The 132,900-nt window shown below is 45.7% G+C and overlaps 2 protein-coding genes and 1 pseudogene across 3 annotated transcripts in view; 2 read left to right on the top strand and 1 right to left on the bottom strand.

Annotated features, from left to right (window-relative positions):
* The first annotated feature begins 27,514 nt into the window (after positions 1–27,514).
* On the top strand, positions 27,515–75,494 carry CDH3 (cadherin 3). 2 transcript variants are annotated; one of them, XM_047836722.1, is made up of 16 exons: positions 27,515–28,467; positions 28,671–28,791; positions 56,724–56,809; positions 57,800–57,925; positions 58,112–58,267; positions 58,359–58,503; positions 59,861–60,036; positions 60,704–60,832; positions 62,158–62,343; positions 63,675–63,916; positions 64,306–64,451; positions 65,203–65,427; positions 69,346–69,552; positions 71,911–72,041; positions 72,435–72,581; positions 74,582–75,494. In XM_047836722.1, the coding sequence occupies exons 1-16, from the start codon at positions 27,958–27,960 to the stop codon at positions 74,789–74,791; spliced, it is 2,943 nt and encodes a 980-aa protein (XP_047692678.1). In that variant the 5' UTR covers positions 27,515–27,957; the 3' UTR covers positions 74,792–75,494. The 2 variants fall into 2 exon arrangements, with proteins under 2 accessions (XP_047692678.1, XP_047692679.1); XM_047836723.1 differs by lacking the exon at positions 27,515–28,467 and having other exon boundaries at positions 28,608–28,791.
* A 24,836-nt stretch (positions 75,495–100,330) lies between these two features.
* Positions 100,331–100,929, bottom strand: LOC125153353 (peroxiredoxin-1-like; annotated as a pseudogene).
* A 9,576-nt stretch (positions 100,930–110,505) lies between these two features.
* CDH1 (cadherin 1) overlaps positions 110,506–132,900 on the top strand; it is an 82,414-nt gene continuing 60,019 nt past the window's right edge. Inside the window, exons 1-2 of the mRNA XM_047836425.1 lie at positions 110,506–110,688; positions 111,573–111,687. Of these exons, the coding sequence (XP_047692381.1) occupies positions 110,641–110,688; positions 111,573–111,687 (163 nt within the window). The 5' untranslated portion in view covers positions 110,506–110,640. The remainder of the gene's footprint in view (positions 110,689–111,572; positions 111,688–132,900) is intronic.

The following is a 132,900-nucleotide window of genomic DNA, read 5'->3' as shown; positions in this document are numbered from 1 at the left end:
CTATCCACAAAATAACTATCTGGGATTTTGATTGGGATTACATTGAATCTATAGATCAAGTTGGGAAAAACTGACACCTTGATAATATTGAATCTTCCTATCCAGGAACATGGACTATCCATTTAGTTACTTCTTTGATTTCTTTTATCAGAATTTTATAGTTTTCCTTGTATAGATGTTGTACATATTTTGTTAGATTTATATGTGTTTTATTTTGGGGGTGCTAACATAAATAGTATTATGTTTTAAATTTCAAATTCCACATGTTCATTGCTGATACATAGAAAACAAATTGACTTTTTTTCTTTATATATTAACCTTATATCCTACAGCTTGCTATTAATCACGTAGTTCCAGGAGGTTTTTTTGTTGATTCTTTCTCATTTTTTGCATAGATGATCATGTCATCTGTGAACAAAAATAGTTTTATTTCTTTCTTCCCAATCTGTATTCTTTTTATTTCCTTTGCTCATCTTTTTTAAAATATTCATTTTTTAATAAAAAAAGACCATTTTTTAAATTTATTTTTGAGAGAGAGTGAGCAGGGGAGGTGCAGAGAGACAGAAGGAGAGAGACTGAATCCCAAGCAGGACCCGCACCATCAGCACGGAGCCTGATGCAGGCAGGGTTCAAACTCACAAATCACAAGATCCTGATCTGAGTCAAAATCAGGAGTTGGACGTTCAACCGACTAAGCCAACCAAGCACCCCAAATATTTATTTATCTCAAAGTAATGTTGGCCTCATAGAATGAGTTCAGAAGTATTCCCTCTGCTTCTATCTTCTGGAAAAGATTGTGGTGAGATGGTATAATTTCTTCCTTGAATGTTGTCATTCAATTCAATGTTGTCACTAGGGAACACATCTGGGTTTGATGCTTTCTGTTTTGAAAGGTTATTGATTATTGATTCCATTTTTTAAATTGATATAAAGCTATTCAGATTGTCTATATCTTCTTGTATGAGTTTTAGTAGATTGTGTCTTTCAGGGAATTGGTTAATTTCATTTAGTTATCATATTTGTGGACATAGGCTTGTTCCTTCATTATCCTTTTTATATCCACAGGATCTGTAGTAATGTCCCCTCATTCACTTCTGATATGAGCAATTTGTACCCTCTCTTTTTTCCTTAGTGTGGCTATAGGCTTATTGATTTTATTGATCTTTTCAAAGAACTAGGTTTTGGTTTTATTGATTTTCTCTTTGATTTCCTGTTTTCAATTTCATTGATTTCTGCTCTAATTTATATTATTTCTTCTCCTTATTTTGGATTTAATAATTTCTTTTATTTCTCTACCTTCTTAAGGTTCAAGCTTAGATGATTGATTTTAAATCTTTCTTTTCTAATATATGATTCAATACTGTAAGTTTCCCTTTAAGCACTACTTTTGCTGTATCTCACAAATTTTGATAAGTTGTGTTTTCATTTTTTGAGTTCAAAATATTTTTAAATTTACCTTGAGGTTTCTTCTTTGACTCTTCTAGAAGTATATTGTTTAATCTCTAAGTTTTGGGGGATTTTCCACCTATCTCTCTGTTTTTTTTTAATTCCATGTGGTCTGATAGCAGACATAGTATGGTTTCTATGTTTTTAAATTTGTTAAGGTGTATTTTATGGCCCAGAATGTGGCCCATGTTGGTGAATGTTCCATGTGAGCTTGAGAAGAATGTGTATTCTGCTGTTGTTGGATGAAGTAGTCTATAGATGTCCATTATATCAGTTGATTGATGGTGATGTTGAGTTCAACTGTGTACTGACTGATTTTCTGACTGCTGGGTCTATCCATTTATTTTTGTTGTTGTTGTTATATAAACCCATTTATTATAGGCTAGCAATATTTCAAATGGTGGAGTTTCTATTGGTCTTAAAACTCCTTCAGTCTCCTGATGGCTGACTTTACTGTGACAGCAGAAGTGCTGTTGTAGTGGTGTTGTAGGTCCAGGCACCACAGCTATAGTTTTCATGCAGGAACCACAATGTCAGATTTCCATAGCTCATCTTTTCATCTTGGTTTTGCCACAGAAGGAGCAAGTGTACTTGGCGTGCTGGCGTATTTCCATCTTCTTCACCATTTTCCTGAGGGAGGCATCATAATGGGTCCCATATTTACTGACAATTCCATCCTTCTTGGTGCATTTAGCCATGTTGCTGCAAACTAGATCTGAGCCCAGAGAGGACTATCCATTTCTGATAGAGGAGTCCTGAGATCTTCAACCATAATACTGGATTCATCTGTTTCTCCCTGAAATTCTATCAGTCATTGCCTCACAGATTTTGAATCTCTGTTGTTAGACATATATATGATAAGAATTGTTATATTTTCTTGGAGAATTGACCCCTTTATCATTATTTAGTGCCCCTCTTTAACCCTGAAGACTTTTTTTGCTCTGAAGTTCGTTGGGTCTAAAGTTTTTTTTTTTTAACATTTTTTAAAAGTGTTTATTTATTTCTGAGATAGAGACAGAGCATGGGTAGGGGAGGGGTAGAGAGAGAGGGAGACACAGAATCCGAAGTAGGCTCCAGGCTCTGAGCTGTCAGCACAGAGCCCGATGCGGGGCTCGAACTCATAAACCGTGAGATTGGGACCTGAGCTGAAGTCAGTCGCTCAACAAACTGAGCCACCCAGGCACCCCTGTTGTATCTAAAGTTAATATAGTTACTCTTGCTTTCTTTTAATTAGTGTTAGAATGGTATACCTTTCTCCATCCATTTACTTTTAATCTATATGTGTCTTTATATTTAAAGGGAGGGTTTTTCATAAATGACATATAGTTGGGTTTGATCCTCTCTGACAATGTATCTTTTAATTGGTGCATTTAGACCATTGATGTTCAAAGTGATTATCGATATAGTTGGAATAATATCTGCCATATTTGCAACTGTTTTCTATTTGCTCTCCTTGTTCTTTTTTTTTTAATGTTTATTTATTTTGAGAGAGAGAACAAGTGGGGGAGGGGCAGAGAGAGAGAGAGAGAGAGAGAGAGAGAGAGAGAATTCCAAGCAGGCTCCACACTGTCAACATGGAGCCCAACACCGAGCTCCAACTCATGAACCATGGAATCATGACCTAAGCCAAAATCAAGAGTCAGATGCTTAACTGACTGAGCCACCTAGGTGCTCCTTGTTCTTTGTTCTTATTTTTGTCTCCTGCTCTTTTTCTGCTTTTGTGGTTTTTATTGAGCATTTTATAATTCCGTTTTCTTTCCTTTCTTAGCATATTAGTTTACTTCTTGTTCTTTTCTTTTTTTTTACTTTTTTTTGTAATTGCCTTAAGTTTGCCATACACATTTATACCTAATCCAAGTCTACCTTCAAATAACACCAGACTGCTTTACAGGTTGTGTGAGTACCTTATAATAACAAAATAATCTTGATTCTCCCTCTTGTCCTTTGTATCACTGATGTCATTTATTTGACATATAGATAAGCATATATATACATAATCAAATACATTGTGGCTATTTATTATTTTGAACAAACTTATCTGTAGATCAATTAAGAGTAAGAAAAAGAGGGACTCCTTGGTGGCTCAGTCAGTTAAGCATCAACTCTTGATTTCAGCACAGGTCATAATCTCACAGTTCATGAGATTGAACCCCACATTGGGCTCTGCACTGACTGTGTGGAGGCTGCTTGGGATTCTCTCTCTCTCTCTCTCTCTCTCTCTCTCTCTCTCTGCCCCTCCCTTGCTCTCTCTCTCTCCCTCTCTCAATAAATAAGTAAACATTTAAAAAAGAATAAGAAAAAGAAAAGTTTGTATTCCTCCTTTGATGTCCTTGTTTTAAAAGTGTATATTGATTTTGAGAGAGAGAGAGAGAGAGAGAGAGAGAGAGAGAATCCCAAGCAGCCTCCACACAGTTAGTGCAGAGCCCAATGTGGGGCTCAATCTCATGAACCATGAAATCATGACCTAAGACGAAATCAAGAGTCTGACACTTAACTGACTGAGCCATCCAGGTGCCCCAATGCTCTTTCTTTCTTTATGTAGATTTGGGCTTCTGACCTATATGTTTCCTTATCTCTAAAGGAAAATTCCTTGCAAAACGGGTCTACTGGCAGCAAATTCTCAATTTTTGTTTGTCTGAGAAAAACTTTATTTCTCCTTTACTTTTTTTATTTTTGAGAGACAGCACGAGCAGGGGAGGGTCAGAGAGAGGGGGACAGAGGATCAGAAGTGGCCTCTGCACTGACAACAACCAGGAGATCATGACCTGAGCCCAAGTTGGACACTCCATTGACTGAGCCACCCAGGAGCCCCTATTTCTCCTTCATTTTGAATGATAATTTCACAGGGTACAGAATTGTAAGTTGGTGGAGTTTTTCTCTCTACACTGTAAATATTTCACTCCACTCTCTTCTTGTTTGAATGGTTTCTGAGGAGAAAGTGAATTTAGTTCCTAATTTTGATCCTCCATAAGTAAGGTATATTTTCCTCTGTCTTCTTTCAGGATTTATCTTCTTACTTTCTACTTTTTTATTCTTCTTTTTTTTAAGTTTTTTTTTAACATTTATTTATTTATTATTTTTTTTTTTTTAAATTTTTTTTTTTTCTCAACGTTTATTTATTTTTGGGACAGAGAGAGACAGAGCATGAACGGGGGAGGGGCAGAGAGAGAGGGAAACACAGAATCGGAAACAGGCTCCAGGCTCTGAGCCATCAGCCCAGAGCCCGACGCGGGGCTCGAACTCCCGGACCGCGAGATCGTGACCTGGCTGAAGTCGGACGCTTAACCGACTGCGCCACCCAGGCGCCCCAACATTTATTTATTTTTGAGACAGAGAGAGACAGAGTATGAATCGGGGAGGGTCAGAGAGAGGGAGACACAGAATCTGAAACAGGCTCCAGGCTCTGAGCTGTCAGCACAGAGCCCGACAAGGGGCTCGAACTCACAGACCATGAGATCATGACCTGAGCCAAAGTTGGCTGCCCAACCGATTGAGCCACCCAGGTGCCCCTCTACTTTTTTATTCTTTATCTTTGACTTTCTATAGTTTTAAGATGATATTCCTTGATATAGCTTTTCGGGGGCATTTATTCCATGTGGTGTTCTCTCAGCTTCCTAGTTCTGTGGTTTGGTGTCTGACATTAATTTTGGGGAAATTCTCAGGCATTATTGTTTCAAAGATTTCTTTTGTTCCTTCTTCTCTTCCTGGCATTCCCATTTACATGTCTGTAACACCTTTTGTAGTTGTCCAACAGTTCTTGGATATTATGGTTTTTTTCCCACTCTTTTTCCGTTTTCTTTTTAGTTTTGGAAGTTACTCCTGAAATATCTTCAAGCTCAGAGATTCTTTCCTCAGCTGTGTCCAGTCTACTAATAAGCCATTAAAGGTATTCTTCATTTCTTCATTTCTGTTACAGTTTTTTTTTTTTAATCTCTAACATTTCTTTGGGTTCTTTCTTAGAATTTCTAACTCTCCGTGTAGGTTACCCATCTCTTCTTGTATGTTGTCTACTTTATCCATTAGAGCTGTTAGCATTAAATTTTTTTTTAATGTTTATTTATTTTTGAGAGAGAGAGACAGAGCTTGAGTGGGGGAGGGGCAGAGAGAGAGGGAGACACAGAATCTGAAGCAGGTTCCAGGCTCTGAGTTGTCAGCACAGAGCGCGACACAGGGCTCGAACTCACAAACTCAGAGATCATGACCTGAGTTGAAGTCAGACGCCTAATCAACTGAGCCACCCACCCAGGCACCCCAGAGCTGTTAGCATTTTAATTACAGTTGTGGCAAATTCCTAATCTGATACTTCCAATGTCCCTGCCATTTCTGAGTCTGGTTCTGATGCTTGTTCTGTCTCTTTAAACTGTGTTTTTTGCCTTTTAGTATGTCTTGTGATTTTTTTTTTTATAGCCAGACATGATGCACTATGTAAAAGGAACTTCTGCAAATAGGCTAAGTAACACAGTGGTAAGGTGTTGCTGAGAGAAGAAGTGTTCTATAGTCCTATGATTAAGTCTCAGACTCTTTGTGCCTGTGCCTCTGGACTGTGAACTTCACATGTGCTTCTCAGTTGTTCCCCCCTGTAGTTGGGATATGATGGCTAGGGTGGACTGGAGTTGAATTTTTCCCTTCTCCCACATGGATTGCTGGAGTCAACTGGAGTTGTATATTTATTTTTTATCATAGTACTTTCTAAAAATAAAATAAAATTACCTTCAGTCCTCCCTAAATTTACAGAGTCTAGGAGACTCCTTTTCATTGCTCTTATTTTCCCCTCTTACTGTCTTCACCATAATCAGTCAGGGGCTTTAGCAGCATTGTGGTTGGAGCTGACCTATTTTGACAAAATTTCTCTTTCTTGAAATTTCTATGAATTGAGAGGAAAAGGTCTCAGCAAATCCCCCAGCACTGGTTTGTGAGAGGAGAGTGTATTAGTTAGGCTTTTTTTGGACAGCAGAGATGACCCTGTAGGATTGATGGTTTATTGCTGTCCCTTGGCTAGGACAGCCAGCAGGCAGCATGGAGAACTGAGATCCACCTCAGCATTGCCAGGGGACATCCTGAGCACAGCCGCTGCCCTGCTTTCTTATGTGGCATTTGTGCTTCTTGGGGGAGCCAGTGAAGCTGCTCCTTGTCTTTTCAGCCACATGCAGTTCTGAGAGGATCTCAGCCCACTACCTCTGCTGCTGTGTTGTGTCTCATCACTCACCGCTTGGGCCAGGGCTGACTGAACTTAGAGTGGACAACAGATCCAAGAGAGTTGGGACAGTAACTCTCAGGCTGGCCTGAGCCAGTCAGGCTCCCAGTCCGAAAAGGAAAGGAAAGGAAAGGGAAGGAAAGGGAAGGAAAGGGAAGGGAAAGGGGAAGGGGAAGGGGAAGGGGAAGAAGTAGGGGAAGAAGGGGAAGGGGAAGGGAAGGACGAGGGAGGGTGGGCCTCCCCAGCGGTGCCTGGGTGGCTCAGTCAGTTAAGCCAATGAATCTTGATTTTGGCTCAGGTCATGATCTCACAGTTCATGGGTTCAAGCCCCATGTGGGGCTCTGCTCTGGCAGCATCGAGCCTGGTTGGGATTCTCCCTCTCTCCCTCTCTCTCTCTCCCTTTCTCTCTGCCCCTCCCTTGTGCTCTCTGTCTCTCTGTCTCTCTCAAAATAATAAGCTTAAAAGAAAATGTTAACCCAAAGTGCAGCTTCATTGAAAGGAAGTTTCAGGCATTACCTCTTGGTGGGAAATTAGCTGGTGTGAAAGTAGGGAGCAGAAAGCAAAGAACCTAAGAGTGTCCCTAAGATGTGTTTGTATCAGGAGAGAGAAAAGGAGGAAAGAGAGCAGCTTGGGACGGGCTGATCTAACCTAGCAGCTGGATCATTCATTCAACAAGTATCTGTTAAACATCTAACAGTGCCAGGCCTGTTCCAGACTTTGGAAAAAATTACTCAAAAATCTCAGCCCTCCTTGTGCTGATTTGGCAAGGGTGGGAACGGCAGAGTAAGAGGATGCGAGAACGATGATCATAATAAAAGGTAAATTATATTACATTAGAAAGTGAGAAGTGCACAGGGCGCCTGCGTGGTTCAGTTCATTAAGCATCTGACTCTCGATCTCAGCTCAGGTCTCGACCTTAGGATTGTGAATTCACGCTCCTCTTTGGGCTCTGTGCTGGCTGTGAAGCCTACTTAAAAAATAAAATTAAAAACCCCACAAAACATACACCCACATTAGAACCTGTGTATAAATATTCATAGCAGCATTATTATTAATAGTCGACAAGTAGAAACAACCCTAATGTCTACCAAATGATGAATGGAAAAAGAAAATGGGGTATATCCATACATTGGAATGTTACTTGAAAATAAAAAGAAATAAAATACTGGTATATGCTACAAACATATACCATATCTTTGAAAACATTATTTAATGTGAAAGAAACCGGTCAGTAAAGACCACATATTGTACAATTCCATTTAGATGAAATATCCAGAAAAGGCGAGGCTGTTGAGACAGGAAGCAGATTGGTGGTGAGGAGTCTGGGAGGAAATGAGGACTACTAAGGGGCAGAGAGCTTCTTTTTAGGGGTGATGAAAATAGTCTAAGATTGATTATGGTGATGGCTGTTCAAGTCTGTGAATGTACAAAAAATCCTGCACTTTCAATTGGGGAACTGTATGGTAGGTTAGTTACATCACAAATAAGACTGTTATTTCTTAAAAGCTTGAAAGAAAAGCACACAGCACAATTTCCCTAAGGGGGCCGTTACTGCAGAACACCTCATGTGAGCGTGGGTCACATCCTGACATTGAGACCAAGCCGACCGCAAACGACTCCAGCCAATCACACTTGGCGATGCCTGGTCACGCTCTGGTCACACGGAGCTGTTGGTACTTAACACCGATCATGGGAGCTCGGGCTGACAGAGCTGATTACACATAGCACATATAGCAGCGGCTAAGGGCACAGACTCTGCGATGACACAAACCTAATTTTGAACCATGGCTCTCTGTCTGATGACCACTGGCAAGTTAACCTCTCTCAGCCTCAGTTTCCTCATGTGTAAATGAGAGATGATAATACCTGCTCCACAGGGAGGTTACGGGGATTAAAGGAAACACTACTGTAGAACAGTTAGCACAGTGCTTACAACTGGGTGAAGGACCAGTTAGTGGTAGCTAGCATCATTATTAATAATGTGTGTAAATGACTGAGCATACTGCCCGTCGTTTAGGAAGTGCACAAAACATAAAATGATCAAAGTTCTGCTTTTCACCAGAAAAATGTTTACGAGACAGAATAAACTTTACAGACAAGGACAGAGAATTTAAATTCTGTTGCTTAAAGACCAAAGTAGTGACTTTGGAAGGCTGCTACCTGCTCGGCACCTGGCTTTTATCTGGCTCCTCTGTGGCAAATACGCACACAGCCTAAAGCACTGGGCTCTGCCCTAGAGCCTCTTGGCCACCTCCACCACATCACTAACGAGCAAACCTGAGCTTCCGGAAGCTTCTAGGAGAACATTCCAACTAAGAAACTGGAGCTTTTGATGCAGATCCAGAACATGAAACAACATGGACCCTCAAAGCATGAGCTGAGACAGGGAGCTATAAAAGAAACTCAGAATAGGAAATAATTGCAATTGGTTACCCCAGGAATGCAGAGGCATTTCAACAACAGAAAATTTGTGTAATGTAATACATGCACCTCACTGTATGGTTAAAGGAGAAAAATGTGATCATCTCAATAACTGCAGGAAAAAGTAGGTAATAAAATTCAATATTCATTTATGATTAAACTTTAGTAAACCAGAGTTAAAGAGAAAGTCCTGTTCCTGACACATACGTATCAAACAACATACATAATGGTGAAACAATAAAACTATTCCCAGACTAGGAACAAGGCAAGGATGCTGGGTATTATTCTTACTATTTGATATTGTAATAGTAGCCAGCTGATTTTCAACAATGATCTCCAAACTACCCAACAGGGAAAGAATATTGTCTTTTCAGCAAATGGTAGTGGATATCCAAAGGAATGAAGCTGGACTCTTACCTTATACCATATATAAGAATGAACTAGAAATGGATTAAAGACCTACATGTAAGAGCTAAACTGTAAAACTGTTTAAAACTGTAAAACTTCTAGAAGAAAACATAAGTACAAATTTTCATAACCTGGGATTAGACAATGATTTCTTAGATATGACACTAAAAGCACGAGCAAGCAAAGAAAAAATAGATAAATCGAGACAAATACTTTTTTTTTTAATGCTTATGTATTTATTTTGAGAGAAAGAGAGCACATGTGGGGGAGGGGCACAGAGTGAGAATCCCAAGGAAGCCCCATGCTCAGCCCTGAGCCTGATGCAGGGCTCGACCCCACAATCCCGAGATCGTGACCTGAGCAAATATCAAGAATTGGATGCTCAACTGACTGAGCACCCAGGTGCCCCAAAACTTGTGTGGTTTTTTTCTTTTCAGGTTTTTTTTTTTTTTAAGGTTTATTTATTTTTGAGAAAGAGACAGAACACGAGCAGGGGAGGAGCAGAGAGAGAGAGGGAGACACAGAGTCTGAAACAGGCTCCAGACTCTGAGCTGTATGCACAAAGCCTGACTCAGGGCTCGAACTCACCAACGGTGAGATCATGACCTGAGCCGAAGTCAGACGCTCAACCAACTGAGCCACCCACGTATCCCAAAACTTGTGTTTTTTAAAGGACACTATTGAGAAAGTGAAAAGACAACCCACAGAATGGGAAAAAATATTTGGACATCATATATTTGATTAGGGTCTATTAACGAATATATGAAGAACTCTTACAATTCAACAATAAAAAGACAACCCATTTTAAAAATGGACAAAGGAGAGGTGCCTCAGTGGCTCAGTTGGTTAAGCGTTTGACTTGGTGCAGGTCACGATCTCATGGTTCATGGGTTCAAGCCTCACGTCGGGCTCTGTGCTGACAACTCATAGCCTGAAGCTTGCTTCGGATTCTGTGTCTCCCTCTCTCTCTCTGCCCCTCCACTGCTTGCACTATGTCTCTCTCTGTCTCTCAAAAATAAATAAATGACAGGGCGCCTGGGTGGCTTAGTCACTTAAGTGTCTGACTTCAGTTCAGGTCATGATTTCACTGCTCATGAGTTCCAGCTCCACATCAGGCTCTGGGCCAACAGCTCAGAGCCTGGAGCTCATTTCGGATTCTGTGTCTTCCTCTCTCTCTCTCTGCACCTCTCCCGTTAATACTCTGTCTCTCTCTCTCTCTCTCGAAAATAAATAAACATTAAAAAAAAATCATTAAAAAAATAAATGTTAAAAACTTTTTAAAAAATAAAAATGGACAAAGGATTGAAGGTGTCTGGCTGGCTCAGTCAGAAGAACATATGACTCTTGATCTTGGGGTCGTGAGGTTGAGCCAGCCAGGTGACCCGTAGCTGTAATTTTTTTTTAATGAAAAATAACAAATGTTGGCAAAGACATGGAGGGAAATCAGAAACTTCATGAATTGCTGGGAGAAATGTAAAATGGGACAGCCGCTATGGAAACCAGTTTCGCAGTTCCCCCAAAAGTTATACATAGAGTTACCACACAACCCAACAGTTCTACTCTGAGATATATATCCAAGAGAATTGCAAATGTGTTTTTGTGCAAAAGCTTGTGCATGAATGTTCATAGAAGCATTATTCAGAAGCAGAAACAACGTGGATGTCCATCAACTGGTGAATGGATCAACAAAATGTGGTTAGTCAGTAAATGGACTAGTATTCAGCTGTAGAAAGGAATGAAGTACTGATTCATGCTACAATGCAGATGAACCTTGAGAACATTATGCTAAGTTTAAGAAGCCGGATATGAGACCATATATTGCATGATTCCATTTATATGAAATGTCCAGAATAGTTAAATCTAAAGGTGCTTTCCAAAGGCTGAGGAGGAGGGGAATGGAAATTTCCTACCAATGAGTTAGGAATTTATTTTGGGGTTAATAAAAATGTTCCAGAATTAGATAACAGTGATGGTTGTACAGCCTAAAAACTCTTGAATTCACCAGTTTAAAATGGTGAGTTTTATGGTATGTGAATCATATCTCAATAAAAACAACTATGAAGTTAGAAAATCCAGTTCCAGAAATTCTAGTTCTTGGTACACTTTAGGGACACACACACTCCCCATACACCAGGGGTATATATAAGGATGTTTACTTTAGTAGATTCAAGGTGACCACAAATTCTTTGCTTTCCTTCCCATCAAAGGTGGGTCTATTTTCCCACTTCTTGAATCTGAGCTGGTCTTTTGACTTTCTTTCTCTTTCTCTTTCTTTCTTCCTTCCTTCCTTTCTTTCTTCTTTTAATGTTTATTTATTTTTGAGAGAGAGAAACAGAGTGCAAGCAGAGGAGGGGCAGAGAGAGAGAGAGAGAGAGAGAGAGAGAGAATCTGAAACAAGCTCCAGGCTTTGAGCTGTCAGCACAAAGCCTGATGAGGGGCCCGAACTTGGGAACAGTGAGATCATGACCTGAGCTGAAGGTGGGCGCTCAGCTGACTGAGCCACCCAGGCACCCCTGTGACTTTCCTAAACCAATATTGCTGAGACCTTGCAGCTTCTGCTGTCACTCTGTTAGAACATTGCCACCATTTTCTGAAGAAGTCCAGCTGGAAAGAGACAGCCAGAAATCCCAGCTGAGGCTCCAGACATGTCACTGAGGCCACCATAAGCCAATCAGTCAAGCTGCCAGTTAACCACAGCTTGTTTCAGTTAACTGCAGCCACTAAGTGAGTCCAGGTGAGATCAGAAGAATCTTGTCATCCCCCAGAATCATGAGAAATAGCAAACTATTATTGTTTTAAGCCACTACATTTTGGGGATGGTTTGTTACCCAGCAATAGCTAATTGATACAATACTGTGACAACTTGCCTGAAAGATCAAAACTTGGGAAGCAACCCAAGTGCCGGCTGGATGATGTAGTGGTTAAGAGCCTAATTTTGGCTCCAGACTTGGGCCCCAAATCATACCCTGACAACTTACCAGCTGTGTGATGATGAGAAATTTGATTTATGTCTATGCCCTCTTAGGTCCTTGTGAGAATTAAAGGGGTTAATATGCAGAGAGGACTTGGAAACGTTTCTGGGAGAGAGGAATGCTATTAAGTGTTGGCTATTGGTATTACATGGCCACCAATAATATGTGGTCCATGTATGTGCTGGAGGTGATAAAGGAGTAAATTCATATATATCAACTTGGACAATTCTTACAAATATGTGACTTATTGGGAAAAGTAAGTTGTCGGGCTATTACAATTATGTAAAACTATTTTTTAGATTCAGGGAGGAGCACATAAACTATTTCAGAGTGTTTGCATCTTTGGAGGTAAAGATGGGAATGAATTTCTAAGTAGAAATTAAGTATTTTTACCTTAATCATGATATTCTGGTTGCACATTTTGGACACAAAGGACACTGGTTGCATCATTTTGGAAGCAAACTAAAGCTAAAACTCTAACATTTGTTCATTTGGTTTGGTGGGAATGTTTTTTTTCTTCCTTGTCCTTTACTTCCACCCCTCTCCAACCCCCCAAATTCCTGTAACTAGTTTAATTACAATTGTTCTGAATTCTTTCTTCCTGCATGCAGCTTGGGGACCTGGCCTTCTCCAGTCAGTCCTAACACCTGTCTTGTCACAGGCAGGCTCAGCCAGTGTGCACGGCACCTGGTACTGCTCTCCAGGGCCCTCCAGCTTGGGCCCACCCATGCCCGCAGGTGGCTGTATTATTGCCGAAGTTTCAGATCTCACGCTTTGATCCTCAACGTGCTTGAAGAGTATCAACTCATTAGCTTCACTGTCTGAAAATAAGGGCTTTCCCCATCCTCCACTGCAAGGGGTCCTGACACCCTCCTACAATCAGCTGCAGGTAAACCTTAGGGAGGGGTGTTTGTACAAAAGATGTCTGGGAAAGGGGGAACACAACAGACACACGCCAGAGGCGATTTCCTTCCGTGGCAGATGCCAAATGAAGGACTTTATCAGGCTCTTTAAATTTTTAAAGACTTGTTGGTGATGTTTTGTCTTGCTGTCCCTGTTTTAATGAGGAGGGCACACAAATGGGTTCTGGTGTCCTTAACTACTGTGTGTGAGGGTGTGAGAGCAAAGACCGCTGCAGAGGGCTATAAAATACAGATTAGTAGGTGAGGGAGAGGCTTGGAATCAGGAGACCTGCTCCTGGATTCTGCTGTTTGGACACTTCTCTCTTCTCAGTCCAGGGTTTTATATCCACAGGGAGATCCTGATGTTGTTCTTTTTGGTTTTCCTTGATAAGTTCTCGATTAGACACTCTGGAAAATTGGAGTTTGGATACGACTGGTTGTTTTTGTTCTTTTAGGATTTTATTTTTAAGTAATCTCTGCACCCAACATCAGGCTTGAACTTACAACCCCAAGATCAAGAGTTGCACACTCAACCAAATGAGCCAGCCAGGTGTCCTGGATAAGACTGGTATTTAACTCACAAATAACACACGCTCTCTGTAGAAAATAGGAAAAAAAACCAAACAAACAAACATAGATAAGCCAAAAAGGAAGAAAGAGAGAGAGCACCTAGTATGTACTAGCACTGTGCTAGGTGCTAGGGGTATCATGGGGAGCAAACTGTAAATCCCATGAAGACACACACCTTGTCTGTTATGTTTCGAGGTTGGCACTGGCCTGCTTGCTGGGAAATTGTAGAGCTTGAGCTGGGTGCTGGTTACACTGGTATACACATTTGTAAAAATTATTCAAGCTTCACATTTAAGATTTGCACACTCAACTAAGTGTAAGTTATTTCTCAATAAAATAAAATGTTCTAAGAAGTATTTCTCAGAGTATACGCCTACTATTAGGTGGTTTTAAATCACATAGGCCACCCCCCGCCCCTCCAAAATTCCTTTTAATTCTCTTTCAGTCCTTGAAGGAGAAAGTTTCACTTTGATGTCCGTATGTCTTCAACATCTAACACTTAGTGATTTCCCTTTTTAAACAGAGCTGATCCTAGGCTCGGCCCCCAGCAGGCAATAATCTCCAGCTGGAACCGAGTGACATTGTTTTATTTTTATTGAACTGATTTGCTATTTATGGCAAGTGGTGTTGGTTTCCCATTTGATGGAGTAATGTTGCTTTTTTTTTAAGTAAATATTTCCAGCAAATTTAAATTAAAAGTGAGTTGATTTTAATACTAAGTTTACATATAGAGTACCCCTGGGATATGGATGGGGCAAAAACAAAAATGATTCCTTTTCTTTTTTTTTAACAATTTTTAATTTTTTTTTTTCTAATTTTAGAAAGAGAGCGAGCATGAGTCGGGGGAGAGGGGCAGAGGGAGAGAGAGAGAGAATCAATGCTGAGTGTGGAGCCCGATGTGGAGCTTGAATTCATGACCCTGGGATGGTAACCTGAGCCAAAATCAAGTCAGATGCTCAAGTGACTGAGACACCCAGGCACCCCCAAAGACTATTCTTCAATGACTGAAGTTTGGAGAACATGGTTCTAGTAAATTTGAGCTAGAAAAACAAACTGTCACTTGGCTGCACATACACACCTGCAGCTACATTCTCTGTTGAAGGAAACTTGAAAAGAATTCTCCATACATTTTTCCTCACCTCTAATTTACTCTTCTGTCTAATCCAGTATTGTTACTGGGTTGATTTCTTGCTAAAACTATGCTCCCAACAAACTCGAGCAGCCAAATTCAATGGACATATCTCTGACCACATCTTTCAAGCTCCCAGCAACTTTGACCCAACTGATCACTTCCTCTTTTCTGAAACCCTTTCATTTGTGGACTTCAATCTTATGGTTGGTTTTCCTTTTACCTCTCTTAGTCCCTCCTTCCCTGCCCAGTCTTCAAACGTCAGAGGGCAACAGGGCTAATCCAGTGCATTTAAGTGCTGACTGTTCGGAGATACCCATGTTGGTATATCCAACCCTGCCCATAGCCCGTGGTGAACTTGACATCTGCATCTGGCTAGCTCCAACTTCACAATCCAGATGTAACTTGATTCCTCCTGCACTTGATTTTGTCTCCATAAATAGCACCATCTCCTCTTTTCCTTCATCCTCAAAATCAATCTATCATCAAGTCTTGTCAATTCCACCCCAAAGCTCTATCAGGAATCTGACCACTCTACTTCATCCTGTCTTGTGGCCCCAGGCAAGCTCATCATTTCTTGTCTGGACCCAGCACCAGCCTTCTCTCTTGTCCTTCATTCATTCCTCCTGCCCCCAGTTCATTTTCACACAGCAGCCGGAAGGATTGTTACAAAATATAAATCAGGCAATATTCCTCCTCTGCTTAAAATTTTTCAGTGATTTTCTTTTATTCTGGAATAAAAGACTACTCTCTGTGGCTACAGAGCCCTGTATGATCTGGCGCACACCTGTTTCTCTGCTGTTACCTCATCTGTCTCTCTGATTCATTCTGCTTCGGCCACACTGACTTCTTTGTTCCTGATTTGTAGAAGTTGCTTACCTCAGGACCTTGGCACATGCCTGTTCCTTCTGCCTGGAATACTTTCTCCCAACTTTTCCATGACTGACTCCTTCTCAGCCTTCAAGTCTTAGCTTCAGTGTTGCTTCCTCAGAGCATCTGCCCTGACCATTCTGTCAATAAATTGGCTTCCCTAGAGATTTTCTTGTTACTTTATCTCCACCTTAGCACTTTCAGTAGTCTCTAATTATCTTGTTTGTTAACTTCTCTACTTTTTTTCTTATAAACTCCTTGAAAGGACCTTGTTTATTTGATTTCCTGCTGCATCCTCGATGCCCCAAATAGCACCTGACACATGGTAGGCCCTCAATAAGTATTTCTTGAATGTAATAAATGGAGAGGTAGGTGGGGACTAGACCAGGCAGAACCTTGACAGAGCATAGTGCAGAGGCCTTTAGGAATTTTAATCAGATAAAGTGATCTGTTTGTTTGTTTGTTTGTTTGTTTATTTATGTTTTATGTTTTATTTGTTCATTTAGGAAGTTTTATTTTAAAATGTTTCTTTGTTTTGAGAAAGAGAGAGAGTGCAAGCAGGGGAGGGCAGAGAGAGAGAGAGAGAGAGGGAGAGGGAGAGAGAGAGAGAGAGAGAGAGAGAGAGAGAATCCCAAGCGGGCTCCATGCGGTCAGCGCAGAGCCCGATGCGGAGCTCAAACTCACAAACCATGAGATCATGACCTGAGCCAAAATCAAAAGTCAGACATTCAACCTACTGAGCCCCCCAGGCACCCCTATTTAGGCAGTTTTAAGTGATCAGTCTGACATGAGTGGGGAAAACAGGCAGGAGGGGAATTAAGGAAGGCTACTGCAGTCGTCCAGGAGAGAGATGGTAGAATAAGATGCACAAAGCGTTTAGCATTTGATGATATGGACAAAGGGGGAGTTACTATTACCAATAAAGCAGGCAAGCAACGGCTGCCTGAACTAATGACTAAGGAAAGTGCTGAGTTCAGAGAGAGAGAGAGAGAGAGAGAGAGAGATTTGTGTATCCTCTGGAATTTTTGAGCCCCCAATCTCCTCCTCTGGTGAAAGGCTAGAATTTCTTCCCTTGTCAAGTTATTTGAACTGTATTCTGACAGTTTATTCTTCATTCATATGTGCATCTTCCCACTTGTGTTTCTCCTCATCACCACTGGCTGGGAGGGAGAATTTCATAGAGAGAGCTTCTAACACTTCTCATTAGCTGTGTGACCTGGTAGGGCACCCAGTCTCTCCGAACTCAGTTTCATCTGTAAAATGAAGACTCTGATATCTATCCTGTCCATCGTGGGGATCAGGGAATAACTGTACCAAAAATATTTTCAAAATTCAAGAAAAAGTATTACTATTATTATTTCATTCAACAAATATTTATTAAGCACCTGCTAAGTGCCAGGCACTGCTGTTGGTGCTGGGAATATAGTAATGGTGTGCGGAGAGGAGACAAAAGTCCAGCCTTTATGGGGTTGGTTATTATGAAGTCCATTTAGATTGTGGGCTTTTTGGATTTTGATCATCTTTTCCAAATTGTCTGATCACCATGGGCTCCTGTTAAAAAGTATATATTCTTCACCCAATCAGAGTCTCGGTCAGAATAGGGAAGGTAGAATGCAGGATTAACTAACTCCCTGAAGTTATTCAGAAAGGACTGAAAATAAGAGATTATGTGGATTAAAGTGCCTCCTTTTTTCTTTCCCAAACGCTGATCAGCCAGTCAGAAATCCTGCGTACATGTCTGTTTATACACTGAATTTTCCAAAACAGTTCTTATAAGAAGTGGCTTCAGATGCCTCCTAGGGAAAGCAAGTCCAAACGTCAGAACCAGCCATGTGACCTTGAAGGAGAAGGCAGTAAAGATAGCAGAAACTGCTGCCCTTGGCCGTGTTTTTGTCTGCCAGAGAGTTTGCTGTGCAGCTGGGGCGGACCACCTTCCTGATCTGGATCTAGGTGTCTTCATCACCAGAACAAGGTCAGGGTTTCCTGAATACCAGTTCGTGGAGGCCTGCTGGGTTAGCAGCATCTGAATCACCTGGGGATCTTTTAAATATCCAGATTCCTGGGCCCCATGGACCAACGAGTCTGATTCAGTAGGTATAGGATGGCATCCATCATCTCCTCTATTTTTAATTTGCTTCCTGAGCAAATTTTTGATATGCATCCAGATTTGGGATGTTACTAGGGTAGATCAAACTCTTTGTGCCTCAGTTTTGTGATGTAAATGTGATCTGTAGACTGTAATCATTCCTCAGATGGTAGAATTGAGAAAGTTATCTTACATAATACACTTAGAACACTGGCACATATTTGTAAGTTTTCTTTTTTTTATGTTTATTATTTTTGAGAGAGAGAGAGAGAGCACGCGAGCATGAGCGGAGGAGGGGCAGAGAAAGAGGGGGATAGAGGATCTGAAGTGGGCCCTGTGCTGACAGCAGAGAGCTCCATGCGGAGCTTGAACTCACAAACCTCAAGATCATGATCTGAGTCAAATGCCCAACTGACTGAGCTACCCAGGTGCCCCAGCACTGTGTAAGTTTTAACTCTTCTATCAGTCAAGTTCCAATAGGGAAGGCAAAAAACACTGTGAGTCTTTAAAGCAAAGGGAACTTAATACAGAAGTGATGGAGAGGCTGAGAAGTCAAATAGAGGACAGTGATGTGACCTACAGATTAGGCAGCAAGAAATCATCCACCACTGAGCGGGAAGAAGAGAGGGAAACGGTGGTGTTACTGGAGCCCTGAGTCTGGCAGAAGCTGGAACCACAGCAGGAGCTGGAGCTGTAGACAAGACACAGCCTTTGCCAAGACACTGCTGTAGGAGAAGAAATACCCTGGCCTTTCCATTGTCCTGTAGTCTCCCTCTAGTCTCCCTCTAGTACTTCCCACTGTCCGACCCCAGCAGGAAGTTATCTCTCAAGGGAGCCTGGGAAACCTAAATTGCAGGTCACCTGCCTCTTAGAGGAAGGATGAAGAATGGCTTTGAGGATAGATTATTATTATTATTTTATTGTTATTATTATTTTCTTTAAGGCCCTTTTTGGCCATACACTTCTCAAAGTCTCTAGACCTTGGCCAACCACAAGTCTTCAGGGCTTTGTGAGTGCTTATCGATTAATTGATTCTGTGTGCTCAGTGTACACACATACATAAATGCTTGGCCTCTGATCTCTGGAAACTGACAGCTCAGACCTTGGCAAAACTTCACCAGTGCTGAAGGCAGCACAGCCCCTCCCAAGATTCAAGGAAAGGGAAGGCATATGGATCAAGTTTCTTGCTGGGGATCAGCTGTCTCAGCACCTTAAAGGATTCAGAAGTGATAGATGGAAGGAGTTGGCCAGTGACATTGCCAGACAAAAAGGAAGGTCTCAGAAAAATCAAGAACAAATATAAAGAAGTAAGACTATGGAATCGTTTGTTCAGAGCACTGGGCAGTGGAGGGGAGGGACAGGAAATAAGACCTCACCCAGTTTTAAGGCTACTTCCTAGAAAAGACTACAAAATACCCGCTTGTCTTTGGGACACATCCCCATAAATGTGCTGTGTGGGAGTGGAGATCTGGGAATTTTTGCTACCAAAAATGGGCAGGAAAGCTCTTTCTAAATGTTTCTTGGAGGACCCAGAATTTAACCTTGAACCAGGGGCAAATATGTTTATTTTAAGAGGTTTTTAAGAGAAAGGATTGGATATTGCAGAATTCTTCCTAATATACCAAAGACCTGCTTCACAAATTCATTCTTCCAGCAAATACTGATGGATAGCAGCTTGGCAACTGGTTCAGGCAATGAATGGTGGAGTGAGGCAGAACTGGGTTGCACTGTGGCTCTGCCTCTGCCTTACCTGTATGGTCTTGGGCAAGGGACTTAACCCCAGTTTCCTTGTCTGTGAAAAGAGAATAATATGAACTACTATGTCAAGTTGTGAGGATTCGAATGAGTTTATGCATAAAAGTATTAGTACAGAGTCTGTGTCCAGTACGTGCTCAGGAAATAGTAGTAGTTCATTTTATTATGACTTGTTTTATTTGTATGACACTTTGCAAAACATTTATCTCTGTATTAGCTCATTGGATCTCTCATCAGAAAGATCTTGTTGATTTCATCCATTCAATAAATACTTGAGTATTTTATGCTAGGCTGTTCTAGGTACTGAATGTACAACAGTGAACAGCAGACAAAAATACTTTTCACGGGCATCTGGGTGGCTCAGTCGGTTAAACCTTCATTTATCTCTTGGTTTTGGTTCAAGTCATGATCTCATGGTTCATGAGTTCAGGCCTGACATCAGGCTCTGCACTGACAACCTGGAGCTTGCTCGGGATTCTCTCTCCCTCTCTCTCTCTCTCTGGCCTCTCCAGCTCTCTCTCTCCCCCCTCCCCCACCTCTCTCCCAAAATAAGTAAATAAACTTAAAAAATTACCTATCTTTCACAGAGGATACACTCAATGAGGGGAGAGTGACAATAAATACAATTTAATAAGCACTTACGTTTATAATGTTCTAAAGTGCTTTACAAATAGTAAATCATAACCTATGAGGAAGGCATTATTATGCTTATCCCATTTTCTAGATGAGACTGCTGGAGCACAAGAGAGTTGATCAAGGGTCTCACGCTCTACCAACTGAGCCAGCCCGGAACCCCTAGAGAATACTGGAACACACGGGAGTTAGAATCACCTACCTAATCCCATAGGTCAGAAAAGCTGGATTCAGGATTCAAAGCCAGACAGTGGCTCTTGCCACTTACTCTTTTTTCTTTTTCTTTTTCTTTTCTTAGAGAGAGAGAGAGAGGGAGGGAGGAAGAGAGAACACAGGCAAGTGAGTACACAGGGGAGAGGGGCAGAGGGAGAGAGAGAGAGAGAGAGAGAGAGAGAGAGAGAATCTTAAGCAGTTTCTACCCCCAGCACAGAGCCCAAGACACGGCTCGATTCCACAAACCATGAGATCATGTCTTGAGCCGAAATAAAGAGTCAGACACTTAACCAACTAAGCTACCCAGGCGCCCCTGGAGTCCTTGCTCTTAATCATTACTGTGTGTTGCCTCCGAAAAGAAAAAAAAAATAATGTATGTACTAATAAATTAGTGTGTGATAAACGCTCTGAAAAAATAAAGCAGGGTGAAGGGCGAAAGAGGGTGATGGGAGAATGCTCTCTATGCATGATGGTCAGGGAAGCCATCTCAAAGGAGCAACATCTGAGCAGAGGCCTGGAGAAGTGAGGGAGAGAGGCAGGTGGACGTCTTTGGGAAGGGCGATCCAGCAGAGGGAAGCACAAGTCAAAGGCTGCAGGCAGGCCTGCGCCTGGTGTGTTCTGAGAACCGCAGGGAGGCAAGTGCTGGAAAAGAAGAGTGAGTACAAGATGAGTCAGGGAGTGAAAGACACCTCAGGCTGGAAGGATGCAATTGCCTCTCACTGAGATGGACAGATTGTGAGAGGAGCAGGTTTGTAGGGGAAGTCAGGAGTTCAGTTTGGGATAATTCTCACCATCACCCATCAAATAGGAACGACTAACTCCAGAGGGCTTTGAGGGATTAAATAACTCACCCCGGGTCACCCAGGCAGTCGTCTTTAGAGGCAAGGTTCAGACTCGTGTCTGTCAACCTTAATTTCAATGCCACAGGCCTTTCCCGGGTTGGGTGGTGTGGGGGAATCTGGAGAAGTTATATTCTGATCCCTGACCCAAGGAGCTCCCAATGAGGGAAAAAAGGGGTGCTAGAGAGTGAGGTAGAAAGACAGAGGAAAGTAACAATGCCAGAGACTGCACATCACAGTAAGTAGCATGAGTTTATTATTTATTTATTTTGAGAGAGAGCGGGAGAGCAAGCACATGGGAGCATGCTTGGGGGAGGGGCAGAGGTACAGAGAAAGAGAGATAGAGAGAGAGAGGGAGAGAGAGAGAGGGAGAGAGAGAGAGAGAATGAATCTTAAGCAGTCTCCATGCCCAGTGTGAGCTGACACAGGGCTGGATCTCAAGACCTGACTATGAGATCATGACTGCCAAAATCAAGTCGCATGCTTAATAGATTGAGCCACCCAGGTACCCCTAGCAGGAGTTTAAATGCAGACAAGAAACTCAGGAAAAGTGTAATTCTTGTTTTTTTAATCAGAGAAAAGTTTACTTTTCTTATGTTCTTTTCTTCTCTCTCTCTCTTATTTTGTGTACTTCTTTTCGAAAAAGCAAAAAATGAAAGACTCCTGGCTCTGTGTACGTGGAGGGTGCCCCGGACAGTGTAGACATTCTGACTGCTGAAGGCCATGCTCTGTCAGAGATGGGAAGGCCCCAGAGGCCCAGAATTCTACCCAGGCAGGTCTTTTTCTACAGACTGCCCCTAGAACTGATGCTTTCCCAACATGACAAATGTATATCTCCAGACAAGACCTCTCCCTCAGACCTGGTGTCTCCAACCACAGCCTCCTCAACATGCTACTACCAGGCATCTCTAAACATGCCCCAATTTGAAGTCCTGATCTTCCCCCAATTCCAAACTTGTTCCATCTGCAGTGGGATTCCAAGAAGCCCACCCTGAGATGGATTCATGTGCCTGGATGACATACTAAGGAAGGGATCCCAAGAGGAGTAGGTAAAGGAGTGGGAGAAACAGGACAAAAAAGGCCCCTAGTGGGGCATCTGGCTTGCTCAGTCAGAAGAGCATGTGACTGTTGGTCTCAGGGTCATGTGTTGGAGCCCCATGTTGGGTGTAAGATTATGAAAAAAATAAATTTAAAAAAGAAGGAGAAGGAGGGGAAGGAGAAGAAGAAGAAGAAGAAGAAGAAGAAGAAGAAGAAGAAGAAGAAGAAGGAGACGGATAAAGAGAAGAAGAAGAAGAAGAAGAAGAAGAAGAAGAAGAAGAAGGAGGAGACGGATAAAGAGAAGAAGAAGAAGAAGAAGAAGAAGAAGAAGAAGAAGAAGAAGAAGGAGACGGATAAAGAGAAGAAGAAGAAGAAGAAGAAGAAGAAGAAGAAGAAGAAGAGGAGGAGGATCAGGAGGAGGAGAAAGAGGAGAAGAAGAAAAAGAAGAAGGAGGACGGGGAGGCAAGAAGCTGAACAGGGGTGTGATTTCAGACCAAGTCCCCAGAGAGTAGCTTCAGCCTGATCCCACAGAAGAATGCTAGATGTAAGTTACTCTGAATTTGTCAGGCTGGGGGAAAGGGACCTGGGCTTCCATATTCCTGCACCAGTTGGTTATTGGCTAAGAGTTGGGGAAGTGAGCTCCTAGGCACTTCCTTACAAGAGCAAAGGAACCCCAGTAGCAGACGGGCAGGTCTCTGAAGAGGGTCACATGTGCAGGCTGCTAGAAGCATCAGCGCACACAAGCCAAGAAAGGGGAGCTCAGAAACCATCAAAGGGATCCCAGGGAGGATCTGAGTGGTACCCTCACCATGTCTACTACACATACCTTCCCAAACTCAAAAAATGGTGTTGCCATCCTGCTGGTTGCTCAGGCCTCAAACCCTGGAGTCATCCTTGACCTACTCTTTCTATCACACCCATATCCAATCCTTTAGCCAATCTTGTTGTTGGCAATATCTTTATTGAAAAAAAATTTTTTTAAGTAATCTCTATGCCCAAAATGGGGCTGGATTTCATGATCGGGAGCTCAAGAGTCCCATGCTCTACTGATTGAGCCAGCCAGGTGTCCTGGCTGTATCTTTAAAATATACTCAGAGCCTAATCACTCTTTTAAAGTAACTTCTTAAAAATCGTGGTAGAATTCATGTAACATACAGTTCAGTGGCATTAAGTACATTCACATTGTTGTGCAACCCTCACCACCATCCATTCACAGAACTCTTTTCATCATGCAAAACTAAAACTCTGTACCTGTTGAACATCTTGTTTATTTATTCATGTGTGGATGGACACTTGGATTACTCCTGCCTCTTGCCTATTGCAAATAATGCTGCTATGAACATGGATATTCAAGGGGCGCCTGGGTGGCTCAGTTGGTTAAGCGGGCTGACTTTGGGTCAGGTCATGATCTCGAGGTCCATGAGTTCAAGCCCCGCATTGGGCTCTGTGCTGAAGGCTCAGAGCCTGGAGCCTGTTTCAGATTCTGTGTCTCCCTCTCTCTGACCCTCCCCCATTCATGCTCTGTCTCTCTCGGTCTCAAAAATAAATAAACACTAAAAAAAAAAGAACATGGATATTCAAAAAAATTTTTTTAACGTTTATTCATTTTTGAGAGACAGAGAGAGACAGAGTATGAGCAGGGAAAGGGTAGAGAGAGGGAGACACAGAATCCGAAACAGGCTCCAGGCTCTGAGCCGTCAGCACAGAGACTGACGCGGGGCTCGAACTCACGAACTGCGAGATCATGACCTGACCCGCAGTCAGACACTCAACCTACTGAGCCACCCAGGCGCCCCGAACAGGGATATTCAAATATCTAATTGAGTTCCTGCTCTCAATTCTTTTGAGTATGTATCTAGAAGTGGAATTGCTAGACCATATGACAATTCTATTTTTAATTTTTTTAGTAACTGTCATGCTGTTTTCCACTGTTGTCCATACTGGCTACACCATTTTACATTCCCACCAACAATGCAGAAACGTTCCAATTTTTCCATATCCTCACCAACACTTGTTATTTTCTGTTTTGTTTTTTAATCCGATCATTTCTTATCCCTTCTATAACGTCCACCCTAAACCAAGCCTTTTCAGTTTTTGCCTGGATGATTGCAGTAGGATCCCAGCTGACCTGCCTGCTTCTACCCTCATCCTCTGCGGTCTCAATACTACTCCTCTGCTCAAGGTCTCCAGTGCCTTCCTTCCTTCCCACTCAGTAAAACCCAAGTTCTGACAGTGGCCTATGATTTATTCCCCACCCTTCCAACTCTGACTCATTTCCTACTTGCTCACTCTACTCCAGCCACTGTCTCTCTCTCTCTCTCTCTCTCTCTCTCTCTTTTTTTTTTTTTCTGTCCCAAGTAAACTACTGCCTCAGGGCCTTTGCCCAGATTTCTCTGCCTGGCATACTCTTTCTTCAGAATCCTTGTGTAACTTGCTTCTTCACTTCCTTCAGGTATTGTTCAAATGTCCATTTCTCATTGAGGCCTCTGGACTTTGCCCCTTGCTCACCCACCCCTCATCCATTTTCTTTCTGTCTTCCCCCATCCTGCCATGTGACTGGGGAGAATGACCCCTAGACACTCCACTACTTGGGCTTTCTTGCCCTCAGGCTTCTGGGTGGGTTTAGTCCATGGGAAGCGCTGCCAGGAGATGAATGGCAAACGGAGAGAGATGTTGGAGTTTTCCCACATCCTCCCTGCTCTGGGCAGTGCCTGTGTCTGCTTGGACACCAGCTGCATCTGGGAGGGGTGGTCCTTCATTCTCCAGCTCTCCCCAACCCCCAACTTTCAATGACACCATTTCTTCCCTTTGCCCTTCAGGGTTCAAAGTTCTAAGGCCTTTCTGCTGTTGTGGGTCCCTGGTGCCTCAACATCCCTCTTTATTCTCTGAACCCTGCCCATTCCTCTAGTCCCTTCACTAAGACTTGAACCACCTGACCTGGAGTCTGTCTTCTGCTGGACCCTGACTGAAACACCTTCCAGATCACTTTATGTACAATTTCCAACCCTACCTTATGTCTCATGAATTGGCACTTCCCACCTGGTTCTTGTTCATCTACACAGCATGTATTATCTAACATACATTTACTTATTTGGTTATTTTCCTTGATTCTCCCCACCCCCACACTTGAGGATGGAAGGTCCAAGGGTGCAGAGTTATCTGTTTTGTTCTCTATTGTATCTCCGGTGCTTGGCACATAGCATGCTACCAGCAAATATTTGTTGAATGAATGAATGAATAAATAAATGACCAATAAGGGGGAGCCACAAAGAAGACAGGAGTGTGGTCCAAGTTGCAGGCAGAAGAGCTGACTCTCCATTTCTCCTCTCCCCGCCCACTCCCGGAATGCTGAGTGCCCTGGAAGGAGGCGGAAATGAGCGCGCTCAACAGCCCTCTAGCCGGGTGTTTACTTAATTAGGGCCTGTATCTCGAGGCTCGTCTGTGTTTAACGGTCCACCTAATGGCTTCATCTGGTTCCGGGCCGGCTCAGCGGAACCTTCGAGGCGAAGATAGGTGGAGCCACGGGGTACCCTCTGGGGTCTTCGCTGCCACCATGCTCCCCAGCACGGACATCTAACCTTCTCTCCTGCACGGAAAGCGACCCCTGCGGAGGGCGGGAAGCGACCCCTGCGGGGGAGCGGGGCAAGCAAGGCAGGCTTGGAGCTCAGCAAGCTGCCTCAGGCTATTCCTGCGCATTGTCCACGCCCAACCCACAGCTGCTGGGACCACAGGCCAGATAAAGGAGCTCTCCCTTAACACCAGACGCCAATTGCTTGCTTCTACCATCAGCCGTGAAATTGAAGGGTTGCAGTGTTTCTCATTTCTTATTTTGGGGAATGTGAGGGTGCTAAGGAGGAGAGAAACCAACCACTCACGAGGCAGAGGACAAATGAGCCAGATCCTAAAGCAATAATACCAGGCAGCATTTGGGCACTTGTTCTGTGCCAGGTACTGAGATTTGGTTTTAAACGTATTAATTTAATCCTCATTTATATGTATTAACTCACTTAATCCTAGTACTTTACAGGGCAGATGTCTTAATAGTCCCATTTGATGCTTACAGTCCCATTTGAGCCTCAAAGAGGTATTTCACTTGCCCGAGGCTGTAGCACTAACCGTGGTGGAACACAGGTTTGAACACAGGTGGTAGGGCCCCAGAGCTGATGCTCAGCTTGAGAGAGGACTACCATGGTCTCATGGCAAGTGTCATCCTCTTAGCCACAGGACTGGTAGTTGGAAAGCCAGGGAGGCCACCAGGTTAGCCCTTGAGGGCCAAACAATCTCTAATTAGAGACTCTAGTCCCCTCCTCAAACCCCTGAATCTGAGCTGGGGAGGAGGAAGGAGAGTGTCAAGGAGGTGTCAGCTTGGGTTTTCAGGGCATCTAGAGAAGGTGGAGAGACCTCAGGGAACCGGAAGATGGGGAAACTCGGCTTGATTGGGAGAAGGCTGGCAGAGTGGAGGGACTGAGTCTCAGGACAGTTTCTGTGCCTGGGGCCCAGTTGTGTTTCCTGAAGAGGGAAGCACTTCAGGTCTAAAGTAGGTCTAAATCCCAGCCCCGCTGGACGGTTCAGCATTTCTCAAGGAGGTTGATGGGAGAAGGGTGGTGGGAGAGTGGTTGCCAAAGGAGGCTCACTGGAAGGCTGCTTGCATATAACAGTTTTCACTTATATTATATCAGTATTTCAGATCAATAAAAACAGCCGCATTTTGAAAAGTCTTTATTTTTTATTTTGAGGTGGGGTGGGAAGGGACAAGACAGAGGGAGGGAGGGAGAGAATCCCAAACAGGCTCAATCCCGCGAACCCTGAGACCAAGACCTGAGCCAAATGAAGTCTGACGCCCAACCAACTGAACCACTCAGGAACAGGTAAATGTCTTTATGTTTTTTTTAAGTTTTTATTTAAATATTACTTAAAGTTGGGAGGCCTGGGTGGCTGAGTCCCTTAAGCATCTGACTTCCGCTCAGGTCGTGATCTCACAGCTGGTGGGTTCCAGCCCCGCCTGGGGCTCTGTGCTGACAGCTTGGAGCCTGCTTTGGATTCTTTGTCTCCCTCTCTCTCTGCCCCTCCCCCACTTGCGTTGTGTCTCTCTCAAAAACACTAAAAAACTTAAAAGTTACCTAAAGTTGAGAAAGTGTTATTTATATTTAATGGGGGAAGGGGATTGCTGGAGATGGTGGGGCTAATAACCACCCCTCTACCTTGCCCAGTTGGGCCCCACGACAGCCTCCGAACTCTGTCCCAAACTGGGACCTTCTCTCCAGCCTCCATTTGTTCGGCTGTGCAGTGGACATAATGAGTCTTCCGCAAGTTGCAGCCCACTGCCAGTTTTAAACCTTACTCTGTGTCCTCGAAGCGGGCTGGCTGGCGTGGGAGGTGGAGAAAGAGGCAGTGGGCAGCCCGGGCTGCAGCCGGGTGTGGGGCCGACACACCCGGCCTCCATCAAAGCTTTGGATAACAGAATGCCTCGGGGGAGTATGAATGGGGCGCCTCTGTTTCCAGTCGGGTTCAGATGCATCGCCACTGTTTTTTCCACTGCAGCCGCAAGGCACAAAACATTTTTCTTCGCGTGCTGCGGAGGCTGAGGAACGGGGTGGGTTTTTGTTGGTTCGTTTTTTGTTTTTTCCCCTCGAACCCGGAATCTGTGAGACAAGGCCTCCGCGCCTGCCGGGAGGAGCTCCAGAAAAGCCGAGGGATCGCTGGAAGGCATCAAAAAGGACCGGAGGGCGTTCGCCGGTGCCTCGACCAAGCCAGCCGCGGCCCCACCTGCGAGGGGGCGGGACCCTGCGGCGCCGGACCAATCAGCACCCACCTGCGCTCACCTGGCCCCCTCCCGCTCGCTCCCGCGGGCTGCTGCTTGCAAAGGGGAGCGGAAAGCTTAGCCGAGCGCTAGCCCGCCGTCGCGGCAGCTTCGTTCTTCTCTCTCCAGCCATGGGACTCCCTAATGGGTTTCTCGCGTCCCTCCTCCTCCGCCTCCTCCTCCTCCTTCAGGTACTCCACTGTCTTGCCCTAGCCCGGGCCGGGCAGTTCTGGCTGCGTGGGGTCCGCAGGCGGTGGTGGCGTCGGGGAGAGTGCGGGGCTGGGCTCTTTGGAGTCAAGGTGGCCCCGAAAGGCCAGTAAAGAATCTGGGGATGGGTATGCAGAAACCGGGCATGCCTGTGACCCGGCCTCCCTTTTTCCCCCTCTTCCCTCAGGCGCAGGTCTGCTGGCTGCCTCGCGTGGCCTCCGAGCCGTGCCGGGCGGGCTTCGGGGAAGCTGAAGTGACTTTGGGGTCGGGAGGCGCGGAGCTGGAGCCCGGCCAGGCGCCGAGGAGAGGTAGGACCCTCTGGGAGGTAGCCCCGTGGAACCACAGCGCGGGGGGTCGCACGTGGTCCGCCGCGGTGTGATCCGCGCGAGGGGTGTCCAGGCCAGGGCGGGGGACTTCTGGCGCCGCCGGCTCCGCCTCAGGTATGGAGAAGGCGCAGAAAGGCTCTCGGGGGCTAACGCGCGGGTGGATGGCGGACCGAGGAGGATGGAGAGCATAGCGCCCTCTGACGTCCAGCCCCTCTTTGCCCCTCTGCGGCGGCTTACCTTGACCTGCTTCGGGGTGCGAGGCGCCTGCGCTCCTCACCCAGCCTGGACGTGGGAAGCTCTCCCCCACTGGCCCCAGCAAAGGAATGCGCGGTCCACATTCCTCCCCCAACCCCCGCGCAGGTGTGGGGATGAGCCGTGCCCCGGGCAGCCCCCTTCGCCCCTCTCGGGCCCCCTTTGTGTACCGTGCTTTGTGTCTCCCGACAGACAGACCGGGTCTGTTTCTCTTCTTCGCGCTCCCCTCCTCCGCCCCCCTTCTTCCCCGCCTTCTGGAATGCACTCTTAACCCTGCCCTTCCCGGAGGGCCTGAGCCCCCGCAGCCTTCCTGGAAACTGGGCTTGGCACACCTGGGCTGGGGCCGTCACGCACTTGGGGACACCCCCGCCCCACCCCACCCCCGTGTTGAGACTGGAATGTTAGGGTACTTGGGGGAATTGGGGGGGGGGGGTCCCAAGCTGGAAGGTCTTGAGCTGAGGGGGCAGTGGTTGGGTGATCAAAGCATGTTTTTGATCACCCAGTTTACTTGTGTCTCCCTCTCCCCACCCCCACCCCCCCACAAGTTCAAAAACTGGAGAGTGGGGAGTCACTTTGGTGTTAGGAAACCCCTGCAGCTGCCGGCTGATGGGGGCCCCTTTCCCTCCATCCAGGACAGTGGGGGTTTCTCCACGGATCAAACCCAAGTTCTTAAAAAGAGCTATTACCCAGGATCCTTGGGTGGGGTTCCAGAGGATCCCTAACCTGTGAGATTGTTTAAGAATTTGTGTATGCATTTTCCAAGGGAGAGGACCTACAGTTTACCTGGCTTTCAAAACAACTAAAAACTGTTGCCACCTAGCATTAATCTAATGCCCTCGTCAGCATACCCCTCACCCCACATACAAATTTCCACAGTTTGAATGTTGGGGTGTCAGTGCTTAGGGGACAGATGGCTCTCCTTTGTTTCTCCAAAAGGGGACTGGGGTCTGGAGTTTGTGGGGGCCTCCCCCCCCCCCCAATAACCCTGCAGATTGACAAAACAATTAACACCCAGGCTAGGCCAGGCTCCTTAAACTCTTGGCTGTAGAGAGTCAAGCAGAGGCATTAAGAGGCCATGCCTCATAAACTTTAAATTCTTGCACATGGGTTTATTACTGACTGGCTAACAAACTGCAACTCAGCCAACCTGTAAAAATGTTACCTTGGGCAGGGCCCCAAATCCAATTCCGGCTCCCTGAGGAAGCTTTATTGCTAACCAGACCTCTGCCAGATCTGTACTCCCCCTCATTGTCAAGTTCTCTGGCTACAATCTCGTGGCTTTTGAGTGTTGACTGTGCCTTATCTTTCTTACTGAAGCAAGAAATATCAGATTAACTGTCACTTCACTAAGCTTGAGGTTGTCGAGGGGAAGCGGTGATCAGGTTTTCGATTTCATGGTCCGGTTGGCTGGTGAATGCTTCCCAGTGACGTCAGGCATTTTAAACCTTTTGAGAAAATTCTGCTTTCTTGGATGTCTGGTTTATGGTTGTGAAAATGGTGGGTTCATGCCAGGAGCACACCTGGGTTATAAAAAAAAAGGGGGGGGGGTTAATGTGCTTGGCTAACCTTGAGCCTCCCTGCAACATGACTGGTTCTTAGAGTGGTTTTCCTGTGAAATAGACTGTTGCCTTCTTTTTTAAGTAAAAGCAAGTTTCCCAGTCCAATTGGTCTCAACTAATTGAGACACCTCAACAGAAAATACTGGCATTTCTCTTCTTAGTCCTCAGTTGCTGACATCTTTCTACCTCCGCACCTCCACCCCAGGCTCTCTGTCCTCTCTGCACAGGATGGATCCAGCCATGTTGAAAGGGTTATCCTGAGGGTACATACAAACTCTCAAGTTTGGCCAAGCAGACAAGTTTCCTTATTGCTAAGGAACAATTGCCTCTGTTGTTCGCCCCTGGGTTATGAATATCACAGGTGTCTATGAAGTCGAGCTCAGAGAAATTATCTGATATAATTAATACCTTGTTTGCATGTGCACTTTCCTCTTCAAAGCACTTCCACAACTCTGAGCTTGCTTTGTCCTCCTGACATTCTCTCAAAGCTGGTAAGGTAACTATTAAACAGCTTGAGCTCTTAATCTCAGAGTTGGTACTTCAGAAAACCTGTAGCCCAGCCCTGCTGGAGGTTTTAAAGGTGGAGAAACAGGAACAGCTTAATGGATTCAGTTTGCTAGGCTGAACAGCTCATGAGCGTCCGTGAGGGTCACAAACATCACTTGTACCTTTAGGTTTATTCCCAGGACCTGATACTTCACAGGATGCCCAGTAGGTGTTCGCATGAATCATGACAATCTGCTGAAGGTCTATTTTACAAATGAAACCTGAGTGGTTGTGGCTTCACGAAAGTCATTACTACAGTGACTTGAATGGAAGTTTCTGACTCCTGAGTTCAGTGGCACTTTTTACTACCAGAAAGTGGGAAGTGGATGAAATGAAGTAGAATGTTGGGGCGCCAGATCCTAAAGACACCAGTTACCACCCCCTGTCCTAAGAGCAATTAATCATTTGTTCATTCTTATCGTAAGGTTTTCCAGAAACATTCCTGTAGGGAAACTGGCTTTGATACAGTCTCTAAGTGTCCTAGTGATGGGGCTTGGGTGCCTAGACTCAGAGCAAGAGGTTAATCTGGAGGAAGAGTTGGAATGTTCTCCCCACCCCCACCCCGCAGTCTGGGGGGCTGCCTTCAAGTGTGGTCTGGAAGCTAAGACAAAGAAGAGGTGGGAGGAAGGAATTTGCATGGTATTAGTACAGTGATTAAAAGTGATTGACCTAACTGTGGTCTATACATCATTAATGGCAAACAGTTGAGAGAGGCAGCTTAATTACAGTAAAAGAAACCCAGTACTTCATTACTGCCCCTCAGCAGGTTCAACTCACCCTTAGTCAGTGTTTGAGTAAGATTAAAGCTAACCCTCATTAGCTTCGGTAGGAAACTTCAAAGTTCAGTAATGAATCTGACTGAGCATGAATTCACTTCAAGATGGTTTGGCTATTTGAACTTGTGTAAAAATTGCCTTTTGTTTTGGGGCCTCCAGCCTGGGCCATGTCCTCTGTTTTTACATTTTGTTCTTTCAGTAAACGTATATTTAGCATCTGCATGTATCAGGCAGGATTCTAGAACTGCGGCTAAAAGCAGTTAACAAAACTAAGCTCCTGCCCTTGGGGAGCTTATAGTCCAATATTTCTTATGCTTACGATTGTCTTGCAAAGCAGGTGGTGGTAACTCCCTTTTGTTGTAAAAGAGGGTAAGCAACTTGGTGTGAGGTCACGGGGGCAGTCAGCAGTAAGGCCAGGATTTTAAATCCAGTGGGATTTCACAGGGCCAAATAAATCTGCCTCAGGAATGAATTATTTGGGAAATTGGGCTTTGAGCCTGGCTGGCTGCCTTCCTGGCTCAGCAGCAGACTGGGGTAGGTTGCTAAAGCCTGTTGCACATCACTGTTAGCTTGTGCTTGGGGAGCAGGTCCCAAACCTCTAATCTCCCTTCCCATTTCCTCACATGGCACTCTGTTCCTAGGTTACCCAGTGCAGGGTGCCCTCACCTCCCTGCTGTGTGATGAGGAAGGCATTGCTTACATTAAGCAGTAGGTTTCTAAGGCTGGAAACTATAGTTCTGCAAAGCATTTGGAGGATGATGGAGGAGCAGGAGGGAGAGAAGGACCTCCCCTGTCCAAATCAGTTGAGGCTTTGGTTCTGAGGCTGAACTGTCTCCATTCAGAGAATCACTGTTATTGAAGAATAACATAAATGGAGGAAAGTGCCCAAATGCTAAGTGTACAGCTCAATGAGTGTCACAGATTTAAAACACCCACATACCAAGATCAAGAAATAGCATTGTCAGCACCTCAGATGCCCCTTCCTGTTCTCTACCCTTCCCAGCAAGAAAACCACTATCTTGACTTCTAATACCACAGGTTAACTTGCCTGTATTTGAATTTTATGTAAAAGAACTGTACAGAATATCCTCTTGGGTATCGCACATTTTGTGAGATGCTTCCATAGTTCTGGAGGTAGTTGTAGGTGATTCTCACTGTCCTGTAGTATTCCATTATGTGACAATTGACACGTTTACTGTCGATGGGTATTTGAGGAGTTTATGGGTTTTGGCCATTATGACTGGTGCTGCTGTGAACATTATCGTTCCAGTCTCCGTGGACAGTCTCAGTGTACATTATCTGTTAGGTACATACCTGCGAGCATAATTGCTGGGTTAACTGAGGATTATGTGAGCATCTCAGTACTGTGGCTGTTGTACTGAGAAGTCAGCTTTTATTTTTGAGAGGGAGGGAGGGAGAGAGAGAGACAGACAGAGCATGAGTGGGGGAAGGGCAAAGAAAGAGGGAGACAGAATCTGAAGCAGGCTCCAGGCCTCGCACCGTCAGCACGGAGCCCGATGCGGGGCTCAAACCCACAAACTGTGAGATCATGACCTGAGCCGAAACCAGGAGTTGGATGCTTAACCAACTGAGCCACCTAGGTGCCCCACCCTTGCTGGATTTTTGATTCTCCCTTAGCACTATGCTAAGAGACAACAAATCTTATTATGTCTTTGGTCACATCCTTTGTGTTGAGGGAGAAATCCTTCCCTTTATTTGTCCTTAAGCCAATGCCTGTTATTGTCCCCCCAAATATAAAGGGAATCTGGAAATGGCCCTGGGTTTTTTAGGTGAGGGCTTCCTGGATGATGTTTATCCTGGACAGTGTATAAGTGGGCAACAGGTTCCTCACATGGATGAGGTGGTTAAATCTAGCTCCTGCCTCATTAGGGAGGCAGTGAAGTGTCTGAGACCCAAGGCCCAGCTGAGTGGTCATTCAGCCAACGAATGTTAGTAGATGTTCAGAGATGACAAAGACCCATAGCTCATTAACATCATGAGCTCCGCAATTAGAGGAGGAAGCAGATCAGCCACCAGGCAGTTTTAACTATGAATCTGACCTACAACAAGTATTTATTGAGCACCTACTAAGTGCCAGATACTGCTGCTCCAAGTGCTAGGGTTCTATTAATGAGGAAAACATGCACAAAACCCAGGCTTTGGGGGCCGTTTACCTGCTAGTGGAGAAAGATAGACAAAATAAGTTATATATATGTTTTTATATAAGTTATATATATGTTTATATATATATCACATGTTGTATATACATATGATCCAACAGGAAGTGAGGGAGAAAAAATATGGAGTCAGATAAGAAAGGCTGCTGACATGTTCTTGGGGGGACCTGAAAGAAGTGATGTCCACACTGAAGGCTGAGGAAGAATTCTGCAGGGGAGTTGGGGTATGAGAGGTAGCAGGGAGTGTTCCTGGCAAGGGAACAGCATGGGGGCCAGGAACTTAACTACAGTGAGTCTGGCTGGACCATGGAGTGTAAGGTGGGGAGAGGTAAATAAAAGAAGTAGGCAGGGCCCAGTCCAGTTTAGACTGCCACCCCATCAGGGAGGCAGCAAGGCACATGTGGCTGAAGTCCCAATTATGCCTTCATGGAAGCCAGAGTCGCTGAAGTCTCCTTTGGAACCAGGATGCTGGGCCCCACCTCCAGCATCTCTTCCTGACTCCCCTTCCCGGATTTTCTCAGACCTCGGGATGTTATAAGTCTCAGTCAAATTTCCCCCCTCATTTCATTTAGTTACCTGTCATTGCCAGGCAGCAGGGCTACCCGCAAGGAAGGGCTCAAAACAAAACAACCAAAAAAAAATCACAACCTAAATACCATTTACTGAGAGCTTACTGAGTTCCAGAGACTACGCTATGTACTTTATGTAATAAGCCCTTTAAATCTTCCTAAAAGCCCCACTGGGGGAGGGGTGAAATTGGCCCCATTTAGATGGACAGGAAACCTAGGCTTGTAACTTTGTAACCTATCCGAGGTCCCCCAGCTAGTGAATTGTGGAGGTAGAACTTGAACCCAGCTACCTCTCCCTGAGTGTGAGAGAGGGGAAGAGGTTGTGAGTCCTCTGACCCCAGACATGCTGAAGGAAGATGAGAAATAGTTAACTTCTGACCCAAGGGATTTGAATTCCTTTTCCCTCCACAGGCCTCCTGTTAATCACCAGGAGCTGGAGTTGGGGGGCGGGGGTATTTCTTTCCAGGACCCCTGGCCTCTTCTAGGATGTGGGAGGACAGGGCAGGTTCAGATACCAGGCCTGATAGCAAGCACTGTCTCTGACAGTTCTCAGAGAGAATCTGCCTTCTGGCTGGTTATCTTCTGCCTCTCCTCACCCCACCCCTACCCTCCCCTCCACCGCCACCCCCCACCTCCCCGCCACCCCCACCTCCCCGCCACCCCCACCTCCCCGCCACCCCCACCTCCCCGCCACCCCCACCTCCCCGCCACCCCCACCTCCCCGCCACCCCCACCTCCCCGCCACCCCCACCTCCCCGCCACCCCCACCTCCCCGCCACCCCCACCTCCCCGCCACCCCCACCATGCTCTGAGTGGAGGAGCTTGATATACTCTGCCTCCCTCCCCCTCCCCCTCCCCCAGCCAAATCTGGGCACCCTTGCAATTCTGGGTCACTAGAGCATCAGTGGTCTGCAAATTCCTCAAGCTGACAGAATCCCCTCTAGGCTATGGTAGTGGGTCTGGGGTGCTGGCATCCTGCTATGCTCTCAGTAAACCAAAATGCCTTATCCTGGAAATAAAGCCAAACAGACACCTTCCTTTCTCCCCTTACCCATCTTTGAACTCGGAATTCTGACTCTGTTGTCTGACATCCGAGGAGAGTGCTCAGAGCCAGGGCCCCACAGCCAGGAGGTGGGCAAGTTGGTGGCTGCTTTCCCTTCATGAGAGCCTCTCTAGGCTAAACAGAACTCCAGGGAGGAGAGATCTGTTCTCCACTGGGACCCCCAGGCATCTCAAGAGCTGGATGAGATCAGGCCAAGGAGGCACAATCTCAGGACCCTAACTTTTGCTTAAGAGCACATAAGATTAGTTCAGTGTTCCATCTCTCTTACCAAGAAAACTTAAACCTATGTGGAGGCTAGAAGTAGGTTGATCTTGCCTAGAGTTCTGACCTCAGGGTCTCATGTTAGTTTTTTTTTTTTTTTTTTTTTTTTTTTTAACATTTATTTATTTTTGGGACAGAGAGACAGAGCATGAATGGGGGAGGGGCAGAGAGAGAGGGAGACACAGAATCGGAAACAGGCTCCAGGCTCTGAGCCATCAGCCCAGAGCCCGACGCGGGGCTCGAACTCACGGACCGCGAGATCGTGACCTGGCTGAAGTCGGACGCTTAACCGACTGCGCCACCCAGGCGCCCCTGATGTTAGTTTTAGAAAGTCCTTGTTCCCCTGGAATTCATTGTGTCCAAGACTGCCTATGTATTTTTCTGAGATGATACCCCCCCCCCCCGCAAATTTGGCAAACCTAGCATATTCTACACTGTCCCCACAAACCCCCTCGCCGCCAGCCCACGTCCATTCAGTTCTTCAGAGTCTTGTCAAACCCAGTGGTGGGGACAGACCTGGTGGTGTGCATCTGGGCACAGGCAGGGGAAGATGGGGGTTCTCAACTTGGTTTCTTATCCCAAACTATGTGGTCTGAGGCAAGTTACTTTGGTCCCAGCTCCTCGGCCTTGAGGCTTTAACTGTCCTGTGTGTGAGAAGTGCCTTCATGTCCCTGGAGCTATGAGGAGGTGGACTGCTGACTGGTCACTAAGAGGGCAGGATTGGAGTGCTATGCTACTGTGCTGGGCATCTTGCTTAAGGCTGGCTGCCTTTTCATAACGAGTCTCATCTTGTTGTAGCTTCAGGCAGAGAGAAAAGATAGCTGCTTGTGGGCTCTTCGTCTACAAGCCAGAACAAGGTGCCAGGCCCACACCCTGCCCTCTCTTTGTGGAGTCGGCCTCAGCCAGACCTTCCCACCGGGGCTGCCTGACTTGCTATTTTCTTGTCTTTTATGGTCTTTTTCCGCTTCCAGAATTCTCCTGCATTCCCCAGCTGGGACTCAACCACACTCCAACTGGTTTACCAGTGTCTTTGGCCCCTGAGTCAGTAGTTTGCAAGCTTGGCTGAATATCAGAATTGCCTAGGGAGCTTTTTATTATTATCACATCCCCCTCCATATGTACCCTTTTATATTGTTTATTAGGGTTGGGCTGGTTGGTTGGATTTTTACATTAATACATGAATATATGTTCACTGTAAAGACCGTGTTTTTTAGTAAAATATGTAGCACTTAGTATGTGACAGGTACAGCTCTTACCATCTTATATGTGTTATATAATTATATTTGTGTGTGTGTGTGTATATATATATATATAATGTTTAATCACCATAACATGCTTGGGAGTAGGTACTATTATTATCCCCATTTTACAGATGAGGAAACTGAGGCCAGAGAGGTTGAGTAACTTGCCCAAGATCACACAAGTGGTCAATAGCAGAGCTTGGATTAAAATCTAACCAGCCCAGGGGCGCCTGGGTGGCTCAGTCAGTTAAGCGGCCGACTTTGGCTCAGGTCATGATCTCACGGTCCGTGAGTTCGAGCCCCGCGTCGGGCTCTGTGCTGCCAGCTCAGAGCCTGGAGCCTGTTTCAGATTCTGTGTCTCCCTCTCTCTGACCCTCCCCTGTTCATGCTCTGTCTCTCCCTGTCTCAAAAATAAATAAAGTGTTAAAAAATTAAAAAAAAAATTAAAAAATAAATAAAATCTAACCAGCCCAAGCTTTAACCACTGAATGCCACTGCCTCTCAATAGAAGCAAACCAGAAATAAACTCATGAAAGTTCTTCCCTTTCTCAGTTCTCCTGCCTAAGGATGAGCACATCCAATGGTTTAATGTGAATCCTTGTAGACCTTTCTCTTTAGGGGAAGCTTCTGTGTGCATTCAGGAATTTTTAAAACAAGAATTGGGAGGGGGGCTCCTGGGTGGCTCAGTCGGTTGAGTGTCTCTCTCACCACACTGCCAGCGCGGAGCCCAACATGGGGCTCGAACTCACAACTGAGATCATGACCTGAGCCGAAACCAAGAGTCGGAGGTTTAACTGACTGAGTAACCCAGGTGCCCCTGCAACTTGCCTTTTTAATTGAATCACAGGCATCTCTGCAGACTGTTAAATACACATCTATCTTGTTTTTAACAGCTCCATTGTCCTCTATGTGGTGGATATACATGATTTATTTCGCTAACCCCACTTTTATCTTTTGCAGATGTGGAAGTGGGGAGGAGTTAACATAAAAGTTGTAAAGTGTTTGGATTTTCAGAAATCTGACTGTCAGGAATCACCTTATTAGGAAAGACTGCTGGAGAAGGATGATCGCATGAATTGTTCATCTTAACCCCATTCAGATAAATTAAGCTTTTGAATAATACCTTTAAGATAGGCTTTGCAATAAGCTTAGTAAGGTTACTATGCTGTTTAAAAATCATTAGTTTTCACACCAACTATTGTTTGATGACTTAATTATCTGAATGTTTCAAATCATCAAAAATTTTAAAAATGTAAACTGCTTAATTCAGAAGTAAACTGTCAAAGCTCTTAGCACTTGCATTATTTTCCTTGGGTGTTGAGAGCTTGAAAATGTGGCATTCAGGGGTGCCTGGGTGGCTCAGTCAGTTGGGCATCTGACTTCCACTCAGGTCATTATCTCACGGTTTGTGAGTTCAAGCCCCACATCGGGCTCCCTGCTGGCAGCACAGAACCTGTTTCGGATCCTCTTCCCACCTCTCTGCCTCTCCCCTGCTCTTGCTTTTTCTCAAAAATAAGTAAACATCAATTAAAAAAAAAAAAGAATGAATTCCTAGAAGCAAAATTGCTAGGTCAAAGGACTTTGATAGTTCACTCAACAATTACTGAACACTTACCTTGTATCAGGCACTGAGCTAAGTGTTGAGATACAGTGATAAGCAAATCCTAACATAGTCTTTGCCTTTGGGCATATATTGAGAGTATTAAGGGAGATAGGCATTTAGATAATAACAAGTAAACATATAATTACAGTTGTAATGAGTTATACGGCAGGAAGTTACATAGAGCTTTCCTGAGAAAGTAAACTGCTTTGGGATGTGAAAGATGGTGGGAGTTAACTAGGTAAACTGGAGTGAGAGTGTAGGGAGACACTGTTCTAGACAGGGGGCTGCATGTGCAAAGGTCCTGTGGGAAGGGGGTTATGCTGTATTTAAGGAGAGTACTACTGTGACTAGACAGTGGAAACTGAGAGTGAGCGCATTAAAGAACAACAGTGGCACACCATGCATGAGTTTCAAACAAGGAAGTAATCTTATTTCATTTTCTCAAATGTATCATTTGTTGCATTTTTAAAAGATCCTTTTTTTAAAATGGAAATATTTGCACTCTCAGGGTAAATATGATGTGGTATGTACTAAAGTACCATGAGTAGAGATGAAGAGGCATAAGGAGTCTTGGTGATTGACTTGGAATCTGAAGGAGAGTCTGAAGGAGAAATGGTCATAGAAGATGATGACTCTAGCTAACCATATGCCAGGCACTGTGCTAAGTATTAACTCATTTAACTGACATAGATACTATTAGCATCATTTCATTTTATAGATGAGGAAACAAATTTGCCCAGAGTTGGTGGTGGAGCCAAAATTTGAGCCCAGGTACTCTAGACCCAGACTGAGCTGCTTCTGAGACCCAGATTTTGGGTTTGAGTACCTAAGTGCATGATATGTCATTTCTCTAGGAGACAGTGGAAAAGAACCATATTTAGTCTGAGATCATGGATTTGGTTTTTGACACACTGATTTCAAGTCACCTTTAAAACCTCCAGGGGGTGATACTGAATAAACAGATAAATGTGTTGTTCAGAGGAAGGATCTGGATGTTTGAAATCTTGATAACAGCTTTCGAAGTGCCCTCAAAAAGCCATTCCAATTGGCCTATTTCAGAGAAATGAGACAATTAGGAGCTTTTTTTTTTTAAACTTTTTTTTTTTTAACATTTATATATTTTTGAGACAGAGAGAGACAGAGCATGAATGGGGGAGGGTCAGAGAGAGAGGGAGACACAGAATCTGAAACAGGCTCCAGGCTCTGAGCGGTCAGCACAGAGCCTGACGCGGGGCTGGAACTCACGGACCGCAAGATCATGACCTGAGCCGAAGTCGGCCGCTTAACCGACTGAGCCACCCAGGCGCCCCGACAATTAGGAGCTTTAAAAAAAATTTTTTTTAATGAACATTAAAAAATTTTTAAAATAAAAAATAAAATGTTTGGATCTATATTCATACTGAGGTTGGTTTATAAGGTTTTTTTAAATACTATTTGTATAGACTTGGTAATAAACGTATCCTGTCTATAAAGTGAAAAAAAACATTTTTTTTTAGTGTTTATTTACTTTTGAGAGAGCTAGAGACAGAGGCATGAGCAGGGTGTAGGGGTAGAGAGAAAGGGAGACACAGAATCTGAAGCCGGCTCCAGGCTCTGAGCTATCAGCACAGAGCCTGATGCAGGGCTTGGACTCATCGACTGCGAGATCATGAACTGAGCCAAGTCAGATGCTTAACTGACTGAGCTCCCTAGGCACCCCCAGGAACTTTTAAAAACCAATAAACTGCCTTCCCAAGATTACCTCCAGATGATTCAGAAGAAGTGATGGATGGGCTAGAAGTAGGGGATCTGGATTTTCAAAAATTCTCCAGGTGAACCATTCAGCTATGATTGGGAACCAATGCTTTTAGCTACCAGACCCTTAATTGCTATCCCAGATGTCCCAAAGTGATAGCTAGGATCCCCGTTCTGGTATTGTTGTTGAGGGTGGGAATCATTAAGCCAGACAGCACACTTTATGCTTAATTCTGACTCAGCCCTATCCCAAACTCCAGGGTGCTGTGGAGTACAGCCCATCTTGGGTTTCTCTCTGCAGATTATAAGGGAGGACCCCCGGCTCCCAAGGGTAAGGAGGAACCTGAATAATGGAGCTCTTTGCAGAATTTTCAACAGAGAGACAAAGAGTTGCTAGACAGAACTGTTTGCTAGACAGAGAGTTGCTAGAAAGAACTGTTTTCTCCTCAACAATATGGGGTTACCATACAACTTTTCTAGTCAGGAGAGGGGGGAATCACAACGTCTCATTCTGATAAGAAATCAAAAACATGTTTAACTATGGAAAACTGGAAGATAAGCAAAATGGAAGCCCACCATCCATAAAGGACCTTTGTTGTTTCAAATGAACATTTTCTTTTTCTTTTTTTTAAATTTTTTTTTTAAACGTTTATTTGTTTTTGAGACAGAGACAGAGCATGAATGGGGGAGAGTCAGAGACAGAGGGAGACAGAATCTGAAACAGGCTCCAGGCTCTGAGCCATCAGCACAGAGCCCAACGTGGGGCTGGAACTCACGGACCGTGAGATCGTGACCTGAGCCGAAGTCAGACGCTCAACCGACTGAGCCACCCAGGCACCCCATCAAATGAACATTTTCAATAGATCTTCCAGGTCCGTTTCCCTAACCAAGTGTTCACTGATGCCTGATCTGAGGGAAAAGGCCTGAGTTCCACTCCACTCCTTCACTGCCCTACACTTCACCCTCCAGTCCCACTTCCCTAGCAATCCAGCTTCATCTTCTACTTCGGTGGGTAGGAGAAGGCTCCATGCTGAGGGCCTCTAGAGCTCCATTGGCCCCATCTGCTGGAAAACCCAGGTCCAAGATGAGCGGTGTGTTGAGGGGGCCATCTGCCAGGTATGGCAACACTCTGCCAGGGTCACGCTGTCGTCCAGGAGCTGGCTGTCTATGCAAAGCCCCTGCTGCCCCTGTAGCCGCTTTCCACCGAGTGCTTCCACTCGAGCACAGTACTTGATTCCTTGGCGTGCCCTAAAATGGTGATCTGGTAGTGATGAATCATCAGGAACACCTCTATAACAGCAAGTTGGCTAGCTCTGCTCTCAGCTTTTGGAAGGAGAGTCTAGGTCCTGAGGATGGCCTTGGGGACCCCTGGAGCCCCTTGGCTTCCCAGCATGCCTTATGGACTCTCCCCACCCACTCCCAGCTTCCTTTGCAGCTGCTCCCTTGACCCCATGTAAGTGCCTTAAGTTAGGTCTTGCTCACCCTCTGCCATCTTGGTTTATTTTGCTTCTGGGATTGTTGGTTCTGGGGATAGCTGGGCCACCTTACTGGTGCCAAGACTCAGCCCCATTCTCTTTCTGTGTCTTTTCTTCCCCCATCTCTCTGCTCTCTTTTACAGGTATAAAAATACTAATATTTTGGGGCGCCTGGGTGGCTCAGTCGGTTAAGCGTCCGACTTCGGCTCAGGTCATGATCTCGCGGTCCGTGCGGTCCATGAGTTCGAGCCCCGCGTCAGCCTCTGTGCTGACAGCTCAGAGCCTGGAGCCTGTTTGAGATTCTGTGTCTCCCTCTCTCTCTGACCCTCCCCCATTCATACTCTGTCTCTCTCTGTCTCAAAAAATAAATAAACGTTAAAAAAAATTAAAAAAAAATACTAATATTTTGTAATTGTCAAACTATGAATGACTGCATTGTGGGGCACCTGGCTGGCTCATTTGGAAGAGCATAGGACTCTTGATCTCAGAGTTGTGAGTTTGAGCCCTATGTTGGGTGTAGAGATTACTAAAAATAAATAAACATAGGGGCGCCTGGGTGGCTCAGTCGGTTGAGCAGCCGACTTCACTCAGGTCATGATCGCGTGGTCCATGAATTCGAGCCCCGTGTCAGGCTCTGTGCTGACAGCTCAGAGCCTGGAGCCTGTTTCAGATTCTGTGTCTCCCTCTCTCTGACCCTCCCCTGTTCATGCTCTGTCTCTCCCTGTCTCAAAAATAAATAAAACATTAAAAAATAATAATAATAAAATAAACATAAATAGATAGCTGTTTTGTGACCTGTTTTTTTTTTTTTTTTCTGAGCAGAGCAGTTTTTCTTTAATAAATGCTCTTTTTTAAAAAAAAGTTTTTATTGGGGCACGTGGGTGGCTCAGTCGGTTGAGCGGCTGACTTCGGCTCAGGTCATGATCTCACGGTCCGTGAGTTCGACCCCTGCGTCGGGCTCTGTGCTGACAGCTCAGAGCCTGGAGCCTGTTTCAGATTCTGTGTCTCCCTCTCTCTGACCCTCCCCCGTTCATGCTCTGTCTCCCTGTCTCAGAAATAAATAAACGTTAAAAAAAAAATCTTTTTTTAAATAAAAAAATTTAAAAAAAGTTTTTATTTATTAATTTAAGTAATCTCTACACCCAATGTGGGGGGCTCGAACTCAAGAGCCCAAGATCAAGAGTTGCACTCACTTCTTACTAAGCCAGCCAGGCACCCTATAGGTTTTCTTTCTTTTTTTCTTTCCTTCTTTCCCTCTTTCTTTCTTTCTTTTTAAGTTAAAAAAAGTTTTTTGTTTATTTATTTTTGAGAGAGAGAAAGACAGAGTGTGAGCAGGGGAGGGGCAGAGAGAGAGGGAGACACAGAATCCAAGGCAGGCTCCATGCTCTGAGCTGTCCGCACAGAGCCCGACGCGGGGCTTGAACCCACGCACTGTGAGATCATGACCTGAGCCGAAGTCGGACACTTAACTGACTGAGCCACCCAGGCGCCCCCTTTCTTTTTAACTTTTTAAAAAATGTTTATTTACTTTTGAGAGACCGTGAGAGAGTGCAAATCAGGGAGGGGCAGAGAGAGAGGCAGACGGAGGATCCGAAGCAGGCCCTGCGCTGACAGCAGTGAGCCCTCTGCAGGGCTTGAACTCACAAATTGTGAGATCACAACCTGAGCCGAAGTCCAATGTTTAACTGACTGCCACCCAGCAGCTACCCCCCAGCCCCCCGCCCATAGGTTTTCTTTTATGACATTGAATGCTGTAGGTGTGACCTTTGAGTGGCAGTGGCACACATACTTATTCTGTTGAATGTTAAGTGGTTGAGACTGACTTATTTTTTTACAATTTTTTTTTTTAATGTTTATTTCTGAGAGAGAGGGAGGGAGAGAGCATGAGCAGGGGAGGGACAGAGAGAGGGAGACTCAGAATTCGAAGCAGGCTCCAGGCTCTGAGCTGTCAGCACAGAGCCTGATGCTGGGCTTGAACTCACAGGGCGTGAGATCATGACTTGAGCTGAGGTCGGACGCCCAACCGACTGAGCCACCCAGGTGCCCCTAATTTTTTTTTTTTTTTTTTTTTTTTACAATTTGAGCAACAGTTATGGACATAATTGCAGGTATGGTTTTGTCCTGTCTGGGATGCTTTCTGGCACAATTCCTGGGCCAAAGGGCTTGTTTAAGGCTTCTTAATTGGCAAAAAGGTTGTGCCAATTTACACTCCCCTCCTCCCTAATAGTATATAGCAGCACCTGTTTCCAAAGTATTCCACAACACTTGTTCTTTTGTATTTCTTAGTGAACTTTTTTCTATATGTAGTTTTACTCAGGAAAATGCCAGAATCTTTTTTTCAAGCAATTTTGCATACTTACCCCAGAAAGCAGTGATAGCTATGAGCACATTTTTGCTTTATGAGCTAGGTCTATCCCTAAGCCAAGCCAGAATGGAGACTTGATTATCTTTCTTCCATCCCCCACAAGCTTCCTTTGGGCTGCAATACTTTAAAACTGATATTACCCTTCCATTCTAGTCAAAATGCCCAAAGATCAGCAGGAAACTGGCCAAGATTGATCACTTGAAGGACATTTTATTTCCCGAGAGATGGGTGGTTTTATTTTTTCAGAACACCCTGTAAGGTTGAACTTTGGGACAATATGGTACCTATGTGTCATGGCTGAGAAGACAATTACCTGCCCTTCAAGGGTGTTCCCTTGGCAGTTTGGAGGTGTCTAGGCAATTCGACCTAAAAGCTGGCCTGGGATGAATTCTCAGCCCAGTCCATCAGTTCCTAGAAGTCTACTTTAAAAGCTTTCTTTTGAAAGAGCACCTGAGTGGCTCAGCCGGTTAAGCATCTGACTTCAGCTCAGGTCATGATCTCACAGTTCATGGGTTCAAGCCCCGGTTCAGGCTCTGCGCTGACAGCTCAAGGCCTGGAGCCTGCTTCAGATTCTGTGTCTCCCTCTTTCTCTGCCCCTCCCTTGCTCGTACTGTGTCTCTCTCGCTCTGTCTCTCAAAAATAAACATTAGAAAAATTACGTAAAATAAATATTAAGAAAAAAGCTTTCTTTTTTTCAACAGCTCTTTTACCCCAAGGGACTCAACTGTTCTTCTTGACCAGCTTGTATAGTGGTGCCAGTTCAGGGTCTGAGGCTGGGCTTGGTAGGATGGTCTTTAGACAGGAGCTTTGAGCACAGGCCAGAGACTCCTGGTTCCCTTGGATGTCTTTCTATCTAGTGCAGATACACAGAGCTCTGATTTTTTAACTATTTGTCGGGAAGCAGTCTCAAGTTTCTAATCCCTTCCCCAACAATATTCTAGGAATTGTGTACTTAAGCTCAGGGCTGAAAGCTATCAATTTATATTGGTAGAAATACTGAACTCTCCATCAGGTTCATTGACTTTGTGATTCAGAATCTCTTGAGTCTAAAGCGGTCACATGACTTTAAGGTCCCAGGTGGGTGTGGGAGAGCTGTGTTTAGGTGTCTTTTCCAGTATTAGGATCTGAACTGTTGCCCCATGTGCTCATCAGTGCTCACCAGCTTTCCCCAGAAAGAGTCTGACACAAGTCCATTCATGCTCCCATGACTTGGCCAAGATGTGTGGCCTTGGGGAGCTAGGCTGCAGTCAGGAATGGGAATCAGCTTACTTCACTAGCTGTTACAAGGTGGGGTAGAAGGGGATGAGTGATGATGAGACCTGGTTTCAGATCAATTACCTTTTGAAACCAGTAATACAAGCCAGTGGTGCCAGGAACATCTGGGAGGAAGTTGTAACGATCTCCCCCAGGGCTTACCATTTACCAGCCTTTCTGTGACTCATGGCTTGCAGAAAAAAACTGTTCATGTTCCTACAGGTGCCTCTGCAAGTTTCCCTGGGCAGTTGAACTTGTCTGTTGAGGTCCCTGATAAACCACGGAGCACCCCTGCAACACAGTCCTTTCCAAATGCAGACCAAGCCAGCTCCCTCTTAGGCTCTTTCGTCCTGTGTATCTCCTCCTTGCTTTGGTGCTTCATCCCTCAGGTAAAGCATTTGGCTGTAGCTGATGGTTTCTCTGTGGTGTAGGGAGAGACTCAGAGTTGGAATCAGAAACCTCGATTAGTTGTGAGTAAGCTAGAGGTGCCTTTTATTGAGGGCTTGCTGTGGGTCAGACATAGTGCTCAGTGCTTTACAAACATTGTCTTACGTAATCCTCCCCAAAATCTTATGAGTTAGGTAGTCGCATCTCCATTTTTAGATGAGGAAACCACTTCCATATGCTCACACAATATGAATTTTTTTTATTTTTATTTTTTTTTTAGTGTTTTTATTTATTTTTGAGACAGAGAGAGACAGAGCATGAGCAGGGGAGGGGCAGAGAGAGAGGGAGACACAGAATCCAAAGCAGGCTCCAGGCTCCGAGCTGTCGGCACAGAGCCCGACACGGGGCTTGAACCCACGGACCGTGAGATCATGCCCTGAGCTAAAGTTGGACGCTTAACCGACTGAGCCACCCAGGCACCCCACGCAATATGAATTTGAGCCCAAGTCTTTTGGACTTGAAATCCCACATCATTTACTTGCCTTTAGGATTTGAAATCTGGTCCTACTGCTTCCTAGCTGTGGGGCCTCAGATCCTTCTGAAGCGGCTTCCTAAGGCACTTCAATTTCAGGCAGCCTCTTGTTTCCTGACTTGTGAGAATGGGGGCAGTAATAGCCACCTTGCAGGTTATTTTCTGAGGATTTGGATAGGAAAACACTTAGCCGGGTGTCTCCGGCAGAGTGGGTTGAAGCTTGTTCCTGCCTGCCTGAATCATGCCCCTTGATGTGCTCTGTATCTAACTGAATGCAGGTTAGAGCTGATGGGGCCAGGCCCTCTGACGCAACTGGAATATGCAGCCTGAGTGGGAGGCACGTACACTTGGAGTGCATCGCTGTTGACTTCTTGATTGTTGCACTGTCCTCTCTAACAATAGGACAGCCCAACTATAAATATTTGGAACCATATGATAATGGAAATGTGCCAGCACACAGGACACTGAAGTGTATTGTACATTTTGGAGGGCAGGGCAGATTTGGTAGAAAACAAGGAGAGGGTTTCTGGGTTCCTGGCAACTTTTAGAGTGGGAGGATTAAGGCTTCTTATGGGGGAGTCAGTCCATTAGCTGTTGGCTGGACAACCTGATAGGAGAGGATTGGAAAGGCTGATAGTCTCTGGTTAAGGGAAACAGCTGACAGACATACCTGGCCAGCGCTCTGCTAGCTGAAGACCTAACCTTAGGAAGAAGCCTGTTTTAAGAATGGGAAAAGTGCAGGGCACCTGGGTGGCTCAGTAGGTTAATCTACTTTGGTTCAGGTCATGATCTCACGATTCATGAGTTCAAGCCCCACATCAGGCTCACTGCTGTCAGCAGAGACTGCTTTGGATTCTCCGCCCCCCTCTTTCTCTGCCCCTACCCCTCTTGTGCAAGCGTGTGTGCTCTCTCTCCAAAAAAAAAAAAATATATATATACATATATATATTTTTTTAAATATGTATAAATAAAGTAAAATAAAATAAATAAAAATATATATTAAAAAAAATATATATATATATATACTTTTTTTTAATGAATGGGAGGGGCACCAGGGTGGCTCAGTCAGTTAAGTGTCTGACTTCAACCCAGGTCATGATCTCATGGTCCATGAGTTCAAGCCCTGCATCGGGCTCTGTGATGACAGCAGAGCCTGGAGCCTGCTTTGGATTTTCTCTCTCTGTCTCTCTCTCTGCCCCTCCCCTGTTTGCACTCGTTCTATTTCTCTCTGTCTCTCAAAAATAAACATTAAAAAAATATGAATGGGAAAAGTGACTTGATTTTTTTTTTTTTTTTATCAGTGTTTGAATAACTACTGCATTCATGCAGGTCAGAATTCAGAATAGTGTACAGAAAAACTCATATCTGTTCCTTACCTGCTGTTTTTTCCACCTATAAACCCAGTTTGGGGGTTACCTTCAAAGGTATTTTCAAACAAAATTAAAAATACAAATGTTAGCAAATTAGCAAAGACTACATTGATCTGTATCTCTTTTTTAAATTAATTGTATGTCTTAGAAAGCTTTCCATATAATACGTAGGAGATTGCTCCTCATTTATAGCTTTTTTTTGTTGCTGCATGGTGTTCTCTTATATAGATGTCGTTATAACATAAAGTTAATCTCTTATTGATGGGCATTTGGATTGTCTGGAGTTTTGCTATTACAGTCAATGCATTGTTAATTAGTTTGGTAAGTAGCTGAAAAAGTTGATTTTGGACAGGAGGCAGTATCCTGTACTTATTGAAGGTACTTGAGGGGTGCCTGGGTAGCTCAGTCAGTTAAGTGTCTAACTCTTGATTTCAGCTCAGGTCAGGATCTCATGGTTTGTTTGATGGAGCCCTGAGTCGGGCTCTGCGCTGATAGCACAGAGCCTGCTTGGGATTTTCTGTCTCCCTCTCTCTCTTTCTCTGCCCCTTCCCCGCTCATGCTCACTTTCTTGCTCTCTCAAATAAACAAACATTTGAAAAAATTTTTTATTTTATTTATTTATTTTTTAATTTTTTTTTTTCAACGTTTATTTATTTTTGGGACAGAGAGAGACAGAGCATGAACGGGGGAGGGGCAGAGAGAGAGGGAGACACAGAATCGGAAACAGGCTCCAGGCTCCGAGCCATCAGCCCAGAGCCTGACGCGGGGCTCGAACTCCCGGACCGCGAGATCGTGACCTGGCTGAAGTCGGACGCTTAACCGACTGCGCCACCCAGGCGCCCCTGAAAAAAATTTTTAAGTAAAGATATTTGAGGATAGATAGTTGTTCCCCAATGCATCCCTAGTTTCTAGAAGAAAATGGAGCACAGAGGAAGCGCTCAACTAGCTCTTGAATGAACAAGAGGAACCTGGCTTTAGAATCTGACTACCCTGGGTTCTAACTCCACTTCCGCTCACTAGTTGTGTAACCTTGGGCTATCATCTCAGTTCTGAACCTCAGTTTCCTCATGTGCCATAAGAATCCATGTAAGCTTTTGGGGCTTACAAATTTGTAGTTTAGACTTTTATAAAGATTTTTTTAAAATGTTTTTTTATTTTATTTTTGAGACAGAGACAGAGCATGAGGAGCGGAGGGGCAGAGAGAGAGTGTGACCCAGAATCTGAAGTAGGCTCCAGGCTCTGAGCTGTCAGCACAGAGCCCGACGTGGGGCTCGAACTCACAGACTGTGAGATCCTGACCTGAGCCGAAGTCAGATGCCCAACCGACTGAGCCACCCAGGCGCCCCTAGACATTTATCTTAAATGTTTATTTAAGAGAGTGCAAACTTGGGAGGGGTAGAGAGAGAGAGAGAGAGAGAGAGAGAGAGAGAGGGAGGGAGGGAGACAGAGGATCCAAAGCGGGCTCCATGCTGACAGCAGAGAGCCCGATGTGGGGCTTGAACTCAAGAACCTTGATGACCTGAGCCCTATCTTATTTGGTGTTGAAGATGGCTCTGTGAAGTCTAATTTCCATCTTCCAAATGAGAAAACATAAATTCCTAATAAGTTGCTTCAGCTTCTGCATGAACATAATGATGTTTCCAACTGACAGTTTTGTGGGATCTTTGTATGCATCTTTAAAGCACCTGCAGGAGTGCTGAATCACCTAAGGAGGTTTAGGTATTCCTTTTAAGCTTTTCTTACTCTTATTACATCAAGGAGCAAATATGTTTGGTCCTACTGCTATTTTTTTTTTTTTTTTAAGTTTATTTATTTTGAGAGAGGGGGAGAGAATCCTAAGCAGACTGTGCTGCCAGCACAGAGCCCAACATGGGACTTGATCCTAGTACCGTAAGATCATGACCTGAACCAATATCAAGAGTCAGATGCTTAACCAGCTGAGCCACTTAGGTGCCCCCATACTATTCTTGAGTAACTCTAATAGCATGCATTTCTCCTTTCAAACCAAGGGAAACCAGGCCTCAGGTTCAAAGCTTCAGCTAACGATTGATTGTGAGACCCGGAGAATTCAAGTGCCTTACCCAGGAGCACCAAGCAAGTTCATGTCAATGCCTACAGGGGTCTCTGTGTCCATTAACTGCATCAACAGCAGACCCTGACCCGATGCATCCTATTCTGTCAGCCCTTTACTGGTGTTCTCATTCAGTCCTCACATCAACACTGTAAGAGAAGTGCTGTTACTTCTTCCAAGTCTAGTGCTTTATTCCAAATCTCACACTGCCTCATTGGGCATCCAGAAATCAGAGTCTGCTATTTCAGTAGTTGGAGGAGAAGAGGTAATGGGAAGTAGGGAAAAGATATTAATTAAGTCTTGGGTGTATCAGAAAGATTAACCTTAGTGGGTAAGAAAATGACAGGCTGTGACAGATGTGGATACCACTTCTAGCTCCTCTATTTCCTAGCTATGTAACTTCAGTGAATTCATTTAACCTCTCGGTTTTCCATTCTAGAAAATAGACATTAAATCTATTTCATAGAGTGCTTGGTGAAGATTAAATAAGTATTTAAGGGGTGCCTGTATTAAGTAAGTATTAAGTAAGTATTAAGGGGTGCCTGTATTAATAAGTATTAAGGGGTGGCTCAGTCAGTTAAGCGTCTGACTCTTGATTTTGGCTCAGGTGGTGATCCCAGAGTTGTGGGATCAAGCCCCATGTCAAGCTCCATGCTCAGCATTTTTTTTTTTCTCCTAAAAAAAAAAGGTATTTAAAAAAAAAAATTTATTTTTAACATTTATGTATTTTTGAGATAGAGAGAGACAGAGTATGAACAGGGGAAGGGCAGAGAGAGAGGGAGACACAGAATCTGAAATGGGCTCCAGGCTCTGAGCTGTCAGCACAGACCCCAACGCGGGCTCGAACTCACAGACCGTAAGATCATGACGTGAGCCGAAGTCGGACGCTTAACCGACTGAGCCACCCAGGCGCCCCCCCAAAAAATGTATTTAAATGTCAGCTGTTGGGGCACCTGCCTGGCTTGGTTTGTAGAACATGTAATTCTTGATCTCACGGTTGTGAGTTTGAGCCCCTTGTTGGTTGTAGAGATTACTTAAAAATAAAATCTTAAAATAAAAAGATTTAAATGTCCACTGTTGGGAGAATTCAGGAGCACAGGGATTCTTGACTGCTGAGAATGGTGTATGCTGTGTTCGTTTGCTAGCGTAACAAAGTAACCCAGGTTGAGGGTCTTAACAAAAAGTAAGGTGTCAGCCAGGTCGGTTTTGTTTCAGGCCTCTCTCCTTAGCTTGTAGTTGGCTGTCTTCTCTGTGTCTTTACATGGTCTTCTCTCTGTATCTGTGGTCATATTCCTTCCTCCTATAAGGACAATAGTCATACTAGCTTAGGGCCCACCCTAATGGCATCGTTTTAAGTTAGTCACCTCTTTAAAGGCCCTGTCTCCAAATACAGTCACATTTGGAGGTAGTTGGGGTTAGGACTTAAACATATGAGTTGAAGTTGGGGGGAGGAGATGATTCATGTTAAAAGAAAAATGGATCTACAGAAAAATGTAAACAGTAGTTGCTGGTAACCACAGTCATTGGAAAGGTTTATTTCCTTCCAGTCTTTTTTAAAGATTTTTTTATTTATTTATTTAAAAAAAAATTTTTTTTTTTCAACGTTTATTTATTTTTTTTGGAACAGAGAGAGAGCATTGACGGGGGAGGGGCAGAGAGAGAGGGAGACACAGAATCAGAAACAGGCTCCAGGTTCTGAGCCATCAGCCCAGAGCCTGACGCGGGGCTCGAACTCACGGACCGCGAGATCGTGACCTGGCTGAAGTCAGACGCTTAACCGACTGCGCCACCCAGGCGCCCCAAGATTTTTTATTTTTAAGAGGGCCTCAAACACAGCCTCCAGATCAAGAGTCACATGCTTGGGGCACCTGGGTGGCTCAGTTGGCTACATGTTGGGCTTTGGCCCAGGTCATGGTCCCGTGGTTCTTGAGTTCCAGCCCCGCATCGGGCTCTGTGTCTCCCATTCTCTCTGCCCTTCCCCCACTCACGCTCTGTTTCTTTCTCAAAAATAAAAAAGGAAAAAAAAAAAAGTAGCGTGCTCTACCGAATGAGCCAGCCAGGTGCCCCTCCTTCCAGTATTTTATTTATTTATTTATTATTTTTAAAAATATTAATGTTTATCTTTGAGAGTGAGTGAGTGGGGGAGGGGCAGAGGGAGAGGGAGACAGGATCTGAAGTAGACTCTGTGCTGGCAGCACACAGCCTGATGTCTGGCTTGAACTCAGGAACTGTGAGATGGTGACCTGAGCCAAAGTTGGAGGCTTAACTGACTTGAGCCACCCAGGTGTCCCCTTCCAAACTTTTTATATGTGCATAGTTGCATATATTATATAGGTCTTTCTACATTCTGCTTACTCTCTGCTTACTTGGTTTCACTTCATAGCATAAGAACTTCCCTAGGTAACTTAAAAACTCGGCTATAAATACCATTTTGCATAGTTGCATAAATAATCCATGGAGTGTAAACACTGGAGTGTAAATCCATGGATTATTTAACTGTTGCTCTACATTAAGGTGATTTAACCTTTGCCACATCTCATTCCTGGGCCTTTTAGCCCTAGAGCAAATTCCTCAGATGTTGAGACTACTGAGCTGTGTTCAGGAGGCAAAGGTCAGGGTCACCCTGAAAGGTGGCCTGAGAGTCTCGCGGTTTCCAGGGCCTCCTGGAACTGACTCAGGCCTAGATCCCACTTTCTTCCTCTACTGGCCAAGCATATCACACACAGGCCACCACCCCTCAGTGGGGACCTTGTCAGTAGGGCAATCTGATTTTTAAACATCTTCTCTCTCTGTCACAGGCACATTCCAGCCTTCCCCTACTGGATCCTGCCTCTCTCTGTGGGGCTCTTGGGTTCTAGGGAGCTTGCCCTGGGCTCTGGGGAGCTGAAGGCACCTCTGTATGCCTTTAAGCCTCCCTTCTTTTCCGTTCCATTCACTGACCCCCCTCTCTCCAAAAGATGACCAATGTCTTAACTTCTTTCACCTAGGTTGGTTGTGCCTGTTCTTGAACCTCCTGTCCATGTGATCATACCTGTGTCCTCTCTTACACCTAGCCTCTGTTACTCAGCTGTGTGTTTGTAAGGTTCATCCACGTTGTTGTCTGTCCTTGTGGTTGATCTCATTGTGTGAATATACTACAGTGTTCCTGTCCATTCTCCCTTGATGGACCTTTGGGTTATTTCCAGTTTTTCACTATTAGAAACAGTGCTGCTGTGAACATTATAACACATGCCTTCCAGTGAATGTGTTTTTGTTGGGTCTCTACTGCAAAGGGGAATTGCTGGGTCTTGGGGAATGTGTATATTTAGCTTTGGTAAATACCACCCAACAGTTCTCCAAAATGACTATTCCGTTTTATACTCCCACATCAGACTTCTGCTGTTTTTTCTTACTGAGGTAAAATATCCATGACCTAAAATTGGCTGTTTTAACCATGTTAAAGTAAACAATTCAGTGGCGTTAAAGCACATTCACACTGTTGTGCATCTGGCATCATAATCCATCTCCAGAACTTTTTCATTACTTCCAGCAGAAACTCTGCACTCATTGAATGGCAACTCCCCATTTGTCCCTCTCTCCAGCCCCTGGTAACCTCTATTCTATTTTCTATGTCTGTTAACTATTCTAGGTACCTCATATACACAGAATTCTACAGTATTTGTCCTTTTGTGACTGGCTTATTTCACCTGGCTTAATGTTGGCAAGGTTCACCCATAGTGTAGCATGTATCAGAATTATATTACTTTTGAAAGCCGAATAGCATTCCACTGCATGTATATAACACATTTTGTTTATCTCTTCATATCTTGATGGAGTCTTGGGTGGTGTGCACCTTTCAGCTATTGTGAAAAATGATGCTATGAAAATCAGTGTACAAGTTTCTTCGTGCATTCCTGCTTTCACTTCTTTGGGGTAAACCCCTGGAAGTAGAACTGTGGATCATACGGTAATTCTGTTTACCTTGTGAGGAACCACCAAACTTTTTCACACCATTTTGCATTCCCAATACAGGAGGGTTCCATTTTCTTCCCACCTTGGCAGGACTTTGTTTTTCTTTAAAAAAAAAAAAAAAAAAAAAGTTTTCCCAGGGCATCCAGCTTCAGCTTATGTCATGATCTCACCGTTGGTGGGTTCGAGCCCCATGTCAGGCTCTGTCGCACAGAGCCTGCTTTGGACCTCTGTACCCCTCTTTTCCTCTCCCCTCGTTTGCACTCTCTCTCTCTCTCTCTCAAAAATAAAACATTAAAAAAATTGTTTTTAATAAAATAAAATAGTTTTCCTAGCAGGTGTGAAGTGGTACCACAATTGATTCTGATTTGCATTTCCCTAATGACTAATGATACTGAGCATCTTTTCATATGCTTATTGGTTATTTGTATATCTTTAGGTCAATGTCTTTTCAGGTCCTTTGCTTTTTTCTTTTTCTGTCTTTTATTTATTTACTTAGTTATTTTTTAATTTACCTCCAATTTAGTTAGCATGTAGTGCTGTAATGATTTCAGGAGTAGATTCCAGTGATTCATTCCCTATGTATAACACCCAGTCAGTGCTCACCCCAACTAGTGTTTCCCCTAATGCTCCTTACCCATTTAGCCCATCCCCCTACCCACAATCCCTCCAGCAACTCTGTTCTCTGTACTTAAGAGTCTCTTATGTTTTGTCCCCCTTTTTTCTTCTTTTAAAAATTTTTTTTTAAGTTTATTCATTTTTGAGACAGAGACACACAGCATGAGCAGGGGAGGAGCAGAGAGAGAGAGAGGGAGACACAGAATCTGAAGTAGGCTCCAGGCTCTGAGCTGTCAGCACAGAGCCAGATGCGGGGCTCAAACTCAGGAACTGTGAGATCATGACCTGAGCCAACATCGGATGCTTAACCGACAGAGCCACCCAGGCGCCCCCGTTTTTTTTTGTTTTTGTTTTTTTTTTGTTTTTCTTTAATTAGAATGTTTGTTGATGTTGAGTTTTAGGAGTTTTTATATTCTGGATACTTATAATTTAGAATTCTACTTTTTTATATTATACTCATATACTGTTTGAATTCTTTGGCATGTTCACATTACTTTTGTAGTTTACTCATCTATTACCCTTTCTTATTTTATGGAAGGAGTTTTTAAAAGATTTTATTTAAGTAATCTCTACCCCAAATGTGGGGCTTGAACCCATGACCCCAACATCAAGAGTCACATGCTCTACTGACTGAGCCAGCCAGGCACCCCAGATTTTAAGATTTTATTTTTAAGTAATCTCTACAGCCAATGTGGGGCTCGAACTCACAACACTGAGATGAAGTGTCTCATGTTCTACAGACTAAGCCAACTAGGCACCCCAACGAAGAGAGATAGAGAGCGAGCAGAGGAGGGCCAGAGAGAAGGGGACAGAGGATCTGAAGGCAGGCTCTGAGCTGTCAGCATAGAGCCCGACGCAGGGCTCAAACTCAGGAACCATGAGATCATGACCTGAGCCAAAGTCAGAGGCTTAACTGACTGAGCCGCCCAGGCAACCCAAGGAAGGATTTTTTTAAAAACAGTTATCGTAGGTGTACTTGGGTGGCTCAGTGGGTTAAACGATTGACTGTTGGTTTTGGCTCAGGTCTTGATCTCAGTTTGTGAGTTCGAGCCCCACATTGAGCTCCATGCTTACAACACAGAGCCTGCTTAGGATTCATATTCTCTCTCTCCCTCCCTCTCTCCCTCCCTTCCTCCTTCCCTCCCTCCCCCCCCCCATGCTCTCTCTCTCTCTCAAATAATTTAAAAAATGAGGGAGGGAATGGTGAAGGCGGGGGTGGGGGGACAACAATCTTCATAATCTGAGACTAAAGGACAATTTTTCGAAAAAGGACATTTGGAAGCCTCACGCTGACATCTCTGTGGCACAGCACTGTCCCTGTGGTCCTCGTTGTGCTGCAGCCTAGGAAAACGATGCAGACTGGTGTCTCGGCCAGAGCAGGTGCTGATGGGCCCATGTGTTCCCTCAGCAGGTACCCTCTTCTGCTTTGGCTTCAAGGAACGGTGGTTAAGAACATTGGTTGTAAGTACTCTCTAGCCGATGGTTTGGAGTCAGGCTGATAGGGCTTCTGAACCTCAGTTTTCTTACCTTTGAAAAGGAGATAATACCTACCTTAGCTAAGGTAGTTTAGGATGAAATGGGCCCAGTCTCTGGCTTAGTGAGTGGTAGTTATCACCTCAGAGTGCTTATTTAAAAGGTGGCTAAGCAGGGGGGTTCAGAGGGAACATGACAAACTGAAACAGCTGGAGATTGTCCAGAATGATCTGTGTGAGGAGCAGTGTAGCAGGATGCATATTGGATATAGGTGGACTCATGGTCTTCTGAAATGCTGAAAATCTCCTGCCTTCAACCATGACCTCAGGTCAACCCTTTGTCTCATGAGGCCATCTGGGGCTGATGTTGTTGAATGTATATGGTCTTGATTCTTTGGTCTCATGAACAAAGAAAGCAGCTTGGCTCACAAACCACCATGTAGTCCTCCCTCTTGAGGCCAAAGTTGGAAGCCCCATCTGAAACTTGTATTTGATTATAATGGAGACCAAAGCCAGGTCTCCTGCAGTGGCTTGAAACCATCTTTGATCCAGTCAGGAGGCTGTCGTCAGGTGTTGCTTCCACTAGGGTAGCTTCCAGAAGCCTTCTTCTTCCTAATACTCTGTTTCTGTCTTACCCACAGTGATTTTCGTGGACTGCCCTGGGCAAGAGTCAGCCCTGCTTAGCACTGATGGTGACTTTGCTGTGCCGAATGGTAGAACAGTCCAGGTAAGACACCATGTGCACCTGCCAGGAGGAAGGAAGATGTTCTCTGTGCATGCCCAGCTTGCTGCTGGCCAGGAGTTCGAGGTTGCTGGGTTATGAACCATGTTACCCCTTCAGAAGAGGCAGTGTTAGCCCTCAGTTTGCCCACACCTATGGGCGTGGCTACTGATCTAAGCAGGGTAATGCCTGCACCCTTCCACTAGGGGCGCCAGAGAGTCAGGCCAGTGGGGCAAAGAACTGCCTTGTGAACAATGGCCCAGTACCTTTTGCCCCTTTCCCATCACCCTTTTCTTCTTTCCCATATCATCTTGCTAAACCCCAAGGGAAGGTGATTCAAGACCCCATGAACATCCCATGAGCCTCTGGGAAGACAGACCTGAGGCACTCAGCCTCATTTCTTTCTTTTAATTTTTTGAATAGCTAATATATCCATGTGGCTCAACAATTTTAAAATATTAAAAAGTTACACAGTGAATAACCTCCTTTTGTTTCTCTGCATTTACCTAATGCCCTTTCCAAGAGAATACACAGATAACCACTGTTACCAGTTATTTTTCCTTTTGAAGTTTATTTATATATTCTATATGTATATTAAACATATGTTATGTATTTTATATATTTACAGATCTAAAAATACTTTTTTCTCCTCTCTTTTATGCAAAAAGATATATTATTTACATGTATGCACTTTCTGCATCTAAAAATAGGTTTTGTTTATATATAAGCCACTATGAATATGCGGCTTTATTTTGCTACACTTTTACACAAAAGCTGGTACATACTAATTATGTAAGTTATTAAATAAAATACTAAACTATATATTCTAGTGTATGTAATTGGTTCTCTGTAAATAAACACTTAGGATTCTTTTCAATTTGTCTTGTGCAATAAACCTATTTAGGTCTCCCTCCTCACCCTTAACTTCTGTAAGTGAGAGGATGTCGAGTATCTTCCAGCTGTTTGCGTGGGTTAAGGGGTCTTCTCTCCTTGCAGGAGAGGAAACCATTGAAGATCTCCCCATCCAACCGTATCTTACTAAGACGCAAGAGAGAATGGGTGGTTCCACCGATATCCGTCTCTGAGAATGGCAAGGGTCCCTTCCCCCAGAAGCTCAATCAGGTATGACTGTGCTTTCTCCCAGGGAGTCACTGGTGGGTACAGGGACCTTCATCCAAAGGCCTTACTATAAGGTTTCTTGCTTCTGTACTGGGAACAATTTCTGATAAGGCTTTACCCCTCCTCACTTTTGTTGGCAGCCGTGAGAGATTTGTCACTTTGTCAGCTGCTATTTTCTTGTGCTTCCAGCTCAAATCTAATAAGGACAGAGGCACCAAGATTTTCTACAGCATCACAGGCCCTGGAGCAGACAGCCCCCCTGAGGGTGTCTTCACCATAGAGAAGGAAACAGGCTGGTTGTTGTTGAATAAGCCGCTGGACCGGGAGAAGATTGCGAAGTATGAGGTAGGTAATCTGGAGCATCCAACAAAAGCAGGGCCCCGTTGCCAGGTGGGGAGGGTGGGGTCAGGCTGACCCTGGACCTGTGCACCCACAGCTCTTTGGCCACGCTGTATCAGAGAACGGTGCCTCAGTGGAAGAGCCCATGAACATCTCCATCATTGTAACTGACCAGAACGACCACAAGCCCAAGTTCACCCAGGATGTTTTCAGAGGGAGCGTCTTGGAAGGGGTACTACCCGGTAAGAGGACTGGGAGGGGACAGCTAGAGAGGTCTGCTAGGCCCAGACATAGCCTTGGGTCAACTTCTAGAACCATCTAGAGGTCAGCCAAGACTGTTAAAGGCTGGAAAAACCCTCTATACTTGATTTCCTTGGCTGTATATCAGATCACCTGGGATAATCTTAAAAAATCAGATTCCTGGGGTGTTTGGGTGGCTCAGTAGGGTGGGCATCCCACTCTAAATTTCAGCTTAGGTCATGATGCCAGGGTTGTGGGATTGAGCCCTGCATCCAGCTGAGCATGGAGCCTGCTTAAGATTCTTTCTTTCTCCCTCTCTCTCTCCTTCTCCCTCTCTTTCTTTCATCCAACACTCTCCCCCACTTGCACACACATTCTCTAAAAAAATAAATTAAAAATTTAAAAATAAAGCCAAAATCTTTAAAAATTCAGATTCCCCCTACTCTATCCCAAGATCCCTGAATAAGGATGATCTTAAATACACAGCTTTGCAATCTGTATATTTAAAAGTTTCCCAGAAGCTTCAGGTTTGGGAACCACTAGCTTTAGAGCTACAAAGATCTAGATTTGAATCTTGATTTGCCTCTTTACATGTGACCTTTTTTTCTGTGACCCTGGGCAAGTTCATGATCTCTGAGCCTCAATCTTCACATCTGAGAATGGGAATTATATTACTCATAATTGTGAAGATTGGATATAACACATAATGACCTCAAAAACCGATGCTGGTGGGGAGGGGTTCTCCTCTTCCTTCCTCTTCTGAGTTGTGGAAGATTTGAGAAGTATGAATTGGTTAGGCTGCCAATACAGAAATCCCCCAAACAAGAACAGGACCTTAAATGAGATGGAACCTTATTTTCTCCTTATATTCAGGAAATCTAGAGGTGGACAATCAAGACTACAATGGTGCTTTGCAGTGTTGGAGACCTAGGCTCCTTCTCTCTCATTGCTTTGCTATTGGGGCTTTATTTCCAAGATTACTTTGTGGTTGCTCCTGGAGTTCCAACCATTACACCTGGAAGGAGGGAAGCGATGGGAAGAATAAGCCCCATACTCAGAAAAACACTTCTCCCAAAGTCGTATATCCCATTTGTCAGAATTTAGTCTCAAGGCCACAGCTAGCTACAAGAGGGATGGGAAATAATCTTTGTTCCAGGCAGACCTTGTGCTCAGCTTAAAATGATTATGAGCATTTTGTTTCTAAGAAAGAAGCAGAGAAAGGAAAAAGGACACCACCTAGCAATTGGCCGCAAAGTAGAGGATGGGTCCAAGGTGGAGCCTCTCATAGTTCCAGAAGTAGGCAATGCTGTAATCGGAGCTGGGAGAGAAGGGTGCTCACTCATTCCTTCTCCCCTTCAGGCACTTCTGTGATGCAGGTGACAGCCACAGATGAGGACGATGCCATCAACACCTACAATGGGGTGGTTGCTTACTCTATCCATAGCCAAGAGCCAAAGGACCCACATGACCTCATGTTCACTGTCCACCGGAGCACGGGTACCATCAGCGTCATCTCCAGTGGCCTGGACCGGGAGGTGAGTGGCCCTTAGGGAGAGTGCCGCCTACTCAGGCTTTCTCAGGCTGGGGCCTGACATTCAAGAGCAGAAGCCAAGCCTCCAAAGCCCAAGGTGGAGCAGTGAGAATCCAAGTCAGCTGGGAATGGCTGCTGCTGTGTTCCCATGTTGATGTCCCACAGCTCTCTTGGGCCAATGGCATGCTGCCAAATGATCTCGTTAAGGCTGAGGAGGCAGCTGTAAAATGCAAGCGTTTGATATTTTCTGTAGGTTTTCTCATTTCCTCTCGGAATGGCTCACTTAGCATGCACGTTGCCCAGATTTGTCCCTTGTGTGCTACAAAGTAGAATTAGCTCCATGGATATTGGAGTTGCCTACTGTTTCCTAATTAATACCTTTACCCGAATCCCCACTCAAAGCTCCCATTCTGTATCAGCCCGGGGTCAGGGGGCAATCCCCAGGCTCCACCCCACAGTTGGCCCAGGAGAACGATTTAGTTCTGTGTTTCCCCTCCCCCTCCACCCTTTGCCTCTGTTCTTTTCTGCCGTAGGTGAGTAGTGGGGCAGGGATTCAAGAGAGCACTGTGAGAAGGGGAAACATTCCCCTTCCCTCCACGTATATCCAGAGCTGTGCCTCTGTGAGCCCAGGCTGAGGGACCTCTTGGCCTGAACTTGCCTTTCCTCCCCAGAGAGTCCCTGAGTACACACTGACCATCCAGGCTACAGACATGGATGGGGATGGTTCTACCACCACAGCAGTGGCCATAGTGGAAATCCTCGATGCCAATGACAATGCTCCTGTGTTTGATCCTCAGAAGGTAAATTTGATTTCAGTCCTTCTTTCCTCATCAGATGATGAAGGACTGAGTTTTCTTTCTTTTCTGAGTTTGTTTATTTTGGGAGAAAGTGAGCACACGCACAAGCAGGGGAGGGTCAGAGAGAGAATCCCTAGCAGGTTCTGCACTGTCAGTGCAGAGCCCCATGCAGGGCTCAAACTCATGAACTGTGAGATCATGACTTGAGCCGAAATCAAGAGTCGGCCACTTAACTGACTGAGCCACCCAGATGCCCCTGAGGTTTTTCTTTCTCATGAAACTCTGGAAACAGCCCACATGGCTTCCAGTCCTGTGCCACCGCTTACTAGATGTGAGACCGGAGGCAAACTACCTAACCTCTTTGTGCCCCATTTCCTAATCTGTGAAATGGAGTTAATAGTAATACCTGCTGCATTGTTCTGAGTTTTAAATGAAATAATCTATGTACAGTTCATAACACAATCCCTGGTACATAAGTTACAGTTCATAACACAATCCCTGGTACATAAGCTTAATATGAAAATCCTTGTTGAGGGGCCCCTGGCTGGCTCAGTCAGGGGGAGCTTGTGACTCTTGATCGTGGTGTCGTGACTGTTAGCCCCACATTAGAGGTAGAGGTTACTTTACAGAGAAAGAGAGAGGGAGAGACGGAGAGAATGGAAGAAGGAAGGAGGAAAGAAAGGAACAAAATCCGTGTTGTTATGAAAACTTATAATTTGCCTCACACCTATACCTGTCCACCTTCACCCAGTGAATACTTCGTACACCTGCAGCGATGGAGGATTCAGTGCCAATCAAGATGACACCCACCCACCCCCCCTTCCATCCTTAGATAATTCTGGCTACTGAACATTATTTAGGCTTGATTAGAAATGTGTTCTGAGCAGCCAAGTTCCCAACTTTTGCCACTTACTCCAGAGCTTCCAAAAAAGTTCCTGTTCAGTGCCGTAAAGCAGTCAGGCAGCTAGTCCCTCTTGCCACCTTCTCCATACCTTTCTGATCTCAGCTAGATAGGTGGCTAGGCATGGCAGGGTTTAGGGCACCCAGACCAGTGTGATTACTGGAGTAGTAGGCCCTGGATGTACGAATAGTAGGCTCACCATCCCTGTGGTCTGTCCCAGAAGCTGGAAGGACATGTCTCAGGACATTCCGCATCTGTGTGTGCCCTGAAACCCTGGTGTGTGGTATTGGGTGATCCCAGAAAGAGTGAGCGGCATGGAATGGAGCTCCCATGGAGTCACATGGAGGATCCATAGCTGGTGAAGCGTGGAACGGTCTCAGGGTGTTCAGTCTCTGCTCTGACTGTGCTGTGCTTCCCACACCAACAGTACGAGGCCCAAGTGCCTGAGAACATGGTGGGGCACGAGGTGCAGAGGCTGACAGTGACTGATCTGGATGCCCCCAACTCACCCGCATGGCACGCCACCTACCGCATCTTGGAAGGTGACGATGGGGACCATTTTACCATCACCACCCACCCCGAGAGCAACCAGGGCATTCTGACAACCAGGAAGGTGAGTCATTTTGGGCTTTAGACAAGCCCACACCTGGGACAGTCAGGTCTGCGGCCTCCGGGAAAAGGAGGTACCATCTGCCTTGGGACACCTACTTTGAACCATTCAACTGGGGAGTGCAGCAAGCTGGTGGCTTCTGACCCTTTCCCATCCCTCTTGTGTCAGTGTATTGCTTTGTTCAAACTAAATCTTAACCAGGGACTCCTTTCAAAAAAACAGGTGGGAGTCACTGATTTGATTAAGGCAGATGAGTAGAGCTCCTCCTCCCAGATCCTGGTGTCCAGTGGCTGTCCCCAGTCAGCCTTCTTAAACAGAGAGGCTCTGTTTTATTGGAATGCTTGCAAATTTTGCATTTAATCCATAACACATATCTAGGTTTTTGCATAGGAAAATGTTTTATGTTACTTAGTAGTTAGAGATACGGTTGTCTCTCAAAAAGTCTTTGAATAAAATTGATGCTTTTAGAATGGCCTAGTTTGAGAAGCAGAGTTTTATATATAATACTTTAAAAACTATCCCCTTCTTTCAACAAAAACTTTGTAATGCCCTTTTTACATTGTCAAATGAATTTCATTTATAATTAAACTTAACTTACATAATTTCTAGAAAAAGAGATTGCCCTAACTGTGAAATAAAGAAGAATTTTACAGGAAAATTTTCTGTACGCAAGCTTCTGAGAACATACTAGAAAACACAATGAAGGTGGTCAGTTACTTGCCTCTCTTTGGAGACTCATCCAACTGTAGCGGATGCTGTGTGTCACTCTGTTGGCTCATACACACCACAAGTCATACTGGTATCTTTACAGGACAGCAAATAAACAGCTTTTGGGAAGGGCCTGAACAAATCAAATTACAGGCTCCCCTCAGAAGCTTGCATTCCTAGAAAAGTCATATATATTAAAACTGCACCAGAAACACATAAAACGTGTTCTAGACTGGAATTATCAACAGATTTTCCACACCCACAAGTACATGAATGTTCAGGGGGATATTGGCAAGTCACCCAGCCTGTGGAACAGTTCTTGGTTTCCCTGCCCCAGCCTATAAATGCCAGTGGCATCCCCAGTCATTAGGATCACCAAAAAGGCCTCCACGAGTTTCTCCACCACCCTGTTGGGAACCAACTGTAGGGCTTTCTGGTTTAGGGGTGGTCTGAGAGCCCCACTGGCTGTCCACTCAAAGTGCAGGAGGCTATATGGAAAGGGCAACGTTGCTGTTCCTGGAAACCTTGAGCCCCTCACTGTGGGCCCTTTCCTTCTGACCTCAAAGCATTGCATGGGGTCTCCTCACAAATTGGTGGCTCAGGTTCTCCTTCCTTTTCTCTCTCAGGGCTTGGACTTCGAGGCCAAAAACCAACACACCCTGTACGTTGAAGTGACCAATGAGGCTCCCTTTGTGGTGAAGCTCCCAACCTCCACAGCCACCATAGTAGTTCGTGTGGAGGATGTGAATGAGGCACCTGTGTTTGTCCCACCCTCCAAAGTCATCGAGGTCCAGGAGGGCATCTCTGTTGGGGAGTCTGTCTGCACCTACACTGCGCAGGACCCTGACGAGGGAAATCAGAAGATCAGGTACACAGGAGCTGGGCTCAGATGCATCCAAAAGCATTAGTAGTATTGGACGGGTTATTTATTATGGCCAGCGTTTGCTCCCATTACCAGAAAGATTGCTAAATATTTTGAACATCATCCCCGCACGGGACCTTCCCTTCCTACCCTCCCCAACACTGAAGACTCTGAACAGAGGTCTAGGGGGCAGGTATTCCCACTCTCATGTGTCCCTGCTGGGCCCTCTTTCTGCCGCTCTCGCTTCCATTTGGGGTGAGATGCATTCTTCATGTGATCTTGCTTAGGAGCCCCAAGACCCATAACAGCATCTGCCAGTTGAATGAGTAGGCTTTGGAGGACAACCAGAATTCTAAGTATTCTGGAAATGACTCTTTTCAACTTTTCCATTCCAGCTACCACATCCTCAGAGACCCAGCAGGGTGGCTAGCAATGGACCCAGACAGTGGACAGGTCACTGCCACGGGGGTTTTAGACCGTGAGGATGAACAGTTTGTGAAGAACAATGTCTATGAAGTCATGGTCTTGGCCACAGATGATGGTGAGAGCTTCCTCCCAATCCCTCCACTTGGGTACCTTTGGAGCCCATGACACAGCACATCCCCTCCACAGAGTATGGTGTCAGGGAAAGATGTCAGCAAACCCATCTGGAGGGTCATAGGGGACTTTAGAGGAGTCTTTCAAAGACCAGGATTGGCTATGGTTTCCCTAAGACCCAAGTGTTAGGAGAATGAATTCTTTTAGCCTAAGTGTGGTTCACTGAGCCCAGAATTGGCCTTGTGATTGATTGAAAGGGGCTGCCTGGAAAGTGCCATGATTGATTAGTGATGTCATACCATGACAGGATTGGGAGTTAGGATGTGACTTGCATTGCTGCTTGACACAGTGAAGCAAGGTCTGGAGGCAGATGAAAGGTTCCCGCAGGACTGTGAAGGGAAGCATCCCTAAAGCTCATTAGCAAACACTGCATCAGCCCTGAAATGGCCAGTAGGTTTCCTTTTGTGATAGATTGGTAGTGGCCATATGGATGAAGTGGCTGTAAGGGTGCTAGGATCACTTAGTAATGTCTGCTATGCGAAAGATGGCATGACCGCCGCCATGGATTTACCATCACTGGTTTGATCTATGATGAGACCAGGGCAGGGCATGGAAGGTCTTGAAAAGTTACAGCTGGGTAGTTAAAAGGAACCTCCCTGGGGCTGATTGAATAGGTCATAGGAGAGCTTAACACTCATTCATCACCCCAACCAACGGCAGATACTAAAAGGGATCCTATGTGTAATTATGAACAGGGAGCCCTCCCACCACTGGCACTGGGACCCTCCTGCTAACACTTATGGACATCAACGACCATGGCCCGGTCCCCGAACCCCGACAGATCACTATCTGCAACCAAAGCCCTGTGCCCCAAGTGCTGAACATCACGGACAAGGACCTGTCCCCCCACACCTCCCCTTTCCAGGCCCAGCTCACACATGACTCGGATATCTACTGGACAGCAGAGGTCAATGAGAAAGGTAATTGAGTGGTGGTGGGTAGTAGGTGGGTGTCTGCCCCATACCGGGACCCTGTACACATTCCAGCATCTTGTGGGTCACTGAGTTAAGAACGTCAACCAATGGGTGCCTGGGTGGCTCAGTTGGTTAAGCATCTGACTTTTTTTTAAGTTTATTTGTTTATTTTGAGAGAGAGAGAGAGAGAGAGAGCCAGAGTGCGAGGATGCACCAGAGGGGGAGGAGCAAAAAGAGAGAGAGAAGGAGAATCCACCCAGGTACCCCTAAGCATCCAACTCTTGATCTCAGAATCATGAGTTCAAGCCCCACATAGGGCTCCATGCTGGGCATAAGCCTACTTTTAAAAAAAGGAAAAAAAAGACAAAAAATGTTGGAGAGACACCATTCCACACTTTCGCTACTTATTAACTTTGTGTTAGCCTGTGGAAATCCACAGCAGCCCTTTAAGACTGTTCTTGTCCAACCACCTTCCCGTACAGGTGGAAAAACTGAGGCCGGGAGAGAGAGGGTGTGGCTTTCTCAGTATCACATAATAAAAGAGCTAGGATTCCTGCAGTGATAATAGCTAACATGTCGTGAGCATACTTAGTATGTGCTAGTATATCACTGGTATATACTATATATGGTATATACTATACCACTTCAGATGCTTCATAGATTAGGTGACTTAATCCTCACAACAACCCTGGGTGAAGAAGGTACTATCAACACACATAAATGTGTATGCACCCATTTTACACGACGAAACCAAGGCTTACAGAAGGTTAAATAGCTTGCCAAAGGCTTTATGGCTAGAAAATGAGGGCCACCAGAATTTGGATCCAGACAGTCTGATTTATCATTAGACCTCTGCTTCCTACCATTTATTGAATGCATATTGAACAATATGCAAAATGCTTTTTCTTTCCTTCTGTAATATTTCTACCACCTTCTGTGGTCAGTATTTTTATACCTATTTAAAGATGAGAATGAGGCTCAGAGAAGTTAAATAGTATGCCCAAGGGCACAGAGTGGTAAGTATGGAGCAGAAATTGAAGCCACAGTCCCTTTCCCCAACACCCCGCTCCAATCCATCTCCCTGTGCTTTCTCTTTCCATCCACCCAGAGGTTCTCAGTCTGTCATGGTATTTTAGTTGTCACAAGACTGAAAAGGGGTCTAACTTGGTATCAAGTGGGTGAGGACCTGGGGTGTGTGAGAAAGGTGGATCCAGCCTCAAGTGCCAGGAAGGCCCCTGGAGAGACACTGTTCACTTTGGTTTAAAATGTGTCCCCTTTCCTCTTGGGGCTAAGGTCCCCTAGGAAGGAAATGGGGAACCAGTATATATAGGTTCTGCCCCTATAAATAGGATATTTATCTATATATCCTACTTGGATATGTCCAGTGTCTATTACTGCTGCTGAGCCTAGCCCTGAAAGGACTCAGGAGACCTGTTTCAGATACCCACATGATCTCAATTTTATGATTCCTGTGATTTGGGTATGTATGACCAGCACCTTTCCTTTGAGGAGTGCAAGTTGGTCTCCTGTTACCCTGTTGTGGCCTGGAAGCCATTTTTTCCCCCATCCCTGACCTTATCATTTATAGAGCATGGACTCTGGAACCAGAATGCCTTAGTTCAAGACCCAGTTTCTCCATTTACTAGCTTTATGATTATGGACAAACTACTGAAACTCACTGTTCCTCAGTTAATCCCTATCTGTAGAATGGTGCCGATAAGTGTACCTACTTTGATACGGTTATTGTGAAGATTAAGTGATGACACAAGAGACATGTTTTTTGGTACATCAGTGCTCAGTAGGTGTGTGAACAGCCACCTTCATTCATCACCACTATTTCCCAGCAGCAATCACAGATCTGGTTCAGTCAGGTGTGAGCATTATGACCAAAGCCCACTGGTACCAACACCTGGTGATAATATTGATACCTGGTTCTTGGTTTTAAGTTAGTTTCTCTTTCCTTTTTTTTTTTTTTTTAATGTATTTTTGTTTATTTTTGAAAGAGAGAGTAAGCACAAGCAGGGGAGGGGCTGAGAGAGAGAGAGAGAGAGGAAGACACAGAATCCGAGACAAGCTCCAGGCTCTGAGCTGTCAGCATAGTGCCTGACACAGGGCTCAAACCCAGGAACTGTGAGATCATGACATGAGCCAAAGTCGGACACCACCCAGTGGCCCCTTAAGTTTTTGTTTTTTGTTTTAACATTTATTCATTTTTTAAAAACAGAATGCGAATGGGGAAGGGGCAGAGAGAGAGGGAGACACAGAATCTGAATCAGGTTCTAGGCGCCAAGCTGTCAGCACAGAGCCGGATGCGGGGCTTGAACTCATGGACTGCAAGATCATGACCTGAGCTGAAGTCGGCTGCTTAACCAACTGAGCCACCCAGGCATCTCAGCTTAGCTTAGTTTTTCTAACTGATCATGTCCTTGTTGTCAGGGGAGTTAATCCATCCCCTACCCCAGTGTGATCTCACATTAGTTACTTGACCTCTCTGAGCTTCAATTTCTGCATTTGTAAAATCAGAATAATAGTACCTGCCTCTTGGGGCACCTGGGTGGCTCAGTCAGTTGAATGTCAGACTTCAGCTCAGGTCGTGATCTCACAGTCCACGAGTTTGAGCCTCGAATGGGGTTCTCTGCTGTCAGTGGAGCCTGTTTTGGATCCTCTGTTCCTCTTGCTCTGCCCCTCCCCCACTTTCTCTCTCAAAGGTAAATAAACATTAAAAAAAATAGTACCTGCCTCTTAAAGTGGTAGTGGAGAAGAGTAAGGCATGGCTCCCAGTTAGTGCCTGCTTAGTCACTGGCACCACCATTGTCATCAGCCCCTGAGAAATCGCCATCCAGCATGTGGATAGGATGGTGGTAGGGATGTTTCAGGGAAACACACCATGTTGGCCTCTATGTAGGAGACTAAATTCTCAGCCTGCAGAGCTCCCTCTCTGCTTGCCATCGCTGAATTGGAACAGGGCAAATTCTCCCTTCTAGCCTTCTTGCTAGGAGGAGGCCAGAGAGTCTGCATAAACTTTTTTTTTTAATTTTTTTTTAATGCTTTATTCATTTTTGAGACAGAGACAGAGCATGAGTTGGGAAGGGGCAGAGAGAGGGAGACACAGAATCACAAGCAGGCTCAGGCTCTGAGCTGTCAGCAAAGAGCCCGACGTGGGGGTCGAACTCATGAACTGTGAGATCATGACCTGAGCTGAAGTTAAACGCTTAACCGACTGAGCCACCCAGGCACCCCATGCAGAAACTTTGAACTAAAAATGGCTTGAGGTGCACCCGAGTGGCTGAGTCAGTTGAGTCTCTGACTTCAGCTCAGGTCATGATCTAATGGTTCATGAGTTAATTATCTCTCAGAAAGAATTTATTCCAATGTATTCTTTTTTGAGGCAGAGAACAGTCTAGCAGCTAATGGTGCTGAGAAATTTTTGGCCTTGCATGACATGACTTTTTAAAAAACATCGTTATTTTAAAAATAGTGTAATTATTGATTTTAAGGGGGAAAAATGATGAATTTCTTTTCCCTTATTTTTAAAAATTTTAGGTTTATTTCTTTTGAGAGAGGGGAGGGGGCAGACGGAGTGTGAGAAGGGGAGGGGCAGAGAGAGAAGGAGAATCCCAAGCAGGCTCCATGCTGTCAGCACAGAGCCTGACACAAGGGCCTACACCCACAGGCTGCGAGATCATGACTTTTGCTAAAATCAAGAGTCAGATGCTTAACTGACTGAGTCACCCAGGTGCCCCAATAAGTAAATTTTCCTATTCCAGTAATTCTTTCCATGATGGTGCATATTTGGCTTTGGCCAAATATCAACTTTTAACACTTGACATAAGTGTGCTTTTGGGATATTTCTGCCCTGTTGCCCATGATCTGCCCAGTTCCACTTGGGGGTCTCCCAGGGTGAATGTTATCTGTCCACTCCAGGAAACACAGTGGCCCTGTCCTTGAAGAAGTTTCTGAAGCAAGACACATACAATGTGCACCTTTCTCTATCTGACCATGGCAACAAGGAACAGCTGACAGTGATCAGCGCCACGGTGTGTGACTGCCATGGCCATGTGGAGACCTGCCCCAAACCCTGGAAGGGGGGCTTCCTCCTCCCGGTCCTGGGGGCTGTCCTGGCTCTGCTGCGTGAGTACCCGTGCCCTCTCCCCTCTCTGGATGGGGTAGTTAGAAGACCCAGTTCTACCCTGGACTGCTGGGGACTGCTACCCAACATTGCATATCTGTTCCTGATACTCTTAATTCTAGGAGTGTCATTCAGTCAATAGATGTTGATGGAACTTCTGGAATGTGCCAGGCTTTGGGGATACAGTCGTGAACAGACAGACCCAGCCCAACTGTCATGTCATCTAGAGGCTAGAGCAGTGGTTCTAAAAGTGTGATCTTCAGACCAATGACATTAGAATTACCCAGGAACTTGTTAAAAAGGCCAGTTCTCAGGCCCACTCCTGACCCATTGATTCAGAGACTTAGGGGTAAGACCCAGTAACCTGTGTTTTAACAAGCCCAGCATGGGTTCTGATGTATGCTAGAGTTTGAGAGTCACGAGTATAGTGGGCGGAAGTGTTTAGTGACAAGCTAGGTTCTTTAAAGGTAGAACCTATCACCTTTGTTTTTTCTAGCCTCTGAATTCCTTACACAGAAACACAATCCGGTACGAATTCAACAAGGGCGAACTTTAACGAATCCACATACAGTGCTCTAAGCACTGTTTTAGCGCTGGGGGTGCAGCATTTTATAACACAGACCACTCTGTGTCCTCATGGAGCTTACTTTGCATGCAGAGAGCAGACAGTGAATCATCTGGCAGAGAAATAGGTATTGGTATGGAGAAAAAGAAGTGGAGTGAGGAGGTCTGCCATCTTAAGTAGGATGGGTAAGAAAGGCTTTGTTGAGAAGGGATATTCGAATTAAGACCTGAAAAAGGTGAGGCAGCAAATCATGCAGCTATCTCAGGAACAGCAAGTGCAAAGGCCCTAAGGCAGCACTGTGCTTGGTGTGTGGAAACAATAAATTGCTGGAGTGGAAAAAGCAAAGGGGAAAAAAGTAGGAGATGAAGTCAGAGAGGTGATGGTTGTGGCAGAGCATCCTGTTGGGCCTTGTAGGCTATTGTGAGGATGTGATGAAATGAGAAGTCATCAGAAGGTTTAGAGCAAAGCAGTGATGTGATTTGACTTGAATTTTATAGGATTCCCAGTAAACAGACTGTACAGGGGTAAGGGTGGAGACAGACTATTAAGGAGCTATTGCCATATTCTAGGAGTGAGATGGTGAGAGGTGGTTGTATTTCAAGGCAGAATCTATTCAGATTCATATGTGGTATGAAGAAAAGAACCATCAATGATTCTAATACCCAAACAAGTAGAAACTGGAGTTTCCATTAGCCAGTTTGGAAAGGATCATGGGAAGAGAATTGCCAGACGGTCCAAATGGAGATATCAGTAGGCAGACATGTAACTTTGGTGCAGGTGAGAAGTCCAGTTCACCTCCTTCCTGCCTTTCCCCAGACTCCGTGAGGAGGAAAAGGGGAGGCAAAGATTGCAATCTGGCCCACATAAGGTGTGCATGCTGATAACCCACAGACTCCCCAAGAAGGCTAGGTCTGTTTTGACTGGCCAGAGATAGACTGGAATTGTGTAAACAGGCCAAAAAAAGTGCTAAAGTGAAATGGTGGGTGTATCCTGTCACATTGGACAGCCACAGAGAGGACCCTGGGGTCGCTTCTTCATATGGGATTAGCTGGGGGTAGTCCTGGCATTAGGGAGAACAGCTAGGCTTTAGTTGGCCAATACTCCCATGTCCACATGGCCTGCCAGCCTTTCAGACCATATTACTAAAAGCTAAGTTCCTCTCTTGAAATACCAAAATAGTATTTGCACCTAAGTTCAAATTACTGTACCATATCAGAGTTTCACTGTCTTGCTTTTTAACTTAAAATCTGTGGCTAATGTAGGGGTCACTGGGGACTGAAAAAGAGTCTTGTTGAAAAGTAACATCTGCTAGGAGATTCCCATCCCCATAGAGGAGTGTTTCCTTGAGGACCAGTATCACCGATAAGGGAAGACTGACAATAAATGGTACATAATTGTTGGTGGGGGAATGAAGTCAGTTTGCTGCTAGGAGGAGGGGATAGTAGACTGAGGCCTGAAGGGTGAGAGCCATGTGTACAAAATGTTCCAGATGAGAAAAGCCCACATGAATCTCCTGAAGTGGTAAACTGCTAGGTGTTATTTGAGGAACTCCAAGGAGGCAAATGTGACTAGACCCGCGTGGGGGTGTAGATGTGTGGAGAAAGACAGGGGCCAATCCGGTACACTTTGATAAGGAATTGGGGGTTTTCCTAGGTGCAGGGGAGCCACTGAAGTGTTTTCAACCCTGGCTGCGGAGTGAAGGGGTCTAAAATTAGATGGGGCACTAAGGGTTTGGGGCTATTGGCCAGCTCCGTGGTTGTGGGGGGTGAATATTCACACTCCTTAACTCTTGCAGTTCTCCTGCTGGTCCTCCTCTTGTTGGTGAGGAAGAAGAGGAAGGTCAAGGAGCCCCTTCTGCTCCCAGAAGATGACACCCGTGACAATGTCTTCTACTATGGCGAAGAGGGAGGTGGTGAGGAGGACCAGGTGAGGCACTGGGAAGGTCTAAGTGTTGGGAAATGGATGCCTCCAGCGCCACTGGCGGGGATAGTTGGGTTAACCAACTAACCATATTAGCTACGTTGACCAGACTCTGGCCTAAAACATCCATCTTCATGTAAGATTGATACCTCTTCTCTTCTGAGAGGGTGTCTGGTCTACTGCTGTAGTCCCTTTGGCCCCAGCTAAGGTGACCTTGAGCCTGTGCTTAATTTTGGAGGAGGAGCTGTGGGAACAAGGGCTTTCAGAAATATCTGACAAAGACTATCTTTTAAGACCTACCCATGAACCATAACATCCAAGTGGCAGGGAAATGGCATGACATACAAATGGTGGAGGAGTTCACTTCTCAACCCCATGCTGTCCTTGACTTTCATGAAGGACTATGACATCACCCAACTCCACCGTGGTCTGGAGGCCCGGCCTGAGGTCGTTCTCCGCAATGATGTGGCGCCGTCCTTCATCCCCACACCCATGTACCGTCCACGTCCAGCCAACCCAGATGAGATTGGGAACTTCATCATCGAGGTGAGGCATAGGGGGCCAGCCAAGGGAAGCCCTTGATTCAAGCACCAGCAGCATGGGGGGAAAAAAGCATGGGCTTGGAGTCTTGGCTCTGGGTTCAAATCTTGGCTCCCCTGCCAACCAGCTGTGTGACGTCCTGACATTTGGCTAACATCTGGGCTTCTGTTTTCTCCTCCATAAAACCCTAAGTTGCAGAGTGGTTAACAGTAGGTTAAGAATAATTTATTCATTTATGCAACACACATAACAGTTGCTTGAAAACTGTGCAGCCAGACTACCTGTTTAAATTTTTAAAGATCCCAGCTGATCCCGATGTGGAACAGAATGGGGGACCCGCTATTATAAGTCACTTTAAGGGTCAGATGAGTAAGCACCTAGAACAGTAGTTTCCAAACACTGAAATCTCCTGGGGAACTTAAAAAACTACTGACGTTTCTGACTCCCCATGGAGATTGTGATTTAATTGATCTGGATATGGCCTGGGCTTCAGAATTTTTAAAAGATTCCCAAGTAATTTGAGTCTAGGAACCACTGGCCTGGCATGTAGCTTTTATTTTATTTTATTTAAAAATTTGTTTAATGTTTATTCATTTTTGAGAGAGAGACAGAGGGTGAGGTGGGGAGGGGCAAAAAGAGAGGAAGACACAGAATCTGAAGCAGGCTCCAGGCTCTGCATTGTCAGCACAGAGCCCAACAGGGGGTTCAAACTCACAAACCATGAGATCATGACCTGAGCTGAAGTTGGACGCCTAACCAACTGAGCCACCCAGGTACCACTGGCATTTATTAGGTTATGATAGTTATTGTTGATAATAGCTGAGTGTCTCCAGTGTTCTTAATTCTGATCATACATTTGATTTATCTGTGGGATTTTGAAAAATAACAATTCCTGGAAACCAGGGATTTCTTTTTAAGACTCCAATTTTTTTAAAGCTCCCCCAGCTTAAAATCAAATATACAGGCAGGGTTGTGATAACCACTGAACTAGGTACACAGGAAATAAATGATAGGAGCCTCTCACAGCCTGGGACCCCATTAGCAGTAAATGGAGGTTTTTCTTTCTTTTTTTTTCCTTAAGCTCTGCACCCAATGTGGGGCTTGAACTCACGACCCCTAGATCAAGAGTTGCTTGCTCTACTGACTGAGCCAGTTGGGTGCCCTGTAAAATAGAGGTGCTCAGTAAGAGGGAGGGAAGATAGATTGATGGGTTTGGGGAAGCAATGATGGGCAGAGGGCCCAGTGGCTTGTCAAAATACCTCACCCTGGCTTGAACGTTTCTGCTTCCCCTTCTTGCCTTCTAGAAGTAGCCTGGTGGTTAGACTCTATTGTTTAGCATGAGCATATTTGAGAAAGCTGTGCAAAAACAAAAGCATCTGGGGAAAGTTGCCCAGAGCAGATGGTTTGAAAAGATGTCTTGGAACTAAACACCTGGAACTTTTCCCTCCAGTTAAATGAAGACCATTTCCAGAATGTCTCTGTGTCAGATAGTTTGCAAATACCATGTCATTCAATCCCCACATCGACTGCAGGGAAGGAATCCTATTGTTGTCCTGATTTTACAAATGAGGAAAATGATGTTCCCCTATATGCCAGGTACTATTCTAATACATGCTTTACATATATTTACATGTATTAGTGTATTCCTCTAAAACTATTTGAAGTCTCCCGTTTTGGAGACCAGACAAAAACAGCACCTAGAGATGAAAAGGGGTTTGCCCAAGGTCACAAAACTAGTATGTAAGTCTGAGTTCTGACTCAAGCTGTCTGGTTTCAGAGTTCCTCCCTGCTCTTGACCTGCCACAGTGAGCACCTGCTGTATGCTGGGCTCAGTGCTAAGTATCCATGTGCATTATTTCATTTCACCCTTCAAACCTGCATGGAGGAAAGAGAGGTCTTCACAGATGAGGAAACGCAGGCTCGGCAGGGTGAGCTACCTTGCCCAAGCTCCCACAGCTGCTGAGTGTCTGACCGCCGCTCCTAACCACCTGCTCTTGTCGCCACAGAACCTGAAGGCGGCAAACACGGACCCCACAGCCCCGCCCTATGACTCCCTGCTGGTGTTTGACTACGAGGGCAGCGGCTCTGATGCCCCGTCCCTGAGCTCCCTCACTTCCTCAGCCTCTGACCAGGACCAAGACTATGACTATCTGAACGAGTGGGGCAGTCGCTTCAAGAAGCTGGCAGACATGTATGGTGGTGGCCAGGACGACTAGGCGGCCTTCCAACAGGACCCGGGCTAAAGGTGGGCCGCAGTGGCATTTCCAAGGAGCCTGAGTCCTCTTCTCAGCCAAGAACTTGGGAGATTGTCAAGAAGTGGCCTTCGCAACTTGGAGGAGAGAGGTGTCAAGTCTGACATTAAGGGGTGGTTTCTGAGCCTTTCAGAAGAGGGCCATGGGCAGTTTGATTTCACTTCTGAAAACCTCTCAGACTAGGCCAGGGTTGCTTCTGAGACCAAATTTCCAGGAGTCTATAACCTGCCATAAAATGCCTGGCTCTATGTCCTGAGACTGGACAGACTCTGACCACCCCCTGCACTCCCCCGCCCCCCGCCCCCATGATGATGTTTTCTCTGGAATGGACCCAGCTTCTTAGAATGAGGCCTCTTATCACAACCTGGATTTTTTTTTTTTAATTTTTTTTTAAATACTGTCTTCAAAAAGTTAGAGGCAGGTCTTCAGCCGTCCTCTGGATTCCTCCAGAAGTCCAGGCCTCAGCTGCTCAACTTACATGCCCTCATGCATTTGTGTCTCTTCTTCAGGCGATAAGGCCTCCTGTTGGAATGAATTACTGCGTTTTTATACTGAGCGCGATTAGGTTGTCCTTTATTTTTTATTTTCCCTATTGAGTGCTGTAGAAAAAGGGTGATGACAATCGTGTAAATGTACTACAACTTTTTTATTAAAGGAATTTTTCCCAGAGGTGCCTGGGGAGTGAACTTTTTTTTATTGCCATTTTATTGCCCTATGAGTCCTATACCATACCATTCACCCACTTCGGTGTCCAATTCAGAGGTTTTTAGAATTTTCAGAGTTTTATAAGGGGAGTGAGCACATCTAACCCTGCTGGCTTCACCCAGCTTTGTCCTGATGATGGAGGAAGCTCAGGATTTGTATACATGCCCGAGGAGGCCTGATAAGGGTGAGTCTACCCTCTCTCTACAAATTCTTTTTTTTTTTTTTTTTTAAACCACCCCACGTGGTGCTCAAACTCACAACTCTGAGATCAAGACTCATGCTCTTCCGACTAAACCAGCGAGGCACCCATCTTTCTGCAAATTCTGAGCTTCTCTTCTGTGGGACAGAAACATTAACTCCCTTACCTCCAGGCTGAGCCCCCACCAGGACTACAGGCAACGTCTTTTCTGGAACAGTGGCTGCTGTCATGTGGGCAAGCATTTCCTCTTCTGTGTGGTGGGCTCTATAAGGAAAGGCTGGGGTGGTGGGAGCGGGGGGTTTAGGGAGGATCTGATACTGCCACTTCCTAGCAACGTAATTTAACCTCTACTTGCCTCACATTTTTCATGTATAAAATGGGGAATTTTTATGGAGACTGGATGGCTTCATATCTGCCACACTGTAGGTGCAATTTGTGTTCACTGGTAATAGCTACCATTTATTTGATACATTTTAGGGCCAAATACCACTTAACTTCCACTGTTTCCTTTAAACAAATCCTCACAATCACCCTCTGAGGGGATTTTCCTCCTTTAAAGAATGGCCTCATTGTATTTTTTTTTAATGACACCTGATCATCATCAAAATCAAGCCAGACAGAAAATTAGAGAACTCACCCAGGATGTACGTGAAATTGGAGCGATCCCAACAATACACGGATGCAGGAATAAGGATGAAGAGACAGCAGGGAAAGAACTATTCCGTGCGTTCCTTTGTTAAAGCGAAGTTTAACATTTTTTTTGCGATGAACCAAGAGAGAAGAATCTCAAGTGAAGCCATAGGGATTGCTGAAGTTGAATTAAAAATTTTCTTTCCACAAGAGGGACTAATGCTTTAAAGCACTGGTACTCAGAGTGCAGTTCCTGGACTGCCAGCATCTGCATTTCTTGCCGAATCAGAAACTCTAGGTGGGACCCTGCAATCTGCTTTAACAGGCCTTCCAGGCAATTCTGATGTCCAGTCAGGTTTGCCACCAACGCTCTGGAGGATGTGACTGAGGGTGTCCTAAGTCTCAGATCATGGATGGGAAGTCAAAGGGGAACGAAGTTAAGTGGGAAACCTTCTCATCCATCCTTGGTCCACAGCTCCTTAGCCTGCAGGTCAAGGCTACCTCCTGGCTCTCCCTCAAGCTGCAGCCTCTGGCTCCTGTGGCCTCAGGTTCCCCTGTCTCAGGGCCCTGCTGCTTTTGCTGATAAGGTGAGAGGATTCGGTGTCTCAGCCAGCAAACACCTGCTGCCCCTTATCTTAAACTCCTCTCTGAAAAGCCTGAAACCCTATCTTCAGCTGAGACTAATAATAAAACCAAACAGCCACTGTGCAGACTGGCCTTCCTCCCCTGGGATTTTTGGAGGGTGTTGAGGAGAAGTGGCCTTTTCTAGCCAAGACTGGTCTTTGTGGATGGATCTAGATTCCCCTGGCACTGGAACTAGTCACCAGCCTCTGAGTGAGTTGGAGAAAACGAACCTGGGCTCTGGGATGGGGATGGAAATATAACATCCCTTTCTCACTCTGGGCCTGCTTCTCATCTGCAAAATGGGATTTTAGGACTCTGGCCTTTAGGGCCTATAATAAGGAATCCAAATAAAGTTTAGCACCCATAAATAACCAGTGTGTTTGGCCATACCAGTGGGGACCACCTGAATGTTAATCCTTCATATTTTGTGGTGCAACAGTTTGGTACGTGTCCTTCCAACCTTTTCCCCCTGTGCATTCATTACACACACATTTTGCATTATACCTTTTCACAACAGGGCCTCGGAGGCTGCCTTTCTGCCTATGACATACCCAGTTTGGATGTCAGCATTTATTCAATGTCCCTACCATCCATGGACATGAATGATTCTACTTTTTTGCCCTTAACAATGTTGAAATAAACTCCTTGGAGCACCCAACTCTGCAGATGCTTCAAAGCCAGTCCTCCAGTGACTAGGAATGAGTCTCACTAGGGTGAGAGGGGCCTGTGGTTCTGTTTGGGATCAAACTGCTTATTTTCCAAGTGGAGGGTTCAGTCAAGGATGACAGCTTGGTGCTGAAAGGACCCCTTGGGCTCATTGTTTTAAGTGATTCCCCCCTCACCCTCATCCAGACTTAAAAGCCAAGGTCCCAGATCCCTAATCCAAAAAAGCATGAAGTTGTTGGAGGGGCACCTGGCTGCCTTGGTTGGTGGAGCATGCAACTCTTGATCTCAGGGTTATAAGTTCAAGTCCTCTTTTGGGTATAGGGATTGCTTAAAAATCTTACAAAAATGAAATTGTTGGAAATAAGAGTTCAGATGGCCAAGAGACATGCCTGTTTGACCTCATCTTCCCAGTGTTTCTCCTTAAACCCCCAAATGAAGAGCACTTTGAAAATTGCCCCCAATCCACCCCTGTCATTTTTCAGATAGGAAAAGATACAGGTTCCAAAAGCAAGCACTCCCCCAAGATCATCCAGCAGGGCCTAGATGGGCAGAGCCCAGGCCTCACTTCACACGGTGCGTTTTCCCTTGCTGCTGACCTGAGCCGAGGGGCTGCAGATAGGACCCATCTCCCCAGGTGGGCTTGTCCAGGCCCTTGAAGGGGCCTGAGGAAAATGACTATCATCCTTGGAAGGTGGGCAAGTAGCTGAGGCCTCAAATTCATGGCCTCCATTGGAAGGCATGGACCTTCCTTAACCACAGGCCCACACAAAGGCACTCCAAGAAAGGTCCAGGCAAGGAAATGCCAAAGGATGGCCAGTCGGGAAGGGTCCCTGAGGTCAGCTTGGTGGCCTGCCTTTGAACGGGTGGGGGCAATCACTGGAAAGCCCCTTTTTCAGCCCACAGCCTGTATGTCCAGTTTCAAACTCGCATGGGAACTCCACAGGGCCAACTCTTGGGCTAAAGGTAGAGCTACTTCCCACCTTCCGCCAAGGAGCCACGGTTCAGGGCACAGATTCAAGTTCTGGCACTTCCAGTGTATGTGCCTTAGACAAACTACTTAGCCTACCTGTGCCTCACTTTTCTCATCTGTAAAATGGTCATAGTAAATAAATTAGTATCTGTAAAATGTTTACAAGGGTGCCTGGCATACAAAGCTGCGTTCAGTGTGATCTCTACTGTGGTGGTTGTTGAGACTGACAGGGCCAGTCACTGCTCCTTTATCTCCACACCCACAGCCTGAGTGGAAACTGCACTTCCCACCTGGAGAGAGACATTCCCCGTCTGCACAAAGTAGTGAGGGCAGCCGTGATTTCTCCGCAAGCCCTTCCCCACATGCCCAGCAGAGGGCACTATTCATCAGAACCGCAGACCGTCCCGAGCGCCTTCCACTGTGGCGACTGAGGGCAAAGTCTACAGGAAGGGAATCTGAGGGCGGAACAGTCTCCCTGGCTGGCACGCACCTTGCAACGGGAGTCTGCTGTGCGCCAGGAAATGCCTTGGACATTTTGGTGACGATAGTGGAGGCAGCGGCAGTCAGTATTGGGCAGTGACTGGCCCTGCCTTTCACGTGGGTGGAGTCAGTTACCTGCATTCTTCCACCAACAGTCCTAACAGGTTTTATGCTTCCCTTTTTAAGAGGAAATTGAGAGTAAAGAGAGTAAAGGCCATATACAGACAATGAATGACTGAGGCAGTTTTGGGGTCCAGGTTTCCTTGATTCCCAGGTATGAGCTCTTTTTACTATTAAGAATAAAAACTCCAAGGCACCTGCCTGGCTCAGTTGGTGAAGCTTGCAACTTTTTTTTTAAATTGCTTTTAATGTTTTTATTTATTTTTGAGAGACAGAACGAGAAGGGGTAGGGCAGAGGGAGAGGGAGACACAGAATCTGAAACAGTCTTCAGTCTCTGAGCTGTCAGCACAGAGCCCAACGTGGGCCCTGACTCATGAACTGGGAAATCATGACCTGAGCTGACGCTCAACTGACTGAGCCACCCAGGCCCCCTGGAGCTCGGAACTTTTGATCTTGGGGTTGTGAGTTCAGGCCCTGCTTTGGATGTAGAGATTACTTAAAATCTTTATTTCTTTCGAGAGAGAGAGCTCACATGCAAGCTGGGAAGGAGCAGAGCCAGAAGGAGAGAGAATCCCAAGTAGGCTCCATGCTGTCCACACAGAGACCAATGCAGGGCTCAACTTCAAGAACAGTGAGATCATGACCTGAACAGAAATGAAGAGTCAGATGCCTAACCGACTGAGCCATCCAGGTGCCCCTAAAATCTTAATTAAAAAAAAAAAAAAAAAAAAAAAAAAATTCCAGCTATGATGGGGGTGTGGGTGCTGACAGGTAGTGAGAGAAGGTCTTCATATAAGGCATAGGGTCCCCCATGCAAGGCAGAGTTGACCCTACCTGACCCTGAGATTCTGAGGCCCTGACACTGAAAAGCCACAGCATTTCCAACCACTTCTGGGGTCCCCTTGATTATGTGGGGCATCGCCCTACATCTTTTTCATTGGTTCACTTAACTATTTATTGAACGTGTATTCTGTACCAGGCACTGTTCTTAGGTGCTGGAGATACAGAAATGCAGAAAATATTCACAGTCCCAGCCCTTAATATACTGGGGACTTTGGGTGAAATTGTGGATAAGGCTCACATACCATATGAGTTGACTCAAACTGTTAAATAAAAGATATTCTATCTTCGTGCTGGAACAAGCATGGCTTCACAGCTATCTGGAAGGCCAGGTTTTAGTCTGGCTCTTCACACATCCAGAGTACTGGGCCAGAATGTGGCTTCACAGGCAGAGTTAGCCCCCAGCCCAGGAGCAAAGGTCAATCCACTTTTCTACCCACCTCATGCTCCATCCACACCATGACATTCCTGTGTGTATACCGCAGCCCATGCATCCAAGCTTTGTCTACTGATCCCCCACAGACAGCCTTCCATCCCCTGAGCCTGGGAATATGTACCTGGGCTATGCTGGCTGCCCTCTGGACAGACCTGGTGAAGGCCTAGGGCCATTTGGTCAGGGAAAGGTCCCAATGGCAAGGGAGGGGACCCGGGTGCTAGCAGTCACAACTCCTTGGCCTCATGGAAGGAGCTGGAGGGCCAGAGCAGGGCCTTCTAGAGCACAGTGCAGAGGCCCTTTCTGCCCAGTCTAAGGGCAATCCTGCCAACATTCAATGGGAGACATACCATAAATAAGATAAATCAGTAAAATACATGGTACAATGAAAGGTGAAGCTATAGAAGAGAAAGCTGGGATCGGGTGCAGGAGGGATGGGGCTGGGGGCGGGGCTCAGTTCTAATAGTCTGGGAAGTCCTCGCTGAGAAGGGAGCATTTGAGCAGAGTGGAGGGTACTGGGGAGCAAGTATGCAGGTATGTTTGGATAAAAGGAACAAATGCAGTGGCCCTGAGGCAGGAGTGTGCTGGGTGGGATTCAGCAGGGAGGCCAGTGTGCCTGGAGCGGAGCAGGAGTCAAAGGGCAGTGGGAGGTGAGGTCAGATGCGTGGCCCAGGGTTCCCAGTTCTGGACTGCTGCCTCTACTCCAGGGCTAGAGGCTAAGTCTAAGAAGCCCTGGAAAAAGGCCTGACTCAGCAACCTGGGTTCTCTCCCAGAGCTGGTGAAACCTGATTCCTCCTCTGCTCCATCCACAGCCGCTGAGGAGGCAGCAGCCAGGACCTGTCCAGGCCTGCGGGCAGCTGCAGAGCTGGCAGGCAGGAGCTGCGAGATTCTTCTCTCAGTGGGTGGGGGAGCCTGTCAGAAAGGGTCCTCAAAGTCCAGTGGGGCAGAGTCCTGGTGAAGAGTGAAGCCCCTAGAGGACACAGAATGGGTGTGAGTCACCTGAGGGAGTGACCTCTCTAAGCCTCAGGTTCCTAAGAGAGCCCTCTCTCTCAGGGCTGAAAAGAGGCTGCTGGGAGGTAACACTTGGAAAGCACTCAGCGCTCTGCCTCGTGTTCAGTTAGCGTTCAGTAAGTGGTGACTGCTGTTATTGTTGTTGCTGCTTGTTATTTGGCCTTCAAGTTAGGCCCAACCCTCAGCTGCCTCAGCATTCCTGTGCCCACTGCCCAGCAAGCTGCAGGGGTGTGGCAGGCCTGGGGAGGAATCTGAGAGGGGATGGGTGGGCCAGGAATGCTTGGGCTGGGTTCCATCCGTTCTGTGCCCCCTGCCTTCCAGTAAACCAGGGCCGGCCGGCTGATAGGACAGGGCAGGCTTCTGTGTGTCACCCTGGAACCTGACGAGCAAGACATTGTGGGGAGACAGTGCTAAGTGATTACAGGAATTATTATCGTTAAAGCTCGTGTGAATTAGATACTTACCATGTACCAGGCAATATGCTAAAGTTTCACTCCAAATCAAAAACCGAGTTATGTCTACAGGATCTGACCCCTTTGCCTCTGGGACATCCCCTCCTACTGCTCTTTTTCTTCATTCATACTGTTGTTATGACTACATCAGCCTCCTGTTTGTCCTGAAGAATTCTAGGCTGGCTCCCACCTCAGGGCCTTTGCATTTGCTGTGCCCTCTGCCTGGTTTGCCGTTCCCCTCGATATCTCAGGACTCCCTCACCTCCTTCAGACATCATCCAAATGTCAGTCTGTCAGAGATTCAACCCCTGGATTACCCAGTTTAGAACTGGCAACGCTGCCCCCTCACCACACCTTATTTTTCCATAGTGTTTATTGTTCCCCACCATACTATATTTTATATTTTATCTATTGTCCTATTTAGTTTTTCTCCTCCCCATACCCTTTGAAGTTTAGCTCTGTGAGGGCAGGGATTTTTGTCCCTTTTCTTCACTGCTACATCCTCAACCCACAAAATAGGGATAGGAACATAGCAGGTATTCAGTAAATATTTGTTGAATAAAGGTGCTTTAAATTCTCAAGGCAGGTTTTAGAAGTTCCTTTTCGGAAATGAGGAAACTGAGGCCCAGGGAGGCAGGGCAAGTCACCTGGGGTCGTGTACAGACAAGCAGCAGAGCTGAGAGAATCCAGGAACAGCATGTGTGACATCTCATTTAACCTTGACAGCAGTCCCAGGAATGATTATGATCATCCCATTTTACAGGGGAGCAAACCGAGGCCGGAGAGTGGCACAGGTGGGAGATGAAGCTGGTTCTGTCCTGACCACGCCACTGTTTTGTGTAATAAGGGCTTCTTGCCTGTGGCGGGATTTGAGATGACTTTGACCAATACACCAGGAAGGTATGGAAGTATTAAATGATCCTAACTCACATAGAAAGTTACTCTATTTTCAATTTTCCTGCAATCCTGCTTGCATCAAGGAAAGAGTCCTCCTTTTTTGTCCTTAGCAAGTCTAATGACTTAAGACTTATGGTTCTCTCTCTGGTTAAGAGGGCCTAGGGGTACCTGGGTGGCTCAGTCGGTTGAGTGTCTGACTTCAGCTCAGTCATGATCTCATGGTTCTTGGGTTCGAGCCCCAGGTTGGTCTCTGTGCTCACAACTCAGAGCCTGAAGCCTACTTCTGATCCTGTGTCTTCCTCTCTCTCTGCTCCCCTCACCTCTCTCTCTCTCTCAAAAATAAATAAACATTAAAAAAATTTTTTTAGAAGGCCTAGAATTTAACGGCATTGTTCTGTCATTATTATATTTATATTTACTTTCTAGTTATGGCAAATGATGCTGGTTTTCCATTTACACTACTGTAAATGTTCTGCGTTCAAAATATATTTCCTTGGGGCACCTGCGTGGCTCGCTCGGTTAGGCGACCGACTTCAGCTCAGGTCACAAACTCACAGTTCATGAGTTCAAGCCCTGCATCGGACTCAGTGCTAATGGTGCAGAGCCTGCTTGGGGTTCTCACTCTCCCTCTCTCTGCCCCTTCTGCATTCTCTTTCTCTCTCAAAATAAATGAATGAGGTTTCATGAAATAAAATATATTTTCTTGGGGCACCTGGCTGGCTCAGTTAGAAGGGCACACGGTGACTCTTGATCTTGGTGTTATGGGTTCAAGCCCCATGTTGGGTGTAGAGATTACTTAAATAAAACTTTAAAACAAAATATATTTCATAAATAAATAAATAAATAAATAATAAATAATAGTTCCTTAGATTTTAAATAGTCCATTTAAGGGGCGCCTGTTTGGCTCAGTTGGTTGAGCATCCGATTTCGGCTCAGGTCATGATCTCAAGGTTCGTGAGTTTGAGCCCCGCGTTGGGCTCTGTGTTGACAGCTTGGAGCCTGGAGCCTGTTTCAGATTCTGTGTCTCCCTCTCTCTCTGCCCCTCCCCCACTCATGCTGTGTCTCTCTCTGTCTCAGAAATAAATAAACATTAAAAAATTAAAAAAAAAATAGTCCATTTAAGGTCACCTGCATGGTTCAGTTGGTTAAGCATCTGACTCTTAATTTCAGCTCAGGTCATGATCTCATTTGAGACCCGTGTTGGGCTTTGCACTGACAGTGCAAAGTCTGCTTGGGATTCTCTCTCTCCCTCTCTCTCTGCCCTTTTCCTGCTCACTTGCACATGCGCATGAGCACACTCTCTCTCTCTCCCCCAAAATAAATATTTTTTAAACAAATAAACAAATAGTGAATCCACTTAAAGAAACAATATTAAGTAAACACTAGTGAAGATAGAACTCAGGGAAGCCATAAGCAGTGAAGGTGGTATTTCAAAGAATGAAGCTATAAAATTAAAATCCATGCTCTACGTTTTAGATGTTCTTTCAAAGAGTATTCACTTTATTTGGAGGGGGTGGCAATTTACATCCAGAAAGTAAAAGAAAAATTATGTGCTAATCTGGGTACTAAAAGTTGCCTACAGGGGCGCCTGGGTGGCTCAGTCCAACTTTGGCTTAGGTCATGATCTCACCATCTGTGTGTTTGAGCCTCGCGTCAGGCTCTGGGCTGACAGCTCGGAGCCTGGAGCCTGCTTCAGATTCTGTGTTTCCCTCTCTCTGATCCCCCTCCCCCCTTTTCATGCTCTCTCTCTCTGTCTCAAAAATAAGTAAGTTGCCTACAGTTCAGAGGAGAATGGGAGGGAACTTTACGGACTGGAGAAATCCAGGAAAGCTTCCTGAAGGAGGAAGCCCTTTGAGTTGGCTTTAAAATATACATAGGAGTTAGGGGCGCCTGGGTGGCTCATTCAGCTAAGGATCTGACTTAGGCCCAGGTCATGATCTCACGGTTCATGGGTTAGAGCCCCACATCGGGCTCTGTGCTAACAGCTTGGAGCTTGGATCCTGCTTTGGATTCTGTGTCTCCCTCTCTCTCTCTCTGCCCCTCCCCCACTCGTTCTCCCTCTCTCTCTCTCTCTCAAAAGTAAATAAACATTAAAAAAATTTTTTTTAAGTATATGTAGGAGTCAGATAAGGGCTGAAAAAAAAAGAAGAGTCCCCTGTTTTCACTTGCCATCAAGTAAGGTAAGAAAACAGGGGCCCAGAGAGTAGTTATAGCTCAAGTCTTGAGGGAACCCAATGAAGTAGAAAATAAACCAAGCCAAGCCAGGGGAGGTAGGACCAGGGGTGGCAGGGAAAGGAGGGACAACAAGGACCAGGGTGGCAGTGGGGGTGGGGAGGAGAGGACAAGAGAAGTTTTGGGCTTGAGGCAGTAAGGAGTCCCAGTGGGCTTTGGAAAAAGGGAGAGGCCCCTAAGAACAGCAAACAGGTAGGCAGAGTGCATAAGAGCATAAGCTCCGGAGCCCCACTGCCTGGGTTCAAGTCACTCTCTGTCATTCACGACAAGTTATCCATTTCTCTACTCATTAAGAAGGGGATGATGAGGGTACATTCCTCACAAGGTTGCTATAACAGTTGAATAAGTTGATGCATGTAACAAACTCAGAACAGCACTTAGTATTTAGCAAGTCCTCAATAAATATTAATCCTTATAGTTATTAATAACTATAGGGTGGACTGGAAAAAACAAGACGTTGGAGTCAGGATGCTGATCAAGGGGCGCCTGGGTGGCTTAGTCAGTTGAGTGTCTGGCTCTTGATTTCAGCTCATGTCGTGATCTATCAGTTCATGAGTTTAGGCCCCACATTGGGCTCTGAGCTGACAGTGTTGAGCCTGCCTGGGATTTTCTCTCTCCCTCTCTCTCTGCCCCTCCCTCACTCTTGTTCTCTCTCAAGTAAATAAACTTAAAAAAAATGTGTTGGGGTGCCTGGGTGGCTCCCCACGTTGGTCTCTCTGCTGTCAGCACAGAGCCCACTTTAGATCCTCTGTCTCCCTCTCTCTCTCTGCCCCTCCCCCACTCCTTCTCTCTCCCCCTCAAAAATAAATAAACATTTTTTAATATATATTTTTTAATGTTTATTTATTCTTGAGACAGAGACAGAGTGTGAACAGGGGAGAGGCAGAGAGAGAGAGGGAGACACAGAATCTGAAACAGGCTCCAGGCTCCGAGCTGTCAGCACAGAGCCCGACACGAGGCTCGAACCCATGAACTGTGAGATCATGACCTGAGCCGAAGTCGGATGCTCAACCGACTGAGCCACCCAGGCGCCCCTAAATAAACATTTTTTTAAAAATTTATTTTTTAAAAAAGGATGCTGATAAGAAGGCTACCACTTCTGTGTCTCAGTTTCTCATCTGAATCACCTGCTCTCTGGGGGTTCTCCTTTCCAGCTTCATGAGGTGTGGGAGCCCATGGAGTACAGGGAAGAACAACTACTAGAACTTGGTGCCTGCCTCATCGTTCAGCAAATATTTATTGAGCCGCTGAGTGCCAGGCCCTAAGAATATATGGAAAAACAAGAAGGCCCCACCCCATGCCTTCCTCATAAAGCTCCAGGAGGAACCAGGCAATTACAATGCAGACCAGGAGGAACCTAGCCTGACCTGATGTGGATGGAGTCAGGGAGGGCTTCCTAGAAGAGGTAACACCCAAGCTGAGACCTGAGGTCTGTGTAGAAGTTTGTCAGGAGCTGGAGAAGGAGATCAGGAGGAACAGCATGTGATCAGCAGGGAGAGGGGCATGACTAAATTAGTACTCTAGAATGATCCCTCTAGCATGTGTCCCAGATATACTTGCATATATGCAAAATTCCAGATGGATAAAGCCATTCAATGTTGTTGCATTGTCTGTAAGAACAAAAGATTGGTAACAACCCTTACTTTGGGGGGGGGGGGTGCTGCTTAAATAAACTGCCACATTCATGGCTTGGGATGGATATTTTGCAACTGAAAGCAAAGAAGGAAGAAGCTCTTTAAGGACTGATGTGGAAAGATCTCTAAGGTATCTGCCAAGTGAGAGAGCAAGTTAGAGAACAATGTGTAAAGTGTGCTACTTTTTGTGTAAAAAAAGGGGGGGGGGATGAGGGTATGAGTTTTTTTGTTTTTGTTTTTGTTTACCTAAACATGCAGAGAGAAACTCTAAGATAGAATAGAATAACCATCCAAAAGAACTCTTTGTGATGACAGAAATGTTTGTATTTGTGCTGACCGACACTGTAGCCACTAGCCACACATAGCACTTGAAATATGGCCAGTGTGACTGAGGAACTGAATGTTTCTTTCATTTAATTTACCTAATTATTAAATTGAAATCCAAATAGCCACATGTGGAGGGATGCTTGGCTGGCTCAGTCAGAAGAGCATGCAACTCTTGATCTTGGGGTTGTGAGTTCGAGCCCCACATTGGGTGTAGAGATTACTTAAAAATAAGAAAATAAATAAACTTTAAATAGCCACATGTGGAAAGGGGAACTAACCAGCACAGAAAACATTGCTGTGACCCAAGTAGAGGTGATGATGGGTGGGGCAAGAGTGGTAGTGAGGAGTAGACAGAAGTGAGTAGATTCAGGGATATTCGGGAGGATTGGATGGCTGATTGGATGTGGGCTGATAGGTGAGTGAAAGGATAGACTTACGGGGACACCAGTCTGGCTCAGTCAGTAGAGCATGTGATTCTCCATCTTAGGGTTGTGAGTTGGAGCCCCACATGGGGGGTAGATTTACTCAAAAAAAAAAGCAGGGAGCATGCCCAGGTGGCTCACTGGTTAGGCCTCTGACTTCAGCTCAGGTCATGATCTCACAGTTGGTGGGTTTGAGCCCCACGTCGGGCTCTGTGCCGACAGCTCAGAGCCTGGATTCTGCTTCTGATTCTGTGTCTCCCTCTCTCTCTGCCCTTCCCCCACTTGTGCTCTGTCTGTCTGTCTCTCTCTGTCTCTCAAAAATAAATAAAAATGTTGAAAAAAAAAAGAAAAGACAAAAAGTAATAAGGAAGGTGTTACAGACTAGATGTTCAAGCTTCTGGTTTAGGCAACTAGTTGATAATGGTGCCATTTTCTGAAATGAAGAAGAAAATTAGAGGAACAGGTTGGAGAAGGGCAGTGATGAGTTTGGTTTTGGACATGCCTGTATTTTGAACACTTTGAGGTGCCTATGGGACATGTCAGTGCAGATGTTCAGATGCAGTACAGTTATATGAGAATCAGGCTGTGGAGAGAGGTCTGGGCCACACCCAGGCCAGGGGACCTTGGAAGGGAGGGGCACTGGTGCTAGCTTCCCACAGCCTCCATCCTGCTTCCCACTAGAGATGGAAGAAGGAAGTGGCCACCAGATAGAGAGGAAGGAAGAAGAGTAAAGGAGAAGTGGGGAGACCCTTCAAGATCTTTATGTCATAATTCTCATTTCTATGAAGTGGTTTCCTGGGGAAAGAAGTAAAAGCTGAGGGACAAGACCCAAGTATAGGGCATGAAGGAGAGACAGAGCTTCAGGGACCCTGCTCTATCATCTCATGACTCGCCAGGCAATTGGGAGGAATGGGCAGTAAGAGGAACAAGGTACCCAGTCTACCCCTGTGCTTCCTGGCAGCCCAGCAGTGAGAAAGCTTGGGGATGGGGGAAGTAGGATGTCACTGGGCCAACCCCAGTACTGAAAATCTAAGAGAGTACCCCCATCCTGGATGACCCCATGAATCAACGAGTCTATGAAAGTTTCAACAAGAGCAGCTGAAAAGCTGAATAACAAGTAGCCAATGAGAACTTCAAAGGAAATGATAATACAGTAAAGCTATGATAATAATAATAATAACCCCCTTGTCTCAAGAGCTTAAGAAAACTTGTAAAAGCCAAGTAGTTTGCAGAATACTTTTTTTTTCTTTTAACCCATTCCAATCAGGTGGCCAGAGCAATCTAATCTTTTTAAGATATAGATCTGATAACATTCATTGTGCTCTATGATAAGGATATTATGACCCCCATTGGACAGGTAAGAAAATGGGGAGGGGCACCTGGCTGGCTCAGTTGGTTGAGCATCTGACTCTTGATTTTGGCTCAGGTCAGGATCCCAGGGTCATAAGATCGAGCCTGCGTGCTATGCATGAAGCCTGCTTAAGATTCTTTCTCTCCCTCTCCCTTTGCCTCTACCCTGCTCATGCTCTCTCTAAAAAAGTAAATACAAGGATGCCTGGGTGGAGCAGTTGGTTGAGCTTCTGGCTTCAGCTTAGGTTATTATCTCGTAGTTGGTGAGTTCGAGCCCCACATCGGGCTCACTGCTGTCAGCACAGAGCCTGCTTCAGATCCTCTGTCCCCCTCTCTCTGCCCCTCCCTTGCTTGTGCTCTCTCTCAAAAATAAGTAAACACTTAAATAAATAAATATAAAAAAGTAAATACAAAAAACCTTGGATTGGGAGTAACTTGTTCTGCAAGTGTTCCCCAAGACGGGCAAACGTTTCTAATACATTTTAACTTGATGAACGAGCGACGTCTTACAATAGGAGTAGTATGTGATGCTGAATGTCACATGATCACAACTAAGCCAGAGGTTCTTCTCTCTTTCTCTCTCTTGCTGCGGGATTGTGGGTGATTGTCTGCTATGCTCCAATGCTCTGTCTCAGCCCGGTGTTTGGCAGAAATCGGTGACTTTTCCAGAACATTAGAAGGTGCCCACAACTGGCACTGGCCTATTTTTTGTCACTTCAAAGCATGTATGGACAGTCCTTTGCTTTTCCAAACAAGAGTAAGCTTAGGAATGCTTTGCTTCATTCTAGGTCAGGCTGCCTGCAGATATAGATCCTGTCTTCTGCTGCCTTATTGCCGGTTACGTTAAATACAGTATATGACAAGAATTTATTAATACTTTACTGTAGTCAACACGCATGTGAGTGTATACAGTGGCCCCCATGCAGAAGAAGATTCCATTGAGCCAATAGATAGCAGTGATTCCATTAGTGATAGGAAAATCTGTCCTACATAATAACTGTCCTCTCTCTTGTTTCCCTCACACGAGCCATGAAGTATTTTAAATATAAGTGCAGATTCATTTGTTTATTTTTCTTTATATTTTGTATTTTCTTTGTTATTTTGTATTATATTACAGTATTATAATCATTTTTGTATGAATATTTTTGGGTTGTAGAAAGAATCATCTGAGTTTCCATTATTTCTTATGGGGAAATTCATTTTGATATACAAGTGCTTTTGATTACAAGTGTGTTTCCAGAACGAATTATGCTCACAAACCAAGGTTTCACTGTAAAAAAAAATTTTAAAAAGCAAATTTAAATTAAAAAATAATAAAAATTAAAAATATCTTTAAAAAAATAAGTAAGAAATAAAAAGAAAATGGGGATAAGATAGGTAGGGAAACAGCTGAGATTTGAACTCAGGATTTCTTAGCTCTGAGGTCCTTATGCAGTCCATTTCTAGGCCCAACACATCATCCTCCCTGGCGTGGCATTTTCTCCCTCCCACTGATATTGGCCCTTGGCCAGTGTTTCCTCCTCTTTCTCCTCCTGATACCTCTCCACCCTTCCATCCCTCCCCTCCCTCCCTCCCTCCCTATGTCTCAATGGAAGTGAAGTCAAGATTGTTTTTGGTGGAATGCACTTTATGATCCTTGAGAAATATTTTAAATGTGGATCTCATATATTGTTTCCATTAAGGAAAAAACAATAAAACCAAGTCAATTCATTCTTATACGTCACTCTTTTTTATTTCCGCTAGTAATTCAGTTGACCCACAATTAAAGAGGAAAAGTTTCCCTAATGCTAATCAGGTTGCTCTTGCTCCTACTGGCTGGGGTCAGGAGCAAGTTTATTTTTCCAGAGATATTAGGCATTTTGACTCAGGAGCCACCAGGGAATAACTTCAGGTTTTTCATTTCAAGTGTTTCAGAGGGCTGCTTACAAACACTCTGCCCATCCTCCCTGTACCTACCAGGTTTCTTGCTTAAGACAAATACTGTTGCTTTTGAGTTTCGCTACCTCCCAAGGATTACCCCTCCCCCCTCTGTGCCAGAGTGACCTCTCAGAACATAGATCTCATCATGTCCCTTCTTTGCTTAAACACTTCAGTTCCGTTCCCATGACCTACTAGATGAAGTCCAAGTAACATGTCATGTGAAGCCCTCTCAAAACCCTGGCCTGAATTGACCTTACAGGCCTAATGCCTGCCCGCTCATCACCTCTCACCAGGTACAGGCCCCACAAGCCACACTGGGCAGTTCACTCTTCCAGAACATATGCTTTCCTATTCTCCTTTGCTTGTGCTGTTCCCCTGTCTGAGAGTCTTTCCTTCTCACCCCATCTGTCCCTGAATCTGGTAAACTCTTACAAGCATTTCCTCTGCAAAGCCTTCCATATAATCCTAGGAGAGTCAGAATTACCTATTCCCTTGACATTTTGTTCCTTATGCTAGTAGAGCTCATGAGAGCCTAGCTCTCTTTTTTCCTTTAAACATTTTATTTTATTTTATTTTATTTTATTTTATTTTATTTTATTTTATTTTATTTTATTTTATTTTATTATTATTTTTTTTAATGTTTGTTTTTGAGAGAGAGACACACACAGAGTGTGAGCGAGGGAGGGAAACACAGAATTTGAAGCAGGCTCCAGGCTCTGCGCCACCCAGGTGCCCCCTTTAAGTTTTTTAAAACTTATTTATTTTGAGAGAGAAAGAGAGGGAGAGAGAACAGGAAAGGCAGAGAGAGGGGAAAAGAAAGAGAATCCCAAGCAGGCTCTCCACTGTCAGCACAGAGCTCAATATGGGGCTCAAATTCATGAGCAATGAGATCATGACCTGAGCTGAAACCAAGCGTCCAAGGTTTAACCACCCAGGTGCCCCATGAGAGTCTAACTCTTAGGCGTTTTGTGTCCATCTCCTCCATGTCTTGAGCTCACTGAGGGCCTCTGCCTTAATATTCCCAGACCACATTTTCTTTTTCTTTTTTTAAGATTTTTACTTATTTTTAAAGTAACCTCTACACCCAACATGGGGCTCAAACTGACAATCCTGAGATCAAGAGTAGCACGCTCCACCGACTGAGCCAGCCAGGTGCCCCTCCAGCCCACACTCTCACTGCAGCCCCACGCACTGTACCTGGGACCCAGGCAGGTGCTAAGAAATGCTGAATTGAAATCCAAGACCGAAAACCTTCTCTGAATCCCATCTTCACATTTCCAGTAAAGGGAGTTAATTAACAGCTGGCCTCTCAACTTTCAATACCATTTTGCCCCACCTTTAGCTTACAGGTGACTTGGCTCCTGCCATAATGTCACTTCACCCAGGAAGTCTTCCAGGTTTGAAGTCTCCCTGCTATGAGCGTTTCCTTAGCGCCTGCATTAGCACTTATCACCCTGAATTATAAATGCCTCTTTACCTAACCATCTCCTTCACTAGTCTGAGGATACCTTGAGGGTAAGGGACTATGGGTCTAGCCCAGGGCAGGTACCTGGTGATAGTTAATAATTACAGAGCATTTTCAGCATGCCCAGTGTGTTTTGAGCGCTTAACATATACACTTTATGCATACTCAAAAAAAATTTTTTAAGTACTTCCTACCCCAGGGCACCTGGGTGGCTCAGTCGGTTCAGCCTCCTACTTGGGCTCACGTCATGATCTCGCATTTCCTGAGTTCAAGCCCCACGTTGGGCTCTATGCTGGCAGCTCAGAGCCTGGAGACTACTTCGGATTCTGTGTCTCCCTCTCTGTCTCTGCCCCTCCCCAGCTTGTGCTTTCTCTGTCTGTCTGTCTCTCTCTCTCTCAAAAATAAATAAATATTTTTTTTAATTTTTTTTATTTTTATTTTTTATTTTTTTAAATTAAAAAAAAATTTTTTTTAACGTTTATTTATTTTTGAGACAGAGAGAGACAGAGCATGAACGGGGGACGATCAAAGAGAGGGAGACACAGAATCTGAAACAGGCTCCAGGCTCTGAGCTGCCAGCACAGAGCCTGATGCGGGGCTCGAACTCACGGACCACGAGATCATGACCTGAGCCAAAGTCGGCCGCTTAACCGACTGAGCCACCCAGGTGCTCCTAAAAAATTTTTTTAAATAAAATACACTCTCCTCCCAATGTCGGGCTCAAACTCACCACCCCAGGATCAAGGGTCACATGCTGTACTGACTGAGCCAGCCAGGCACCCCTGTATACTAACTCATTTAAATGCCAGAACAATCCCAGGATGTGGGTATCATTAGCCCCATTTTCCAGAAGGGGAAACTGAAGCTAGAGAGATTCTAAACTTTCCCAAAATCACACGGCCAGGAAGTGGAAGAACAAGGATTTTACTCCAGGCCATCTGGCTCCAGTGCGAACTCTTACCCACTGCATGATAATAACTGCATAGTGATGAACGGAAGTAGGGTTGATGGTAAGGAGCCTGGTACACCCTGAACTCCTGCTCATCTTCTCCTAGGAGACATAGTCCCATGCCAGACTGCAGGGAGTTGCCCAAATGCAAGGCCAAGATCTGTACTAATAAAGCGTTCTTGCTGTATAGCATTTTAATAAAGACTTGTTTTCTCTGCCAGAGAAGACACCCCATTTCCTGCTACCCCACAGGGAGGTCCTGGGAATGGTTAACATTGCTTTGCTGATGAATAACCTCTAAAGTAGCTTTAGTAACAAAAGACCTCACAGTGCCAGGTCTGCTGCCAGACCTCTTGAAGACAATACCCTCTCTTCTTGCTGGTGGGCACAATATATGCCTCAACCCCCTGAAATATGCACATTATCTTTGACTTGGTAACTCCCCCAGAAAAACCTATCCATGAGATTCATCAAAAGTGTATATATAGGGGCGCCTGGGTGGCTTGGTCTGTTGGGCATCTGACTTCGGCTCAGGTCATGATCTCACGGTCGTGAGTTCAAGCCCCGCGTCGGGCTCTGTGCTGACAGCTCAGAGCCTGGAGCCTGTTTCAGATTCTGTGTCTCCCTCTCTCTCTGCCCTTCCCCTGTTCATGCTCTGTCTCTCTCTGTCTCAAAAATAAATAAACGTTTCAAAAAAAATTAAAAAAAAAGTATATATATAAAGGAGTTCCTCATAACATTGTTTATAAGACTGATCACTGGAAAACCCCCCAGGTCTACCAGAAAAGGGATTCGTTTAATAAATTGTAGGCATCGGGGTGCCTGGGTGGCTCAGTCAGTTAGGTGTCCCACTCCTGATTTCAGCTCAGGTCATGATCTCACTGTACATGAGAGTGAGCCCTGCATTGGGATCTGAGCTGATGGCACAGAGCCTATTTGGGATTCTCTCTCTCTCTCTCTCTCTCTCTCTGTCCCTCCCCTGCTCACACACGTGCACATGCTTGCTCTCTCTCTCAAAATAAATATTAAAAAAAAATAAATTATAGGCATCTAACAGTGGAAAAGTATACAGTCATTAAAATGCTATTGGAAATCTCTATTTATTGATGTGATAGGGTGCTCATGAACTGCTGTTGAGTAAAACACAGGTTACTTTATAGAACAGGTAGAATTAGGTAGTTTATTCCTGAAGGATACATTAAAAATGGTAACAGTACTTGCCTTTGGGGAGAGGAACAGAGTAGCTGGGGAACCAGAGAGGAAGAGTTACTTTTTTTTTTTTTAAGGTTTTTTTTTTTTTTTAAGGTTTTTTTTTTTTTTAAGTAACCTTAAGTAATCTCTACACCTAACATGGGCCTCAAACTCACAACCCTGAGATCAAGAGTTTCATGTTCTACTGACTGACCCAGCCAGGCACCCCAGAAAGTTACTTTTTAATTTGTATTATTATTATTATTTTTAAAGTTTGTTTGTTTGTTGTAATCTCTACACCCACCATGAGGCTCAAACTCCCGACCCCAAGATCAAGAGTCACATGCTCCAACTAGGGTCACTGATACGGCTATTCTAGTTGCTAAGATACTATATTGAAATTTTTTCATATTAGTTCATAATCAACTGCTTCCCTGAGGCCCTCAAGGACTCCCCACACCTGCTGCCTGCCCCATGGCCCCCAAACCTCCCTACCACCCAGTAATCAAAAGGGTAAAGGGCCTGGGGTCCCTGTTCTGGTGTTAAGGGCTGGTGTTTATTATTTTGAGTGGTGCCTAGGTTTGCCAGTTGTTAAATATTACTAATGTCATTCTTGCTTATTGCCCTGGATTGTAAGCACCTGGTTATGTTGTCTGTTTATTCCACCAAATGGAAAGCTCCTTGAGGGCAGGAAGCCACCCCCTACACCAGCAAAACTCTTGGCACATGCTAAGTGCCTGACGTGTGTTTACCAAATGAATGGATGGATGAGTGAATGAGGAATGAATGCAGCCTGAAAAGTTGGAGAGTCACTCCGGAAAATTACAGGCCTCTCATCTTCCGTCTGGACTCTGGAGTTCCTTCCTGCCATGGAGACCTTGCTCTTTGCCCAGGTTTTATCTCTGTGCTGGTCTCCACCCCTGCAGGAGGCTCCGTCCACTTGCCACAGTCTTTCTCAGCTTCACTTTCCCTTCCTATAAAACATGGACTGTCACTGAGAACTGCTGACCCTGAGAGGACCAAGATGGATCCCTTTCTTTCATGAGCCCATGAATAGACAAGCACACGTGTGTCCATATACACAGGCAAACACGCACAAGGACAGGAGGGGACAGTCAGCATGCTCACTGACTGTGGTAAGGTGACTAACTGAGCCTGGTTTGCCCTGGGCTTTCCTAGTTTTACTTTTTTTGAGAGAGAGAGAGAAAGAGAGAGAGAGAGAACACATGGGGCAGAGGGAGAGAGAATCTTAAGCAGTTCCATGCTCAGCACAGAGCCCGACGCAGGACTCAATTCCACGACCCTGGGATTATGACCTGAGCCCAAATCAAGAGTTGGGCACTCTAGGTGCCTGGGTGGCTCAGTTGGTTAAGTATCTGACTTGGCTCAGGTCAGTATCTCATGGTTTGTGAATTTGAGCCCTCTTTAGATCCTCTTTCTCTGCCCCTCCCCTGCTTGCATGTGAGTGCTCTTTCTCTCAAAAGTTAATAAACATTAAAAAAAAAAAAAAAGAGGGGCGCCTGTGTGACTCAGTTAGGCGTCCGACTTTCGCTCAGGTCATGATCTCACGGGTTCGTGAGTTCGAGCCCTGTGTCGGGCTCTGGGCTGACAGCTCAGAACCTGGAGCCTGCTTCAGATTCCGTGTCTCCCTCTGTCTGCCCCTCCGCTGCTTGCACTCTGTCTCTTGCATTGTCTCGAAAATAAATAAACATTAAAAAAAATTAAAAAAAAAACAGTCAGGCACTCAACCAGCTGAGCTACCCAGATGCCCCTGGACTTTCCTGGTTTCAACACCAAGGGTCCTATACTCCAGGAACATCCACTATCCCTGGCAAATAGGGATGATTGGTCTCTAGCACTGAAGGTTGGTTGGGTCATTCTTCATGGACAGTGGAGGGGTGATGGCCTTCAGATGGACTTCTGTGTTGCTGGTGCTCATCCCAGGACCAGGCACGTGGTGGGTTTGCCACAGCTCTGCCACTTACTAGTCTTGGAAAATCACCTCACCTCTTGGCGTCCTCAAGAGGGGACAGCATAGTATCTTCCTCAGAGATGTGCATGAGTCAATAATATGAAAAGTGCCTGGTACTAGTACCTGGAACACAATGAGTATTACATAAATGAGGGCCATTTTTTTTGTTGTTGTTACAATTATATATTACATGGATGAAAGGTTTCTGGATTTTTCCATTTGTGAAACAGAAAATGTAGGAGGTATAGGGCTACAAAAGTCACCCCTCGTCTAAGCTTGCTCTTAGCAAGATTCTCCTCCCCACTTAAAAAAGAAAGCTTTCTTCTGATAAAATTCATAAACCACACAATTCACCCATTTCAAGCATCCAGTTCAGTGGCTTTTAGTGTATTCACAAGGTTGTGCCGTCATCACCGCAATCTAAGTTTAGAACATATACTTCCCTCTCTAAAAGAAGTCCCGTACCTGTTAGCAGTCACTCGCAATTTTCCCTCCAACTCCCGGTCCTGCCCAGCCCTAGGCAACCCCTAACCTATTCTCTAATAGGTTGGCCTATTCTGGACATTTCATAAAAATGGAACCACAAACTATGTGGCTTCTTTGTCTGAGCACCATGTTTCCAAGGTTCACCCATGTCGTAGTGTGTATCAGACCTTCATCCTTTTCATGCTGACACCCCACCACCCTCCTTCAATCCATTTTAGATATATCTAGAAAGGGTTAGACACTCGGCAAGTCAGAACAAGTTTGAGCTTGTGGAGACAGAGACCAAATCATTTTTTATTTTTGCTATATCTGTTTCTTTTATTCATTATATCTTACATTTTCTTTTGCCCTTCCTTATTGATTTTTAAAATCTTTTTTGTCTTTATTTTGCTTATTTTTTTTAATGTTTATTTTTGAGAGAGAGGGAGGGAGGGGCAGAGGGAGAGGGAGACAGAGAACCCCAAGCAGGCTCTGTGCTGTCAGTGTAGAGCCCCACGTGAGGCTCAGACTCACGAATTGTGAGATCATAACCTGAGCTGAAACCAAGACTCAGTTGCTTAACTGAGCCACCCAGGCACGCCCCACCCCTCAGATTTTATTTTATTTTTTTACTTTTATAATTTTTTTGTAAATTTTTTTAATGTTTATTTATTTTTGAGAGAGAGAGAGAGAGAGAGAGAGAGAGACAGAACACAAGCAGGGAAGGGGCAGAGAGAGAGAGGGAGCAGAATCTGAAGCAGGCTCCAGGCTCTGAGCTGTCAGCACAAACCGTGAGATCATGACTTGAGCCGAAGTCAGATGCATAACCGACTGAGCCACCAGATGCCCCAGATGAACTTATGACCCCAAGATCGAGAGTCACATGCTCTATCAACGGAGCCAGTCGGGTGCCCCTTATATTTTCTTTATCTTTTAAAGAGATAATATTTGATGTTTTTTAGAAGAATAAATATATAAAAAAAAGAAGAAGAAATATATATATGTTACAAAACATAATATAACAGGTAATTGTGCACTCGCCAGTCACCCCAAATTTCCCTCTTCATAGAAATATCTGTGGGAAGATGAGGATTTGGTGTCCTCCCAACCGTCCCAGCTTCCCTCTCAAACAACTCCCAATTTTTTTATCCAATTTTGAAAAAAGATTTTAATGTTTATTTTTGAGAGAGAGAGACAGTGCAAGAAGCAGGGGAGGGGCAGAGAGAGAGGGAGACAGCAGCTCCAGGCTCTGAACTATCAGCACAGAGCCCGACATGGGGCTCAGACCCACAGCCTGTGAGATCATGACCTGCACCGAAGTCAGACGCCCAACTGACTGAGCCACCCAGGCACGCCAACCCAATTTTTAATAGTTATATATTATTCATAATACTTATATTTTGTTCTGTGACTATAATTAAGTCTTCTGTGCTTTGTCTGGAGGTTAAATCTAAAAACTGAAAGCAAAAGGCAATATCACCATTCCATAAATGTCACTCACTTGAGAACCCCTGGCCTCCAAAAGAAGGAAACGTGAACCTGGCCCATGACCCAATTTCCTATCTCAAGAAGTCATTGTTTTTATTATTTTCATTTTTATTTTTTTTAGTGTTTATTTTTGAGAGAGGGTGCGAGGGGGGAGGGGCAGAGAGAGAGAGGAGGACAGAGGATCTGAAACGGTGGTTCGAGCTGACAGCAGAGAGCCCAATGCAGGGCTTGAACTCACAAACCTGGAGATCATGACCTGGGCCGAAGCTGAAGTTGGATGCTTAACCGACTGAGCCACCCAGGCGCCCCAAAGTCATGGTTTTTAGAGGCAGAAGGAAACTAAAGAATCCTTCCAGGCCAGCTGAGTCATTTTAGAGACAAGATTTCATTGGCAGAGCCTGGAGGGTGGCCTTGTCAAAGGGGAAGGTAAGAGTAGGAGGGGATTTCTCTCTCCATCCCCTCTGGGTAGTGTCCTTGGCTCTGAGAGGAGGCCAGGGGCCTTTTCTGCTGGAAGGTGGGAGACAGGTCTTTGGGGCCCGCCTGGACAGCAGTTCTGCAGCAGCTTATCTGTCATTCCTGAGTTACCGGGTAAAAAGACATCGGTGCAAACAGAGGGCACACAGCCAGCTATGGAGCTCCCCCGCTTTCAGCAGGCCTGGGAGAGTGTGAGAGGCTGGCGGGAGCCCGCTGCCCACAGACTGCACTGAGGGAAACCCTGAGCATCGTGAAATGTGGAAATTGTAATAGTTAATGTTCATTTAGTACCTCTTGTCTGCCACATTTACCTAGGTTATTTCGCCCAATTCTCACGACCACCCAACCGGGGAGGTGCTGCTGTTATCCCCATTTGCGCAGATGAGAAAATTGAGAACCAAAGAGAGTTTGACTCCTTCAAAGGCTTATAACTAGCCGGTGGAGGAGCAGGATTCAGGCTCAGGCAGTGAGCACCTATCCATGCCAGTTCCATGCTGGGAACCATTTTGTCATACTGGTGTTGGAGCCCGATCACCAGCCTCAAGCCTACTCTGCTATGACCTGGTTGTTCATCTCTCTGGGCCTCAGTCACCTCTTCTGGAAAATGGGTATAATACATTCTGCTCTGTAGGCAGGTTGGAGAACCATATGACCCCCACCCCCACCCCCACTAGGGCCCACCCCTCTGGTTTTAGCTCTCATCATTACCCCACCCCACCCCTTGATGCACTGAAGCCCCAGCCTGGCTGAACAATCACCATCTCCAGCCATGCCCTTACCACCTTCTCCCGGCTGCCCTGGGGTCCAGAATTTCAGGTCAACTTGACAGATCAATCCTTGCTCAATTAAGCAAGGTTTGCCTCTCAGTTAAAATGATACCTATAAATAAAGCCTGCCCTGACCCTAGCAGCGTAGCATGGAGATTAAGAGGCTTTGGAGGCCAGTGGTCCTGGGTTCAGATTCCAGTTCTATCACTTGTACTGTGTAACCCTGGACAAATCTTGTCACTACTCTGAGCTTCTGCTTCCACGTCGGTGAAATGGATGTAGTGATAACACCCAAAGGGAGGTGCGAGGCCCAGTGAGAGAAGGCATGCAGAGTATGCTGAGCTTCAAAACATGGTAGCTATCTTCTTGATGATACCACATATTGCAATGACGGGCATTTAGCACAATGCCTGGTACATAGTTAGCATTCAATAAATATTTAATAAATAAATGGATAATGTTTACCTGTCTGCATCCCTCATTACCTCTGAGCTTCTTAGGGCAGGACACATTTTTAAAAAAATTATTATTATGATTATATTATCGTCTCGGTTCAAGTTTAATAGAAATGGCAAAAGATCCAAAGGGATGCCCCCACTACCATACAGATCAGTTGGCCTACCCTCGTAGCACAGTTCAGGCCATTCTCTCCAGAGGAAGAAAGGCGGGCCCCCTCAACCCCTGAAGGAAAGGCCTGTTCTGTCTCCTACCACTTCTGCACTGAGTCTGAAGTCTTGTGTTTTAAGCATGACAATAATACAAAAGAGATTCTGTTTTCATGGCCCCCCACTGCAGCCCGGCCCTAAAATAAGCCAGTGCTCACTTCTGCTTAGAGAAATATTTTTTGCTTTTCTGGACATCAGGCTTGATGCTAGCACTGCCAAGCTTTCAGCCAGCTGGGCGTACTTCCTCATGCTTGTCAGTAAACTGGACGGCTTGAACCACTCTCAGAGTCTCATCCACAGAAAGGCCGATGGGAAGGTCATTCACGGCGATCTGCCGAAAGATACCTTCATCGTCAATGATAAAGAGGCCCCTAAACGAGATGCCTTCGTTAGCCTTTGAGACTCCATAGTCCTGAGCGATGTTACCTTGGGGTCTGATACCAAGGGAATGTTTGTGGGTCCCAGTCCTCCTTATTTCTTGGGTGCATGGCTCCCTTTTAGGTGACAGAAATGAGAATCCACAGAGGCACCAATCACTTGGCAATCAAGTTTCTTACATTCTCCTTCCCTGTCACTGAAAGCAATGGTCTCCTTGGGGCACACAAAGGTGAAGTCAAGAGGGTAAAAGAAGAACAAAATGTATTTTCCTTTGTAGTCAGATGGACTGATGTCTTTGAACTGGCCATCTGGCATAACAGCCGTGGCTTTGAAGTTGGGGGCGGGATGCCCAGTTTTGGCATTTCCTCAAGACATCTTGCTGTCAGCAGCTCTGAGAACTCACCGAAGACCAATCAGGAAGAAGACGCCTTAATTTTTTTAAGTAAACTCTACACTACACATGGGGCTTCATCTCACAACCCCAAGATCAAGAGTTGCATGCTCTACCAACTGAGCCAGCCAGGCACCCCGAGGGCAGGAAACATATTTATTTCTGTGTCCCCAGTGCTGAGCAGAGTACCTGGCACATGGGAGTGCTTCATAAATGTTTGTTGTTTGCCCTAATGTTATGGATCTGGGCAGCCGTCATCTATGGTGCTAAAACCACAAGGTAAAAGGCTGCTGGAGAACTTGATAATGGGGGATCGGGTGACACTAACTGAATCTTAGTATTCTAATAGAGCTGACGAATTTCTTGCTTCCAGATATGATGTTGCAGGAAATAGTACCAATAGGCAAATAGGCAATAGGTACCAATAGTACCAATAGGCAAAAAATATTTTGCCTAAAAAAAAAATGAACCTGAATCAAATCAAGCCTCTGGATCTGAGGACTAGTTTGTGTCACATCTAGGATAGAGGTACATGTTACATGACACGGTGAGGATGCATTTGACCAAATACAAAACATAAGACCTCCAACAGGACAAATAATCCAGTGTCTTAAAAAAAATATCAAAATAGAATGGGATTATATCAAATTGGAGAAAAGAGGATCTGTTCATTATCTTGATTGTGTTGATGGTTTCACAGCATATGCCAAAACTCATCATCAAATTGTATACTTTAAATATGTACAGTTAGGGGCACCTGGGTGGCGCAGTCGGTTAAGCGTCCGACTTCAGCCAGGTCACGATCTCGTGGTCCGTGAGTTCGAGCCCCGCGTCGGGCTCTGGGCTGATGGCTCAGAGCCTGGAGCCTGTTTCTGATTCTGTGTCTCCCTCTCTCTCTGCCCCTCCCCCGTTCATGCTCTGTCTCTCTCTGTCCCAAAAATAAATAAACGTTGAAAAAAAAAATTAAATATGTACAGTTAGGGGCACCTGGGTGGCTCAGTCGGTTAAGCGTCCGACTTCAGCTCAGGTCACGATCTCGTGGTCCGTGAGTTCGAGCCCCGCGTCGGGCTCTGGGCTGATGGCTCGGAGCCTGGAGCCTGCTTCCGATTCTGTGTCTCCCTCTCTCTCTGCCCCTCCCCCGTTCATGCTCTGTCTCTCTCTGTCTCAAAAATAAATAAACGTTAAATAAATAAATAAATAAATAAATAAATAAATAAATAAATATGTACAGTTCTATTTCAAAAAGCTAAACAAAAAGGGGTGGGGAGACTGTTATGGAGACTTAAGGGACATAACAGCCCAATGTGAACTGTGACTTTTGCCAGGATCCTGATTCAAATGAACTAATTTTAAAAAAGACATTTATTTTTAATGTTTACTTATTTTTGAGAGAGAGAGAGTGCAAGCCAGGGAGGGGCAGAGAGAGAGAGGGGGACACACAGAGTCTGAAAAAGGCTCCAGGCTCTGTGCTATCAGCACAGTTCAGTGAGGCTTGAACTCACGGACCCCGAGATCATGACCTGAGCTGAAGTCCGACGCTTAACCAAATGAGCCACTCCGGTGCCCTGTGTAAAAAAGATATCTTTAAAAATATGGCCTAGCCATTGGATGATATTGAGGAATTATTGTGAATTTTATTAGGCATCATTACATAATGGGATGATAGTCATGTTTTAAAAATGTCTCAGAGATGTAGACTGAAATATTTATAGGAGAAGTGACATGTTATTTGGGATTTAAAAAAATATTCTGCAAAAATAAAAAAATTTAATGCAGAGGTAGGGGTGCCTGGGTGGCTCTATCAGTTAAGTGTACGACTCTTGGTTTCAGGTCTCAGCTGAGGTCATGATGTCATAGTTCATGAGTTCGAGCCCCCCATTGGGCTCCACGCTGACAGCACAGGAGTCAGCTTGGGATGCTCTCTCTTCCCCCCTCTTTCTGCCTTCCTCCTCTCGTGCTCTCTCTCTCTCTCTCTCTCTCTCTCTCTCTCTCAAAATAAATAAATAAACTTAGGGGCGCCTGGGTGGCTCAATCGTTTAAGCGTCCGACTTTGGCTCAGGTCATGATCTCGAGGTTCGTGAGTTCAAGCCCCGCGTCAGGCTCTGTGCTGATGGCTCAGAGCCTGGAGCCTGTTTCAGATTTGTGTCTCCCTCTCTCTGACCCTCCCCCGTTCATGCTCTGTCTCTCTCTGTCTCAAAAATAAATAAACGTTAAAAAAAATTTTTTTTAAATAAACTTAAAAAATAAAATAAAATAAAATGCCAGAAGTACACTTCTGTTAAAATGGCCAAATGACCCCACCACATGCTGGTGACACCCTGGAGCAATAGGAGACCTCGCTGCTGGTGGCATGCAAGCCAGCTTGACAACTTCTTACAAAACTAAACATACTCTTACCATCCATTCCAGCAACTATGCTCCTTGGTATTTATTTACCCAAAGGGCTTGAAAACTTAAATGTACAGGAAAATCTGAACACGAATGGTTATAGCAGCTTTATTCATAATTGCCAACACTTGGAAGCAACTAAAATGCCCTTCAGGGGTGAGTAGATAGTTAGATGATGGTACATCCAGACGGTAGAATATTATTCAGTGCCCCCCCCCCCAAAAAAAACCAAGCAAACAAGCAAGCCACAAAAAGCCATGGAGAAATCTTAAATTATATTAATAAAAGAAGTCATAAATACATACATACATACATACATACATACATACATAAATAAAGCTGACTGAAAAGTCTACAAACCTTATGATTCCAACAGTTGGGGAGGGAAAATTTTTCTTTATTCTTCAAAATTCTTCTAGGTGACTTAATAAAATTGACATGAGTCTGATTAACAGAAGGAAAAAAAGCTTAATTACATGCACGTGGAGGCCGAATCATAAAATTGAGACCCAAAGAAATGATCAAGGCATGCAGCTTTTATGCATTTTAAAATTTTAATTCCAATATAATTAACATACTGTATTATGTTAGTTTCAGGTGTACAATTAGTGATTCAACAGTTCTATACATTACTCAGTGCTGATCATAACTCTTAAGCCCCTCCCCCCCACCTCCCCTCTGGCAACCACTAGTTTGTTCTCTGTAGTTAAGAGTCTGGTTTTTTGTTTGCGTCTTTTTTTTCTTTGTTTGTTTGTGTTGTTTCTTAAATTCCACATGTGAGTGAAATTATAAGGTATTTGTCTTTCTCTGACTTATTCCATTTAGCATTATGCCCTCCAGATACATGTTGTTGCAAATGAAAAGATTTCATTCTTTTTAATGGCTGGGTAATATTCTGTTGTGCATATATACCACATCTTCTTTATCCATCTATCTATCTGTGGACACTTGGAACACTTGCATAATTTGGTTATTGTAGAGCATATATCTTTTTGAATTAATGTTTTCATTTCCTTTGGGTAAATACCCTGTAGTGGAATTACTACATCACATGGTGATTCTATTTTTATTTTTATGTTTTAAAATGTTTATTTATTTACTTAGAGAGAGAGAGAGCAGGGAAGGGGCAGAGAGAGAGAGAGGGAGAGAGAAAATCCCAAGCAGACTCCATGCTCAGCTCTGAGCCTGATGTGGAGCTTGATCTCACAATCAGGAGACCAGGAAATCATGACTTGAGGTGAAATCAAGAGTCAGATGCTTAACCAACTGAGCCACCCAGGAGCCCCGATTCTATTTTCGATTTTTTGAGGAAACTCCATACTGTTTTCTACAGAGCTTTTTTTTTCTAAGTTTTTTTTTTTAATGTTTATTGGTTTGTTTGTTTGTTTGTTTGTTTGTTTGAGGGAGAGAGCACAAGAGGGGTGGGGGGTGGGCAGAGAGAGAGGGTGACAGAAGATCAGAAGCAGGCTGTGTGCTGACAGCAGAGAACTCAATGCGGGGCTCACACTTGTAAACCGTGAGATCCTGACCTGAGCCAAAGACGAACGCTTAACCTACTGAGCCACTCAGGCACCCCTTTTTAATTTTTTTTTTTTCAACGTTTATTTATTTTTGGGACAGAGAGAGACAGAGCATGAACGGGCGAGGGGCAGAGAGAGAGGGAGACACAGAATCAGAAACAGGCTCCAGGCTCTGAGCCATCAGCCCAGAGCCCGACGCGGGGCTCGAACTCACGGGCCGCGAGATCGTGACCTGGCTGAAGTCCGACGCTTAACCGACTGCGCCACCCAGGCGCCCCTAGGCACCCCTTTTTAAATTTTATTTATTTATTTTAAGCAATCTTTACACCCAGTGTGGGGCTTGAACTCCCAGAGATCAGGAGTCACATGCTCTTCTGACTGAGCCAGCTGGGCATCCCCCACAGAGCTTTCATACATTTTACATGAAGAAATATAATCTGTGAGGAATTGACAGGATAAAGAAAATTTAGGTTGGGAGCTCCAATTAATAAGGAACTCTAAACAGAATTTGGGCTGGGGTAGTAAATGAGTACAACTAACAAGGTTTATTTATATAAGCTTCCCTGGCTCTCACTTCTCTGTGTCTCACCATACGGATGGATGTCTATTTACCTCCTGGTACAGGGAGGGTACCTTTCACATGGGAGATTTATTTCCTACTTTCAGGTGGACAAAGGAGGGTCCAAGTGTCTTTTTTGCACTGGCTATTTCTTGAATAATTCAAAATCGATATGCCAAAATGGCATATGGGGGGGGGTTGACTTGTGCCCCCAAACACTTATATGACATTCTGGAAAAGGCAAAATTATGGAGACAGTGAAAAGATCAGTGGTTGACAGGAGTTAGCAGTGAGGCAGGGATGAACAGGCAGGCAGAGCACAGAGGATTTTGTTTTGTTTTGTTTTGTTTTGTTTTGTTTTGTTTTGTTTTGTTTTGAGCACAGCGGATTTTTAGGGCAGTGAAGTGACTCTGTGTGAGTCTATAATGGGGGATACAGGTCGTTAGACATTTGTTCAAACTCATAGAATTGTAATGTAAAGTTTGGGTGATTGTAAGTGTCAATGTAGGCTCATCACCTGTAACAAATGTACCACTCTGGTGGGGTGTGTTAGGGGATGCTATGGATGTGTCAAGGGGTATTTGGGAAATCTCTGTACTTTGCTCTCAAATCTGCTGTAAACATAAAACTGCTTTTGGAGCACCTGGGTGGCTCAGTGAGTTAAGCATCCAACTTTAGCTCAGGTGAGTTCAAGCCCCACTTTGGGCTCTCTGCTGTCAGCATGGAGCCCGCTTCTGATACTCTGTCCCCTTCTCTCTCTGATCCTCCCCCTCTTGTGTTCATTCTCTCTCTCAAAAATAAACAAATATTAAAAAATTTTTTTAATTATTAAAACTGCTGTAAAATAGTCTTTTTTTTTTTTTTAAAGAGGGGTGAAAGATGCAACAAGACTTGGTACAACTATAAAGTTTACAAATTAGGAAATTATGAAAATTGCAAAAAATAATGATTGGACCTAGATGATAGATACATGGTATTTCATTACACTCTACATGGTACGCAGTATACTACCTTCTTTACTTTGTGTTTGAAACAAAAATGTTTTTTGCAGACGTGAGTGGTTGAGCCGCAAAGGGCAAGGGCCGCACCCCTATCTGTTACCATTATTTTAACAGGAGGCTGAAGCTGGATATCCAGTCCCCTCCCATGTGTGCTGGCAGGCAGCCTGGCCCAGCAGAGGTTCCAGGAGCCCCTAAGACAGAGCCTCCTCTCTCCACAGTGCTGGGCGCTTGATCTGGCTGGAATTTCTAGCAATTTCAATTTCCCTGGGATTCCTCTCCAGCCAGCGGGGGGTTAAGCTCCTGTCAGAGAGGCTTGGGGAGGGGGTGCCCCTCTCAGTCTGAGTACCAGTATTACCACCGCTTTGCCAGAAGATGAAAGCAACCAGAGTGCCTGAGGAATTAATCATTAGCCTCCTGGCCGATCAGTGGCGAGGACACCCAGGAAATGAAAGTTCATCGGAGTCACACCCTGCAATAAGGAAACTTTATTGCTGTCCCAGTGATGGATGCCCAGTGAACACTGGCGGTAGGGTCTGTCATCCACCTGGAGCGGCTCCAGCAAGGCCTCTGGTCAACATTTCTTTTCACTGTAGATACTCGAAATTCTACCATTAACAGCGGACTGGCCTTCAGAGAGATCTAACTCCAAGATTTTGATTTTTCTTCCCCTCAGTTGAGAAGCTAATGAACGCAGTGGACCTTACCACCTGTACTGACAAGGTTGGATACAATCTCAGAGGGTACATGGCCCTCCCAGAAGCCCATCCACAGACACCAGTTTAAGAACCCTGGGTGGAGTTTACTAGCTCCAAAGTTCTCATTCTTTTGAAAGGAGCACACCCAAGAGCCCTCTTTAAAATGCAAATGATCCCTGGGAGGGTTGAAAAGACTAACCAGCCTGTTTGAAAGAGTTTTTCCAAGCTTGGCCAGAGATAGCATAAGAGATTTTAATGGTGGGGTGGGGAGGCTGCACAGGTCTCACAATTTTGCCTAGCACTGGGAAGGGAATGTAGTGAGCCAAGAGTGCTGATAGCTAACTTTATAGAGCACTTACAGGAATCTTGTGAATTAAGTGCTACCAGCATCCCCATTTTATGGATGAGGAAGCCGAGACTAGAAGAGGTCAAGTGACATGCTATGCAGTTAGTGGCAGAGGGGGAATTTGAGGCCTCCATAAGCCTAAGATCAAAGGCCATCCTTTTTTGATGGAAGAGGAAACAGGCAATTCACTGAGGGCCACAGTCACTCAGTGCTCCACTTCCAACCCCCATGTGTCCCCTCCTCACTCCAATAAGCTGAGAGCGGGCAGTGCTTCACGACCGTTCCCTGGAGCTTGAAGGACTTGCTGAGAAGTCTGAAGAGAGCATCATGCTGACCTGTCTTCACTGCCCCTAATTGTTTTCTAAAATCCTTTTTATTGAATTATCAGAGTGTAATGGAAGAGTCGATGAGAGTCGCTTCAGAGTTACAAGGCCAGGGCCTGCTGGGTGGAGAAAAGCAAAGCCCTAAAGGCTCCCTGGGCTGAGCAATGGTATAAAATATGTATTTTTACATAACTGGGAGAAAAAAAAAAGAAACGGAGAAGCCACCCCGTGGGGGAAACGCCTCTTTCCGTATTTCCATTATCTTGTGTAATGCACAGTCGGCCAGGAGCCGCAGTGGGAAAGGAAATACTGGAGCCTTTTCCCTATGAGCCTCCTGGTGGGTTAAGAGGCAGAGAGAGCCAAGATGCAGAAATCCAAATGGCCTGGGCCGGTGCTCAGAAACCCATTAAAACTGTGGGGACAGGTGAGGAAACCCATTACAACTGAGGGGCCGGGTGGGGGAGGGGAGCTGGGCTGATTCCAAAGATCGCCTTGGTTGGCAACAATACCTCTCCTCTGGGCTGAGAAAGTAGCCTTGGTGAGCTCAGATTCACCTTTAGGTCTGCGTGAGGTATTCTAAACGGGGCCTCCCCAGTGAGGAAGGGGGACACGGGGCGATCCCTCCTAAAGAACAACCACCACACCAAACATTTACCGAGCAGTTGCTACCTGGTGCCAAGTATTCCCTAGTGATTTTCCTGCATGGCTTCCATCGACCCATTTATACAGATGAGAGCATCGATTTGCCCAAAGTCCTACCGCTGGTGAGCGGCTGACTCCACACTGTTTTGTAGTTCTGACCGTGCTTAGGAGGGTGAAGGGAAACATAGTGTCCTTGTCAGGGTAGCCAAAGCACACTGACATGGCTGGCCTCTGGCAGTCGGACAGGGAAGCTATCTGACCTAACGTTTGCATGTCTGTTCTTTTTTTTACCCTAAAATTATTTCACTAAGGACAGAATTCTCTAGAGAAGACAGTGGTGGCAAGAGCGTGGTGTTAAGAGCCCCAAACTAGGGATCTGGAGATCTCAGGTTCTAGTCTTGGCTTTGACGTTAACTTGCTATGGGACATTGAAAGTTATTTGCAGAGGTGCCTGGGTGGCTCAGTTGCTTAAGTGTCCAACTACGGCTCAAGTCATGATCTTCAAGTTCACGAGCCAGAGCCCTGCCTTGGGCTTTGTGCTGACAGCTCTGAGCCTGGAGCCTGCTTTGGATTCTGTCTCTCTCTCTGTCTCTCTGCCCCTCCCCGGCTCACACTCTTGTCTCTCTCTCTCAAAAATAAATAAACATTAAAAAAAAAAAGAAAGTTATTTGCAAATAACAGGCTTGGATGATCTTTAAATGGTCTCTTCCAGGTCAACATTAAAAGACAGATTGAGGGGCACCTGAGTGGCTCACTTGGTTAGGCGTCCGACTCTTGATTTTGGCTCAGGTCAGGATCTCCAGCTTTGTGAGAGCACATAGGGCTATGTGCTGACAGCTCAGAGCCTGCTTAGGATTCTCTCTCCCTCTCTCTCTGCCCCTCCAACCACTCACACTCTCTCTTTCTTTACCTCTCTCAAACATTAAAAAAAAAAAAAAAAAAAAAGGACAGATTGAAAACTCCAGCTCTAGCTCCAAGACAATCTGGGGTCTACACGCGGTGAAGCTGATAGAAAGAAGGGTCCTGGAATCAGAGCACCTCCCTCACCTCCTTGCCTCCAAATGTTTATGCCTCAGTTGCTTAGCAAATGAGAATAATAAAAGCTCTTGGGCTGTTTTGGAGATGATATTAAGTGAGAGGGTCAATGTTAAATGCTTGGCATAGAGCCTGGCTCAGTACCTTTCAATGCTCTGCACCTATTGTTGTTGCTATTGTTATCCTTATCCTTCACATCTGTATAGAGCTTTTATGGTGCAGGAAACATTGGTCTTATTTATTTGTTTGTTTGTTTGTTTGTTTGTTTGTTTGCAAGACAGACAGAGACAGCACGACTTGGGGAGGGGCAGAGAGAGAGAGAGAGAGAGAGAGAGAGAGAGAATCCCAAGCAGGCTCAGCACTTGTCAGGGCAGAACCCCATGCGGGGCTGGAACTCACAAAACTGTGAGATCATGACCTGAGCCCAAACTAAGAGCCGACAGAGCCACCCAGTTGCCCCTTATTTATTTTCATTTATTTATTTATTTATTTATTTTAAAGTAGGCTCCATGCCCCATGTGGGATTTGAGCGCACGACCTTGAGATCAAGATGTTCTACCGAGGGAGCCAGCCAGGCGCCCCAAAACATTGGTTTTATTAATTGGTTGGCAACCTCACAACAACATAGGGAGGATTTTGTGATTAGTATTCCCATTTGGAGGGTGGAGAAACAGACTTGAAAGGTAGGTCCTGCCCAGTGGATTGATTTGTACACTCACGAACCTGTGGAGATCTGCAGTTAAGAAGACAGGCCCCGATAAAGAGAGAAGTCCTTTCTGCCCCCAGGTGTTAGTGAGCCACCGCGCGGCTGGGAGGGAATTTGGTGGGAACAGGAATCCTGGAGCCCCTATTCCCTACCCGGACTAGCAATCCATCGCTGGCCGGCCGGTCACCCGGTCGGCTGGAGGCTGCGAGGCGGGGTCAGGGGCGGGCCTACCGCCCCCAGCCCGCGGGGGAAGCCGAGACCCAGCCGCGCCGCTCATTGGCTGCGGTCCGCAGGTGTACCCTCAGCCAATCAGCGCTGTGGGGGGCGGCGCCTTCCAGGCTCACCTGGCGGCCGCGACGCTGCCCGGCTCAGTGGCGTCGGGAACCGCAGAGCACCTGTGGGTTCGCGGAAGTCCTGCCGTACTCTAGCCCGGCCAAGCTCCGCGGGACCCAGCCCGACCCGACTTCTGCCCGGCCCGCCATGGGCCCTCCGTTCCGTAGCGTCTCCGCGCTCCTGCTGCTGCTACAGGTACGTCGCGTCCCTTGGTTTTGCGGGGGACGCCTTCCGGCCCCACCATCACGCGCCCGGCCCCGTTCCTCTTTCTCCTCTCGTCCCCTCTTCTTCCGAGAAAGTTTAGGTCCAGGAATGGCCTGGAAGCTGCGCCGCGCTCTGGGCTCCACGGAGGTGGGAGTGGGAGCGGGTGCGGGTGGAGAGCGCGTGGCTTTGCGCACTCCCTCGCGCAAATACTGGAGGTGGGGGGGCGAGCCTCGCTGCGGGCTCTGGGGACTCCGAGCTGGCGGCGGTAGAGGCTGGGGGCGGGCAGTGGGGGGCGTGGGGCAGGGTGGGGGCCGGGGTACAGAAAAGGGGAGTCCCGCTGCAAGTCGGGGGAGCCAGGAGTAGTGGAGATGACCCCTGAGGTAAGGAAAGGGAAATCAACAGAAATAAAAGCACTTGCCTATAAAGAAAGGCTCGTAAACAGGTTTGGGGCGCCGTGGGTTAATAAAGGGCCCAAAAGGTGTTGGGGCGCCCCTCGGTGTGAGGAACTAGACTTAGGAGTGGGAGTGTTCCCAGCATAAGGAAAGTGAAGTGGGGAACAGTAAAGTTGCCTCTAGTGAAATTAAAAAGGAGAATGCAAAGAAAGGAGTGGTTGGTCGGGAGGAGGTTGACCCAGCAGCCCCCCTCTCCCGGGAGTACCTGGGAGCTTTGCGGCAGCAAGTTTCGGAATGAAAGAGTTTGGCGTGGCTGCCTGCCCTGGGGGTGGGGGTGAGGGTGGATCCCTCCCACAGGCCGACGCTGGGAGCAAGGGAGGGGCGGCGCGGTTGGTTTCGGTGTGGGCAGGAGGCGACCCCTCCTCGCCGGGGGGAACCCCCCTCCCCCGATCACCCTGGTTCCATACCTTTCCCCTACTCCAGGTCATATCAGGGCTCTGCCAGGAGCCCGAGCCCTGCCGTCCTGGCTTTGGCGCCGACAGCTACACGTTCACCGTGCCCCGTCGACATTTGGAGAGAGGCCGAGTCCTGGGCAGAGGTGAGGACGTACTGCTGGGGTCCCGAGCTGGGTGCGGTGGGAGTGGGAAGGGTCCGAGAAATTGCTCCCACGGCTCTGGGCTGGACTGCGCAAATCCTTTTTTCCTGGCTCAAATGGCACCCCTTTGGAATTTACACAGATGTAACGATCTAAACTTTTACTGTGATTGAGAGAGCTATGGTATTGGTAATTATGTTGGGGGGGGGGCATTTTTTAGAGGCCTTTAATGTGTGTCAAATTGTCCTGACCACTTGAGAGTCTGTCATTTCAGGCTGCTAAAACCTGATGTGTGGGGTGAGGGGCGGCAGTAATTCCCGTTTTGCAGATGAGCAAACGGAGGCTCAGAGGGTGGAGTCCACTTGCCCCAGGTCTGCCAAGCAGGAATTTGAACTAGGACTGATTCCCAGGCCCCATTCTGCACCATCTCTGGGATGACTGAGGTGCCATCTCTGGGATGACTGGGATGACTTGCTCAAAGAGATGAAAACATTTTGATACACTTACTATTCCCCCAGTGAATAATGGTTTAAAAAAAAACCCAAAAAACCAGTAGCTGTGACTCAGGAATGAAAACACACACAATGTACTCCTGGGCCTTATCACTGTGATAATCAGGATTCTAGAGTTAGCTTTATTTCACTGTTGCCCAGAAATGACAGAGCAAGGGAAGCTTGGTTTCTCTTCTGGTTTCATTGATTCCCAGATGCTTATTTCCTACCAAACGATTTCTTCCTCTTGATTTCAGTTGATTGGGCAAGTATCATAAGTATAAAAGAGACACTTTTTAAAATGAGAAATCACCCACAATTCCTCTGAGGAAATTCACTGCGTTTATTCTTCCAGTCTTTGGCCACATGAAAACTTGAGCAATCACGCTGTTGTGTGAAAATTGTTTGAATTTTGGAAGTTGTTCCAATAGTGGGTGGCATTCCCTCCCGCCCCCCCCACCCCCACCCAAACAGAGAAACTGCAGCTCCATTGATTAAACATACTTGGTTTTCTGAGGCCTGCCTGTGTTGTGTGGAGCTTTCTATGAAGTGAGAAAGGAAGTGTCTGATTTTGCAGTGGGTCCACCATTAGTTGATGGTTGACAGCTTGCCCAGCCCTGTGCTGGGTAACTCAGGAATGAATTGAAGAGATATGGAGACACTCCAGCCTGCTGTTGGTATTTCACGTTCCAGCAGATTATGGAGAATGCCCCAGGACCAGCTTAGAGGGCACTGTGGGACATGGGCATTCAGGTGCCAAAGAATGTGGGTGGTGTGGGATGTTTTGATGAGTATCAGTTGGCAGTGAGGGCTGCTGGCTTCTTGGAGGAGGCAAAGTTGACCCGGCCTTGAAGATTGGGGCAGGAGTTAGAAATTGGGGGTGTGCCTGTGTACATGGGGGTGTTCCAAGACAAGCGCCGGTCACTTTGTTTTCCCGTACCAAGGCTTTTGGTAAGTCCAGATGTGAGTTAGTCTGCTTTTATCACTCCTGCACCCCTCTTCCCCAGACAAGCTCTTGGTTTGACCAAGAATATTATTGCATAATAATATAAATATTACCATTATTATTAATAGCAGCCTATTCCTTTTGAACCAGACTCTGGGGCAAGTGCTCGATTTTATCCCACTTAATATTCCCAAGAACTGGGGCGCCTAGGTGGTTCAGTCGGTTAAGCGTCTGACTTTGGCTCAAGTCATGATTCCCTAGTTTGTGGGTTTGAGCCTCCCATCCAGCTCTGTGCTGTCAGTGTGGAGCCTGCTCTCCCTCTCTGCCCCTCCCCCACTTGCACTCTTGCTCTCAAAAATAAACATTAAAAAATATATCTATTCCGAAGAATCTTATGAGGGTAGGCACTGTTATTTTTATTTTGCAGGGGAGGAAATTGAAACGTAAAGAAATTTAGTAATCTGTTCAGAGATCCACAGCTGGTCTTTGTCCTGTTCTCTTTCCCTCTCAATCATTTCAAAAAAAGAGGTGTTTGGAGAATTAGTGTCCATTGTGCAGTAAACGTTGTCTTCCCTGTGTGCCTGAGAGAGCAGAGGTGTTGATATAGCAGGACCCCGAGAACAGGAGGAGGTGGTGATGGAGATGGGTCACAACAGGTGGGAAGTGGAGAGAGGCCTGTGGTGGTGAGCTTGGTGGGAGAGGCAGCTTCTGAAAGCCGCCTGTGTGGCTGGGTTCAGTGTCCTTTATGTCCAAGACCCGTCCCATCAGCAGATTTGCTGACATTTCACCGTTTAGACCTTCCTCCGAGTCCAGTGTGGAATTACCCCAGGACGGAAGTGCCCTTCTGGTAAAATCACACATGTGACCTTAGAAGACTGGCTTCGTGACTTAAAAAGGCAGTTAGGATTTAGGGTGGTGGCCTCACTCTCTTTGGACCCTCCAGGGAAGTGGAAGGATGTGACATTAGCACCAGGTTTAAATATTCGCTTCACGGGAGTTTGAAAATAAGGAACCTGTTGCTTTTTGTCCACCGTTTGCCATAGGGTGTCACGAATAGGGTTTGACCGAACTCAGGGGACCCTGGAGTGGTTTGCTGGGGTGATTGTTGTGCTCTGTGAGATGGACGACCCCACGGCCTTGGCCTTGAATTTATGTCTTTGGTAACTCTCCAGGTTCTAGAATAGAGAATGTTTTAAAAAACAAACAACTTTAAACTGGTTCTCTAGAGTTTGAGAATTTTTCTTTTTTCCAGCATAAACTGGTTTGAGAAACCCCGGCTATTTCATATTGCCTTCAGCTTTAAGTTGATTGAGGGGTAAGCTGCAAAAAGCAGACAGGCTTGGAAACCAATGGCTTCTTGCTTTGCTTCACCACCTGGTTTCAGGTGTACAGGGCTTCTGTTTTGGGTTTGAGCTCTGGCTCCTTGATGGATTGACCTAGCTCACAAGCACCCACTTGTGTGGATTAAATACATCCATTTCCCCCTTTCTAAAAGATGTGCTGAAAGGTGGTAGAAACAGGGTGCAGGCCTCCTAATTAAACTGGGCTTAAAAAAAAACAAATACGGAAACTTGCCTTGGGAATCTCCTTACATCATCAGACACCCACTCCCCTGTCCCTCAAACTCACTCAGTTCATGATTACTCACATCTGTGACAAAGGTTAATGTCAAGCTCACCGGGGAAGGAGATTTGGGTCCTCCCAGGTCCTGGGCCCTGCAAGGCTATGTAAGGAAGTCTGGCTGCTGCTCCCCCTGGGGCCTGCCTGCCGGACCTGTCCTGCCTCTGCCAGATGGTTATGGAAATCCCTGTTTGCTCTCTGGAGCTTTTTATTGGGTGAGACTTTTCTTCCGAAATGCTCACCTTGGTGTCTGTTACACATTCCCTTCCAAGTGTAACCCCAGATAAGCCAGACGCTGAAGCAATCACCTCTCACATCTCCCAGGAGCTGCCAAAAATCCTAAAATCCCCGAGAGGCACCTGTCACAATTCAGACTTTGAGTTTCTACTCTGCCTCAACTCCCATCTCTTTTTAGGGCTTTAGGCCTTCAAGGAGGGGAATGAAGTCTGTATGGCTGGTCAGGAGAGTTTGTGAGTAAGCACATCAATGGTCCAGGTTTGTCTTTCAGCTCCTAGCTATGTGACATTGGGTAAAACACTTTATTTGATTGGGTCTCAGTTTCTCCACCTGTGAAATGGGGGGGGGGTAGTAGTACTTAGCGGTTTGTTGTGAGGATTAAAAGGCATGTTTGTTTTAATTTGGCTAGCCAACAAGTAAGAGTGCCAGCACTGGGCTAGACTCTGGGGTTACAGTAATTAATAAAGCAGATCTGGGGGCACCTGGGTGGCGCAGTCGGTTAAGCATCCGACTTCAGCCAGGTCACGATCTCGCGGTCCGGGAGTTCGAGCCCCGCGTCAGGCTCTGGGCTGATGGCTCAGAGCCTGGAGCCTGTTTCCGATTCTGTGTCTCCCTCTCTCTCTGACCCTCCCCCGTTCATGCTCTGTCTCTCTCTGTCCCAAAAATAAATAAACATTGAAAAAAAAAAATTAAAAAAAAAATAAATAAATAAAGCAGATCTGGGCTGAACGTAAAGAAGAGAGATGATGTAAAGAAACAGGAAATATTAAATGGTGCCTCATATTCTTAGCACAGAGTAGGCGCTCAAATATTATTTTGAAGAAATGAATGAATGTTTATTACCCCTCATATATTGGCTTATTTTTTCCCCCTCTCAAATTCTTTGGCCTCAGGCCCGTCCTAGATCTAAATGGGCCAGAAGAGTTGTCAGAACCTTCTAAGATGCACGTGAGCACTGCACGCCCAGTCTGTGCTTCTAGAAGCTGGGCTGCCCCATAAGTGTGTCCCAGGATCACAGCGTGCTGAGTGCTTCCTTCTGAATGCCAGAGGGCAGAGGCGGGAGCCCTCAAACCTGAATCTGGAAGGGGAAAGGCAGCCATTTTTAAGTGTTTTTCATCTTTGGTCAATTGAAAGAAATTCCTGTGGTGGCCTTTCGTCCTTTCTCTGCCTCTCTCTCTTGCTACTTCAACCTTATCTTTCATACACTTGAGCTCATGCTTGCTGCTGTCCAGAGGGCTTTAGCCACCTTGTTTTTACACATTTCCTCTTCGCCTTCCTTCCTCTTCTCTGCATCTAATCCTCCACCCCCCCTGCCAAGGCTCTGGTGGCATATTTCCATCATTTAGAAGGTTCTTGAGTCACACTGCCTAGATTGAAACCCAGGGAATGTCCCTTGCCACCTGAGGGGAGGTCGGCCAAGGACCTTATCCTCTAAGCCTTAGTTTCCTCATCTGAAAAGTGGGCCTAACAGTACCAGGTGCTCAATGAATATTAAATATTAAAGCCCCGAAGTATTTGGTGCCTTCTGCTTGCGTCTCTCCCATGTGTTTTACCTGTGGTTCAGAACTTTTCCCTGTGCTCCTTCCCACCCCGTAAACCAGCCAAACCAGTTTCCTCACTCTCCCCGCTTCTGTGTTAAAGCAAACACTGCTCTGCAAACAGTGACAGACCAAAGTGCCCTTTGCTAGGAGAGGGAATTTGGTGACAGTCTTCTTGTTTGCCTCTGCCAGCAGACTCCCCTCCGCGGTGGGGCTGCGTGTGGACCTGCTTGTGAATATTGTTTGCAGATGGAGTGGGAGGGGTGGGGCAAGGAGTAGCTGGGGGTGGGACAACAAGATGACCCTGAACTTGTCAGCTTCTGCCTGGTTTTTAAAATTATTTCATGGGACACCCGGCTGGCTCAATCAGTAGAGTACGGAGGTAGACTTTTGATCTTGGGGTTGTAAGTGGGTTTTTGTTTGTTTATTTATTTATTTTGAGAGAGAGAGAGAGAGAGAGAGAGAGAGAGAGAGAGAGAGAATATGAGCAAGCACTCTCACCATCGGGAGATCACAACCTGAGTTGAAACCAAGAGTCAGATGCTTGTTCGACAAAGGTGCCCTTTTGGGTTGTGAGTTTGAGCCCCACGTTGGGTGTAAAGATTAGTTAAAATCTTTAAAAAATTTAAATTATTTTATAATACACATGCTGTAGGATACTGTGTGTTTTCCCATTGCCAGAAATGCTCCGCCCTAGCTCCTGAGAGTATGGGTTACCTGCATGGCTTCGTGTGGGATCACCTGGAACACTTCAAAGATGCACATTTGCCCTCCTGCACATCACTGAACTACAGTTTCTGAGAGTGGAGATCTGGACATGGTAGTTTTTAAAGCTCCCCAGGTGTCTGCTGCCACCAGATTTGTTGTCCTGGACAACTCCAGTAGCTAGGTCACAATGTTTGATGAGTAAATACCTGGTGCCAGTGGGGTATGAACATCTCGTTCAGCCTGAGGCCAGGGATCCAAGGGCACCCTTGATCTGGAAGGGATAAGGCTGGTCCTTCTGCCATGCTGGCAAAGGAGTGCTCTGTGGGTGTGGGGTGGGGCACATGGGGTGGGAATGGGGGACCCAGAGAAGTAGCTGCCTCCCCACCATACACCTATTGCTTGGGGCACTGACTTAAGACCCAGCCTTCGATCTCAGGGAGATTCCAGAAATCTCTGAGACCCTTGCAGGGGATAATTTCAGTACATTCTGAGAAGGGCTCTGCGGTGGGAAAATGTTCAGAGGATTCAATGAGCGCTCAGTTTTACCTGCTGGGCTTTGGTGAGTGATAAGGCTCCAGCCAGCCAGAGGTGAACAGACTCTCCAGGTATGGGAAACGGGGTGCCCAAAGGCATGGCGGGGCATGAAGGAGTCAGGCTGGAGCTGTGCTTGCAGGAGATGGTCCCAGGAAGAGAGTGCCTAGGTGTAGACCACAACCAGGCTGTGGCAGGGCCTTGGACTTTAGTCTGCAGGTAATAGAGGGTTTACTTTGTTGTTTAAGGAATCTCTATGCCCAATGTGGGGCTTGGGTGCATGACTGTGAGATCAAGAGTCGCATGCTCCACCAACGGAGCCAGCCAGGGGCCCCGGGTTTTCTCTTTCTATTCTTTTTTTTTTTCCTTTCATTCCTTCCTTTTCTTTTAGTAGAAATCATTCACTTGGTTAAAAATATATAGTAAAAAAAAATATATATGTGTGTGTGTGTGTGTGTGTGTGTGTGTGTGTATTGCCGACAGTGAAAAAGTCTCCTTCCCACCCCGACCCAGGAAGTGGCAGAGCTGGGGCTCCAGTCCTGCACTTGAATCTTCTAAGACTTGTGCCCTCATTGTGCCCCTCATCTGCCTTGTTGCCAAACTGCATCTCCAGTGGAAGCTGAGTCCCCTTTCTGAGGGAAAGGAATTCCCGCCTTCTCCTTGGAAAAGATGTCTTTATACCTTTTGTGTCTCACTGATTTTAACTGTGATGCTGGAATTTTGCTTTTGAAGGGCCTCTTTTGTCTTATATGGGTGGGTAACTTCTAGCCTGTTTGCCTGTTACCTTCACTTCCAAATAAATGCTAGCTGAACCGCCTTTCTTTCTTTCTCTCTCTCTCTCTCTCTCTCTCTCTCTCTCTCTCTATCTATCTAATCTGTGAGAGACAGAGTGTGAGCAGGGAAGGAGCAGAGAGAGAGGGAGACACAGAATCTGAAGCAAGATCCAGGCTCTGAGCTGTTAGCACAGAGCCCGATGCGGGGCTCGAACCCACGAACAATGAGATCATGACCTGAGCTAAAGTCAGACCCTTAACTGAGCCACCCAGGCATCCATGAACCTCACTTCTTTTACTTTCTGTCTTCAACTTTCTGGGTCCCTGAAAATGCAATTCTATTGGCATTGAGAATTAGAGCTTGGGAGGGAAACTGTAGTATAATGAGGTTCCAACTGGGACTTAAAAAAATATTTTTTTAATGTTTATTTTTGAGAGAGAAACAGAATGTGACTGGGAGAGGGGCAGAGAGAGAGGGAGACAGAATCTGAAGGAGGCTCCAGGCTCTGAGCTGTCAGCACAGAGCCCGATGTGGGGCTTGAATCCACTAATCCCAAGATCACAACATGAGCTGAAGTCAGAATGCTTAACCAACTGAGCCACCCAAGTGTTCCCTCCCCCACCAAACTGGGACTTTTTCAAGGTGCGGGAGAGATCTGGGCTTGGATCCCTGTGAGCTCAGGCATTACTGCTGAAATCTAATGGGGCCTGTCTGGAAAGGTTGAACCTGTTCACCATGAGCAAAATCATAAACGGTGGCCAGCACAGGCCCCCGTGGGATAATTGGCCAAGGCCTAGATAATAATTAGTGGGCCTTGTAATTAGGAAAACGTGTAACAAGCTGAAATCCTTTCAGATTTATGGTACCTGGGCAAGTTGAAGGCTACGGAGAACACCTGTTTCTGTGGTTTGGCATTCAGACACACTTCTACACCTTCTCTGTTCCCAGGAGAGTTCTCCTGAAGGCTGTTGTAGAGCATCTTAGGTCATTCTCCTCTACCCCTACCCCAGCAGTCTTTTCTCCATCCAGCAGCCACCAGTGATGGTTTTTAAACTTTGAGGAGTTCCTGGGTAGCTCTGTCAGTTACGTGTTCAACTCTTGATCTCAGCTCAGGTCTTGATCTCAGGATTATGAGTTCAAGCCCTTTGTTGGGCTCTGTGCTGGGCATGAAGCCTACTGAAAGGAAGAAAGAAAGAAAATTTAAGTTAATACAAATAGTGAATAGTGTATTGCATGCCTGAAATCAATAAAATGTCTGTCAAATATACTTAAGAAAAATTAACTTAAAAATCAGAGTTGGCCAGTGGTTCCTCATTTCACAGAGAATGTAAGTCAAAGTCCTTTCTATGACATGTAAGGCCTCTGTGATCTGCCCCCCACCCCCAAACACTTCCCCTACCCCTTACTTCTTGCTATCAATTCTTCCTGACTCTACCTAGAAACACACCAGACACACTTGTACCCCTGGGTCTTTGCACTGGCTATTGCTGCTGTCAATAATACTTTTCTGATACCTGCATGGCTCACTCACTTACTTTATTTTTAAGTAAGTTGTATGCCTAATGTAGGGCTTGAACTCACGACCCCAAGATCAAGAGTCACATACTCTACTGATTGAGCTATCCAGGTGTCTCTCATGGCTCACTCATTTAGGTCCATGTTTTTGCTTACATGTCACCCTCTCAGTGAACCCTTTCTTGAGCCCCTATTTAAGATAGTTACTCCTTCTTGCACTCCCCTTCCTTTTTTGCCTTATTTTCCTCTGTAGCACTTTTCACCATCTAGCATGCTATGTATTCCACTTATTTCTCCTGTCCATTTTCTTAAAAAAAATTTTTTTTAATGTTTATTAGTTTTTAGGGAGAGAAAGACAGAATATTAGTGGGGGAGGGGCAGAGAGAGAGGGAGACACAGAATCTGAAGCAGGCTGCAGGCTCCAAGCTGTCAGCACAGAGCTTGACATGGGGCTCGAACTCACCAACTGTGAGATCATGACCTGAGCTGAAGGTGGACACTTAACCAACTGAGCCACCCAGGAGGCCAGGGAATTTCATCTTGTATATTTTACTGGCTGTATTGTGTCTAGAGCATTGCCTAGCATATAATAGGTGCTTAACAGGTATTTGTTGAATGAATAAATGCGGTTTCAGAGTGTGTGTGTGTGTGTGTGTGTGTGTGTGTGTGTGTGTGTAGACCTATATATTTTTTGTATTTAGGAGATATCCCAGGGTGGTTTTTGTATTTAAGAAAAGCTAGAACTTTGTCAGTGTGAGCCATAGAAGGACATGAGGAGGAGGGGACGTTCACAGGGCATGTGTCTCAACTTGGCCCTCTCCAGCTTCTCGGAGCCCTGCACACCTCTGGTGTAACCTTACCTAATTGTCTTGTCACAAAACAGCTTGCAGTCTAGAGTCTAAAGGTCAGAGGAGCCATTTCTGCCCACACTTCTTGGTGTAAGGAAGCACCAGATCAAAATCTAAACAGATACCTGAGCCAGCCAGGGCCATCTGTTGGGTTTCCTATTGTCTGGGTAACACCTTCCTTGAGCAAGACTCCCAGACGCACCCAACACCTTCCTGGGTATCTGCAGCATCCTTCAAGGCCATTAATTGTTCAAGACCTGGTATCCATTCTTCCAGATGTTGGCAATGCACAGAAGCCTGGAAGGAGTTTGCTGTGAGATGCAAAAAACTCCCAAGACAAAAATTTAAAGCCGACTTAATTAGCAGCTCATGGCCAAGAGAGAAATCTCACAACTCCAAAGTCCATCTGATTGATGAGTATTGAGAAGGTACTATATGGCAATTTACGTAAGATACATTACCCTGCCTTCAGGAAGTACTTAGGGTTTGCCTAATGGGCAAAGTTGCCAGATTTAGCAAATAAAAATACAGACACTTACTTATATTTGAATTTCAGATACACAGTGATTAATTTTTTATTAGTATGTCCCATGCAATAGTTGAGACATACTTACCAAAAAACCATTATTGGAGCACCTAGGTGGCTCACTCGGTCAGTTAAGTGACCGACTCTTGATTTCGGCTCAGGTCACGATCTCCTGGATCTCACCTGGCCCCAAGTTTGGCTCTGCACTGTCAGCATGGAGCTCGCTTGGGATTCTCTCTCTTTCTCTCTCTATGCCCTTCCACCACTTGCACGCACACGCATGCTCTCTCTCAGAAAGAATCATTATTGTTTCAACCTGCATTCCCGTAAACAGCATTGCTTCCATATGCTGTCTCTCCCCTTCAGACCTCACAACAACCAGTGAGAAGTGACTGTTGTGGCTCTGAGAGGCTGTAAGATAGTGCAGCTCATGCCGACAGGAAACTGGAGAGCCTGGAGGTATGTTCTGGTGGCTTTTGGACTCCAGAGCACAGCAAAGCCCGTGCCCCTCACGGCAGGAAAAGACAGCCAACCAGATGGTCTGCGATTGACCAAGTGAAGGGGATGGGTAACTCCTGCTCTCAAGGTCTCAGGGGGAGAGAAATCCTTCTAGATGAGCATCCTCTGTCTGATCACTGAACACATTTGTGTGGACCACCTGCCAACACGAGTACTGTGCTTTCTAGGCACCGAGGCTATAACGGGACAAAACAGACAAAAATCCTTGCCCCCTTGCCCCTTCCATTCTAATCAGAGGAGGCGGGAGAAGGCAACGTGGTGATCTGCGGAAGGAGAAAAATACAGCAGAAAAGGGGATAGAAAGAACTGTGTGTGGTGGAGTGGAGGCATTTGGGGGAATCATCACTAAGAACCGTATTTACTTAAAGACCTGAGGAGGTGAGGTGCTCAATAGATGTTAGAATTGGACTGTGTCTTTGAGGGGATTGGACTTGCCACATTCTTTTAAGCCCAAATTGGTGCCATTTAAAGACTATTCTCTTAAAAATAAAATAGAGATTATTCTCTTTATAAGGTACAAACTCCCAATTATTAAGACGGGATACACTGTATAACATAGGGAATACAGTTAACAGTAGCGAACAACTTTATGTGGTGGCAGATGGTAGCTGGATTTATCTGGTGATCTCTTTGTAATGTGTATAAACGTGGATCACTATGTTGTACACCTGAAATTAATACATTGTAGGCTGGCTACACCTCAGAGGAGGAAAAAAGGCTATTCTTTGGGCAGGTATTTTTTTTTTAGAGGAATGATCCTGAGAGCTAACGTCTCCTTTAAAAGGTATCAGATTCAAACCAGGATCTAATGTGCTTTCCAAGCCACCCGCCCCTTGGCGTGTTGCCCAAGAGGCATATGGGTTTAAGTCTGGTTTTCTTAACCTTCTCATGGAGGAGGGATGGGATTGTCCTGTAAGCATCATGATTCTTGGGCATATTTGGGTGTGTTGGGGGGTGGGGGGTTGAGTTACATGTATCCTGGTGTCCCAGGACCTCTTTGGTCAGAATGAAGTATGAGGACTTTCAAAGACTGCAAACTTCCTCCTCCTCAAATTCTTCATCACAGTTGTGTGGGAGTGTTTGAAAAGGGAACAAGATGACCAAGTTGTTTGTGGGAAAAGTTGTGCCTTTTTTGTAGGAAACGTCATCCCTTGAGTCAGCCATGGGACAATAGCCTGAGCTCTTATTGACAGGTGGGGTGGAGCGCTGAATCACCAGCTGAGAGGCCTCCCCTGGTGAGGTTATCAGGATCAGGTTGAATCCACTCTGACCTCATATTCACAGTAACAGGTACTTTAGGTGACTGCTCTTAGTCATAAGTCCCAGGATACTGGCCCTAAGATCTCTTTCCTCTTCGCCAGAAGCCTGGAGTTTGCAGAAATGACAGGGCTCAGCAGCTGCTTGGTGGAGCTCACGTGGCCGATTTCATTAGCACCTCGGCTCCTGGGCTTATAATGACTAAACTTTCTGGAGAAATTAGAATTTGTGGGTGTACTTCCTGTACCTTCTGATTTAAGTCTGCGTCGGTAAAGAAATGCTCTCGTATGCCTTGCAGATGGATGTTTCAGAGCTTGTCATTAAAATCTTTGAATTGGAAACTTTTCATGTAAATTGTGCTGATTTTTCTTTGGACTTTAGTTGTAATTTCTCTCTCTCTTTTTTTCCTTCCTCCTTTCTGCTAATCCTCTCACCCAAACCATGGGAGTACTTAAAAACTTCGGGAATGAAATACCTGGGAGGTGGTTCAGCTCAGGAAACTTTACCAGGTGTGAGGTTGCACTCCCAATTTCAACAGATTTGATGTCAACGTTGTGCCTTTAATCTTTAGTGCTTATTTATTTCTTTTTTATCCTGTAAAGTGAAGGAAAGAGTCTCCTTGAGCTCCCTCAGAGAGTAAAGATGAATTGGGGAGGGCAGTAGGAGGAGCAGAATTGTCTGGGTTCAAATTCCGACTCTTACTTGCCATGTGACCTTGGGCAATTTACTTAACCTTTCTGTGCCTAGGTCTCTCCCCTTTAAAAAGGGGATACATTGTAGTTCCTGCCTTACAGGGTTGAGAGAAGATTCAGTGAGTTAGCATGTCTAGAGTGATTTCAGTGCCTGGCACATAACAAACGCTTTTAAGTATTGAGGTGTTTGTTTGTTTGTTTTGTTTTTAATTTTTTTCAATGTTTATTTCTGAGAGACAGAGACAGAGCATGAACAGGGGAGGGGCAGAGAGAGAGGGAGACACAGAATCCAAAGCAGGCTCCAGGCTCTGCGCTGTTGGTACAGAGCCCAATGTGGGGCTTGAATCCATGAACTGTGAGATCATGACCTGAGCCAAAGTCAGAGGCTTAACTACCCAGGTGCCCCTTAAGTATTCAGTTTTTATTATGAGATGTTTCTGCTTTAGATTTGTGTCAAGGGGGTGAAAAAAATGGTTAGATATTAGAGACCAAAGGAGCCAGAGAGGAGGATTACGGATGAGGAAGGGCTCCATCCCCTGTGTCTTTGCTCCTGACCTCCCCAAATCTAAGATGCGCTGTACCCAACACCCATTCAAGCTCACATTGTTTGTCCATATGTCAACCACTGCCAACCAGGTACACTGTCATGAAGCCACTTTATGCTAATTTGTAGTCAAACCTATCGGTTCAACAGTCCTATGAACCTGACAGTAATACTGTCTCCATTTTACAGAGGAGGAAACAGACCCAGAGTTAGTGACTTGTCCAAGGCCACAGAGCTAGGAAATGGCAGTGAGTTGAACCCTGGGCTGCTAAACCAAAGCTTATGCCACCACCTCCATGTGCTACCTTTACCTGGCTGGTGCTGTTCTGTGAACTCCAACTGCTCAGGTCCCTTTCAACCTGCTGTTACTATTTAATATAATTCCCCAGTGTTTCTTGAATTAAGTATGTTTAGATACTTATTGCCACCCCCCACCCACCATTAACATGAAGATAGCATATTATATATACATTGTTCTGTACTTTGTTTTCTTTACTTGATATTTCTTAAAGATTGTCCTCATTTTTTTAAGTTTATTTATTTTGAAAGTGGGAGAGAAAATCCCAAGCAGCCTCCAGGCTTGTCAGCAGGAGGCCCAAGGTAGAGCTCAAACCCGTGACACTTAACTGATTGAACCACCAAGGCGCCCCTGTCTTCTCTTGATGGATATTGACTGTTTCTGGTCTTTTACAAGTAATGTCAAGAGCCTTCCATTTATTTATTTGTTTGTAACCTCTATGCCCAATATGGAGCTCAAACTCACGACTTTGAGATCAAGAGTAACATGCTCTACTGGCTGAGCCAGCCAGGCACCCCTGTTAAGAGCATTCTAGATGCTGTGTGCAGGATGCTTGTGATATGGAGGTATTTGTGGCCCCTGGGATGGTCATGGATCATAGGAGACAGATTCCTCCCCATGCCAGTCCTGTCATGGGAGAGGTACTGGGTTTTCAGGATTTCCTGATGATGCATGAAATAGGGTTGTTCTTAGTATTGAGCCAAGGGCAGAAACTGAGGACTTTAGTCTTGCCAGGGGTTCTTGCCCAGTCTCCCACGGTGCCTATCAGTAGTTCAGTAATACTGTTTTTACCCCGTGCCCAAGATCGTTAAGCCTCCCTGAGTGGGAAGTTTTATGGATGACTAACTACCATGGTCTCTACTGCTGGCCTTTTGAGAAAGCGGAGAACCAATTAATCTGCTTTGAAATACTTGTAAAGGCTATCCTCCAGTGGCCCCATGGAGAATGGGCTGAACGGCAATGGGGCAGAAATGCAGCCAGGAGGGAGACTTCTGAGATTGGTTTGAAGCACTGGAAACGTATGTTCTATGTTCTGTGTACTGATAGCTCCTTTTCCAGTTGTGCCCCTGGAAACATCTGTGGTTAACCCCAGCATCACCCTGCATCTGTAGCCCTGTTGCAGACCGTGAACTGCAAGGTCTCCGTAGCCCTCAGACCCTCCCTCCAGAGAAAGATTCAGAATTGTTCAATATTAAATTCAAAGAGCATGTTTTTAAAAAATCCGTTCTTTGGGAGCAAAATTAGAAGGGGCCTTAAGAATGACTTCGTTTTCTTTTTCTTTTCTTTTTTTTTTTTTTTTTAATTTTTAAGTAATCTCTATACCCGACATGGGGCTCAAACTCACAACCCCAAGATCAAGAGTTACATACTCTACAAACTGAGCAGCCAGGCACCCCAAGAATCATCTAGTTTCTGTGGTACCTGGGTGGCTCAGTTGGTTAAGTGTCTGGCTCTTGTGAGATCAAGCCCCACTTAGGGCTCCACACTGAGTGTGGAGCCTACTTGGGAGTCTCTCCCTCTCTCTGCCGCTCCCCTGCTCCTGCTTTCTCCCTCTCTCAAAATAAATCTGGTTTCTTAGTTTATACATGAATTGGCTCATTCACTGAGGTTAGGTGAGTGGGCCAGAGTCACACAACTGGTAGATGTTAGAATAAGAATATTGTTAGGGGCGCCTGGGTGGCTCAGTTGGTTAAGTGTCCGACTTCAGCTCAGGTCATGATCTTGCGGTCCGTGAGTTCGAGCCCCGTGTCGGGCTCTGTGCTGACCTCTCAGAGCCTGGAGCCTGTTTCCGATTCTGTGTCTCCCTCTCTCTCTGACCCTCTCCCGTTCATGCTCTGTCTCTCTCTGCCTCAAAAATAAATAAACGTTAAATTTTTTAAAAAAAAAAGAATATTGTTAAACTGCACCATAATAATCATTGCACCCGTTTATTGATTGAGTACTCAACTGTTCATATAGGATCTCATTTTTTAATTCTGGCACTAACCTTTGAGGTAGTATGACAGTTCAATTTTCAGAATAAGATGGAAGCTTCTAGAGGTTATTGACCAACCCAGGATCCCACACCTAGAGGCACATCTCTCTGCCTCGCCTGGTTTTTTTACCATCCCTGTGCTCAGCAGCTCCATTTCTGGGACTATCTGTATTCCAGATTCTTCACTTTGGCTTAGAAATGAGGCTTAAGGTCCACCCAATACAGCCTTTGAAGTCCTTGACCAGTTTTGGCCCTTGGGGTACATGGGGCTTCAAGATGGCCTGCCCCTTTGAAAACCCAGAAAGAAAGGGGTGGCACTGGTGCCCTTGAGCTCCACCCCCCTTCTTTTTTTATTTTTTAAAAAGTTTATTTATTTTGAGACAGTGAGTGAGCAGGGGAGGGGGAGAGAGAGAATCCCAAGCAGGCTCTGAGCCCTCAGCACAGAGCCCCATGGAGGGCTCCAACCCACGAACCATGAGATCATGACCTGAGCTGAAACCAAGAGTGGGACGCTAAACCAACTGAACCGCCCAGGTACCCCTCATTATTAGTGTTTAAAAAAATTTTTTTTGGGGCGCCTGGGTGGCGCAGTCGGTTAAGCATCCGACTTCAGCCAGGTCACGATCTCGCGTTCCGTGAGTTCGAGCCCCGCGTCGGGCTGTGGGCTGATGGCTCAGAGCCTGGAACCTGTTTCCGATTCTGTGTCTCCCTCTCTCTCTGCCCCTCCCCCGTTCATGCTCTGTCTCTCTCTGTCCCAAAAATAAATAAAACGTTGAAGAAAAAAAAAAAAAAAAAAAAAAAAAAATTTTTTTGTTTTTGTCAGAGAGCTCACGCACACTAGTGGGGGGTAGGAGCAGAGAGAGAGAGAGAGACAGAGATAGAGATAGAGAGAGAGAGTGAGTCTTAAGCATGTTCTACGCTCAGGACAGCCCAAAGTGTGGCTTGATCCTGCAACCCTGGGATCATGACCCGAGCCAAAATCTAGAGTTGGACGCTTGACTGACTCAGCTGTCCAGGCGCCCCCAAGCTCCTTTTAAATCTGAATGGTGAAGTGTGGCAAGAGACAAAAGTTTGCAAGCCGCCATTTCAGAGCTTCATAGTCTCCTTTAATTATTATATTTTTCTTTTCTAAACTAACACTTAAAGTTTGTTCTTAATCACTTGGGGGTGGAGGGTTTTAAACTATTTAACTGTGTGAATGCCTCAGCTTACTTGATCTCCCTCCCAAGCAGGATCAGAGGGAACATACTTTGTTTTTAAAAAAATTTAATAGTAGTAGTGGATTAGGATTATTTAAAAAAAATTTTTTTTAATCTTTATTCATTTTTGAAAGACAGAGAGAGACAGAGCACCAGCAGGGGTAGGGTGGAGAGAGAGAGGGGGACACAGAATCTGAAGCAGGCCCCAGGCTCTGAGCTGTCAGCACACAGCCCGATGCATGCGGGACTCAGACTCACAAACTGTGAGATCATGACCTGAGCCGAAGTCGGTCACTCAACCGACTGAGCCACCCGGGCGCCCCGGATTAGGGTTATTTTTTAAGTGGGGGACTGGTCTTAATCCTCTGAAGGTTGACACTGACATGTTTACAGATGGAAGGAGGCGCCTGGGATGGGTAGGGAGATGGGTTGTGGTATAATCGATGAAATCACAAGTTCGATATTGTCGGTACTGCGTGATGGATATGTGGGGCTCATTACACAGTTTCCTCTACTTTTGGACATGTTTGATATTCTCCATTATAAAGCTTAAATTCTACAAAGAAAACCTGAATAGAAAGTTTAAACATCCTCCAAAATTCTCTCCCCTTCTCAGGTGGCTGCTGTTAACGGTTTGGCATGTATCCTCCCAGACTTTTTTCTAAGCATTTTTAGAACATGTGTGTCCATATTTGTGGTTTTCTTTTGCTAAATTGGAGTTTTCTGTAAATGGAAGTATGAATTGTTCTGCAAAATGTAACCATCTCCTGCCCCTCCTTTATAATATGTCCTGGGCAGTTTTGCACATCAGTGGTTGAACTTTTCCCCCTCAATCTCTTTAACCTGAGGAAGGTGTTTTTAATATCCTAGAAGCTGATTGAGTTCCCCTCAGTACAGTGTTTGAGTGCCTACTGTGTGCTCTGTGTCAGTCACAAAGTTTTCTCCTGTCTTGTGGGGTTTGGCAACGGGTCGGAGCTTTGGAAAACACTGAGATGCCAGGTTTTCAGACAATGGGCGCATTCAGATTCCAGGTGGGGTAAGACCTGTGTGGGCTGGAGCAGCTGGAGAAGCTTCTTCCAGGGGGAGTCAGGTGGAGCCTGGCTTGCGGTATTGGGTAGCATGTGAGCAGGAAAGTGGGGAGGAGTCTGTTGTTGGCTGAGAGGAGGATGCCATTAGCCAGTGGGTGTGGAGGAGACCACCCGTGGGGATTCTGGGGGTACAACATGACAAAGGGGATGTTTGGATGGTGTCTCAGGAAGCTGAAGTGAAACTGAGCTCCCAGCTCCGGAGTCAAAGCAGGATGGTGTGGGGCTAAGAGGAAAGTCCCTTGCCCCCCCCCCCCCCTTGGCCCTTCCAGCTGTCCTCTAGGGCTGATGGGGCCTAACAGGACCATTGAAGGACAGTAATGTGGCTGCTGCCAGCTGACCGGGTGGGGCCCTGTTGGCAGAGACCGGGGCAAGCTGGGAGAACAGGAGCAGCAGGTTGCCTGCCCTGGGGCTAGTGGGCTGAGTCAGTCCCAGGCTCTGCTGGAGTAATCTGGAATGGGCCATAGCATGAACCACAGGCCCTCAGAGGCGGGCATGGTCTGGCCTGGGGCATCATATCTAGGGCATTCACCCAGCTGTCCCACAGCCACCTGAATGCTTATCTAAAATCCACCTCTGTCCCCTGCCTTGCTTCCAGGTGCCCATCTCAGCAAATGGCATCACCCATCTTATCTATTCATTTGTTCATTACTCATTCATTCATTTGTTCATTCATTTGGTAAATAGTGGTTAAGAGCTATTCTGTGTCAAGCACTGTTCTAGGACTGGGATACAGCAGAAAACCAGACATGTACACCTCACCCAGGTGGAGTTTGTGTTCTAGTATGTTGATGGGAACAGGCTGTAAACATAATAAACACGTAAAACATTTAGGGGCTTGGGATGGTGACAAATGTTGAGGAAAGGTGAATCTGAGCGAAGAATTGCTGGGAAGCAGTGGGTTGGTTTGAGAAGGCCTCACTGAAGAAGGTCATTTAAGCATAGATCCAAGAGAGGTGATGGAATAGGCTATGTGGGGAAGGGTGTTCTAGACTAAGGGAACAGCAGGGCAGAGGGCTTGAGGTGGAATGGAAGAGCAAGAAGGCCAGTGTGCATGGATTTGAGTGACCAAAGTGGAGGGGGCGATAGAAGGGCAGAGGGGGATGACCCAGGGTCAAGGGCCTTGTAAGGACTTTGTCTTTAACTCCTGGCTCCTCTCTCCCGTTGACTTCACAATTTCTTTTTTATAAAGTAGGCTCCATGCCTAAAGTGGGGCTGGAACTCAGAGCCCTGAGGTCAAAAGTTGCATCCTCTACTGACTAAGCCAGCCAGGTGCCCCTTCTTTCCCTGCTTTAGTCCAGATTCCACCCCCACCCCCCCCACACCAGTTCTTGTCTCTTTGCCTTATCTCTTCCCTTCTCCATTCTAGGCAGTGGAAGATTCATAAGTACTTGTTTGACGAGAAAGGCTCTTCAATGGGCGAGTATCATGCTGGTGGTTAAGAGCTTGGGTCCTGGCCCCCGATTGCTCAAGTTTAAGACCCTGGTCCAGAGTAAGGCCCATGCATTCACATTTCTGATGCTGCTGGTGGTCCATCCCCAGGGTAGCCAGACCCTATACCCTCCACCAGCAGCACTTCTGTGCTTTCTGCCAGGCTAACTCATCTCTCAGGGCTAGCTCAGTTGGTGCTTCTTCCAGGAAGGCTTCCTGACCTTCTGCTCTCAAGGCCTTGGTCAGGGCATCTACCCTCCAGCCCCTTCTCAGGTTTGGGATCCCCTGAATTCTCTCTTCCCAGCAGGTCGGGTGCCTGTGAAGGTCCCCGGCACAGCACCTAAAATGTAGTTGGCACTCAATTGAGTAGTGTTTGAGGAGAGGCTATTCACTGGGGAGAATTAGGCTATGGGTCTAGGGTCCCTGGAGCTTGGGGTGACCTGTTTCCATCTGTTGAGGGCTTAGGGGGAAGTGTATTATAATGTAGAGGAGAAAGTCAGATTCCTAGACTTCTTATTTTTTTAGTCACATTTTGCTCTTCCTCTTCTGAAAAACAACAAAAAACCACTTATAGCTGAGCTTGGATGGGATTCCTCTGGCCATTCTTTTAATCAGTACAGTAGAACCTTGGTTTGCGAGCATAATTCATTCTGGAAACATGCTTGTAATCCAAAGCACTCAAGTACCATGCGAATTTCAAGAACCATTGGTTCAGTTGTGATCTTGTGACGTTCGGCCTCACGTACTACTTCTATTGCAAGATGTCGCTCCTTTCTCAAGTTAACATTTATGAGAAATGTTTGCTAATCTTGCAGAACAAGTTTTCGCAATCCAAGGTTTTACTATCATAGGAAATTTAAAAAGTTTTATCTGCCCCTCCACTCATGGCTATTTGCATCCTAAAGATAAGTCAGGTGTAAAAAGCAGCTTAATTTAAAGTATTCATCTTCTCTGCTTTTTACATTGGAGGGAAATTAGGGTGATGGCTACTTACTTTTTAGAGTGTTTAGCGTCAGCCAGCCACTTAGCTCAGAACTTTAAGTCACTCTTTAACCTACTGAGCCTGCCCTTTACCAGACACTCCTGGGAGGTCAGGGCTGCTGGTGAAAATCACCACCCCCTCTGCAGAATTTCCATTCTAGAAGTGGGAGGGACAACTACCTAAGTACAATGTTATTAGGAAGTTGGGGGAAAAAGACCCGTGTAAAGCAGGGTGTGGGGGGGGGGGTAGGGGTTGCATCTGTAATCACATCATTGCCACCACCACGTCCTTGGTGTCCTAGGCCATTCCCATTCCCATTACACAGATGATGAGTTTAGAGAGGGAAACTACTGGCAATCCTGAGGGTGGAGGGTGTGGAGACAGTTGAGGAAGTGGCTGGGAGGGTGAGGAAAGGAAGGACCTGGAAGTGAAGGGGGGAAGTTAATATTCATGGGGGGGATGTCTCAGGCTCCTGTCCCCACTCCTTGGAAGGTGCACACCCTGAATGCTCTTCCATTTGAAATGGTGATTAGTTAATTAGCAATTGTTTACAGCTCTTCAGCCGTAATTCTGGGAAATAGCTTAGTCTTTATTGTGCTTCAAAACCACCAGTGTAACTAATTAAAAATGCAGACTACTGGGCCCTACACCTCAGAGATCCCCATTTATAAATCTGGGAGGGGTTCGGGAATCTGCATTTTAAAATAAACCCTACTCTGTGCTTAGATGGAGGTTCTGGGATTGCATTTCAAAGGAAGCTGGTGCACAGCTTTGGTTCCCAAACCTGGGCTACAGTTTGTCTCACCCAAACCTGGGTTACAGCTTGAAGCGCAGACTTGGAGGAACCTCCCCGTGAGACATCCAGAGTCTAGAGATCGGAGGGGAACTGGCACATTTAAAAACACATGTACTCTTTTCTGGTGATTCTTGATTGGGCTTAGTTGGGGTGGGGAATCCATGAACCCACCTGAATGTAAACCAAGTGGGTTTGTGTGCACAAGTGCACTTAGAAGCCTTTGATGGGTTCGGTGGGTCCACAGCTTTCATCAGACTTTGAGACATCCAACTCCCCTGAAAAGAGACGTTTAAGGCTTGGCTCTGTGCAGCAGAGCAGAGTGGGAACCCACCCCAGTGTCTATCAAGTCAGAGGTGAAGAGAAATTACATTGAGGACTGTGAACTTGCATGTTTTCTTGGAGAAGCAGATATGAACAAAATAGGCAAATCATGTGGCCTAATGACAAAAATTGAGGTGGAGGAAGAATTCTATTGTGTTTGGAAAGGAGAGCTTAGATGGCCAATGGGCTTTTCCTCTCTTTGGTCCTTTCTTCCCTCCTCCCTCCCCTCCCTCCTCCCTCTCTCCTCCCTCCCCTCCCTCCTCCCTCCCCTCCCTCCCTGCCTCTCTCCTCCCTCTCTCCTTCCCTCGGTCCTTCTTTCCTCCATTATTCATCTTCCATTCAGGTAGTCTTTGGGCATCTGCCGTCTCCAGGATCCTCAGTGA

The sequence above is a fragment of the Prionailurus viverrinus genome, chromosome E2 (assembly GCF_022837055.1).
Source record: "Prionailurus viverrinus isolate Anna chromosome E2, UM_Priviv_1.0, whole genome shotgun sequence".
In the NCBI taxonomy this organism is placed as follows: domain Eukaryota; kingdom Metazoa; phylum Chordata; class Mammalia; order Carnivora; family Felidae; genus Prionailurus; species Prionailurus viverrinus.
This window is presented reverse-complemented; position numbering and strand designations above follow the sequence as displayed.

Coding starts and splice junctions, on each gene's coding strand:
- CDH3 (XM_047836722.1), top strand. CDS start 27,958: ATGGGGCGCCTCTGTTTCCAGTCGGGTTCAGATGCATCGCCACTGTTT. Junction 57,926..58,111: donor TCCCCCAGAAGCTCAATCAG/GTATGACTGTGC, acceptor TTGTGCTTCCAG/CTCAAATCTAATAAGGACAG. Junction 62,344..63,674: donor GCATTCTGACAACCAGGAAG/GTGAGTCATTTT, acceptor TTTCTCTCTCAG/GGCTTGGACTTCGAGGCCAA.